Consider the following 144,179-nt stretch of genomic DNA (forward strand, 5'->3'; position numbering starts at 1 on the left):
ACCATGTCTCAAAATCACATTTACCACACACAGCTCCATTACATGATTCTAAACTTGGAATGCATTTTGAATACAAAACTAGAATATTCCAAAGTTCTAAGATGAGCTGACAGTACTCTCAAATTCAATGTTTCCCCACATCCATATTACAATATAAGAAATAAAGTATCACCCTACAATATTTGTTAAACACCAAACAAGGGACTCACATGTAGATTTTAGGTTTCTTACCTGACATGGTATTCCTTGTCATGCCACAACTCGAAATCTTGAGACAGCCTTCTCCAACGAGAGCACACCTTCTGTACCACATCTATTAGCTCACTGAAAGACATATGAGAGAAGATCTTTATCAGTATCTCATCTGGCAAGTCACTGACACTCACACGCAAGGTGTCTGCGGCACACGGTGTGCTCTCAGGCACATCAGAAACTGACTGGGAATACATGCTGTCGGCATCTTCCAGAGCAGAAGTGATGGAGGACGGAGTAGCTCCAGACGACACACAGCTCTGACACACTGGGACATCTTCACCAGCCACTCGGAACCCACCACCGTGCTCAGCTTCTGAAGCCATTCTGCTGTCGAATCTGCTTTCGGATCACAGCGAGATGGACGCTGCTGGGGAAGGGATCGTCGTGTAGGTGTCTCCGAGATACACCTGCAGGCACTGAAATAAAACAGAAAAATATGTATTCAAATCAGTATTATAAACTATATGAATATATAATAAAACCCATATTATGGTTTTAAAAATCACTCCAGATGAGTGGTATGCATTCCTACATATTCTTACCACGAATGATAGTCACGTAACCGTAAAACAGTTTATTTAGAGAAGAGCACATATTTTTTGCAGATTTGTTATTTTATTTGCCATGGTGAGGGACGACAGATGTCTTCAAGATGGGACGGCAATCACAGTAACTTTGTGAGAGGCAGTACCTGAGGGGATGCAAATAAGGGAAATTCTTAGCACTGCCAACCTGCTTTTGAGAAGTGTGACGTCTTCTAGGAATAGATATACTATTGACAGCAGTCATGACAGTTACTCAAACAAATAAAAATAAAATGTCATTCTGAGTCCTTCATTCTTTAGGCAGACTTGTATGTAAAGGTTTCACATTGGGTGTTCTGATTTGACAGAAGTTTGATGTTATCCAGTTGATGTATATGCCAATGGACAACATATGGATCATATACACAAAAGGTATTTGTGTATTGAGAAAAGTGATTTATTCATCTCGTAACAAACATATGCTAATGATTTGATAAGAGTACAAGAGACATGAAAATATGGTTAATACAATTTCACTAATATAAAACTATAGTTAATAGGGCAGAGTAGTATTTCAACTTTAATGCAGCTTCTTTGTGAAAATATGCTTTTACATATTGACAAAAGACAACCGATCAAGTACATCCTGCTCAAGCATAGGCCCTGAAACCTTCAACTGAGTACAGCATCACTGAAGCAGATTATTGTGTAGATTTTTTTTCCTCCCTCCAATGAACTTAGGATCATACTCTGAATGTTCTTGGCTTTTAGTTTGTTGTAATAATATCACAGATATATAGGGAGCGTACAGTTGATAACTACAGATTTTTTAATAAAGGGCGCCATGACTTCCTTGGATGCACAGCACACACACTGCTAATAATTCTTTCCTGTAATACTTAAGTATGCACATTAAGTTGCTCAAATTGCAAAAGAAAAAACACCATACCTTATAGCTGAGTGGAAGTAGCTATGGTACATAATTTTCCCATGTCCATGTCAGTGGCATGAACTAATATTTGTTGTGCAAATGCACAGCTACATAGTGTGTTTACCAGATATTGCACACGATCTTCCAATTTAAATTCTTGCCTAGATTTAACCCCAAAAATTTCACAGAATTCAATTCTAGATTTTGATTTTTATGGTTTGTTTTAATTTCCTAGGATGTTGACAGTTTTGTTCTGAACTGAATCGCATGGTTTTTTGGGTTGTTGTTGTTTTTGTTGTCCTCTGTCCGTAGACTGGTTTGCCGCAGCTCTCCATACTATTATATCCTGTGCAAGTCTCTTCATATCCAAGTAACAACTGCAACCTACATCCTTCTGAATCTGCTTACTGTAGTCATCTCTTGGTCTCCATCTATGATTTTTACACTTTGATCTCTCGGAATGCGTCCCACCAACCGGTCCCTTCTTCTAGTCAGGTTGTGCAACAAATTTCTTTGATCCACAATTCTATTCAGTACCCAATCTATCTGGGATCCCAACAAGATAAGGGGGGGGGGGGGGGGGAGGGGGAATTCCAGTGGCTTTTTTTTTCCAAATTTCCTTGACATGTTAGAAATTCCCCAACATCCATAACCTGTGACAATCCTGGCTACCCTTAATTCCATACCTGTCAAGTTTATCGATAAGAAGTGCAAGGTGTACCGAGACAAAGGCTTTTGTAGGTCACAAGAGATCCCTGGTATCTTTGTTTTTTACTGTCTAATGATGTACTAATCTTGTCAACAAGCTTGTTAATTACTTCTATTAGTAGCTTTTGTACACTGGAAACCAAACTGATTTTTTCAAAACAAATCATATCTTTCAATAACATTTTGAATCTGAATGGTAGCTGCTTTTTTTAATACTTCTGACAGGACTGGAAGAAGAGAGATGGGACAATAATTTCCCATATCCTCTCAACACTTTTTGAACAGCAGTTTTACTTCCGCGTACTTCAGTGCCTCTGGCCAACATCCATGTTCAAAAGATTGGTTTGTTATTATAGGTAGTGGGTGTCTTATTTTACACACAAATTTGAGAACTTTTGTGGGTATCTCATCCCAGCCTGCAGAACTTCAAACTTTTCTGTGTTAATATAACATTTCCTCCTACTATTGTTGAAAATGTTTTAATTTTGTGAGGCATTCAGACATTTGGTCTAGTCCAAAACAATATACTTTATTGTCATAATCTGCAACACTGACACCTGACTTCACCATATTAATGAACTCGTGGAAGCATTCTGAAAACTGAGCTGGATTTACGATAATCATTTTGATTTTACAAATTCCAGGACTAGAGGCTTTAACACGCAACTCATATTTCACTACAGCCCACATCGTAATTGATTTATTATCATGTCTTAAAAATTAAACTGTTATTTGCCATTTGTCTTGCTGCCTTGGCAACTTTCTTAAATATAATTTTGCATCACCTAACATATTCAGCAAATTCAGTATTTTTATTATAGCTTAATTTATTATGTAGTGCCTCTCCTTGGCACTAGAGATTTTTATACTTTTTGTAATCAATTCCAAGTCTTTTGTCACTTTATTAAAACAAGTTTTAGGTGGAAATGTTTCATTGAGAACATTTAAAAAACTACTTAAGAATCTTCAAAATTTGAACTGCTTGACATATTTTGATCATTGAAGTGCCATTCTGTCTCATCCAGCTTGCTATGAAATGAAATCATGTTTTCTTGATTGAAGTTCATTTTTATGTATATTTTTTAGACAGAACTTCCTTACTTGATCTAGGTAGCTCAATGAATGATGCTGAATGTTCAGAAACCACTGAATCCAAACAAGAAAAGTGGGAGTAGCAGTATTACATTTCCCTGCAGCAATACTCAAGCAAGGAAGAGACAAACCCTTTCATAGCCGCATCGGAGGTGACTCCAGCAATTAGGAAGCAACAAAAACAATATTTAATATTCATGTCCAACCCAACTGTGACACTACATAATGCAATAAATAGCAGAACAGCAAGCTGTGTCTGAAATAATTTCTTACGAGTGAAAATACATAATGATAACTAAACAGTGTAATACTATGCTAGCTGACAACCAAAAGTTGACATTACAAAGAACATGAAAACAGCAAAATAAAATCTTATGAATTAACAGGATCTCCATTGCCACAGGGGGTTTTGGGCCATGAATGTTGTTCTCATTAATACCTTCAACCGTGTTAGAAACTTGAAAAATGGAAAATGTAGGATGGAATAACAATATTATAATGAAAAGGGTATATCCCTACTAACCATATAGAGGCACAACGAACAGGCTACTATACATTTGAGTTTCTGCCCAAATAGGCCTCTTTCTAAAGCAGGAAACACAGCATATTGATACAAGCACAACTCTTCCTGCAATATATCCTAAATTCCCGTAAGCCCCCCTGGCCTCAACCTTCACTAGTCCCTAGTGTTGACAACTGTAATACTCCTATCAGCTGTGGTTCTCTCCTCCTATTTAACAAGGATGGATATTCCACAATACTCTAGTCACTGTCCTTCACCCACCTACCCCACTCCTGCACTATACAGCATTCTATTCCACTAATGTTTTCTTCCTCCCCTACTTCTTTTGTGCTCTCCCTCCTTCTCCACAAACCTACCTTGTCCCCACCACATCCCTGCATGCTCCCACAAGCAGCAGAACAAGTCCTCCTCCCCAACCCCGCATCTTCCTTAATCCCATCACCCAGTGACTGCTTTTCCCATCAGGTGCAGTTGCTGTACACAGTCTGTCCTCAGTGGCCAGACAGTTGTCACATGTGAGAGAGTCTCGCTTGTGTGACTGCTTCAGCACTGTCACAGCTCGACAGAAAACTACTGTTTCTCCTGCAGCTATTTGCCAAGGGGGTTAAAATACTCGGCTATGCCGAGCACAGCTATTGATAGGAACCAGCAGAGTGGCAGTTCGCCATCTTGCAGAGATCTGAAAGAATGTTTCTCGGTTAAAGCACTGTGACACTTACCCTATAAGTTTTCATACATCTGAATAATTTCTGAGTATTTATTTTGACACTACAAATAGTCCAAGTATACACTCCTACAGCAAGCTATTCGCATGATGAAGCAGAAGCATTTTACGAAGAAATACAAAATGCACATAACAAAGGACAATACTGCCACTTTAAACTGGTAATTGGGGACTTAAATGTCAAGGTCAGTATCAAAAAACAGGGTGATGACTCAGTAGGCTGCCACGGAATCGACAAGAAGAACGAAAGGGGTGAAAGGCTAGTTCAACTTGCGGAAGAAAATAAATTATTCATCATGAATAGCTTTTCCTAAGAAACACCATAATAGGAAATGGACATGGAGAAGCCCAAGTCATGAGACCCACCAAAATGGTCAAAGATGTTTCAGTTTTAAATCAATTTAATACTGGTAGCGACCATAGACTGGTAAGAGCAAAAATAAACATGAATACTCAAGAAGAATGAAGAAAACTAATATCACAGGAAAAAGAAATTATAGGTATGGATAAATTAAATGAAAGGAATAAGGATTTTCAATGTGCCCCTCAAGTGAGATTAGAAGAGTTAACACAAGAGAATTTTGCTGAAATGATAATGGAAAATGCAAAACAAATTTATGTGGAGTGACACCAATTACTAAACAACCAGGAAAGTTAAGGGTGGAAACCAAAGCGTGAGAGTGAGAGAGAGAGAGAGAGAGAGAGAGAGAGAGGGGGGGGGGGGGGGAGATTGTGTAATACAGGTTGTCACTACCTGTATAGCCCTCCCTGCCTGAAATCTTTGTTTCGGTGAAAGAAGCGTCCGATCCCACGCGTCAGCTTTGACCCGTGACGTAAGGGTGTTGTGTGTGACGTCATGACGGCGCGGAGTTTGGTTTGTGAGTGTGGCGTGTTTGTAGATGTTGTCGTGTTGTGGTTTGTTGTGCTCTCTGGTGGTATGTTCAGGGTTTTCGTTTGTGTGGTGTAATGGACTCAGTTTCCTTTTGCTCATTATCCAGAATTGTTCGAGTGTTGGCTGTGTTTGTAGTGGAATTCGTTTCAGTGAGTTAATAATTTTGTGTGAAGGTTAATTTAGTGTTGTTCGCTGTACGTCGTGTGGTAATTTTAGTAAAATTAATCAGTTGTTGTTTTTGTTCAGGAATGGATATGCCAGATAAAATTAACAGTGCGCAGGTCAAGGGAAGTGTTCGATCCCAATGTGTGGCTGTGTATGTTGCTATTGGTATCGGGAGATGCTTTTGAGCTATATTGGCCAAGGGAAGTGTTTGATCCTAATTTATGGGATCGGGTGCTGCTGTTGAGCTATATAGGTCAAGGGAAGTGTCCGATTCCAGATGATATTGTGTTTAGTGGAATTTGGGGAGTTTTGTGATGTCGGTTTTTTCGTCGTTTGTGTGGTTTTGTATGGGGGTGGCGTCTAAATTTGTTTATATTTAGTTTGCCCCCACCCAAAAACACCCCATTTCCAGCGCTTGTCCCGTTAGTGTCATTAGGCTTTTTGTGGAAAGTGTGTGTGTTTCTTTTTCGATGTATTTTCGTCCTCATAATGTGTACGTAACGACTTTATATGCGCCATATTGGAATCGTGGTTTATGGTCGTTTCCGCCATATTTGTGACGTCATGAGTCAAAGCAGACGTGCGGGATCGGACGCTTCCGTATTTCCAAACCATTCCCCTGCCCTCTACTCAAAACCTGCAATGTAAAATTCCAGTTTCACACAACATCACTACAGTCTGTGCCTTTTTACTACACCAACAATACCACAAAATCAAATTGTTTTCTAAAATATAAAGAATACTGCATCATAGTCATTACACTGTGTAATAATACAATCCTCACAAGAGCCTAATAAAGGAAAATTAGAATGTCCTCATCTGGACTTGCTTACGAAAAGCTTATGAAGCCTTTTGCTTTCACAGCAACTGGTATGATCCTCTGTTGTGCACTTCATTCACTGTCTACCTTCTGACACATTGGTTTAAGAACATTTCCCTTTCTTTGCCAACTAACAAACAGGCCATAAAACAATCTCAATGTCTCTTTGATAAGCTATTTAGTAAGCACATATCTGCAAAATTTACTGAGTAATTTTTGAACGGCTGGTATAGATTAAAATCATTTGTATTTTACTACTTAACACTGTCAGCAATTAAAGATATCAAATACGATGTGCAAGACAGGTATCAGCATTTCACTATGTACGGTCCTAAACGTCCACAATGAAGGCCTCTTCTCTTCATTCTCTTGACACGTCTAGGCTGACGCAACTGGAGGTATTGTGCTCTCAGTGCAGTGATTTAACACCACCACAAAGGCACGATTCTTATACAGTACTTTATTTTCTCAAACACTGCCCTATCAAGCTCTAGAGAAACATTATGCAACCGTAGCTACACTAATCACAAGCTATGTATAACCTAAAAAATACCGGGAAGTAATATTACACTGATCACTTCCCACCTTACTATGTTCTAAATTTACATCTGCGTAAACACGATCACTGTTTCGTAATTAGTACTTACTTGCCTTGTGTATTGCTATTCTGTTGCTAACACAACGCTGTGCTCACTCCTGCGCAGGTCTCCTAACGACGTTAAAAACACGAGACTCAACGACAGAATAAGAATTTAGCAGTCCTGAACAATGGTAAAGTGGCTTACTGCTCTGCCGAAACAGCGCAGGTATCGACATACTGGCGTATTCTGATTCCCGCTGTGCTCGCGGTTGCGCAACTTCGTGCATACTAATGCGCAACTTCGTGCATACTAATATCAGTCACTTACTCCGACGTTCTAATACCACACCCTATTTACTGCCAAATGCGCTCTTAGATTCCAAAACAAACCTAAAACGGAAATCAAGCCACATTCGAAACTTACAATAAGGTTCAAACAAACCTGTGACACATGTGACATCAGTTTACGCAAAAATTTATGATATGTTCTACAGTTCAGAACTGGGCATCACGAGGCAAAAACTACACTTTTCTTCCCTTTCTTGGAACAAATTCTTTCTTTGGCACAGGGCCCCATGGTGTACCTGTACATTGGATATGGGACGCGCTCGTTTCCACAGTAAGATCTGATAGTTCAAGAATTTGTAGAAGAAACCAAGCAAAATGATATCAAGTACGAATACTAAATTAAAACATGTACTGGAAGACAGCACGTCACTTACCACATTCCGCGTAACTTGACTGCAACAAATCGTATATAACCGCCTTAACAATCCACACACGTGACTTGATCCCAGAGCCCTCTGCGGATTCCAAACTGAACGTCGAGAACAAAACAAGCGCGATGGCGTCAAAGTCAAACCTTCAGCGGCCCACTCCAACACATTATTATGTTGAACACAACAGTAAACATCAGAAAAAATTAATTATCAGCGATATTGGGTGCCCTATGATGAATGGTCAATATTAAGGGATATGACAAGCACAATCATTTGAACCGAAAAAGTCTGGTAATCTAAGATGTATGCTTTAAGAGCTACGAGTACGTATAATAGATTTTTGTTGCTTCGATTGTTCGTTCTTGTCATATGCCGAACATACATCGTTTGGAGCGCGCGGCTTCGATAGGCAAACATTCTTGGAAATTACCCATTTATCATTTCTCCTGCGGCACCAGTAGATTCTTTCACATCAACGAAAACAGTCTGAAAATGTTCAGCAGTTTCCCCATTAAACTGCTGTAGAAACATACTGGTTGTGAGAAAAACTCCCCATCGCAACCCCCTCAGATTTAGTGTTAAGATGGCCTAGTGGATAGCCCGTCAAAAACTGAACACAGATCAAGCATGAAAACGTGTGTAACATTGAGTAAAATGGCAGGGCTACAGCGTCGTGATTCAGTAGTCATGGGGTTGGACTGCAAAGCGTACGAGTCCGGTTCAAACCTCCCACGTGCCATTTATTGTTATGTCACAACATTATGAGCTGTCCATCCTGTCATTGAAATGTTTGTTCCGTTTTGTAGTCTTGGCAGTTGTCAAACTATACATTGACTATAAAATACAAGTCATGTGGCAATCACAGAAATGAAAAACAACAAACGAGTGCGAACTATGTTACAACAAAGGAATTCAGGAGTCAAAACTCCCAAAACCGAACGCGACTTCAAAAACGTTAAAAACATATTTTGAGAGAGCAGACAGAAACTATGACTGTAAAACTCTTGTGTTCATTTGTTGTCGTTTATGTGGCAAACTATTGCGTTTTCATCATTTCCTTGGGAGAGATCACATTCACAGGAACACCTCAATCAGGCAAGGAGGCGTATCTCATTCACTCATCACGCATAAAAATTGGGTGCGTCGATAAGAGATTCTTATCATATGACCCACGTACTGTCACTAATGCCGTGTATGACGCACCAGAGGTGTTTTCCGGTAGAGGGTTCTGTTGACATGTCGCCTTGTCATCAAAGGTTTGCAGTTCGCATTCGAAAGCCACGTCTTTTCGGCTACCAATAGAGTAATTGTCCAGAATCAACTTTCATTATAGGTCCCTTCCTAACTTGCACCTCGCTGTTGCAAACGCACATTACGCCACGACACAGACACGAATTTTAATAGGTGTCATCAAACCAGGTCTGAGATGCATTTTCGCGCCGAAAGAAATTTTCTTGACGGTTCTTGGATGAGTGGGAAATGTAAACATTTGACGGCACCAGACCAAAAGAACAAGTGCTGATAGAGACTTACCATACAAGCTCCTGTATAGTCTTGTTTGCGACATCGACAGAGTGCATTCTATTATAATGTAGTAGCAACACTTCATGCAGTTTTGTCGGTTGTTTTTCTTACGTGACCGAAAGCTCTCTCATTGTTGGCAACTAGCATTAGTTACGATCGACACACCCCTGGTGAGGAGTTCGTAGAGCACATCCTTTTTGAGCCACCAGATGAAAAACATTGTGTTGACACTGCCCTTTCCTCGAGTATGTGTGTTGTTAGGTCTCAGCTGTGGATTTCTTCTTAGGAGTTAACATAACCACACCATAACTCACCATCAATAACAATACTGAATAGGAATGCTCAACAAACGAAGTAACGACGTTCAAGCAAATATGCAGTAATACTCTCACGTTTTGTTTTTGTTGCTTTGAACTAGAACATGCAGTATTCTTAAAACTGACTTTTGCCTACTAGATGCAAATAATATATTGCCCGTGTCACAATTTGGGTTCCTTAGGGGTTCTGATATAGAAGAGGCTATTTACACATCGAATGAGAATGTCCTTCATTCATTAGATAATTAATTAAAGGCTACTGGCAGTGACCTGTCAAAAGCCTTCGAGTCTGACAAATCATAGCAACTTAGAATGTTATGACGTCACCAGCAGTGGTGCGAAATGGTTTGAGTCTTGCCTATCTGACAAGAAACAAAGGGTATCGTTGCGAAATATCAGTGCAGCAAGCTGTCAGTCTTCACCTGATTGGAAATTAATTACATGTGATGTTCCGCAAGGTTCCATCTTGGGTCCGTTGCTTTTTCTTGTGTACATTAATGATATCTCTTAAGTTACATTGCTGGATGCAAAGTTTGTTTTGTTTGCAGATGATACAAACATTGCAATAAGTAGCCAGTACAGATTTAGAAATTACTGTTAACCAGATTTTCAATGGTTTATACCCAATTCACTGTCAATAACACATCAAAAAAAAGTTTTGCATCACCTCTTGTCCGAGAGTTCCAGAACCTGTACAGAAAACTGGAATAGAGATCAACATACTTTCTGACCTTGTTTTGCTCATGAAAACCGCACATTGCATGTTGTACCACAATACAGCGAGACCTTCAGAGGTGGTGCTCCAGATTTCTGTACACACCGGTATCTCTAATACCCAATAGCACGTCCTCTTGCATTGATGCATGGCTGTATTCGTCATGGCATACTATCCACGAGTTCAACAAAGCTGCTCCAGATTCTCCCACTCCTCAACGGTGATTCGGCGTAGATCCCTCAGAGTGATTGGTGGGTCACGTCGTCCTTAAACAGACCTTTTCAATCTATCCCAGGCATGTTTGAGAGGTTTCTTGTCTGGAGAACATGCAGGCGACTAGTCGAGCGATGTCGTTATCCTGAAGGAAGTCATTCAAAAGATGGGCACAATGGGGGTGCCAACTGTCGTCCACGAAGACGAATGCCTCGCCAAAATGCTGCGATATAGTTGTACTGTAGGTCGGAGGATGGCATTCACATAGTGTACAGCCATTATGGCTCCTTCCATGACCACCAGCGGCGAACGTCGGCACCACATAATGCCACCACAAACCAGCAGGCAACCTCCACCTTGCTGCACTCACTGGACAGTGTGTCTAAGGTGTTCAGCCTGACCAGGTTGCCTCCAAGCACATCTCCGATGATTGTCTGGTTGAAGGCATATGCGACACTCATCGGTGAACAGAACGTGATGCCAGTCCTGAGCGGTCCATTCGGGATGTTGTTGGGCCCATCCGTACCGCACTGCATGGTGTCGTGGTTGCAAAGATGGACCTTGCCATGGATGTTGCGAGTGAAGTTGCACATCATGCAGCCTATTGCGCACAGTTTGAGTCTTAACACGACGTCCTGTGGCTGCACGAAAAGCATTATTCAACATGATGGCGTTCTGTCAGGGTTTCTCCGAGCCATAATCCGTAGGTAGAGGTCATCTACTGCAGTAGTAGCCGTTGGGCGGCCTGAATGAGGCATGTCATCGACAGTTCCTGTCTCTCTGTATCTCCTACATGTCCGAACAACATCGCTTTGGTTCACTCTGAGACTCTTGGGCACTTCCCTTGTTGAGAGTCTTCCCTGGCACAAAGTAACAATGCAGATGCGATCAAACTGCGGTATTGACCATCTAGGCACATTTGAACTACACACAACATGAGCCGTGTACCTTGTCCATGGTGGAATGACGAACTGATCGGCTGTCGGACTCCCTCTGTCTAATGGGCACTGCTCGTGCATGGTTGTTTACATGTTGGGCGGGTTTAGTGACATCTCTGAACAGTCACAGGAACCGTATCTGTGATACAACAGTCTCAGTCAATGTCTATCTTCAGGAGTTCTGGGAATTGGGGTGATGCAATATTTTTTTTTTATGTGTGTAGGTAAATGATAGTGGCTACTCACCTTATAGCATGATAGTGCGTTGCAGATAGGCACAACAAAAAGACTGTCGGAGAGTGAGCTTTAAGTCAACAGGGCCTTTGTCGAAAAGGCGTGGTTTATTAATGCACAGTGAAAAATCAAAGTTCTGTGCTTACATACTTCTCTAATTATATTTAGGAAGTAGGATAATTCTTTGCTGTGATGTTCAAAATGATCTGAATTTTCCATGATGTATTTAATAGCATTGGTTGACTGAATCATTTTTATTTGGGCCTGTAAAATTACATTTTGTACAAAGATTGTACAGTAGTATAGAACAAACCAATGAATACAATAATATATGGGTAAAAATAGAAGAGAAACAAACAATACTGTAAACAATATAAATACAAGATACGTAATATTAAATTCAAGGTTAAACCAACAAAAAAGCAGCACTGCAGCCAATATCTATACAAGATATACAATATTGCATACAGATTACATAATTCATAATGTAACACACCTTATACAAATCTTATAACTCTAATTCATTTAAATTATATACAGTATGGTTTATGCAAAACTGTTTCAGTATTATCTTTAATACAGTAAGGTTGTCAATGACCTTTTTGCGTCCACTGGTTTGCTCGTAAATTCTTATTCCAGCCAGGTTCATTCCTTCTTGTACTATATTGAGACTAGCGGAGTCTTTGTGAAGACTTTGCTGCTACCATGTTATTGTGAATATATAACATTAGTTTTGTTGATTCCAAATATCACAAAGGAGTAGATATACAGAATTGAGAGTGTCAGTATCAAAGTGTCTTGAATAGGTGCCCACAGGATGTCCAATTTGAAACACCACAGATCAATCTCACAGTTTGTTCTTGTATTTTGAAAACTTTTCCCACTTTTGCAGTGTTTCCCCTGAATACTATACCATACAAGACCAGACAGTGGAAATATGTGGCATATGAAAAAATTGTCTTCCTGTCAACATAAGGCAAAACAGCTGTTAGTGCAGAACATGCTGAGCTGTTTCTCGAGCAGGTAATTAGTATGTTCATTCCATCTTAATTTATGATATGTTTGTATTCCTAGAAATCTCTTATGTAAGGTTTAGTTTATTTTCTGATCAAAGGCTTGAAGCTTGTTATTTGCTTTCAAAGTGCATTAAATTTCTTTTTGAGGGGTTTAATGATATGCAGTATGCTGTTTGCTGAAAAGATACAGTCATGTTCAGAAAAATCAGAACACCTCGGTTCAGAACGTGTCCTATTGCCTAGTAGGCACAGGACCCACCATGGGCCCTGATAACTTTTTCTATGCATGATGGCATCAATGTGTATAAGGCGTGAATGGTGTCTTGTGATAAAGCCGTCTATGCTGCATTCACCTGGTTTCAAAGTTCATCTGTGGTGGTTAGCACTGGGTCACAGCAATTGTGCCCATCGTTTCACCACATCCCACATATTTTCGATTGGTGCCAAGTCCTTTGATCTGGTGGACCAGGGCAAAAGGCTGATAGCCTGTAACCTCAAGAAGGCACATGTTTGTGAGCAACAAGTGGTCATGCACTGTCTTGCTGAAAAACTGTGTCTGGCTACAAGTTGCAAGACGTCATTCACGTAGGTCACACTGGTCATAGTCCCTTGGACACACACCAATTGTGGTTCGTGACTGTAGCCAACAGCACTCCACATCATAAGACCTCTAGTATATCTCTTGCAAATACAGTCACTGATGCCACTCCTGCAGTGAAGCAAAATGCAGCTATCATTTTCTAACAAACAGAACCTGAATTCGTCTGAAAACACTATCTGATGCCATTTCTCTCCCCATTTATGATGTTACTTACACCATTGCCATCTAACATGTCTCTGCACATGCGTCAAAGGCAGGAAGAGACGTGGACGATGCGCACTTAACTCGTGCAGTAATAAACGGCAACGGACTGTCACCCTTGACAGTGCACAATTTGTTACACTGTTGCACCAGAGCTGAGGGGGGACAGATCCGTCCTGCAATGCTATTCATATAAAGAATCAAACTTCTTGGAGAAGGGGGGGGGGGTGTTCTGAGTGGTGTGACCTGACCCACTTCATTGTGTTTTACAGCCTTTCACCAACCATTTTGCACACACCCACTGCAATGCTGAAACCATCCCACACTAGCAACAATTTCCTGGATGGTTACATCACATTATTTCTTGTCAGTAATGCTCCCACTTTCCAACTCACTGAATTGACAGTACGGTTCATGCATAAATCCGCAAGGCATCTTGCACATCTCAAGTCACACTGATCCATCATTACCTTCAGTTTATAGCGACAAGAGCTGCAGACACATTTTACCAGTAGGTGGTGTCCTGCCACAATATCGATGCTGACGTTTAACCACAGGCTGAAATGGTTCAAACACTAATCATTTCTGCAGAACTAACTTATATACATGTCCTGTGAATATCAATGGCCTATCTAGTTGTTTAAGATGGTCTGCTTTTTCTGAACATGAGTGTATTTGTATTATTGTTGTGTTATTGTTTCACTTTTACTCCCTGTAGAGGATTTCATGTCGATCAGTGCTCATAAAACTCTGGTCAGCTGCCATTTATTTTATTTGTGCAGTGTGTATGCTTGGTAGCAGAGACTGGCCAGTACTTATTTCAGAACTACAAATAACTGTGTACAAGATCTAAGGTACCTCTCCGATATCTACTAGTGCCATATTACCTCGTGAATGAAAATGTTGAGGATACAGTCCAAAACTGTGAAATTAAAAATGAAATGTCTAAGAAAACAGTCTTAACATAACCAGAACAAATTCAGGAAAATATTGTTCTTGTGAAACGCAACTGGCTCTTCACTCAATGAAATAATGAGTTGTATCGATAGAGGCGCTCTGGTTGATTCTACACTTATAAGATTTCCAGAAGGCTTTTGACACCACTTCTCTGAAGTGGTTTCTAGTCAAATTGCACATTTATGGATTATAGCATACAACCTCATTTGCCTTTCAGTATGTTTTCCATGCATTTGGCTTCAACAGTATGTTCAGTATTTAAAATACTACAATTACACAAACAGAACGAAAATTGCATGTGCAGAAGATGTAGATATATATTGCAAAAATAATAATAATAATAACATATACAATACAGAAATATTTTTTAATTTGAGTGTCATGAAGAAAATGTAAATGCGTATACATTACTGTCACGCACATACATAGGCATACTTCATAATGAAGGCATTAACTGCTTATTGCATATCTCATGTGTGTCACAGTTTAGAAACTCCTCAATTGAGTAGTATGGCATACATTTGAATCAAACTTTTATGATAGGCTTAAAACTAGTCATTGGTAGATTGCTCACTGTCTTTAGGAGTTTGTTACAGAATTTCAAACATAGGTACTTATGGCTCTTGTGTGTTTGTGTCAGTCTTGAGCATGGAAGATGCCTGTTACTATCATTTTCAATATTATGGAGATGAACTTGGGATCAAGTTAAAATTTCTTATGTTTTCTTTAGTATATATTAAACAGATTTAGGTATACATACTAGGCAGTGTTTTAGGTCCTTCAACGAGATTGTTTTCAGCTTTGTCTTGCTACTCAACCTAATGCACAACTAATTGCTTTCTTCTGCCACTTGAAGATGGTACTTCAATCTCATGAGTTACCCCAAAGCAGTACTTCATACTGTAGTTGTGACTGAAAAAGCGAAGTATGAGGAAATTAATTTAATAATTTTTTATTAATAATGTGTGTCAGCTTTGTAGTGAGAAGAGAGTATGAGTAAATTTGCTGCATAGATAATTTGTATGCTTATCCCGTGTAAGTTTTTGATCTAAATGCAGTCCCAGCAATTTGGCATTTTTTGTTTCTTGTTTGAATGTCTAAGGTGAAGCAAATTTCCTCAATTTTTACTTTATTTGCAGATAAAAGATTGGCCCTGCACCAGTCACTGCTCTGCTTTGTTGTATTCTAAGAAATCCTACAGATTTTCTCATCTGTAATTAGTGTCATGTCATCAGCATATAGTACACCAACACGAGGCACATAATTTGAGTAGTCACTGATGTACACAATGAACAAGAAAGGTCCAAATACTGAGCCTTCTGGGATTCCTCCATTTTCATCAGTGTTCACACCTGGCTGTTTGCCTTTACTAATTGTATCCTGTTGCTTAAGTATGACAAACAGTTGTAATGGCTTATCTACAACACCATAATGTTCTAGCTTTTTAATCATTATATTATGTGTGACAGAATCAAAGGCTTTGTTTCCATCTAATGGTGATGCACACATGAATCTATTGTTCTCAGATCCTTCACATATGTTATTGAGGAGACACTATTGTTTTTCTTGTTGATAGCAGATACTGAAAGCCAACCTGTCTACTACTCTGTAATTTGTTACTTTCAAAATAATTGTAAATTTGCACACATTTACTGTTTTCTCTGACTTTTGATATAATGGGAACTATTTGTATGGGTCCACAATTGTTTGGCTTTTCTTTCACCTTTCTTTTAAAATTGGAATGTAACCACCATTTTCATTTTCAGATGGTCTAAACTGCACAATAGGATCCATGATTTCCTCTCAGGAAGACCACACTGTATATTATCTGACAAAGTCATTGATTAAAACAGAAGTGATATTTAACATCCCCAAGTAAGTGTTCTAGGCCATCTGCTTTTCTTAATCTATATAAAATCATTTAAGAGACAATCTGACAAGCAGCCTCAGACTTTTTGCACACGATTGTGTCGTTTACCACCTACTAAATTCATCAGAATATCAAAACTAATGAAAATGTAAAGATACTGTTTTGTTTTATGGAGCAAAAACAACTACGATCATATTCACCCATGTCAGAATTGTAGAACACAGAGACAAAGAGCTGTTCAAAAGAACTACACATTAATCTCAAACTATGGAAACGAAGACACCTAAAAACAGGGATTTTGAGAAAGATCTATAAAACACGCCATAGAGAAACTGAGGCCCTGAACCAAAAATTAAATGTCCTTCACCATATTGCTATGACAGATAAAAAGTAAAATATGGCTGAACAGCCCATGTGTCGCTCGCTAAAACGGCCAATAATTCACATGGCAAACATAAGAGAACATAAGTAGCTAAAAATAGGGCATTCCGCCAGGAAATGGCAGACCGTCAAAAGTTAAGTGCAATGAGCACAAAGTGATGAAGGAGTACCACTTAAATGGTGATGGTTAAGAAAAACGTGCCTGATATGCAACTGCCTATTCAAGTAAAAATAGTAATGAAAATAGAGATGTGAATAAATTAATGTAAATTAATAGAATTTTATCTTGTGGAACATGACTTCATTAAAAAGCAGTGAAATATTTCATGTCAGGCTGTGTTTCCACAAGCTGCAGAGTCTCATCAGCAACACAATGAAGCAGGGAGCTACCTGAGTTTTTGTTCTTTCATGGGAGGGAAACACTGTTCACAAATGTTGACATTAACAGAATGTCGGCTGAACTTTTTTACCTTGGGAAATACTTCTACACATAACATTGCGTGAAGTTGTGCTACTGAAAAAGCTGCTCTTGAGAAGAATGAAATTTCTCAAACTGACCACTTACAATTTTACTTCACAAGGTACAGTATCAGACAATACCAGAGCCACTTAACAATATAGGCTATGCAAGATCTGAAACACTGCCTCAGAACTGTGGCAAATGTGTAGAATGTTTTGGCAATACACCAAAAAATGTGGTCAGAGGTAATTGTGGTGATTAAAGTCCTGTAACACACAAACTGCCATCCGGATAGTAGTAGTCTATTCGTGAAAGCATGTTATGTCACAGCTTAGTAATCAGTAGATCCTTTCCTCATAGTGTCATTTAAGCTATTTAAATGTGTCACTACATAAGGGGAAAGGCTGTGGGCACGTAACAGAACAAGGCTCAAATGTAGAGGAACAGGGCCGATCAGCACATAGCATGTGCCACACAATGCAATCACAACAGCCTTTCTACGTAAAATTTGTGAAATACCAATGAGATAGCTTCAAGTAACATGTTTTTAATAAATCACAACACAGGGACACAATGTTGCAATTACTGTCTGTAACTGAAAATCTTGTACATCCATATCTGCTGGCAGATCCAGAATGACATTCTTATGGTATGGGTACTCTCCATGAAATTTCTATTATACATGAAACATTACACAAAGCACAAATCAAAAATACCATACAATGGAGTGAGAAATAAAAGATTTAATAATCCCTGGCACTATTTTTTTTAAAAAAATTCATTATTCCACAAGATCAATGTACTTTCAAATGAATGGAGATGATTATTTCATAGATAAAAAAAGTGGAAGTGTCCACCCTATGATGGCATCTTTAGGATCAAGTGTACTATATGACCAATTTAAGCCTTTCATCCATGGATAAGAGCACTGCAGCCAAGAGGCAGATACATTGTTGTAATGAATGAAAGTCATCTCTGTACTACTCTACAGCATGTCTGTTAATAACCAGTTAAGAACTTCCTCACCATCTCTATTGTAGTGCCAACTCAGCATGTCACAAGACAAGTCTTCAGCCATCCGCTACGAAAGCGCATCTTAGTTGATAAGGTATGTGGGGGTGATGTGGTTTTCAGTCCAAAAACTGGTTTGGTGAAGCTGCCCATGCTATGTTACTCTATCCTGTGCAAGCCTCATCTCTGAATAACTATTGCAACCTACATCATTCTGCATCTTGTTTACTATATTCATTTCTCGGTCTCCTGAGTCAACTGAAGAATGGGATATAACACGCAGCTTTGACCAGTGACATATTTAAGTCATATATGATAATTTGTTTATTTCTGAGCTATAAATAATAAATTTGGTTATCTTTGGAAATGAAGCATCAACTCAAATTTAAATCAATGAATGTAACATTAAAAGAAAGACATTGTAAACGAGTTTCATTGTCGTTTTAAAGATTCTGTATGCATTTTAATTTACCAGTCATCATTTGATCCGATAGTGAGTGTTTGTAGTCTATTATGTAATCATTTATAAAGCTTAAATTTCATTCTGAATAATTTTTAGATATTTGGGTAGAGTTAGTTTCATTCTGGGCAATTTTGAGAAGTTTGATTGTTTGTAGGTATAGATTTATCTGAGCAAATAAGGATGACTTAACTGATGTTATGCATGTAAACTTTTTTTTTTACAAATGGGAGTATTAATTGCTGAATTTATTCAGCACCACAAATGTGACCAAAATATACGATTAATGAGTGTGTCATAGCTGTGTGCAGGTGTATCAAGGACAATTTGTCATGTTCCATTAGAGGAGGAATGTGGTTTGAACAATCTAAGGTGATTTTGAGTGACATTATGAAGTTAATTATTCTAAGTGTATGAGGTATCCTGTGTGCTTGCATGTGTGCACGGATGTTGGGTAAGTGAGCATACCATAATTGATTGGTATTTGTTTTATCAAGAAGTTTGCAGGGAGCATTTAAAGTAAGGGGGCAGGGGGGGATCTAGGCATGTTGTTGAAACTGATGGGTCTGCTTTTGAGAAAGCAAGTACTGGAGAGGGAAGCCTGCACTGGAATTATGGGTTTCCAGGGCTGTTATTTTGGGGACAGGAAGTTCTGAAGTTGTTTTCAAGTTGGTTTATAAACAAACAAGGAAAGTGTTGGTCAAATTAATTCAGAAGCATGTTGCTAAGAGGTCTATGATTACATTTGATGGGTTTTTATCATATAGGGATTTGTGAGGGGGTTTCTTCATTTAGTTGTTATTACAGGACAGTAATACTAGTACCGTGTTCTTCAGTTCACCTATATACCAATGTCTGGTTGGTCACTTTTTCCTTCATGAGTAACATTGGTATCCTCCTCCTCAATTGAACAGGATACCAATGTTCCGTTGTCATAGTGCTCGTGTTGCTTAATACGTTTTCATGATATTTTAGTATTTTCTTTTGTGGTAATGCTTGTAGCTCTGTTTCAGGTTGCACCTGCCAAAAGCCCCATAATACCTGCATCTGTCGTTTTAATTTTATTACAGACTGATAAATCAGATTTTTTAAACACATTCTTTTACAATTATAGATTTATGTACAACCTCTGTTCTCCGAGCTATATTCTTTATTTCATTACATTATAACAACGTCACACGTATGGGTTTACGAGATGTATATCTACAATCTCCGTTCGTTGTGCTACATTGCTTTGTTCCTGAAGATTCAGTTATGCTTCAAATGTTAGTCATGTATCCTCTGTGGCCTACTTATGTTTTAATTGCTCATTGGCTTTGAGCAATTACATCATAAGTAAGGCACAGATGATACATCTGTTAGTGTCTCAGAATGTTTCCTGTCAACTAATCCCTTCTTTTGGTCAAGTTGTGATGAAATTTCTTGTCACCCCAGTTCTATTCAATACCTCCTCATTAGCTATGCGATGTACTCATTTAATCTTCAGCATTCTCCTGTAGCATCACATTTCAAAAGCATCTAGTGTCTTCTTGTCTAACCTGTTTATTGTCCACATTTCACTTCTGTACATGGCTACAGTCCAGACAAATAGCTTCTGAAAATATTATCTAACACTCAAATCTATAGTAGATGTTAACAATTTTCTCTTCTTCAGGAAGATCTCTCTTCCCATTGCCAGTCTACATTTTATACCCTATCTATTTTAGCTGTCAGTAAATGTCTTATTTCCTAATCTAATTTCCCCAGCATCACCCGATTTGATTTGTCTACATTCCATTATCCTTGTCTTGCTTTTGTTGATGTTAATCTTATATCTTCCTTTCAAGAGACTGCAAATTCTGTTCAATGGCTCTTCCAAGTGCTTTGCTGTCCGACAGAATTACAATGCCATCAGTAAATCTCAAAGTATTTATTTCTTCTCCCTGAACTTTAATTTGTATTCTGGACTCTCCTTTGGTTTCCTTTACTGTTTTCTCAATGTACAAATTGAACACTGGGGATAGGCTAGAACACCCTGTGTCTCTCCTCAACCACTGCTTCTCTTGCAGGCCCGTCGATTCCTAACTCCCCTCTGGTTACTGTACGAGTTGTAAATAGCATTTTGCTCCCAATATTTTACATTTGCTACCTCCCCCCCTACCACCCCTCCATAATATCAAAGAGTTCCAGTCAACACTGTCAAAAGCTTTATGTACAAGTCTGCAACTGTTATAAACAGAGATTTGCCTTTCCTTAACCTACCTTCTAAAGAAGTTGTAGGTTCAGTATTGCCTCTTGCATTCCTATGCTTTCCTGGAATCCAAATTTGCCTTTGCCAAGGTCAGCTTCTACAAGTTTTTCCATTCTTCTGTAAAGAATAAGTGTTCGTATTTTGCGAGTATGATTTATTAAACTGACAGTTTGTTAATATTTACACCTGTCAGCACAAGCTTTCTTTGTAATCTGAATTATTACATTCTTCCTGCAGTTTGATGGTATCCCACCTGTGTCAAACAACTTGCACACCCATTGGAATAGTTTTGTCATGGCTGGCTCTCTGAAGGCTATCAACAGTCCTGACAGAATGTTGTCTACTCACGGGCCCTTGTTTCAACTTAGGTCCCTTAGTGTGCTGTCAAATTCTTCTCACAGTATCATACCCCGCATCTCATTCTCACCTACATCAACATCCTCCTCCCTTTTATAATACTGTCTTCAAGTTTACCTCCCTTGTATAGACCCTCTATATAGGGTGGAGAGAAAATGTCATAAAATTTTAATCCTGGATAGCTGATGCCAGTAGGAACCAAAATTACTAATGTTGTGTAGGTCGACAACACACCATTTTTAAACTACAGAAACTTGGTGTCACGTGCTCCGATTTGCTGGGGCATTGCCCTGTTTCCATTCGGCGGTTGACAAGCAGCGCTATGGTTGTCAGTTCACAGAGCGTGTGGGCTGCCTCGGCTACATCACTATCTCTGGCAGGCAAAGCATTCGCAGTCACGCGTTGTCCAGAGCATACGACTACAGGGCAATCGGCCAGTCGGAGCGCGTGGTGCCAAGTTGACCTACACAGCATTAGTAATTTTGGTTCCTACTGGCAACAGCTATCCAAGGTTAAAATTTCGTGACCATCTTTCTCACCCCTGTATACTCCTTCCACCTTTCCCGTCATTAATTAGCACTGACATTCCATCTGAGCTCTTGATATTCATACAGCTGTGTGTCTTCTCCAAATGCCTCCTTAATTTTATGTAGGTATATTTTGGTTTGGGAGTTCATAACTGAGTGCTTGAAGTACCAATGTGCTTGTGGTTTACTGGTAATAACCATTTTCGCAGAAAGTGGCTGAAATATGAAGCAACACATGATAGATGGTAGACCACAGGTGAGCAACCAGGTGCCTGGGCCTGGCACTCAATTGGTTTCAATCTGGCCCGCATAAGAAATTTGTGGTGGTGGTGGTGGTGGTGGTGGTGGTGGTGGCACTTTAACTGTATCTTTATTTACCGGAACAAAACATGACCACACAATCAGTCATCCTAAGTGTCTTTACAAATACTTAAAAAATGCTTACCAATATTGTTTGTGAATTTACATACTAAATTTCAGACACTCATATGAGCTGTGTGTAGCCAAAAAGTGTGTAGTTACTTGATTGCTTGTCGACTGGAATTGTTTATCTTCACCGTAATTCATTTTTCTATCTTTCTTACATTAACATCAATAAATAATTCTTATTCACTGTGGAAACATTAGAAAAATGCATCTGCTGAAACTGAAGATAATTTATAATGCATTAGCTGCAAGCAAGAGCTTTTATGGGTTGTTTTTTCCACGATATTTCAAGACGCCTGGCATCCTACCTTCAGATGATTATATTTGTGTGTCATGAACATCATTTCTTTACTAATAGTGTTGCAGAACTGTAAAGCATAGCAAGTAAACAAACAGTGTTCATGACTTCAAAATAAATGACAATGTTTGAAGATGATGATGTCGTCGTCGTCTTCAGTCCTGAGACTGGTTTGATGCAGCTTTCCATGTTACTCTATCCTGTGCAAGCCTCTTCATCTCCCAGTACCTACTGCAACCTACATCCTTCTGAATCTGCTTAGTGTATTCATCTCTTGATATCCCTCTACGATTTTTACCCTCCACATGGCCCTCCAATACTAAAATGGTGATCACTCGATGTCTCAGAACATGTCCTACCAACCAATCCCTTCTTCTAATCAAGGTGTGCCACAAGCTCCTCTTCTCCCAAATTCTATTCAACACCTCCTCATTAGTTATGTGAGCTACCCATCTAATCTTCAGCATTCTTCTGTAGCACCACATTTCAAAAGCTTCCATTCTCTTCTTGTCTAAACTATTTATCGTCCACATTTCACTTCCATACATTGCTACACTCCATATAAATACTTTCAGAAACGACTTCCTGACACACAAATCTATACTCTATGTTAACAAATTTCTCTTATTCAGAAACGCTTCCCTTGCCATTGCCAGTCTACATTTTATATCCTCTCTACTTCGACCAGCATCAGTTATTTTGCTGCCCAAATAGCAGAACTCCTTTACTACTTAAAGTGTCACATTCCCTAATCTAATTCCCTCAGCATCACCCAACTTAATTCAGCTACATTCCATTATCCTTGTTTTGCTTTTGTTGATGTTCATCTTATATCCTCCTTTCAAGACACTGGCCATTCCGTTCAACTGCTCTTGCAAGTCCTTTGCTGTCTCTGATAGAATTGCAATGTCATCGGCAAACCTCAAAGTTTTTATTTCTTCTCCATGGATTTTAATACCCACTCCAAATTTTTCTTTTGTTTACTTCACTGCTTTCTCAATATACAGATTGAATAACGTCGGGGACAGGCTACAACCCTGTCTCTCTCCCTTCCCAACCACTGCTTCCCTCTCATGCCCCTCGACTCATAACTGCCATCTGGTTTCTGTACAAATAGTAAATAGCCTTTCGCTCCCTGTATTTTACCCCTGCCACCTTCAGAATTTGGAAGAGAGTATTCCAGTTAACATTGTCAAAAGCTTTCTCTAAGTCTACAAATGCTAGAAATATAGGTTTGCCTTCCCTTAATCTATTTTCTAAGATAAGTCCTAGGGTCAGTATTGCCTCACGTGTTCCAACATTTCTGCGAAATGCAAAGTGATCTTCGCCAAGGTCGGCTTCTACCAGTTTTTCCATTTGTCTGTAAATAATTTGCGTTAATATTTTGCAGCTGTGACTTATTAAACTGATCTGTGAACACCTGCTTTCTTTGGGATTGGAATTATTATATGGTCATAAGTAGTTCCAATGGAATGTTGTCTACTCCCGGGGCCTTGTTTCGACTCAGGTCTTTCAGTGCTCTGTCAAACTCTGCACGCAATATCTTATCTCCCATTTCATCGTCATCTACATCCTCTTCCATTTCCATAATGTTGCCCTGAAGTATATCGCCCTTGTATAAACACTATACATACTCCTTCCACCTTTCTGCTTTCCCTTCTTTGCTTAAAACTGGGTTTCCATCTGAGCTCTTGATATTCATGCAAGTGGTTCTCTTTTCTCCAAAGGTCTCTTTAATTTTCCTGTATGCAGTATCTATCTTACCCCTAGTGAGATAAGCCTCTGCATCCTTACATTTGTCCTCTAGCCATTCCTGCTTAGCCATTTTGCACTCCCTGTCAATCTCATTTTTGAGATGTTTGTATTCCTTTTTGCCTGCTTCATTTACTGCATTTTTATATTTTCTCCTTTCATCAATTAAATTCAATATTTCTTCTGTTACCCAAGGATTTCTACTAGCCCTCGTCTTTTTGCCTACTTGATCCTCTGCTGCCTTCACTACTTCATCCCTCAAAGCTACCCATTCTTCTTCTACTGTATTTCTTTCCCCCATTCCTGTCAATTGTTCCCTTATGCTCTCCCTGAAACACTGTACAACCTCTGGTTTAGTCAGTTTATCCAGGTCCCATCTCCTTAAATTCCCATCTTTCTGCAGTTACTTCAGTTTTAACCTACAGTTCATGACCAACTGATTGTGGTCAGAGTCCACATCTGCCCCTGGATATGTCTTACAATTTAAAACCTGGTTCCTAAATCTCTGTCTTACCATTATATAATCTATCTGATACCTTCTAGTATCTCCAGGATTCTTCCATGTATAAAACCTTTTATGATTCTTGAACCAAGAGTTAGCTATGATTATGTTATGCTCTGTGCAAAATTCTACAAGGCGGCTTCCTCTTTCATTCCTTCCCCCCCAATCCATATTCACCTACTATGTTTCCTTCTCTCCCTTTTCCTACTGACGAATTCCAGTCACCCATGACTATTAAATTTTCGTCTCCTTTCACTGCCTGAATAATTTCTTTTATCTCGTCATACATTTCATCAATTTCTTCATCTGCAGAGCTAGTTGGCATATAAACCTTTACTACTGTAGTAAGCATGGGCTTCGTGTCTATCTTGGCCACAATAATGTGTTCACTATGCTGTTGGTAGTAGCTTACCCACACTCCTATTTTTTTATTCATTATTAAACCTACCCCTGCATTACCCCTATTTGATTTTGTATTTATGACCCTGTATTCGCCTGGCCAAAAGTCTTTTTCTTCCTGCCACCGAACTTCACTAATTCCCACTATAACTTCAACCTATCCATTTCCCTTTTTAAATTTTCTAACCTATCTGCCCGATTAAGGGATCTGAAATTCCACACTCCTATCCGTAGAACGCCAAGTTTCTTTCTTCTGATAACAACGTCCTCTTGAGTAGCCCCCGCCCGGAGATCCGAATGGGGGACTATTTTACCTCCGGAACATTTTACCCAAGAGGGCGCCATCATTTAACCATACAGTAAAGCTGCATGCCCTCGGGAAAAATTACGGCTGTAATTTCCCCTTGCTTTCAGCCGTCCACAGTACCAGCACAGCAAGGCCGTTTTGGTTAGTGTTGCAGGGCCAGATTAGTCAATCATCCAGACTGTTGCTCCTGCAACTACTGAAAAGGCTGCTGCCCCTCTTCAGGAACCACACATTTGTCTGGCCTCTCAACAGATACCCCTCCATTGTGGTTGCACCTACGTACTGTAGGTGGAACCACAACGGAGGGGTATCTGTATTGCTGAGGCACGCAAGCCTCCCCACCAACGGCAAGGTCCATGGTTCATGGGGGTAGGTGCTTGAAGATGGGGTGAATATAGTTTATATGTGAATATAGTTTATATGTTTGAAGATAAGGTGAATATAAACTGTATGTACTCTCCAAAAAGAGTGTTTTGAGGCATAATTTCTGAAAGTGGAATGTCAGAAAAAAGAGAGCCAGTCCCATCAGTGTTACCTGACGCGCTTTAACATCGTTGACACTGTAGTTCTGATCTTAGCTCTTAGGAGTGGTGGTGTCATTTCATATGAAAAGGCAGCCCATGAGCTAAAGACAGTATGTAAATCACCAAAGTTTACCCATGCCTGTGGTAGACAATATAACCAAAGAGAACCCCTCTCTTATCAAAAAATCAGGCATTACATTCAGTTATGACCAGCTCTTACATCTACTGATTTCCAAAAAATTTCTTTTTCAAAAATATGTTTGCAAATTCATACACAGTGTCCAAAACTGAAACTAACACGTCATGGCACACATATTTCATATGACTGCTGCATAAAATGTGTGCAGTATGCAACATAAAAAAACAAATTTTATAGAGTATCACCATAAGATGACTATATTCACATACATTTCACATTAATTAAAAAAGGGCAGTTTTACATTTGTGACTTGCAAACAAACCTCTTCCAATCACTGTCTGCAACAACAGTTCACAATTCCTTTGCACAGGAACCACAATACATAAAAATTCATCAGAGAACACTGCAGAATGCGTAGAAACCACAACATATACTCTGTTTTATAATCCTAAATAATAATTATACAAGAAGAAAAACAATGTCATAAATCTCTTAACTGTACAAAAGAATGCCACGATAGGTGGATTACACTTAACAGCAGAAGGCAGAAAGAAGTGCCAGTTGAAAGTGTTCAGTTCACATGGTGCTAGGCATTTCACATTCCTGTGAATGTACTACTCTATTTAAATGTATCTATCTATTCCAATACATTATAGCTGTGAGCACAACAACAAACTACAATCCTTCATTCCTGAAACTGGAATGATTTTGTCCACAGTTCACAGATAAAAATATTAAAAATTCCTCAAAACTCAAATGAACTATTGTTACTTTACCATTTTGCTGGCTCTCCTTCATTACAGCAGTGGAGAGCAGGAACGCTTCTGTCTTATTTGTACATTTTCTTGCGATATATGTATAAAAATGTGTGCTGGCGTGCACATTAGTTCTTTTAAAAGTGGATCACTGTAGCGAATTTTATGCAATACTGTTACAGTTTTCTGAATAAAAATGAATTATGTTAGTTGCAATAACATTTACAGTTAACTTGAGGGCTCTGAGATGCATCTTCAGTATCTGGAAAGAAATAAAACATTTTTTCAAGAACTTTGGAAATCTTAAAAGTGCAGCCAATTTAAACGTTACCCATGTTAACAACTTTCAAACCAGATTCAAGCAGTCATTCTTCATTTCTTATAAACCAAACGTATATTGTTAAATTTATGTTTTGGCAAAATGTGTTTTCTTTTGTCGGAGTAACCAGTACCACCGCCTTTTTTGTATGCACAGTTCCCTTTATGCAGCACCTGATTTCTCCTTTTTTTAAGCAAAAATATTAAATCTATGAGTAACAATGACACAACAATACTATGACAGTCTTAAGATAGCCTTATTTCATAACAATCAAAGCAACAATGGGTTCCCTCCAATTTGTTAAGTGTAGAGGCCTTCTTTAAACTGAATATTAATTGTTTTAGGTTATTCTGCCAATGAACATGCGAAAGAAGTTTTCACGCACACATCTTGCAGCCACGTCCTTTGTTTTCATTGAATTCCATTTTTTAGACTTACAAAATAAATTGTACCAATTGTGAGCCGTTTTTAAGATACATTCTTCAACATTCAGTAGAAACCTACAGTATGCACTCTGGCCAGACAAGAGCAAAACTATAAAAGAGGTGACTGGTACCCACGAAAAGCAAACTCCCATATGGATATAATTTTAAATTTGCATGCAAACATGCTATAAATATGTGTTAATCAGGTGCTGGTCATATCAACAAGGAAATAAATTACCTGTAGCATTTTGTGGCACTACACACACACACACACACACACACACACACACACACACACACACACTTTTATAGGTGACTTTTCCCTAACTCTCACCATTTCCTAAACCTCACTAGCCTTTTCCTTCATCCCTCTTACTTTCCATTCAACCCTTCTGCCAGGAGAAGGAGCCACTGGCTCTGAAAACTTGCTTATTTCCATAACTTTTGTGTGTGTTTCCTCTTGCCACCACTTCGTGATTGGATTTTTTATCCATTCAGTTATATTTTGAAAAATTGTTTTCATTTCCCTGCCTACATGCACTCAGCTATCTGTCAAACCATCAACAACAGAAATTTGTAAACCAAAACAAACAGAAGTACATAATGTGAATACTGTGTCATTTTCATTTACATAACACATTTTTAGATAATTAAATTTCTGTTAATTTATATTCATACCACTGTATAAACTAGTTGCAGAAGGAAGAGGCAGTCACTGTTGGAGGAAACAAAGAAAAGGTCAACCCCAAGGGAGTACAGTCACCACTGCTTTTCCGCATTTACACAAAGGATCAGCCGAGACCTAATTCCTGCGAAAGTTCTTTATGTTCAGACAACCTTGCTTTGACGGTATCGGTAAATGACTGAAGAAGCAGAACAGGTGCTGCTCTGAGAACATTTCCTGATTACTATAACAAGAACTATCTGAAGCTAAACCCACACAAAACTTAGGTATGCAAGTCTCATCCACTAAACACATTGGCAGAAAGAAGCAGAGTTACCTTAGGCAGACCCCTCGCTCACTGGCAACACTGTTTTAGCACAAACCCAAGATGGCAGCCTAAAACATCACCATCTGGAAACACTGACAGTAGTCACCCTGATTACTATCAGATGATCTGTAGGCCTACTTCATCTATGAGCTAAGCAAGGGTGGCAATACAGTAAATATTGTAATGTTAGGAGACTTTAATATAAACACACTAAGCAACAGCCAGGAATGCAAAGGTTTACAAGACTGCATAAGACCCTATGATATTAAAGATCTACTTGGTCATGTGCCCACTAGAATAACCGAGTCAAGCAGCAGTTCCATAGATCATGTGATGACCAATTATGAAAATGTTTCGGCACAGACTGTAAACGGGCACATATCTGCTCATCTAGGACAATTATTAGTGATTGGTTGTCTTAATAAACTTAAACAAAACAAAAAATTTGAGAATAGAAGATTATTTTCTGAATACAACATCACCTTGCTAAAGAATACTCTGGGTCAAGAATGTTGGGAATCAGTTTATAGAGAAAGGGGTGTTGACAGCAAATGGGAAGTATTTTTAAAAATTTTAACTAGACATATTGATATTACTATCCCAGCAAAGAAGATGAATGTAAATAAAAATAAACCTCCAGTAGTCAAACGTGTAAAACTCAATGAAAAAACGAAAAGACTCAAAGAAGGAATGGAGTATATGTATAAGCTACACAGAGAAACCAGTCTTGATTCATATAAAGAGGATTATAAAAAATATAAATATGAGTATCGCAAGGAAGTAAGGAGAAGGAAAGTAGAATATATTAGTAAACAGATCCGAAATTCTGACTGTGTCTCAAAGTCGTGCTGGGCAGTAGTTAATGATATGAGGAACACTGAATCAAAAACTAAAATTAATAATATAGAGTTAAGTATACATAATGATAATTTTTCTGATCCTTATATAGTTAGCAATATATTTAATGATTACGTTATAGATGCTATTAAAAATGATACTTGCATGAAACAGGAGAGGCCGTTTAAATATGATAAGGAAAAGGAAAGGGACTCTTGTATGCTACCTACAGTAACCATCAAGGACCTAACAGAGCTAATTGACAGCCTAAAAAATAAAAGATCAGTTGGATGGGATGAATTCTCTCCTTTTATACTGAAAAAATGCAAGGGTGAGTTAGCCAGACCGTTAGTCCATCTAATAAATTGTGTACTTGAAGAAGGTGTGTTTCCGAAGAAACTGAAACTTGCTTTAGTTAAACGTTTATATAAAAAAGGGGAAAGAAAACAACCACAGAACTACAGACCAGTTGCCTTAACGTCAGTGTTTGGTAAATTAATTGAAAAAATAATGCTAGAAATCCTAATTGAGCACTATAATATGAATAACTTAATAGGAGATTTCCAACACGGCTTTAGAAGTGGTCGGAGCACCATATCTGCAGCAGTACAGTTTGTACACTGTCTGATGGAGAAAATAAATGAGGGATACGAAACGGCAGGAGTGTTTTTAGATCTTTCCAAAGCGTTTGACAGGGTCCATCATGGCGCTCTTTTAAGTAAACTTGCTTATAATGGTGTCAGTGGGAAACTTGCTTTAAATAGAATCTTACATTAAAGATAGACAACAATGCACAGAAGTTGTTTATGATAATGGAGAGGTAATTGCAAAAAGAAGATCAAAGATAAGGAACATAAATTTTGGTGTGCCACAAGGCTCTATCTTGGGCCCCTTCTTGTTTATTTGCTACGTGAATGATTTCCCAAAAGTATTAGACACCAGTCACCGTATTACTATGTATGCTGATGACACCTCTGGGGTTTGCTGGGCATGTAGTAATGATGACCTAAATTCAGTGGTACAGAATTTTGTTGAAAAAGCCCAAACACATTTTGAAAAAGAAAACCTGGGGGTCAATATTAACAAAACTAATTTAATTTATTTTAAGAAAAGTAGTTCAAATAAAAATACTGTTCTAAATGAGGACATTCAGGAAAATACCTGTTCAGAATGTAAATTTCTGGGGATATATATAGATGACAGACTTTCATGGAATCAGCAAATAGATCATGTCTGTAGTAAAATAACATAGTCTGTATTTACTAAGGAGATTAGTTCAATATTTAGATATCGAAGCAATAAAAATAGCGAATTTTGGGTTGGTGTATCCCCATCTATCTTATGGAATTGTATTGTGGGGTGGGTGTAGCCAATACAATATAAATTATGACTATCTATGCAGTATATATGTTTCAATCAATATTATTAGTGAAAAAGACAAAAAAGTGACAAACAGGAATATGGAAATCCATGATTACAATACAAGACAAAAATCAGACTTTCATATGGTGAGCAGACGATTGAATCTAACAACAAATACCCCATTCATTAAGGGAGCAATATTTTATAATTCTCTGCCAAACAACCTGAAACAGCTTTCTGGCAGAATTTCTAAAAACGAGTTAAAAAAATGGCTTGTATTGAAGTGCCCATACAGTATGGTGCTGACATGATTTGACCTCAGGAATGCTATATTAAATATACTTCAATGATATTTTACTTAGTAGCATGTAATCTATTTATATTGTGTATCAATAATCTGAATGTAATTATTATAACATTGCCCATGCATGCTAAATACATGCTTCGAGCTGTAAGATAAATAAATAAAAAAATAAAAAAATAAAAAAAGATAAATAAATAAATGACTGTTTCTTGTTTGGTGAATATGCCTGTCCAGTGTGGCACAAGTCCACCCACATGAGAAAAGCAAAGACAAACATTAATGAAACCACAATGCTAATTACTGGATACCTGGAACCAGTTCCCGTTGATAAATTGTACTGCACAGCAGGCATTTCTACTCGTGACGTACACTGGCAAGTAATCACAAATGCCAATAGGAAGAAAGACTAAGAAAATGAGTTTCACTCACCGCATCACAATGCCACACCTAGGTTGAAGTCTAGGAAGAGTCTTTTACAGTCAACATCTACAGTAAATTCAATCAGCTAAGAAATCCAGACAAAAACTTTGGGCATCCAAAATAGTCATCTTTAAGCTGAGGTATAGCCAACAGAAAGCTTATTTGCTGGACTAGATTTGGATTGGACTACATGGAGATCACTGAATACATTACAAATGGGCACTGGCAAATCTGAGGACAACCTAGTAAAATAATGATACTTGAAAGTGCCAACTCTGTGTAAATATGGAGAAGTACACACAACAAAAACCTATGCAATGTCTATGTGACCCTCATTCTTGTGAGTTTTAATCTTTACCTTGTCCAGAGTTACATGTTTCACAAATTCCTTTATTTTAGAAAGAAGGTATTGTGTAAAAGTGTAAGTAGCTTAGCAGTAGGAGGGCGCATCCTACTGGTCGTGGATGCTATGATTTGCAGGTAAAACCCATGGAATAGGGCACATAAAAAGAACAATTGCACCTTAGTAGACATACTTGCTGTCTGCACATTTAATTTTGCCATGCCATCACTACTTGGAGGTGTTTTGGACATCTCAGAGAAGATGAGTCATTAATTCCTGAAAAAACAAGGTCAGGAAAATCATTTGTTCATTCATTACTAAGTTGAATTTTGATCACTAGACATGTCAGATATATTTAGATACAAAGTGACACAATGACTTGGAAATTTGGCATATGTTTCATAACAATGCGATTCAGAAACTTTTATAAACTGACAGGGCATACACCAAGGATCAGTAATAAAACAGGAGCCAGTGGTCACAAGGGACATCCAGGGTTACTAAAAGATATTGCAGTTTTTTAGTCACATGTTACAAATGGACATCCAATATAGGAGATGCTCAAAGTTCCGTCCAGATGCATCGAGATATGGCCGATATCGATACTGCATTGAACAACACACCCTCTAAAAGATACGTGGTGTATCTAAGATACCCTGACGCCGCACCAATCCTGTCCACTAGGTCCTCTGGCAAATTATCAGACGTTTCATACACAAAGCCCTTCAGAGAGTCAGGAAAAATATCAACTGGGGACAGATCAGGTGATCGTGGTGGCCACACGACTTGCCCTTGCGAGCAAAGCAGTGGCCAGGAAAGGTTACCTGCAGATGTGCCCCCTCTCATCTGCTGAAATGCACAGGGACTCCATCGTGCTGGAATTTAATGCAGCGACAAATAGGTACAGATACACCATTCAGCATGTCCGGCAGAATCTCACAGAAAAACGAGATATGTGCGACCGTCAAATGGGCCAAGAGAATGTACAGCCCAATTAAATAGTGTCCGACGATGGCAGCTGACACGTTAAGGGTCAATTTGAATTTAGAGGCAAGTGTACATGTAGCCTGTGTTTTCACATTGCCCATGTATGCAGGTTGTGAAAGTCCATAACACCCTTAAGTGAGAACAGAGAATTGGTGAAGAGGACACCTGCTGTGAAGCTTCAGTGTGCAGCGGATTTCTGCAGAAACCACCACACAAATCCCATGTGCTTGTTGTAGTCCCCCCGTTGCAATGCCTGGATTTATTGGGAATGAAATAGATGCAGCCTTTCATCACGCACAGTGCAACAGGTGAAGGGTTGAGGATATCAGTGGCACGGATACACCTCGTGTACTTTGACAGCATACACTGCACCCAATCGAGAATACTTTCATCCACTGCAACTGTCCATTATGTTGTTGGTGATCAGCATCCAGCTTGCACACACAGAATGAGCCTGTTTCCCACGCACAATGCAGGGTTGCAAATAATGTGTGGCACAGTACCTTTTTATCAGGATAGATCACAAGATACAGTCCCACAGCTTTTTGTAGATTGCAATTGTCTTCATCATATATTAAATGTATGTCACCCATTTCACGGTACATGCAACTAGCTACATTACTCCCAACACTTCTACAGTGTGAATGGCGATGGTCTTTGAGTGCTCTGGTTGGTTGGTTTAAAGGCACGAGAAGGGACGAAACTATGAGGTCATCAGTCCCCTGTTCCTAATAAAACAGTGCCACAAGTTTGAGAATAAAACAAATGAAACATACAGCACAAAACTGAAAGAAAGGAAAAGCCACAAGAACAAAAGGACGGCAACAAACACTAAAAGGAACAAAAGAGGACAAGGAAACAGAGACAATAGAAACAGAAGATAGTAAAACATGAAAGCAGATTACAGAGGCTGGCCAAACATGAAAATAACAAGGGAAAGCCAGCCACTCTGCAACACATTAAAACCTCCACCCTAAAAGCACTAGGGTGGAAAAGACAGAGGGACAAAGGACATGCGCTAAAACTTACATATAAGTACAAAACTCACTCTCACGGATAAAACGTAAAACTAAAGCTGCTGTGGAGGCATTGTCACCCAACACCAAAGGCAGGGTCCTGGGAAAGTTAAAAGTCTGAAACAGAGCAGCTAAAACTGGGCAGTCCAACAAGAGGTGGACGACTGTCATTTGGGAGCCACAGCGACACTGAGGTGGGTCCTCGCAACGGAGAAGGTATCCATGCGTTAGCCACGTACGGCCAATGCCGAGCCGGCAGAGGACAACTGATTCCCTGCGAGAGGCCCGCATGGAAGACTTCCACACATTCATAGTCTCCTTAATGACACGCAGTTTGTTATGCGTGCTGTTATGCCATTCCGTCTCCCAAAGCCAGACAACACTGTGGTGTAAGACAGAATGCAGGTACGCTTCGGAGATGCCTATCTCCAGAAGCAGTTTCCGCATCACCTGTTTGGCCAGCCTGACGGCAAGATCGTTGCCAGGGATTCCGAAGTGTCCTGGGGTCCACACAAACACCACGGAGCGGCGGGACTGTTCCAGGGCATAAATGGACTCCTGAATGGATGCTACCACAGGGTGGCGAGGGTAGCACTGGTTGATAGGTTGTAGGCTGCTCAATGAGTCTGTACACAGGAGAAATGAATCGCCGGAGCATGAGCGGATGTACTGAAGAGCACGAGATACGGCCGCCAGCTATGCAGCGAAAACACTGCAGCCAACCAGCAAGGAGTGCTGCTCAACATGTCCTCCATGAACATAAGCAAAGCCTACGTGACCATCAGCCATTGAGCCGTCAGTGTAAACCACGTCAGAGCCCCAGAACACGTCAAGAATCGAAAAGTGACAGCAGAGAGCAGCGGGGTTAACAGAGTCCTTCGGGCCATGCAAAAGGTCCAGACAAAGCTGCGGCCGAGGAGTACACCATGGAGGCGTACATGAATGGACCACAAGTAGAGGTGGTACAGGGAAGGACTCCAGTTCGGAGAGAAGGGACCGCAAGCGAATCGCAATCTTTAGCCCGATCTGGGCCGCCGATGCGGGAGATGGACTGGCACGGGTCGGAAAAGCAGACAGTTATTCGGATGCGCAGGGGAACTATGAATGTGTGCTGCGTAACTGGCAAGCAGCTGCGCACATCTGATCAACAGTGTACGGACACCAGCCTCCATAAGTATGCTTGTCACCGGACTTGTCCTAAAAGCTCCTGCCGCCAATCTAACCCCACAGTGGTGCACCGAGTCGAGTAAATGCAATGCTGAAGGTGCTGTCGAACCATAAACCACACTCCCATAGTCAATTCGGGATTGGACAAGGGCTCTGTAGAGCTGCAGCAGCTTGCAGTGATCTGCACCCCAACTGGTGTTACTCAGGCAACGGAGGGCATTGAGCTGCTGCCATCACTTCCACTTAAGCTGACAAAGATAAGGGAGCCAAGCCAATTTAATGTCGAAAACCAGTCCTAGGAATTTGTGTGTCTCCACTACAGAGAGTGGATCATCATTAAGATAAAGTGTGGGTTCCGGATGAACTGTACGACGCCAACAAAAGTGCACGAGACACGACTTCACGGCTGAAAACTGGAAGCCGTGGGAGCACACGACTGCACCTTGTGGATGGCTCCCTGGAGGCACCACTCAGCAACAACAGTACTGGAGCAGCAGTACGAAATGCAGAAGTCACCTGCATACAGAGGAGGTGAGACGGAGGGCCCGACAGCTGCTGCTAGACCGTTAATGGCCACTAAAAATAGAGACACACTCAACACACACTGCGGGACTCCATTCTCCTGGATATGGATGGAACTATGGGAGTCACGAACTTGGACACGGAAAGTACAGATAGACAGGAAGTTTTGGATAAAAATTGGGGGTGGTCCCCAGAGACCCCACACATACCGCCGACATACCATACGTTTCAGCAGCTTACAAAGAACGTTGGTGAGGCTGATGGGCTGATAGCTATCCACATCAAGCGGGCTTTTACCGGGTTTGAGCACTGGAATGACGAGGTGGAAAAAACTGCCACAATTCCACTGGAGGATCACATCATGAGACTGGGAAGTCATCGAACATTCAATGAGGCAGTTTACACCTCAAAGTCACCTGCTGCCACAGATTTATTGCCTGAGCAGTCAATATACATTGTGTCTGAGGGTTGTGATGGGCGCCCGCAATCTCAGCATGTGACGCTGGAAGTACAGCGGGAAGACATATGGCCGAACTTACAGCACCGCATCGGGGGAGGGCATAGGGCTTTACATCACACCGGTAGACCATCACCTTGACCTTCTCGGGCAATGTACCACCCTCAAAGGCCAAGATGAAGGCACCGGTAGCAACCTGATTATCATTTGGACCCCGGTGGACACACCGGGCAAAATGTACACCTCGCCACTCTAAATTGGTGCACAGCTCATCGTCGGACTGCAAAAGGAGGTCTCTATGAAATATGATACCGTGGACCATATTTAACCTCTTATGGGGTGTGATGGTTACAGAAACATCGCCCGGCTTGTCACAAGTGAGTAACTCCCATGACTGAGCAGAGGATGCTTTTTTGATCAAGACTGACCCAGATCTCATTTTGGACAAGCCCACCACCTCCCCAAACTTGTCCTCTAAATGCTCAAAAAAAAACTGGCTTCATTGTCATGAAAGTTTCCCCATCAGCTCTCGAACATACAAGGTACCGAGGCGAATAAGATCCGCTGCCATCCTTAGGCTGACGTTCCTCTCATGGTGTGGCCAGGGAGGGGAACGATTTGGGGTCGTACTTCTGTGCATTGAATTGAGCTTGTGATCACTTTGAGACTGCTGGTGTATCACCACCAGTAAGAGATGATGGACTACGCTTCATCATGTGTCATCTGCCCCGATGCTACCCACTCCGACCAGGGGCCCTCACCACGGGTGCCACCCAGCTGCAGCTAAGGCCAGCTGGCAGGATGCCCTTTGCCAGGAGTCCAGATGCCCCAGGGGAATGGGCATCTACCCCTTGGCATACGTGGGGAGTTAATGGCGCAGGCATCAGCAGAGCGATCCCTGTGTGGGCAGGGGGCTACAACCAACAGGGTACATGGCGGCCCCACCGCAATGGACTGGCTACCGTGCTGGATATCAGGCGCAACCAAGAAAACAAGTCCTCCACCACCACCACCACCACCACCACCACCACCACCTGCATAGAAAATTATACTTCACAGTTGATGGAAAGATATGCACCCAGGAGGGTGACCTCGCCCAACAGTTTGAGAATCATGTAAGGCGCCCTTCCCCAATTGGCTCTTTCTTTGGGAAAATTTTGAAAAATGGAGGTCAAACCCTACAGGGGACCATCACAAAGACCGAAACTTGCGAGACTCCTTTTAGTCACCTCTTACGACAGGCAGGAATATGTCGGGCCTATTCTAACCCCCAGACCTGCAGGTGGACTATAGTAGAGTATTGCTGTGCAGTATGGGATCTTTACCACAGTGGATTGACAGAAGACATAAAAAAACAAGTCCAAAGATGGGCAGCTCATTTTGTATCATCGCGAAATAGGTGACAGTGTGTCACAGATGTGATACACGAGGTGGGGTAAGAGACATTAATACAAAGGCATTTTTCACTGCTTCAAGGTCATTTTTACAAAATATCAAACTTCAGTGTTCTCCTCCAAACAGGGAAACATTTCACTGACACCCACATACATGGAAGCAACCACCACCACCGCCACCACTTACATGTCCAGTGTCCCCACATGCTGTCCGAGAGTGAAAAGTAATAGACAAAGCGCAAAAGTGGTTTGAGGAACCCTCTGCCAGGCACTTGTGTGTGAACTGCAGAGTAGTCATTTAGTTGTAGATGATGCAGTGGGAAGGATCCAGATGGCCTGGGGTTAGCCACTGAAATCAAGCATGTGCTCATTGTATGTTGTGGCAAGGTGAGTCCTCTTTTAATCTTTGTCACAGTTTAGCTGTGGCCATTCATTCCAGTGGACAACTATACGGTTTTCATACAGATATAAAAAGCTGAGTAATGTTTTCAGGAGAACTGGTAAATGACACTGCTGCTTTCACATGTGACCCTGTTGCTAGGGGGTAAGAACTGCTGTGTGCATGGCTTGGGCTGGTCTGGTGGTTGGGTCTTCCATGGGGCTGTGATTTCTGCAGCAAGGGGCTGGGAGTGGGATTGGCATTAGGCTGGACTAAAACGATGTATAATTTGGGTGGATGATGGAACACCGCTTTAGGAGGGTGGGAAGATCTTGGGTAGGATGCTCCTATTTCCACACACGATGACAGATAAAGCCATGGTGAAGTGTATGGTTTAGTTTATCCAGTCCATGATAGCTGTATAAATGGAGATAATGCTGGTGATTAGTGGATTTAACGTGGGTAGAGGTTGAGTGGAGCCACTGTAGAGGTAGAGGTCAACATCCAGGAAAGTGGCATATTGGATTGAGGAGGACCAGGTGAATTGGATGGGAGAGAAGGTGTTGAGTTTGTGGAAGAATGAGGATTGGATGTCATGGCCCTGAATCCAGATCACAAAGATACAATCATGATATTTAACCAGCCTAGGGGCTTGGGGTTTTGGAAACTAGGAAGATTTCCTTTAGATGGGCATAAAAATGTTTACATTGGAGGGTACCATATAAAGTGCCCATGGACATGCCACGAATTTATCTGTATACCTTCCCTTTTAAGAGGAAGTAGTTATGTGTGAGGATATAGTTGGTAGGGTGTATTAGGAACGAGGTAGTGGGTTTGTCGTACGAAGGACGTTGGTGGAGGTACTGTTCGATAGCAGTGAGGTCACAGTATGAGGGATGTTTGAGTGCAGGGAAGTGGCATCAACAGGTATCTAGGAGGGAAAGGGGATGAGAGTGATTGATAGGTGGTGAAAGATGTGGTTGGTATTTTTGATATAGGAGGCTAGGTTTCAGGCAATAGGTTGGAGGCGTTTGTCAAGAAGAGCAGGAATTCGTTCAGTAGGATGCAATAACCGCAAAAATGGGGCGCCCAAGACTACTCTGTGTGTGTGTGTGTGTGTGTGTGTGTGTGTGTGTGTGTGTGTGTGTGTGTGTGTGTGCATTTTGGGGAGGATTTGGAAGGTGGGTGTGCTGGGTGTTTTAGTGAGGAGATAGATGTACTTGAGGGAGAGGTTCTGGTATGAAGGTTACATTGCACTTCTGGGGTGGGATCACTATGGCAGAGCTCATAGGTTAAGAAGTCAGGCAATTCCGGCAAGTCTTGGCAGGTAGTTGCTGTGATCCATCATGACAGTAGTGGAGCCTTTGTCTGCAGGGAAGATGATTAACTCAGAATCTGTTTTGATGATGTGAATTGCTGTCTTTTCTTCTGCTGAGAAGTTTGTGTTCTCAGGAAAAGACCTAGGGAAGGATGGCAAGGGCAAGTTGGAGGCAAAGAATTCCTGGAAAGTGACAGAGTGGTTAGGTGGGAGTGGGGAAGAATAGATCTTTGGTAAGTCCAGTATGGTTTAACTCGGGTGTGGGGATGAAAACATATTTGGGCAGCACTGAGGTTCTTGGGGGAAACGTTAACAACAATGTTTTGGGTTCTGGATTTAGTGGAGTGCTGCGATGGAGTTTTGGACGATGTGGCAAATTGAGAAGGTCAGCTTGGCAGTGTGTGTGCTATTAGGAGATTACTGGGGGAAGATCAGGTGTTCTTGGGTAGTGGTACTCCAAGACAGGAGTAAGATATCAAAAATCAACAAGGACTATTTATTGAGGTGGTATCTGGAATGGTGCTGCAGTGCTGGATGGCAAAGGTTACAAATCTGGAGTAGAAATAGAAGTTTATTGTCTCATAACATACAATTTCAAGCCATTGACTTAGAAGCACAGGAGACTCGTCAAAACACGAACTCATTTACGATTTTCCTTATAATACCAGTAATACAATATACAGTACTGAATTATTACTTAAGCAATTAATAATTTTTCTTAAAAGTAACAAACTTTTAAGATTAGCAGTCATAAGTACTTGCTCTCTCTCTCTCCTGCTCAAATTTTCAGGTTGTCATTTATGAATAGTAACACTTCTGCACTAGTTCCTCATTTAAGGATTTTTTCAGTGTTTCTAAATTTATGCTGAACAATTCTCTTCCTTTCACTTTGTTATAAATTTTCATACCCATATAATGTGGAGTTTGAGCATGAAGTTTTAAATGGTGGGTGGGCAGCATAAAATTATTTTGATTTCTGGTGTTGTAATCATGTTGAAAATGATTTGCTACAAATAAATCAGGGTTACTGTGTACAAAGATAATCAGCTCATAAGTATAGTGAGGGAACACTTAATATACTCAGATTTTTTGGGAGTGGGCGACATGATTTTCTTCACCCTACATTGTGCATATTTCTAATTATGTTTCCTGAAGTTTTAAAATTCGACACATATGGTTTGAGTTACCCCAAAATACAATTCCACAACTTATTACTGACTCAAAGTAGCTGTGATATATTAGCTGGTAGCATTGTACAATATTCTCATTGCATATGTTAGGCTATTTAATTTATTTTCAAGGTACTGTATGTGTGACCCCCAGGATAGATTTTTATCTAGTTGCATTCCTAGGAATTTCACATTTCTGGTTTCTGTGACTGACCTGAATATCATTTAATTTTGCTTGTTTTGTTTTAAATTGCATTAACTGAGTCTTTTCCATGTTTAATTTTAACCCATTTAAATCAAACCAGGTATCTAAGTTTTCTAAAGTATTTAATACAGTTTGTGGAATTTAATCTGTAATGTTACTTTCAATGATTAAAGATGTGTCATCTGCAAATAAAACTGAGTGACACTCAATATTAAGTGGCAGATCATTTATATAAAACAAAAACAGAATGGGACCTAGGACAGAACCTTGGGGGGTACTGAATGTGAAATGGAGATGATGTATATGTTAATAGGTTTGCACAGTAACAGCATCTTATGGATAAAGCAAATTTCTGGGATGCCTGTGGCATGAAGATGTGTTCCTTCATTTCCAGATTTGTGAGGAATAGGGACTGCAGAATCTGAAAAGGATGAAGATTGTTGCAAAAGGATGGGTGGAATCCAGAAAAGAGAATTTTTATGGTTAGGCTGTTGGTAGGGATCCCATGGCTTATGTAGAATTTAAGGAACATGGAAATGTATACGTTCTTCAACTAATGCAGATCCATTTGGGTTGGGACAGTGCTTGGAAAGCATGAGGTCACATGGGTAACAGACAAAAGAAAGCATTAGGTAGTTGTAAAGGGAACGGGATAAGAAGGGACAAGTTTGGGGAGTGAAAAGGATGCACAAAATTGTGTCAAGAGCACTGGTGGAGAAATGGTCCGTAAAATAGTGTACGATGCAGTCAAAGTGTCTGCGACTGATGCTACAAAACATCACAAAAGTCATGCATGGCCACCTTGGTGAGGACAGGTGAAGCCTGTGTGTCACAAAGGGTAAGAGAAAAAACTTACGAAAAGATGTGGCCAGATAACACAGGAGAGGCCAAGGGCAGATAAGGTTTTGGATGGAAGGAAGCCACTAGGCACTGTAAATATAGTAAGCAAAGTTCTGGTAGAATGTAAATAATTTAAGAGGAAAGGCGGTCACTCACGGGATATTGGAAGTATTGAGTCATCAGAGCACAAGAACACACACCTCTAGCAAAATAAATAAGATAAATCAAACAATTGAGACTCCAACTTGGAATATCAACAATATTAGGCAAAGAAGATATTCTCGTAGGAGCTGACACTGGTAACGGTCATGTGCACTTGAGGTGTGTTTGCTTCTGTGAATGTGTGTGCATTTTCTTTTTGGAAGAAGGCGTAGGACGAAAGCTACAATGTGTAAGTCATCTGTTGAGCGTGTCTGAAACTCAACAGGTCATCTTTATGGTGACTAGCAGCAATATATCCTTTTCCTAATATTGTTAAATATGAGAAATGTTTGATAGTGGCTACATTCATAATGTCGCTGCAATAAAATGCTTCCCAAATCAATGTGGGAGAAAGCTTTTAATGTAGCACCATACAGTCCAGGTTACACTACTATCTATTTTCATGGCACTAAGTGTCCCCTGACATGAAAATTTTTTTAAATGATTGTGAAGTGAAGACCCCAGTATACAACTTGCTTAATGGACTGCTGGTAACCAACTATTACGAGGGGATTCCGAGGCTGAGGAAGATTTAACAAGCCTAAATAATGGCAGTGATTGTGTAAAGAAATAAAAGTACGCTATTGCAACATGTTTCTGCTAGTGAAATATTTTTCTGGGATTTATTAAAGACAAACTGTCAGTATGCTGGATTACCCTCATTTTGTCCTCTCAGCTCAATTCACATTAAAACACCATATTACACTATTAACCGAGCAATCCTTACCAAGCAAAACTGAGTTTAAGGCAATATGCAACCTCTGCAAATCCATCCCAGAAAGTGTTACAAACATCACACAAGACCCAGCTTCTATAGCAATGTGCTGCAGAAAATGCACCTCAAAGTAGGATTCATTACATGATCAGATCTGATCAATTAAGCATGTTAAATTTAATTTTAACTTCCCATTCAATCTGTTTTCCGTACTTCTGTTATGACACAACCAGAAGTATGTTCAGTAACAACCACAAGTACTTTAAGTTGTGTGTTCCAACAACAAGTAACACATAAAGCACACCACCATCCAAAAAGGCAGACGGATGGATGGATGGATGGATGGATAGAGACAGAAATTAAAGGGAGGAATACCATTAGAGTCCCACGACTTCAACATCTGGACGGAGATTGGCGAAGCTCTCGAGGGCGTGCCGCGTCACTCCACAGCCCGTCAGGTCCAAATAGCGCAGAGTGTCCACGTGAACCAGATAGTCCACACTCACGTCTGTCACATCAGAGAACCTGCAAAGAAGGGCCACGGATAAAGCAACTCCCATTCTAAGTACACCACCGTCTACAGAAAAGATACAATCGTCGTAGATGACTCTGGTACCGGGAGAGTAAGCAAAGGTTTCAATGTAATCTAATACTTTATTTACACTGAGGTGACGAAAGTCGCAGGATACATTCTAATACAGAGTCGGACCTCCTTTTGCCCAACATAGCGCAGCAGTTCGACGTGGCACGGACTCAAAGTCATTGGAAAGTCCCCTTCAGAACAGAGAGCCATGCTGCCTCTACAGCTGTCCATAGTTGCAAAAGAGTTGTTGGCGCAGGATTTCATGCACTAGCAGTTGTCTCTATGTCCCATAAATGCTCACCGCGATTTGTGTCAAGCGAACTGGTTGGCCATTGATTAGCTCAAATTGTCCAGAGTCTCCTTCAAACTGGTCATGAACAATTGTGGCCCATTGCTAATTCCGTCATTGTTTGGGAACACGAAGTCCACGAACTGCAGCAAATGATGTCCACGGAGTCAAACGTAACTGTTTCCAGCTGATGATCAGTCCAGTTGTACGGGAGGACCCGGGCCACCCTGTGTAAATGAAGTCCACACGATTACGGAGCCACCACTAGCTCGCAAAGCTGCCTTCTTAACAACTGTGGTTCACAGCTTTGTGAGGTCTGACACACACCAGCTCATACCAACTGAAATCTGGACTCGCCTGACCGGCCCACAGTTTACCAGTAATCTAGGGTCCGAGCGATACGGTCACGAGCCCAGAGCGTCTCGGCACATGATGTCGTGCTGTCAGTCGCATCGGTCTTCTGCTGCCACTGCCCATCAACATCAAATTTTGCTGCACTGTCCTAACAGATACATTCATTGTATGTGGCACACTGATTTCTGGTGTTATTTTCTGCAGTGCTGCTTGTCTGTTAGTACTAACTACTCTGTGCAAATGCTGCTGCCCTGTCATTACACGAGGGCCGTCCGCACTGCGTTGTCTGTAGTGAGAGTTAATGCTTGAAATTTGCTACTCTTGGTACACACTTGACACTGGGGATCTCAAAATATTCAATTCCTTAATTTCCAAAATGGAATGTCCCACATTCCTAGCCCCTACTACCATTCCGCGTTCAAAATCTGTTAATTCCCAGGGTGGCAATAATTGTGTCGGAAACCTTTTCGCACGACTCACTTGAGCACAAATGACATCTGCAAATGCACTACCCTTTTATACCTCGTGTATGTGATACTACCACCACTTGGGTGTATCCATATCACTGACCCATGGCTTGTCACCTTAGTGTATTTCCTACGGTTCATTACTATGCCACTTTGTTGTTTCAAGTGCTGGAAAATGCTTTTCAGTGGGCATCTAACATCAATTTTATTGCTATATTTTGGCAGTATTTTAACATTTGACATGTACAACAGCTAATAAGAAATATACTAATGCTATTTTCTCATAATGACATCCACTTTTAATGCAAGAATAAATCCTTTCTGTGCTGCTAGCTACATAAGCAAGATGAGACACACACATAATGGCCACTGTGTTGTGTTGTTCACAAAGTTGTTACAAGAGGGAATTTCTATCACAATTTAAATGAATTTTTGACTAAGGACAGCATGAAGGAAAAGATAGACTGCTATTTACCGTAAAGATGACAGGCACAATTAAAAGACACTTACACACAAGTTTTCAGCCACAGCCTTCATCAGAAAGAGAAAAGAAAGAGAAAAACATGCCATTTGTATAAGTTAGCCAACTCACGCACACGAGACTGCAAACTCTGGCAGCTCAGGCCAGAATGCAACTGTCACAGAGAATGGAAGCAGCAATCTGAAAGGGAAGGGAAAGGGATAGTTTACAGCTGGGAGAGAGAAGAGTGCTATATAGTGGAGTATGCAGGGATTAGACAGCCAACAGGTGCTGTGTTGGGTGGTTATGGGCCAGGAAGGCAGGGAAAATTTAGTGAAGGAAGAGAGAAGCAATGAAGGGAAAGATGGGTGGATGCATTGGCAGAGGGTGGGAGACGACAATGGGGAGAAGATAAGACAGAGGGAGTCGAAGCTGCTGTGTGGAGGGTGTGGGGACAGTATGTTACCATAGGTTGGGACTGGGATAATTAAGGAAGCAGCAAATGTGTTTTAAGGTTAACTCCTAACTGTGCAGTTCAGAATGTGGTCCAAGCTGCTGGAATTGGCAGTCATTTTGTGTGTGTGTGTGTGTGTGTGTGTGTGTGTGTGTGTGTGTGTGTGTGTGTGTGTGTGTGTTTTTCTGATGAACAGTGCTTATGCGTGTCAATTGTGCCTGACTGCAACTTAACATGTCATCTTTATGGTGAGTAGAAATCTTAATATTCTAACCTAGATTTTCCAATGTTATATTGGGAAGCGTACATGTATTTTCTGTAGGTGTTCTGAGCGCTCTGTTGGAACTGCGTTTAAATATAAATGTGGTCAATGAACTAAAATTTGATTTAAATGACTTAGCCACAAACCTGAAGACACCTCACTGATTGAAGAGTGTTAATTAATGCAACTGAAAAAACTAATAAATTATGAGACAGAAAGGCCGATCTATACATACATTCTTTCGAAATTGACAGTTCCTTACTTGGGGAGCAAAGAGATGCAGACTGAAGGAGGTTAAAAAAGATAGTATAGGTATGTCACTCAGATCTTAAGAGAAGAAAAATGTACCAGTCACCAGGGAAATGTTTTACAGACTCTCTATTGTAACTAGAGAAAACATTACTTAATCTGCACCCATAATTATCTCATTTTAAAGCTAGTTTATTACTAATGTGCCATTTCTATCATTGTATTTCTGTTTGGCACAAATAGCCACCATTTTTGGAGTTTGGGAAGCTCAGTTATACTGAACTTAACAAAATCTGTGTGAAGTACCCAAGAACAGACTTCAAACAGAACTGTGGAGGAAAAGTAGATTAAATTCAGAGGCATTGTACAATAAGCCTCAGACAAGTACACGCTGAGTAAAGTTGCGAGAGAAAGACTGATCACTGTACAAAAGCCGCATTAGAAAGTTACTACAAAAGCAAAGATAGCTTGACCACAGATTAAAGGGACATCAAAACCTAACTGGCAAAACCTGGAAACAAAATCAAACCATGCAACCATGTTAAATTTGCTGTCACACAGTTTCAATAACTGAGAATAGCCTGCACTCCACAGCAAAGGTGACAACACTTTGCACAACGTACTGACCCACGGGCGACGAGCTTCCGGAGGCGCGGGTTGTGCTCGTTCTGGCCACAGCCCATCCTGCGGAGGATGGCTGCGCCCCACGGGGAGTGGGGGCCCTTCCCCAGTAAGCAGATCCCCGTGTCCGACACGGAGGACACCATCAGAGTCCGGAACCACTGCATGAACTCCAGTCCCAGGTGCTGGCCCTGCAACAAATGAACGCCTGCAGTGGCAAATGGAGGGTGGGAGAGGGAGGAGGAAAGCAACAAGTTATCTACAATTTATAGAAACCAAAGCCTAAGGCTGTCAAAAGGAAGTAATTAGTGAAAAGGCAGTGTGTTTTAGCCTATTCCCAATATTATTCAATATGTACATAGAGCCAGCACTAAAATAAACCAGAGAGGAATTTCAAAATGGGGAATCACTAAAAAATTTCAGGTTTGCTGATGACACTATTTTTGTCAGTGTTCAAGCACTTGGGAAAGCAAGTGACCGGAATGGACAGTGTCATGAAAAATAGTTATAAACAAACACCTACAAAAGTAAAACATGGATAACATAATGTAGCGTAATTAAACTGGGCAATGCTGTGGGAATCAGATTAGGAACTGAGACATGACAGACGAATTTTACTATATGTGCAGCAAAGTAACTGAGTCGCAGAACTGTGTTTATAACACATGTCTTAGACCTTACATCGATCATTTTTACTGTTGCTTACCTCATGGCTACGCCACAGCATTTATATATGTCATTTTATTGTTGATTAATCCTCATAACTGTTTCTTTATTCACACAATATGAATGTAATTTTGTGTGTTTCTTTTGCTGTGCATTTGACTTTTATGTACTGGCTGTAATATATCCTGGGAAAAACAAATATGTGGTGAGTGAAAAAGGACTATACAACTTCGATATGATATAGAAACTTATTGAGATAAATTACAGAATTTGTAGATGTGTCATTTTGTAGAAAACAACCTCAAGTTTGATTCACATAGTGCACCACTGCCCTATTCCGCCACTAGTTCTATGTTTCCGTGACAATTGCTACCCAGGTCAGTGGACTGGCCACGAAGGGCCAGTTGAATTGCCACCTCGCTCCCCTGACTACACCACTTTATTTCTTTCTCTGGTGTTTCATTAAAGACCAGACGTATGTTCCTCCCCTACCAAACAATTTAGCTGACATGACAAATCAAATCTCAGCCACCACTGCCAATTTGCTCCAATGTGTGTGGGAAGAAATTGGTTACCAATGGGATGTCTGGGCATGAGAAATGATAATCACATTGAACCAAAATTACAGTTGACACTTATGTGAAACTTGAGGTTGCTTGCAACAAAACATCTACCAATTTTGTAAGTTCTCAATAAATTTCTATATCATTCCAAAGGTGTAAAGTCCTTTTTGACTTACCCTGTGTTTTAACATGTAACATAAATGAAGGCATCAGGTGGTCTTTCTAAGTGTAATCTGATCAATGATCAGGTCATAATGAAAAATGTCCATTTCTGGGAATTTTTTGAAAACTGCCTACTTGAAAGCAGTGAAAAATTCGACCCAGGGGGTCTCAAAGATCAGTCGCAAACATCACGCCATTATGTAGCAGCCACTTGCATAAGATCTAAACAAGTACCACTTTCATAACACTATATTTACATAATTTATTGCATTAAAATAACACACAAACTCATGAGGGCAACTATTAGCAACAATTAATACGTAAAACTGTCATTTTTCAAAATAAGTGTTCAAAAGATCACGCTTTATCATATTGTTCTTATTTCTCGGCCACTAAGTGCGACATATGGAAATGATGCTTACAAGCGCTACTAGTGCCAACAAAGTGCATTTTGTAAATAAAGTTAATGTTATATCTTTTGTCAAATAACAACTAATTAAGTTAAGACAGGTCCCAACACGACAAAATATGCAATACTTCCTATAACATACTTTATGTAGACATATTAGTTTTATAATTAATTTTAGCCCATGAGGCGTAAACTGTCACTGTTACGTGTTATAGTAATTTAAACATCTAGCACATTACAGACATGAGAAAAAGTAAGAATTGTAATTTTACATAGTTTTACTCATAATAATTTCATGTTACTACTCAGTTACTATACAACATAAATTTTACAAAAAATGTCGTCAAAACTGAACTTCAGGCGCAGCTCATAGAAGGCGCCATACGCAAAACCGATGTGTACTGTGAAACCAACATATAATTTTATGACAGTAATGGTTGAACTGTGTAAGCATTCTCTTGAGCACCAACAACTGCTACAATTCCACACTGGTATGTAATGTTAACATTAAAAGACAATGATGTGAGGGACTTATAACTTTTTTAAATTACATTGTAATATATACTCTTATTTGTTTTAGCATTGATAATGACCTGACCCCCCCCATGAACCATGGACCTTGCCGCTGGTGGGGAGGCTTGCGTGCCTCAGCGATACAGATGGCCATACCGTAGGTGCAACCACAACGGAGGGGTATCTGTTGAGAGGCCAGACAAACATGTGGTTCCTGAAGAGGGGCAGCAGCCTTTTCAGTAGTTGCAGGGGCAACAGTCTGGATGATTGACTGATCTGGCCTTGTAACATTAACCAAAACGGCCTTGCTGTGCTGGTACTGCGAACGGCTGAAAGCAAGGGGAAACTACAGCCGTAATTTTTCCCGAGGACATGCAGCTCTACTGTATGATTAAATGATGGCGTCCTCTTGGGTAAAATATTCCGGAGGTAAAATAGTCCCCCATTCGGATCTCCGGGCAGGGACTACTCTGGAGGACGTCGTTATCAGGAGAAAGAAAACTGGCGTCCTACGGATCGGAGCGTGGAATATCAGATCCCTTAATCGGGCAGGTAGGTTAGAAAATTTAAAAAGGGAAATGGATAGGTTAAAGTTAGATATAGTGGGAATTAGTGAAGTTCGGTGGCAGGAGGAACAAGACTTTTGGTCAGGTGATTACAGGGTTATAAATACAAAATCAAATAGGGGTAATGCAGGAGTAGGTTTAATAATGAATAAAAAAATAGGAGTGCGGGTTAGCTACTACAAACAGCATAGTGAACGCATTATTGTGGCCAAGATAGACACAAAGCCCATGCCTACTACAGTAGTACAAGTTTATATGCCAACTACCTCTGCAGATGAGAGAGGATATAAAATGTAGACTGGCAATGGCAAGGAAAGCGTTTCTCAAGAAGAGGAATTTGTTAACATCGAGTATAGATTTAAGTGTCAGGAAGTCGTTTCTGAAAGTATTTGTATGGAGTGTAGCCATGTATGGAAGTGAAACATGGACGATAACTAGTTTGGACAAGAAGAGAATAGAAGCTTTCGAAATGTGGTGCTACAGAAGAATGCTGAAGATAAGGTGGGTAGATCACGTAACTAATGAGGAGGTATTGAATAGGATTGGGGAGAAGAGAAGTTTGTGGCACAACTTGACTAGAAGAAGGGATCGGTTGGTAGGACATGTTTTGAGGCATCAAGGGATCACAAATTTAGCATTGGAGGGCAGTGTGGAGGGTAAAAATCGTAGAGGGAGACCAAGAGATGATTACACTAAGCAGATTCAGAAGGATGTAGGTTGCAGTAGATACTGGGAGATGAAGAAGCTTGCACAGGATAGAGTAGCATGGAGAGCTGCATCAAACCAGTCTCAGGACTGAAGACCACAACAACAACAAATGACCTGACAGGTCGAAATCTGATCTGCGTTGTGACTATAAACGTCATATTAAAGCAACTTAATTCTACGACTGATTGCTGCTCTATGTAACCCAATAACTTTTCTGTTACCAATCACGATTTTCTCTTATTTATATTTTACATGATACGTTTTGGGAAATGATTCTGCTTTTCAAGTGTGTGTTCTCTTTGTACTATGGTGTTTTTAGCTAACATTTTTGAAGTGCGGGGTTCTGCTTTGTTTTGTTGACTTCAGTGTAATATATTAAAGAGACACAACTGAGTTATTAATTGGAATAAGTTGTATTTACAGTTCTTTTATGGTACATTTGTCTAGACTTTGCGTAGACTACGCAAATGGACCAAAGAAAACTAAATACAAGTTTTTTCCAAATTTCACCACTAACAACAAATAAAAATCGATAACTAACCATAAAATTGTGCTTTTTTTATACATTGCCGTGAAGTCGACAAAACAAAGCAATCCTCGCACATCGAAAGCATTGCATAAAATGGGAATCATTTCACAGAATGCATCATGTGAAACAGGAATAAAAGAAAATCTTGACTGGCAGCAGGTAAGTTTCTTATAAACAAACCCATTGTTTTTACAGTCCCAGGCTTTCACAAAACTATTTATGATGCGCAAAAACAGGTTAAGCTGCCCAAATACTGAGAGGCTGGGGTGGTTCATGCCCCCCCACACAGCTCTTCACACTTTGGTGCTCTGTACGAGGGCCAGGTCACTTCCTCCTCCTACCCCCTCCCCCAATCTGACAATTTGATGTTAACACTCTCTACAGGAATACTGTGCAAGGGCCCTCCTGAAGACTTACCGGTAGCACGTCGTCATTATCATCGTCCAAGTCATCGTCTGCTGGCCGATCCAGCAGCAGCTTTTCCAGCCACGTCACTTGGCTGTAGAAAATCATCTCCGGGGACATCAGTGGCAGTAACTGTGGAAGAAGAGCTTTTTAACGTGTGGTAGTACAGTGGGCTCCCAACTCTCCAGGTCAATGCAAACCCAAGATTTTGAAGATAACAAAAAAACAGACAATCCAAAACATTTTTTACCAGAAATTGCTATTTACTGTGTTAGAAAGTGCTTCACTTCACATTTTAAAATCTACTGCATTATGGGCACAGTAACTGCCTAAAGCCAACAATTTATTTACAAAACTACACTTTAATCTATTTTATATCTATTTCTTTCACTGAACTTTCAACTTTCAGGTCCTACGAAGTGTGATCAAAAAGTAACGGGAATTTCTGTTTTTCTTAAAACTTTTTTTATTTATCCATCAAAATCAACTCTGTCCCCTTCAAACTTACACACACCCCACCCCCCTCCCCCAGATATAACACTTGTGCCAGCACTTTTCCCAATCTTGGAAGCACTTCTGGAACTTACTTTGCATTATGGTGTTCAGGACCTTCAGTGATTCTGTTATCAATGGTGGCAAACGATGTCCTTCCACAGTTCTGTTCAGCCCCGGGAATTGAAAGAAGTCAAAGGAGCTGTGTCTGGTGAATACAGTGGCTGAGGCAATGTAATATTTTTGTTTTTTTTTTGCCAAAACATCACAAACAAGCATTGATGTGTGAGCAGGTGCATTATTGTGATCAATTTTCCAACTGGTTTTGGTATAATCCTGGTCTTTTCCTGCAAATTGCTTCAAGCAAATGGCACAACTTCCAGTCAGTATTCCTTACTGACCATATGATAAGTCAGGAACTCATGATGCACTATCCCAGTGTGATTTACAAAAACAGTGATAAGGACCTTCCCATGTGATCACATTTGCCACATTTTTTTCAGCCTAGGCTCTTCATCAGGTTTTCACTGGGACAATTGGGCCTCTGTTTCGACATCAAACCCATAAACTCATGTTTCATCACCTGTTATAACCTCCTTCAGAAGTTCTGGATCATTGTCTACTACATTCAGCGACTCCTGGGGGATGTCTATACGACATCGATTTGGTCAAAATTCAACAATTTTGGAACAAACTTTGATGCTACATGTTTAATGCTCAAAAAAACCCAGCAAAAAAAATAATAAATAAATAAATAAATGCTTGGCATGTGCCAAAGGATACACCATCATCAGCAACACCTCTGATAATTTGGTGGTTTTCCAGAACCATTTTCTTTACTACTTCCACAATGGCATCAGTAATTGACATGCCAGGGTATCCAGAGCAGTCATCGTCCAACTTCTCAACCCTCTGTGAAATGTTTATACCACTTGCAGACTTCTGTTATTCACAGCAGATTTGCCAAAAGCAGTCTTTGATCAGTCTTTTTCAAATGTAAAAATTCACTAAGCTCCCTAAAACACACACAACCTTTTCATCCGTCAACAGTAAACTAAATACTCAAAACACGTGAAAATGCAAACATACATCAGGAACACATGTACCAACAAGATAAAGTTTTGAAAATCAGATTATGAAGCACACAACATTACTTTTTGATCACACCTCGTACATGTTCAATTTTTTGTTTCTCTTTTTCACTTACACTCTTCCTGCCTTCTGAACAGCCTCATTTTTACAGAAAATCAAAATATCTGTACAGGCCCCTTAAACAATAGGCTGACAAATTTCAGAGCCTCAGTGTCCGCGATATTGGGCTCTACGACTGCCTTGCATTCGCTATCTTCTATCGTCTATCTGATATTTTTACGACTAGTGTTCACCCACAAGAGAGGCCAAATGTAAAAGCAGAACGCTATTTAGGTTTAACAATACTCTTGACGAGGAAAAGCCTACAATGAGCACGGATAAAAATATACTATTGAAAATGCACCATGGGACAACACAGATACGAATCAAGATAGACTGCTACTCGCCACATAAAGGTAGTGTTGAGAGACAGAGAGGCACTTTAAAAGTGGACCAAATCTACAGGAGGTATTTTTCCCACTAGCTTAGTCTATTTTTAAATGTTCTTTTCAGTCCTCTATTCCGTGACACGTCAGTGTGGTGAGTAGTAACCTACCCTAGTTGATGTTAAATAAAAACATAAGTAGGTGAAAAGTTTTTTAATGAAAACAGTTTCAGCAGTGAGAAAAATCTGATCTGTCAAAGGCAATAAATTGTTTTACATGTTAGGGACCTACAACGAAACCAAGATATGAAGGATAAAGTAAATGGATCTTTTGTTGCATTCTATTTGTTGTTTAATGTGTTCACATGTAAATCAAATATGAACAGGATTTCTGCTCATGAGCATGTACTGATGGTAGGACTGTGCCCACACTTCTGGTATCCTTAAAGGGGGACACAGTCTGATAGAGGGGTAAGAGCCAGCCATTCCACACTCTATAACCAATTCATCGGTAGCACTCACATTGTCTGAACAATAGATGCACCAGTCCATTGTACAATGCATAATTACAACATTTCTTCCTCATGAAGAAACTTGAGTGACAAAAATTTTTCCAGGATTGACTGCACTGTTTGGAGACCAAACTTGTCAAGGACTCTTCTTTGCCCAGCAAGAATCATTCAAGGTGTAAAAAATGAGTGGACAATCAGGAACACAATCACCATCCTCAGACTGACATTACAACTGAAAACATTCACACAATTCGACAAATCTTCAAAGGTGATCAACTTTAAACAGTACAATAAATTGCAGACCAAGCTGGAGCAAGTTGTGGGAACTGTCTATCAAAAATGACCTGAAGTTCCATAAAGTGTGTGTCAGATGTGTCTCACCTTTCAATCATAGATCGGAAGATGATCCACTTGGAGGTCTTTCAGAGGCTTACAGCAAGTTTCGAGAAAGAATGTAATGTATTTTTGAATTGCGTCATCACCTGAGACAAAACATGGGTTCACCACTAGTCCCAAGTCAAAACAAGGCAGTACAGAGTAGCAGAGAAAAAGGGAGACAGCCTCAGCGAAAACCAAGAGTCGACTGACAACTGGCAAGGTCATTCAGGCTATCTTCTCTGATCAATGAGGTATTTTGCCGACAGATTTATTGCACGAGTGATGCACACTCAATGCTGCTTACTGCTGCAAGCTGTTGAATGAGGTGAGGGTTGCATATCATCACAAAAGATGAGACCGACTGATTCCAGATGCCATTTTCCTCCACAACTATGTAGGGCCCTCCTGAAGCTCTAATAGTCTCAAAACTTGGAATGCACTGGCTTTAACTTAACCATCCTCCCAACAGTATGGATTAACAGCTATAATTTTCTTGGGTTTGTGCTGCTAAAAGCAGCTCCACAAGAGCAACAAATTGGAAATGATGAAGGCACAGGGGGATTTAGGCATAATTGAGTTGACGCAACCAGCTTCACTCTACGATGCTGGGATAGAGAATCTTTCTTCTTGTTGGAAATAATTTATTTATAAGTCAGGGAGCTACACTGAGGTGACTTAAGTCACGGGATAGCTATATTCATGTGCAGAGGTTGTGGTAATATCGAGTACATGTTGTATAAAATGACAGTGCATTGGCAGAACTGTCATTTGCACTCGGGCAATGCACGTGGAAAAATTTCCGAGATGATTATGGCCGGGAATTAACAGACTTTGAACACAAATGGTCACTGTGGCTAGACAGATGGAACATTCCATTTCAGACATCGTTAAGGAATTTAATATTCTGAGATCCAGAGTGTGCCGAGAATACCAAATTTATTTCAGGCATTATCTCTACCACGGATAATGCAGTGACCAAAGATGTTAACTTAAATGAGAGCAGCAGCTTTTGCTTAGAGTTGTCAGTGCTAAGAGACAAACAATACTGCATGACCTCAGAAATCAATGTGGGATGTATGATGAACTTATCCATTAGGACAGTGCAGTGAAGTTTGGCATTAATGGACTGTGGCAGCAGACCACCACAAGTGACTTAGTGAATAGCACGACATGCCTACAGTACCTCTCCTGGACCTTTAACCGTATCGGCTGGACCCTAGATGACTGGAAAACCATCGCATGATCAGATGATTCCAGATTTGAGTTGGTAAGAGCTGCTGGTAGGACTTGAGTGTGGAGCAGACCAAATGAAACCGTGGACCCAAGATGTCAACAAGGCACTGTACGAGCTAGCTGTGGCTTTCTTATGGTGCAGTCTGTGTTTACATGGAATGGAGTGGGCCCAGCTGAACCAATCGTTGACTGGAAACGGTTATGTTCAGCTACTTTGAGACCATTTTCAGCCATTCGTAAGCTTCATTTTCTCAAATGACGGTGAAGTTTTTACGGATGACAGTGAGCCACACGAGAACATTCTGGACAATACGAGCGAATGATTTGGCCACGCAGATCACCTGACATGAACCCATCAAACATTTTATAGGACATAATAGAGAGGTCAGTTCGTGCACAAAACCCTGCACCAGCAACACTTTCGCAGTTAAGGTTGGCAGCACAGCTTTACACCTCTGCACGGAACTTCCAATGACTTGTCGAGTTAGTGCCACGTCGAGTTACCACACTGCCAGGTGAAATGAGATGCGACAATATAAAGAGGTAGCCCATGACTTGTCACCTCATAGTATGTAGAAAAATATATTACATTTGCCTTTTATTTTTCAATAAATAATTTTTTCAAAATAAAATCCCATTAAAATTTTTGTTTTACCCACATAGCTGTTCTTTCAAGAAATTAAGTGTTTAAGGTTTCGACATCTATGGATAACGACAGTTCCGAGCACTGTGGAGAACTTACTGTACGACATCTGTGAAGAAAATCCACAACAATTTTATCTTCAGTCACTCCTGAACTCTACTGTTACGGTTAGTTGCTTTAATTTTGCTACCGCAGTTGGACTTTTTGTAAGAAGAATGGCCAAGAGTGTTCCCAGGATATTAAACTGATTAGTGTCACAGCAAATGGTAAAATATTCGACATATTGTGAGGAATAGTTATGGGTAGAGTTGCTATTAATCTGATTCCACTTCATGTTCCGAAAAACTAACATTGAATCAATACTTCTGTGTGGAGGGGAAGGAATGGAGTTTGATGCAGTGAATTTTTGAGGAAGTTGAAGGGGACCACACATGAAGGTCCTCAGTCCCTCTTCTCCTTCAATAACCGAAGTCTCTATTTCTGGAAGATAAAAAGGATGGACTGGTAACTTGATCATGATCTGCAGCATCACCTTAGGTCGAGAACCCAGAAAAAAGCAGAGGGAACAAAGCAAAACGTCAAAAGTTATGGAACAGCATTGTGATACAAGAGGCAGGCAAGATCTGAAGCAGTTCACGTTGCCCCTATGGATGGCAGTTACCGCTGATATAACCATTTGGAAATTTCAGGACAGAATGTAACAATATTATGAGAAGGATAGTTTCGAGATACATAGAATCAGAATATTAAAGTAAACAGGCAAATGAAAGGAAACAGTCAATCCATCATTACCTTCTTTTCTTGAAATGTAATAAGTGGTTGATTATCACAAAAAAAGATCAGTGTTCTCCTATTGATTCTAGTATTTTTACTCTCTGCTTAAAAGCAATGAAAACAAGGGAGCACGCCATTTGCAGAGGGATACAAAAGCAAGCTCCCTGCAAGACGAGCATTTCACATCACATAAATTAAAACAAAGTGTAGACTCAGTAGACATAAATACTACATATAAATGTAAAAGTTCAACAACAAAAGATGTCATAATATTAGAAGTATAGCTGAAAATGAATCTCTCATAATTGGCAGTTCCATGTTGAAAAATGTCAGTGTCAACTTGTGAAGTTGAAGTCCATCCAGGAATTAGGTCCCATCGGCTCAGTAACTATTTCAAAAATACTGCAAATTCAAGAGAAAACATCAAGAAAGAAGCCAACAAAAATTACAAAGCCATTTTCATCCATGTTGGAACAAATTCCCTCCAAGGATACAGTGAAGTGGAAATTATTAACGAATCAAAAAATATAATCCGATCAGCCAGAAAAATTTAACCTCCTTCCAGGATAGTGATCAGCAGGATCATAAAAATGAGGTCGGTGAGTGACAGTTATGTCAGTTGAATCAATTGCAGAATTAATGAGTGTTGTGACAGACACTGTGCAATATTTATAAACTCAAATTAGTTTTTGGGCAAGGAATGTATAGCCAAGGGTGGACTGCATCTTAACAGATTAGGATCAATGACCTTCAGCAAAATGTTTATGGATGTTTGTAAAATCATTAAAACTAAGGGAAACTAATATTTACTAGAGGGGATGTAAAAGAAAAATGCCTGTTAGCTGAAAAATCTAAAGAGTGTCTACAAAAATGTATGCTTAATACCATTAAAACAAGCAAAAGTTCTTATTTGATGCACTGGAATATAAATGGCTTAAGTTCTAAATCTTCCAGCAGCCTAAGCTACAAACACTACGAGTTACAAATTCTTCTTTCAGAACTTAAAAACATAAAAATTATTTGTTTAAATAACCACTGGCTTAGCTCTAATACAATAAATATTTTAAATAAAATTGAAAACTTCAATGTTGCAACCAGTTATTTCAGGGAGGAAAAAATCTCACCGAGGCTGCTGCATACTCATGGACTCTCATACAAGATATGAAGTGAAAACAGATTTTAATTGTTTAAATTAAGATTGTATATTTGAAAGTTGTTGCGTAGAGCTTAAAGACCATTATATGTTGATCATTTCAATTTATATGATTCCAGAACGGGCTTTAGTCGCGTCATTCCTCTCTAAATTCCAGTGCTTGCTAGATAAACTTAAGAAAGAAAAGAAAAAAATTGTAACAGCAGCAGATTTTAATATAAACACTGCAAATGACAAAGAATCAATAACATTTATTGATTGTATTAAAAAGTCTGGTTTTAAACTAAATTTTATGGAGTTTACCAGAGAAAATATTGACTCTGCAACATGCTCTGACAACATTGTAACAAATTACTACTTTCATAATGTACATAAATTCTGTCTAGACTTAGGACTTTCTGATCACACAGCCTTATTTGTTTCACTGCCAAAAACTGATCAACATAAGAAAAACTTATCAGAAGAGGTTTCAATAAAAAAATATTGAAATATTCTGTGAGAAACTAAGTAAAGTGGTGTTTTGGGGATGGTGATTCAACAAATGAAAGCTTTAGTACATCCTTGAACAGTTTTCTTGAAGTATTTAATGAAGCTTCCCTGCCAAGATCATATTACAGCAAAACATCAAGTAAGATAAGATGGATCACACCAGGAATAAAAATGTCGAGTGAGAGGAAAAGGAAGCTACACAATCAAGTACAACAAAGATCCTGAGTTTGTAAAATATGTTAGAAACTATTAAAACTATTTTTTAAAATGTTGTGAAAGCTTCAAAAGAAATGGCAAATAAATTCATTTGAGGGCAGAAAAATAAAACAAGGGCAGTATGGTCTGTATTTAAGTCTGAATTAACTGTCCGAAATCATAAACAAGACATTAGAAATCAAACTTAAGGAAAAATCGGTTGTAAATCCAGCTCAAATATGTGAGTGTGTCAATGAGTACTTCATAAATGCAGCAAAATCTGATTTAGACATAGCAAATTATGAACAGAAAGTAAATGGTTTTGGGTTAAAAGGCAATACCAGTGAATGTCTCAAAAAAAAAGAGTCATACTCTCCTTAAAAGACAAAAACTCTGCTGTCTGGGATGGGATACCCACCAAAATAAAGTTTACAACATAATAGCGCATCCTCTCTCTTTCATAATAAACAAATCCTTTGAAGAAAGTTACTGCCCTGATCTCTTGAAATATGCAGAAGTAAAACCGTTGTTTAAAAAAGGTTCAAAAGATGATATAGGAAATTATCACCCCATCTCTATACTTCCTGTCATATCAAAAATATTTCAAAAAATTGCTGCTTTACAGATAGAAAGCTTCATTACACAGAATGATATCATTTCACATAACCAACTTGGCCTCCCAACAAGGCAAAAAAATGAGTTTATCGAAAAAATTATTTCATTCCTAGATAGGAAAGCTAAGGTCGCAGGAATATTCTGTGGTCTTACAAAAGCATTCGACTCTAAACCATGCCCTGATGCTTTTCAGACTCAACAGGTATGGAATAAGGGATGTTACTTTGAAATAGTTTGAATCATATTTCTTGGAGAGGAAACAAAGGGTAGTAATCACATCAAATGGAGCATATCTTTTCTCCGAGTGGAAAACTGTCACAAGGTTTTCCCAAGGCCCAATCCTTGGACCAATTTTATTCCTGTTCTATGTAAATGACTTGCATCTCAATATACTCATTTAACTTTGTTTGCAGATGATACTTCTGCCCTACTTAAAAATGAAAATTCTGACAATATACCACAGAGTGTCATGAATACATTAAGTAACCTGGAAACATGGTTCAGTCAAAATGGTTTAAGGAAGAACTTGACTCAGTCAGGTTCCTGGAAATAAACTTAGAACTGAGTTTGAATTCTCATATAGAATATCTAGCAAATAAATTAAACAACCTTGCATTTGCAATGGAAATTTTAGCCTGAGCCACTGGTATGGCCACCAGGAAAATGGTATATTTAGCTACTTTGAATCAGTTATTCGAAATGGAATAATTTTTTGGGGAAACTCGGGAAACTGTTAGACGAATTTTAAAGTTGCAAAGAAGAATCATTTGCGACATGTGCTCTGCACAGCAGAGGGCATCATGTTGACCATTATTTAAAGACCTAAAAATATTAGCCGTCCCCTCTTTATACATCTTTGAGGTGGTTGTTTTCCTACACAGCAGAGCTGATCTATTAAAAAAATCATCTTTAACACTCATATGACAAGACATGAAGAGAACTTTATGCTCACCTCATGGCTCATGGCTTAAAACCGTGTGCTCAGACTCCTCAGTATATAGCCATGAAAATTCACAACACAATAAAAAGGTGTGACATAATGACTATGAATATTTTAAAAAGTAAGTTACATAATTATCTAATTGAACAATGCTACTATTCTGTGGAAGATTTCGTGAAGGACGAAGTGATACTTTGAGCTGGATCCCTAAAATTGAATAAAAATTTATGATAGTTATAGCAGATGTAAATACTGTAAGTTTGACAAACTGCAAATAAGTAAATGCTCCACAAAGTATTGTTGTACGTGTAACGAAATTTTAAATGAGCAAACTAACATTGATGTGTCTCCTGTACATCAGACACATTTTCTGAAATTGTGTGCGTTAGGAGATGTGTTTTACTCATTGCATTATTTCAAACCTCTGCAAGATTTATGAATAAAAATCTCTTTTTTAAAAAAAGAAGTAAAAATGAACATTTTAGCACTGCTGCTACAGCTAATTGATACTTCTGTTTTTTTACTTGGTTATTAGTAAAAAATAAACTTATAACTGTGACCAAACGAATATAGAAAAATACTGGTCATTCAGAACTAAAATAGCAGTTTCGGTTTTTCAGTTTTCACTGTACAGTTTTTCCTCATCCCTTGTAGCCCCTCCCCCTCTGAGGTGTCAACTTCTGCATTTGACTGGCTGACTCTAGTGAAAACAGGACTAATGTTAGAGTCTTAGATGGTTGAAAAGGTGGAAGTACGAAAGCCACAGATTTTTTGAAGGTTTCGCACCTTTCTTTGTTCTTCATAATTGTAAATCTGATGATCTGGGGATTTATGGGCTATTTAGCCACGACGCATGTTTAAACTTTCTCGTATTTGTATACGCATGCGCATTCAAGTAACTTCCTTGTCTTGCGCATGTGCATAGGTAGTGCATCAGGCTTGTAAGTGAGCAACCATTTGTAGCTGCAGTTTATGGCTGGTCATGGCCCATCAAACATACGCCAGTGTGAGGTGGAGCGTACACCATTAAGTTAAGTAGTGGTTTTGACTTTGTACATATGTACTGTTTGTGTTTTCTTTTTCAATTATAAATGTATAGCTATGGTGTTCTTTTAATCATTGACAAAGGTCTTTTTAGGTACTTGTGGGTTTTATTGTTCTGAAGAAGGTGTAGTTATCTACGCCGAAACATAGGTTAAAACTTAAGACTAGGTGCTTTTTTCGCAATTGAGGCGGGCTTTTAGTTTTTTAATATACTAACCAGTGATTTCTGATGCTCTGCGATGTTGAAGGTTCTTGGACGGATTTATTAGTCAGTAGCAGCTAAACACTTCCACTTCACTCTTCAGCAGTTTCATATGATGCATAAAAATCAGGGAAGAAGTGAGAAAAAAGGAAGTTTAGAAATGTTTGGCACAGGAAGACTTTTGTTAGGAGTACCGTAGGGTCAAAACCCCAGACCCCCGCCTCCACTCCGATGGATATGCCCAAAGGATGGTCCCTTGTAGCCTCACCATCACCAGTACAGTATGAAACTACATAGTTGACAGCTCTCACAACACAAAATTATGGTGTTGACAGTAACTAGGGTTGCCATAATATTTGTCTGACAAACTGGGACATTTCTCTTAAAATGACAAACAGGATGTAGTTTGGAAAGCAGAAGCCAAGGCAAATCAGGACACTTCTCTTAAGATTAAAAAGTGAATTAACTGAAATATTTTCTCAGTTTTGTGATTACTACTATCAGTAAAACCCATCGCAGAAAACCTGAAGTAGGATGGCCAGACACTGGTTTGAACTGTCAACCTCCCGAATAAGAGTCCAGTGTGCTAACCACTGTGCCACCTCGCTCAGTTTCGACATATGGCAACAACTTGTTACTGTGTTAGCTGAAGCACTAATGATGGAGGAAGTACAGTCTTGTAATTTTAAAACAATGGAATGATACAAAACAATGTTATTTGCGACAAACTTTATACACAGGCACACCAGCTCTAACATTAATTTAATATTTTAAATGTATACACACCTTGAAACCGAGTCAAAATTTTTCCATCTTTATTCAATTTCTACGATTATTACAAATGGCAAGAAAGAAATTGATATAACCGAAAGCCAGTTGTTTTCATTCCCCCACCCCACCCCTCCCCCCTCATCCCTCCTGTTTGGCTCCTCCTCACCTTACAGAGGCTCAGTCACTCCCCCCACTCCCACCAACACATCTGGCAGTCTGCTTACTTAACATTAACTCATTGCACCAGCATAACAAGCAAGGGCACTCCCGGAGACTCACTTTTCTGGTGGTGTCTGTGTCGTCCGACGAGTCCGAGGCGTCCGAGCTGTACAGCACGACCGGGGGCCGCTGCTCCAGCAGCAGCTCCTCGAGCTGCTGCAGCTGGCTGAAGAACATCAGCTCCTGGTCCCCCACCTGTGTGCGGCGTAGGTCCAGCACCTGCGGCACACGTTCACTTGTAGAGCACTTCCCACACCGAAATTAAAATACGGGGTGACCTGAGGGGGAAACACTTAAATGAACAGTAGTACATAGAAGTATGGACTAACTGGGTTAATTAATGAAACACCACTCCAGTTTTCTTTTAAGACTATGTTTACGTGGCCGGTTTTGTTTTTATATGAGGGAAAGTCAGCAAGTAACAATAATTTTACTATCAAAAAATGTAATAGGTTGAAGAAAAACACAAATGAACTTACATCTTCTACCTACTTTTCTACATAGTCATGAATGTTCCTTATCCATATAAATGATTTGGGAGGCAATCTGAGCAGCTGTCTTAGGTTGTTTGCAGATTGTTCTGTCGATGTAGCGGAGAGGCCCAAACAGTTTCGGTCCCATCAGATTAGGAAAAGATGGGGAAAAAGTGACTGTGCCCTTTCAAAGGAACCATCACAGCACTTGCCTGAAGGGGTTTAGGGATATCACTGAAAAACCTGAATCAGGATGGCCGGAAGTGGGTTTGAACTGTCATTGAATGCGAGTCCAGTGTATTAACCACTGTGCCTGTCACTCAGTGTTTGCAGACGATGCTGTCGTTTATCGTCTGTTAACATTGTAAGATCAAAACAACTGCACATTGATTTAGAAAAGTTATCTATATAACACAAAAATTGGTAACTGACACTAAATAATGAAACGTGTGAGGTTATCCATACAAGTGCTAAAAGGAATCCGTTAAACTCTAAATTTCTAGGAACTACAATAATGAAAGTTTAAATTAGAAATAACACCCAGAAAATGGTGTGGGGAAGGCAAACCAAAGACTAAGTTTTATGGGCAGAGCACTGAGAAGATGCAACAGATCCACTAAAGTCTTCGTACATCCGTATTTCAAATGGAGGACAGTGGGACGTCAGCTGGTATAAATTTATATTAAAAATGAAGAAATTCCTCCAGCTGTATTTAAGGTGTCTATTTTATTTGGCAACTTGTTTCAATGTTGTAACAATGTCATCTTCAGGCCCATACACTTGTTGACAACTGCATGCGGCTGATGATATAAGTCAGTGGTGAGATACGGACATTGTGCAGCTGACAAGTGTATGGGTCTGAAGATGACGTCGATGTTTAAACTAGTTGCCAAAATAAATGTTATGTTCATTTTCTTTTATCTGAGATTTCTTATTTCTTTGGTACTATGGTGAAGATTGTGCTTATATTATCACTCTGACAATGGTAACTATCAAACAAATTATGTCTCAAATTAATAATCTACCTTGATACAAATGTGTGACTCCCACAAACACTAGGGGCTAGAAGAAATGTAATTGTCTAGATTAAAAAATACTAACCTATTTTTTTGCTTTTTATATTGCTAAAATAAATGAAACAGATTTAATTATTATTATTAGCCTTTCATTTCCTTTGTTTCAGATCATGTTGTGATGAGGCTACAATGTGTGCCTTGATTAGAGCCTAAAACTTCAAAAACTTGTGTACTGCAATTACATTTTTTTGGCAGACAATCCAGACTGTGACAAAGGAATTTTTAAAATTCATTCGACTGTCAAGTCACACTGTTGTTCCTGAAAAACAGGCATAAAAATAATTATTTGATCAAAACTATGAAGAACTTTGTGTTTAGTGCATTGTATTAACGAAGAAAATAGTGAACTTTCGTTTCTCCATAGCTGAATTCATAATGTGGGAAGAAAGGGTTAAAAAGAAAAGGTAAGAAGTATAATAAGAACCAACTGTTCATTTTAAGTAAACATCAGCTAACAGGAACAGCTGCAGCCTGTACTGACAGATTTAAGCATTGTCAACTTAGTTGACCTCAGCTAGCAGAGGACTCTCGTGTTCACTGTGTCTACATAAACAAAAGCACCAACAGCATTAAAAACTGCGGAAATGGTACATGTAGTCAAGTGTGAAATGATTTAAATTTATTGATATGTTCAATGAAGATACTCTGCACACTAAGCTAAGGCCAGTAGCAACCAGAAAGAAGTGAATGTTGGCCCAAGTCTTCTGAAATTGAACGATTAATAGAGGGCTACTACAAATGATTAATTCATTTTCAAAGTTCAGTACTTTTCAAAATATAAGGGATAATCAACAATTTTCCATTCAAAGGACATACAGTCCAGAATAAGTGTGCCAATCTGACAAAATTCTGTGAGCATTGAGGTAAACAACCCACTGTCACACCATGTTGAAGATACAAGTGTGGTAAAATAATGTCCTGCTGCATGAAGAAATCTGTATGTGCTTGCTGCACATTCTCGTCCGCCAGAATCTGTTGACCCTTTGAGTTTTTTTTTAGGACATTTGCTCAAACGTCATCCATCTGAGTTCACATAACCTCTGCGTTACCACACTTACAATATGGTGACATGCTATTGTGAAATTTGTGGATCATTCCACAACGGGGTTTTTCCAACAGATGTGCTGTCACGTACACATTCTTCATTCCCCGATGGATCTCTACTGGTGTCTGTCCTTTGGCAGCCAATAAAAGACATTCACTGCAAAGACAGAAGTGTCTCTCTCACCCCTTGCTACATGTCGGTGCTTACATACCCGCATCTGAGTCATAGTAAGTTGCTTACACACTGCAGCAACTCCTTCTGACAATTTTTTTATCATGCCTGATATTTGACACGCGCACGCGCACGCGCACGCGCACGCGCACACGCACGCGCACACGCACGCGCGCGAAAAAAGCTTTTAAAAATTAACTATAGAATGTTCTGTAATCATATACCCCTTCCACTCTCCACAAACTCCCATTGTTCCATACTGAAAACAGATTTCATAGTTGAGTGCTGGACTGGTGACCAGACTAGGCAATATTTTGACATTTGGGCTACTAATGATAGAATATTAAGCAAATTTTTAAAGAAATGCAACCATCGCCAGTTGAGTGCTATTTTCTTGATCAACGTGATTTTTGGATGTCAGAAAAATCCAGGTGTATTTTTCTGCACCAATTTTAATTTAATGTTATTTGTAATGATATTTACCACTCCACTGCCTTCTGAAATACTGAATTGCAATCTCAAAGTTCTACGAGGCTCCGAATATCTCTAGTGCTAACACTAAACTGCTATAGATATGTAATTAGGCTGTAACAGTAGTGGATACATATTTTTTAACTTTTAATTCTAGTGGACACTCAGAATCAGTTTTCCTCTCCTTTCTTGTTACAAACGTATCCATAATCAGAAACTATCACAACAGCACACATTATAAAAACAATGAACAATAGCACTTCCATTAAATTCAACACCAAGTAAGAACTGAACCAATTAATGAAACAACTGAGCTCACTCAAGGCTAACAATATTGGTCTTGGCTAAATAGGGGATGGGCAATAGCCGATAATGTATACATAGTTTAAATCTGCCGTTAGCCTTGCTGACTACCGGTAGTGCGTACCCCATTTTTGTGGTATGATCCAAAATCAAAATATTTTTCAATTTCACGAGACAGCAACTAGGTCTTGTGCAATTTTACTTAGGTGACAGGGGGTCTGGCTCCCTTGTTCCACCGTTCCCAAACAATGCTGGAATTTTTATGGACAACCGTGCACCATGTCACCGTTTGCGATTGGTTTGAAGAACACTGTGGATAACTTGAGCGAATGATTTGGCCACCCAGGTTACCCGACACGAATCCCATCTAACATTTATAGGACATAATCGAGAGGTCAGTTCGTAAACAAAATCCTGCACCAGCAACACCAACCATTATGGACAGCTGTAGAGGCCGCATCGCTTATTTCTGTAGGGGGCTTCCAACGACTTGTTGAGCCCGTGCTACGTCTAGTTGATGCACTACGCCAGGCAGAAGGTCTGACAACATCCAGAGGCATCCCGTGACTTGTCACCTCAGTGTAGATGGGACACTGATTTCAGCTGGACACACAGTGAGGCCACACAAACCTTCAGTTTCCCGAAGCCAGACATGCAGGCCAGGCTGGTTGTCCGCAGCGAGTAGTGAATGCCGGGGCAGTGTGTGATGCGGAGGACCTTCAGGTTTGCACACTTGCTCAGCGACAGCAGCGAGCTCGGGGAGAACCACGGGCACCTGCACCGGGCAAAAGCAGAAACATAACAGTCACACGCCAGTACCACTAAGCGACAAATGTTCTGTACAAATTACACTGTGTCACCACATGTAAACACACACACACAATCACAATTTATGTAAAGCATTCTTGAGAAATAATACAGGGTGTCTCAAAAGAAAGTGTATATCTGAAAACCACTCTACACTTGCAAAAAATCAGACGAATGAAGGGTACATTCATCACTTGCTTGGCCTTTAGGAATTCAGTCGATGTGGAGCACTTCTCAGGCGCAGACTGAACAGTCTGTGCAAGAAGTTTACAAAAAACAGTCATTCGATGTTTGTAGTGTGGGAGAAATTTTGCAGTGATTATGGATTGCATAAAGTAAATGATGCTTCAAATGTTCCCCTTATCCAGAAATGGATCAAAACATTTGAGAAGACATGTTCAACACTGGCTAAACCAAAATCCAGGCAACCGCAGTCATAAAAAATGGAAGACTCCGGAGAATGAAAATTGGTCCACTCGTGAAGATTCTAACCTCTTCATTCGTAGGTGTGCAAGTTCTTTAAATATGCATAGATCATCACTGCACTGAATTCTGCAAAAAGATAAACTGCACCCTTACAAAACACATTTGATGCAAGAATTAAAGCCTCAGGATGCCAGACATGATGCGACAGTGCCCTTCATTTAACAATATCTGTTTCCGACGAGGCTCATTTTCACCTGAACGGTCATGTCAATAACCAAAATTGCCATTACTGGAGTGCAAAAAATTCTAAACAGAAGCACAATAAACCCCTTCATTTGCCAAAAGTTAATCTACGGGCTGCAATGTCAGCTCGAGGAAAAACTGATATTTATCTGAGGTCAAGAGCAGTCGTGATTTTACAGTTATTTTGGAATGTGATGTCACTATGTTAATTTTTTTTCTTTTTTGTGCCTGAATCGCAAAACTTTCCTGGTTACAACCAAAGAATGTGGTTTCAGCAGGACACAGCCACAGACACACGTGTCCAATGCACCTGTACTCCGAGTTCGTCAAATTTTCCCTGACAAATTGATTTTCAGGAAGTGAGACAAATTGGCACCCACACTCTCCAGACTTTAGCCCCAAGGATTTTTTTATGGGCACATGTCAAATCTAAAGTGTGTGTCAATAATCCGACTTCTCTGGAGCAACTGAAAGAAAATATCTGTAGTTAAGTGGCAGCCATTCCAGAGTGTACATATTCAGCCGTCATGCAACATGTTGATCATTGTTTATATGAGTACTGTAGGTATGCTGGATTTCATTTACATTACCTTTTTAAGAAACCAATCCCTGAATTGTATACTTCAATGATAAAGATTGTCAGTAGCCTATAACCTCTATTTTATTTCCACACATCAAATATAAACTTTCTTTTGAGACACCCTGTACTGTGTTTGGCAGATTTCAGAGATATCTCCATCTAAAACAATCCTCTGAGTGCAAAACCAGTGCATACATATAGCTCATACAAGGGCTTTTTCCTTAACCTCCAATAGGACAGAAGGACAAATGAGGTCACAAAATTGTTTAATTATCAGCAGTCAACCACAGTTGCACTTTTCCACATAGTCACCATTGTAAAGTAACAGTAGGCTGTCTCAATGAAAAACTCCAATTCCTGGCCAACTGAATCATACACTACCACTTTGCAATGAAAGAGATTTGATCAAAAACTAACAGCATTTTTATTTTTTTTTTTAATTTCACAGGATTTATACACCCAGTTTTCAATATTTTATCTTGTTGATATCCATGTTCCCGCATTTTTCAGCTGTTAAAGCTCAAAAAGGTTATATATGTTTTCAAATGAGCAGTGAATTTTTCCTTTCAAAAAATATGGATCAAATCTCTATTAATCTGAAAAGGAAAAAGTGCTGCACCACATTCGAAATGTTGACTGCGGCTTTTGGTGAATCCATTACAAAAAAGAAGAATTTATAATTGGCAAAAAAATGTTTCAAAGGGGATCAAGAATACACTTAAGATAGGGCTACCACATCAATTACTGACTACAGTGTACAAGTACAAAAAAGAATGGTTCTGGAAAATTGCTGAATCACCATAAGAGAGGTTGCTTATGATGTCAGCAGATTCTTTTGCTCATGCCAAGCAATTTTTGGCAGATGTTTTGGGCACAAAATGTGTAGCAGTTTGTTCTGAAATAGTTAAATTTAGAGCAAAAACAATGTCACACAGACATCACTCAGGAATTGCTGAATGAAGTCTACAGTGATCAAGAACATCCAGAAGGTTAATAAGCACGTCACTGTATTTCACTACTAAATTAGTTGCAATAATTGAACTTCGATCTCACTTATGATGAATTATTGTGAAGTTGTCATGAAATATAGTTTATATTCAGAAGTATGATCAATGGCTATACACATACCCAAACTCTCACTTATACAAACTTATGACAATATTATGAAAAAGATAGACTGCTACCCACCATGTAGAGAAGATGCTGAGTTGCGAACAGGCACAGTAGAAAATGCACAAACATACATTGACCTAAGCACTACTCTCTCATACATGACCACTGTCTCTTGCCACTAATGTAGATAAAGGCTGTTGACCCAGAGCTCAAATGTATAGCAGTCTTTCTGTCATACCTAACAGTGACAACATCTATGGTGAGAAGCAATCTATCCTTTACTTGTACTGTCTTTACTCCATACTGGTTTTTCCAGTGTGTGACTTATAAAAATTGTACCAAGAAATATAATCATTATTACTGTTTGACTTAAGGAAACAAACCAGGAAGAATGTTAGCAGCAATATCCAATCTATAATTAAGAAGTTAATGCATTTTATAAATTATGAATTATTGTAGAAAGGTATCTTAACTGTTTTGGCTGTGACAACTGTTTTATTTTGGCATCTTTATTTCTCTGAAGTAATTGTCACGATTTATAAAGGCAAGCGCCACCTTTTTCTGAAAAGCTACTCAACTTTTAGTTGTACACTTTGAGGTGAAATTTCAAAAAATCCCTTCTAAAACTGTGCCCACAATAGAAGATCCATACCTTCCCCAAACTTCAAGTGTGTGTCCGTAGCAGTTTGGGCTGGGCACCGATGAGTCAGTCAGGACATTGCCTTTTATATAAAGGTATATGCACCAAATTCAAAGTCATAACAACCCCTATTCCTGATTGCATTTTCGAATTCTGTAAATTGTCTTTCTTAAATTCAAAGATCACAATAACTATGATCATGAACTAAATATTGGTCATGTCAACATGATGCTGACGCACAAAGCTGTCGGTACCACAAAAATGATATTTTTTTACTGACTAGTTCCTGTAAAATTATTTGAAAAAGATCGCAGGTAGTGTGCCTCGATTCTATCACAGCACAACGTCGACCAGCCGAAAGAGGGCAAATAATATCAGTACAAATGAACCCACCCAGTGCATCGGCCAATGTATCCTGTGTGGACTCTACTTATGGGACACATTGTATAAATGGGGTTGACACATGGACAGTACCCTCTTAAGGTCCCTACCCACACAACTGACCAACACATTTTATATGTTTAGGTGTTTTGAACAACTGACAAACTACCTTTGTTGGGCAGATAGAAAATCCCAACAGCTGAGCCCACAGCACTCCACCCAACAAATTTTGCTACGTGTAGTGCTGTCGAGCCAACCCCTATCGACTTTCAGTGGACCTTAATTTATAAAATACATGGTACTTGTTTCATTGTTTTAAGTGAAAGCTTTCTGCTATGAAGAGTAAAGTGTGGAATTTCTTTCCTAGGTCTGATTGCTGCTAAATACTTCATTTCTTACGTATCTGTACATGTATTTCTTAGGTGATGTGCGCCACCACTATGTGAAGTCTTCCTTGTTGGAAGTTGAAATGAACCTTACAACCGTGATCCACGCCCACTGTCCCCAAATCACCCTGTTAACTTTCCACACTTTCTTAACATCACCACCATTCAACAAATCCCTCAACATGTAAACTAGCCTTACATCCACATAAAGAACCACAGTCCACCATCTAAAAATGATTCTGATCTTATAATCCCACCTGCAGTCAAAGGCTCCACTGCCGTTTTGAATCTCAAAGATTACCTGGCAGAAGGACTCCAGCTATCAGATACATCCACCTACAAATCTTGCTACAGTGACCCCATTCCAGAAATCCAGCAGGATCTCCAGTCACTCCTCAAATCCTTACGCCCATCCCAGAAATTCTCCCTGAAGTCCTCTCTTCTCACCCCTGCCACTCCCTGCACTCCTACCTTCTAGTTGCTTCCTGAAGTCCATAAATCCACCCCCACAGGACACCCAATTGTGGCTGGTTACTGTGCCCCCACAGAGAATCTCTCTCCTATTACCCCTAACCTACCCACCCTCCTATCTGAAAGATATCTACCATTTCCTCCATTTACTCTCCATAGTTCACATGGTGCCCTATTTGTCACTAGTGATGCCACCTCCGTTTACACTAACATCCCTAATGCACATGGACTTACCACTTTTGAACACTACCTTTTCCAAGCCCCAACAGATTCCAAACCAACAACCTCCATCCTGGTTGCCATGACCAACTATACCCTCACCCACAATTACTTCTCCTTTGAAGGCATTACCTACAGACAAATCTGGGGTATGGCTATGGGCACCCACATGGCACCATCCTATGCCAACCTATTCGTGTGCCATCTAGAGGAGTCCTTCCTGCAAACCCAGAAACCCAACCATCTCACCTGGTTCACATTCACTGATGACACATATGCAATCTAGATCGAGGGTGAGGACACCCTTCCACATTCCTCCAGAACCTTGACAGCTTCTCCCTTATTTGCTTCACCTGGTCCTACTCAACCTAACTAGCCACCACCTTCCTAGATGTTTACCTCCACCTCAAAGATGGCTACTTTAGTACCACTGTCCATATGAAACATACTAACCACAAGCAAAACCTCCACTTTGACAGTTGCGACCTGTTCCGTACCGAGAAGTCCCTTCCATACACACTAGCCACTGCTTCTGCAGGGACGTGCGATCCCTCTCTAAATATATCGAGGGTCTCCCTGAAACCTCCACAGACTGTAATTATGCTCCCAACCCTGTACAGAAACAAATCTCCCATACCTTATCTTTCCGGTCCACCACCACCTCCAAAAGTATCACCACCCAACCAAAGAGGTGCATTCCCATTGTAACTCAGTACCACCCAGGACTGGAGCAACTGAATTACATTCCCTGCCAGGGTTTTGACTACCTCCTGTGCCCTGAAATGAGAAATGACCTGCCCACTATCCTTCCCACCCCTCCCACAGTGGTATTCTGCCGTCCACCGAACCTACACAACATACTTGTCCACCCCTACACAATTCCTGCTGCCAACCCATTACCTGATGACTCATGTCTCTGTAATAGACCCAGATGCAAGACCTGTCCCATATATCCTGCCAGCACCACATACATCATTCCGGTCACAATCACTTATCCCATCAAAGGCAGGGCTACCTGTGAAACCAGTCCTAAGATCTACAAGCTAAGTTGCAATCACTGTGCTGCATTCTATATAGGCACAACAACCCACAAGCTGTCTGTCCGCATATATGGCCACCGCCAAACTGGCCGAGAAACAAGTGGACCACCCTGTTGCTGAGAACGCTACCTAACACCATGTCCTTCATTTCAATGACTGCTTCACAGCCTGTGCCATATGGATCCTTCCCAACAACACCAGCTTTTCTGCATTGCCCAAGTGGGAACTCTCCCTGCAATATATCCTATGTTCCCATAACCTTCCTGGCCTCAACCTTCATTAGTCATTGTCCTCATCCATCTGGTATCTTCCCTGTGCCCGTTCCAGAACTACACATTCTGCCAACACACCCAGTCTCAGTCTCTTTACTTCTCTCCTTTTCCACTTCGCTCCACCCCCCCCACTCCCCAAACCAGTCCCCTGCCCTCCATCTAGTTCCCAGCTACCCTCTCCACCTTGTCCCTGCATGCTCCCAGCAACACACCCTACTATCCCTCCCCCTCTCCACCTCCCCTTACCCCCACCCAGTTTCCACTCCCATCGTGCGCTGCTGCTGCTGCTGCTTACTGTGTGGCATCATCTGCCAGAGACTGCAGTCTCTCGTGTGTGAGTTGATTCTGCACACAAGTGGACACGTAGGCGTTGTCCACTTTTTGACAGAGGCCTCGTTGACCGAAAGCTTATTTGTGACAGTCTTTTTGTTGTGCCTATCTGCGACTCGACATCTCTGCTATATGGTGAGTAGCAACTTTCCTTTTCATAATAATGTTACACTCCATCCTGGATTTTCCAGTTTTTGAAATGAAACTTACATTTACAGGTCATCTTTTATGCTACATACATATATAAACTAACAACATTTACACAAATGTCTTGTTTTGTTTAATTTGTGTTACCAGTGAACTATAAATCATGTTGCAGGGTTCAGGCATTATTTTAATTGATGATTGTGGGGATACAACGGTACCGAATTTGAGGTCCACTTAACTCCTGCCAGTTGTTAGAAATTTTAATTTAGCTAACAGCCTCTTTGCAGCTTACAACCTTACGACTGCATTCTTTTTTGTAAAGAATGGTTTCATGCTGATCTGCAGCTCCGAAATACATGATTCGTCCATTCTTAGATAATTATGAAAATCAGCTGATCCCAGATGTGTAAGTACCAGAATGTGGGTGAATTCCCTTCCTTGTGTTAGCACTTCTTTGCCCACTCCTTTCTCTCAGCTGTATATGGCATTATTAACTCTAAAACAGTCAAGGCAAAACACCGATTTTGTTTGCATAAAGCAAAGTGGGATCTCTTACAAGATAAACACAATGAACTTTAGATGAACAAATCACAACAGGGCGGCAATGTAATTGCCGAGTGCATTCGGTTGAGACGTGTGTAGGCTGGCACGAAATCAGTAGGCCAGCTGATAAATTGGTTTGTGTGTAGGGGCCTTTAATAGGGGCAATGCATCGATCCATTTTAGTCAGCTATTACTTAAAGGTAGACTTTACCGAAATCGCAACTGCAGGTAAGAGATAGATTTAAAAACACTAATGTATATGTGGACGAGAATATAAAAATATCTAATTTTTCACAGATTTCATGGTTAGAAATACACCTAGGTGGAATTGCATTTCTATCCATGTGAAAATACATTATACCGTGGGTGAAAGTAGCGAACTTTCAATTCCAGAAAATATGGTTCGATAATATGTGTTCTTGCTTTGCAAAATACCACTAGATAATATTTTTCATCAAGAAAAGCTAAGCTTTCACATAATACTGGTCATCAACAATTACTTGCTGTTCTTTTTGTGAGTGTGTGGTTGGGTAGAATCCTAGAAACACAGCTTAAATTGCAGCAGCACAAGCACGAATGTAAATTTCTCTGCTGTGCATTGAATATTTTGTGGGTTACCTGGCTGAACATGTGCTTGTTCAAGCACTTCCACTTTTCCATAGAAAAGTCCATTACATGTGAAATTGCTCAAGAAAACTCTCACTTTAAGGGCAGTTATACTTTTGGCCCTCATTAGTGTATAATTTGTAATTTACGAAAGAACTAAAATAAATACAGAAAACTAATCTTCAAGCTGGGTCTTTTTTAGCACGTATTTCCCTGTAAGATATATTAGGCATGAAAATGCAAGCAAAATTCTAAATAACTGCACAAATGGCTGATCTTTTGGGACCAAAATTTTTTAAGAAACTCGTCTTCGAATATGTTCTGAATGAAGGTTAAACATTCCATGACTTCAGAACATCATTGCACAGACTCTCGCGCAATATTTTAACACAACCAGTGAAAAATGTAAACAGTTGTGACTTCACACTCAGCAAAAGCAGTTTGTTATGACTAAGTACTGCAAAATCTTTGTCCTAAGGCCTTTGACATTTCGCTATCAGCAGACCGATGTGTGTGCACTATTCTTTGTTGTAAGATGTGCATTTTATTTGCACCTGAAGTTTTATTTTGGTGTTATTCTCTTGTGTATGTTTTATTGCTGCAGCGATGACCTAAAGTAATATTCCTTGCAAGAGTATAAATTCTTACAAGGCAAAATTACAAAAATTTAGCTGAAAACAATGAAAAATTACAAGAAATCTAAAACATTACTAGGTTTTTTCCCAGATTTCCCATTTGTCCCAGGACATTACACCCTGTATTATATAAAGGTAGACTAGGTCAAAATCACAGTTGTGGGGAACAACCACGTTTGATGCAGTAAAAGTAGGAAACTTTTTTCTGCCTCACCACTTACTGCTGATCCCCTCTGCAGAAACATGTGCCTCACCTGTGTAGCTCCAGCTCCCCCAGGTGGGGGAGTGTGGTGTGGCAGCCCATGAAGTACGTTTCCGCCAGCCGCGGGTTCGAAAGCCAGCAGCGGCGGAACGCCAAGAACTCGAGGCTGCTCGGCAGCGTCCCTGGCCGTACCTGCTTCTCGTCAATGTTTTGGTCCCACAGCACCAACGACTTGAGGTTCGGGCAGCGTGCATCCAGCTCTCTGATGAACTCCCCAGACACGTAATCACCGAGATTCGGATACATTCTGTGCAAAGAGAGGTTGTTTTAAAAGAGGGGGAAGGGACCAAACTATGAGGTCATCAGTGGCTTGTTCATAACAAAATAATGCCACAAGAGAGAATAAAATAGAAGAGACAAAACAAAACAGAAAGAAAGGAAAAACCGCAGGAACGATGGAAATGCAACGAACACTAAAAGGAACAAAAGAGGACAAGAAAGCAACAGAGATACAAGAAACAGAAGAGAGTAAAACAAGGAAGCAGATTACAGTGGCTGGCCAACCACAAAAATGAAAAGGAAAAGCCAGCCACCCTGCAACACATTAAAACCTCCACCCTAAAACCACAAAAAGACAAAGGACAGGCACTAAAACTCAGATCGAATGATAAAACCCATCCTCACGAACGAAACATAAAACCAAATCAGCCGATGACGCGTTGTCTGCTAAAATCAATGATAACGAGTCTGGCAACAGAAGATGAAGTCGCAGGGCCACCAAAGAAGGCCAGAGCAGAATAACATGGGCCACTGTCAATCGGGCGCCGCACCAACACTGAGGTGCACAGCTTATCATTTGACTAGAAAATAAGGTCCCTGTGAAATATGATATCCTCCAGCGCCTGGAGGTGATTGGGGTTGGTGGAGTTGATGGTTACAGATACATCCCCAGCTATTCCCAAGTGAGTAATGCCTGTGACTTGGCAGAGGATGCTGTTTTGATGAAGACTGACCCAGATCTCATTTTGGACAAGCCCTCCACCTCCCCAAACTTGTCCTCTAAATGCTCAAAAAAAACTGAGGCTTCACCGTCATGAAAGATTCCCCATCAGCTCTCTAACATATAAGGTACCGGGGCAAATAATATCCACTACCATCCTTAGCCTGGCATTCCTCCCATAGTGTGGCCAGGGAGGGGAACGATTTGGGGTCATACTTATGTGTGTGGAATTGAGCCAGTGATCCCTTAGAGACTGCTGGTGTTTCACCACGAGCAAGAGATGATGGACTATGCTTCATCGCATGTCATCTGCCCTGATGCCACCCTCTCCGACCAGCCCCCCCCCCCCCCCCCCCACAGGCGCCACCCAGCCGCAGCAAAGGCTACCTGGCAGGATGGCCACTGCCGGTAGTCCCAACGCTCCAGGGGGATGGGCATCTATCCCTGGGCATATGTGGGGAGTTAATGGCGCAGGCATCAGCAGAGCGATCCCTGTGTGATCAAGGGGGTACAACCAACGGGTACATGGCGGCCCCACCACAACTGTGCAAAGAAGTCCATGGTCACTGTCAATGCAGAAAGCGACACTGCATAGTGCATGGTGGGAAACACACCCAGGAACATGTCCTCGCCCAAGAGGTGGAGAATTGGCGGGACTGCAATGCGACAATGAGAAAGTGGGCTAAAGATCTCAATGCACGATGGACACAATGCACCATGTAAGGCACCCTTTGCCAATTGGCTAGCTCTTCGGGAAAATTTTGATGAATGGAGATCAAACCCTACAGGGGACAGTCACATAAAAGGCTGAAACATGTGAAACTCCTTTTAGTCGCCTCGTACAACAGGAAGGAATATCTCAGGCCTGTTATTGCCCCTGGACCCACAGGGGGGGGGGGGGGGGTCGGGTCAAAGAGTGGGACTGCACTCTAGTCGACAACAGAAACTGTGACCTAAAAAGGTAAAGGTCAATTTAAGTGAGAGCCTGTGACATCATCATCATCCAAATGGCACATACATGCAGTACATTTATTATATACAATGAATGTCACTACATAAAACCAAAATAAAATTACTAAATAATTCACATCTAATTTACACTACCAATGTGGCATTCACATCCATAAAATCATTCTATGTGCCCTTATACATCACAGGACACACTACACACTCTTACACTGATAAGCTGAAACATTATGACCACTGCCCACAATAATGTGGTCAGTTGTTGCATGACAATGACGTGTATGTTTCCCTAACTCCACCAAGCGACGTGTAATTCGTCACTGAAGACGAAACGATCCAGAAGATTTTCATCGTCATGTAATAACATTTCATTTGCAAGTTGGCACATAAACTATAGTCTGTAGGCTTTAGAACTTGTAAGAACTGAAAACAATAAGGACATGGTTTAAGTGTCTCATTAAAAGTTTCCACTCAGACTCACAGGAATTGCTAATTCATGACTAGTGTTCTGAAGGAGTTTCTCGGGTCTCCACAAGAAATACTCTCACTCATTCAATGCGTTCGTCAGTTACTCTCTATTATTCTCTACTCTTCCCTCTGTGCAGAGATATACAAACAAAAGTGTTTTGAGTTGCTCTTTCATTTGATGTACAATTTATAGTTTTAAGTTCAATGTAATATATGCTACAAATTGGTAAAACCCCTATATTCATTTTGAAACACCCTGTATTTCATTGCAAAGATGGAGAAACTAGCTATTAAGTTCATCAGAGTAAGTGTAATAGATTGTATCAGTGCATCAAAGTTATAACTCAGATTACGCAATACCCCATTTATAGAGTTGATCAGAGCACTGACTACATACAGTGCATGTTCTATTTCATTTGACCCACAGTTTTCTGTAAAGTTCGATACCCACAATATCTAAACACTATTTCTCGAACCGTTCCCATACTCTGTAATTTCCGACATGTTGACAGTTCTCGTTTCAGAGATGTCTTACTTTGATGTAACTGGTAGTTAACTGTTCAGCACACAGTAGTGACAGGTGTGTCTAACGAAGCATATTTCTTCATAAGACAGTTAACGGTAGTTCCTTATTCTCTTGTATATTGTGGTAATTTCTAAGCAGTGTCTCAGTTTTGTGAATCTGTGGTGTGTAGCACAGGAAGCCAGTAGACAGTACTGTTAGGTGATGTTTTTGGTTTAGTCTGCGAGTGTGGCGTCGTGTGTGAAATTTGGTAAATTGCTTTTTATGTCTTCGGTAGGTATGGATATGACAAAGGGTCAACAGTTTTCGGTTGTCTGCTATGATGGGGGACAGTGCGTTGTCTCTAATAAAATTTCTTCAACTATTCGGATTTTTGGATGAAATCGTGAAGTGTTCAGTATGTCGTGAAGAAATGAGGCTGGCTTGAAGTTCCGGCGTCTCAGAACAGCGTCGGTTGTATGTGGAGATGTCTTAAGGATAACAGGTCAAGGGAAGTGTTCGATCCCAATGTGTGGCTGTGAATGTTGGTATTGGTATCTGGAGATGTTTTTGAGCTATATAGGTCAAGGGAATGTCCGATTCCAGATGATATTGTGTTTAGTGGGATTTGGGGAGTTTTGTGATTTCTATTTTTGTCGTTTTGCTTGGTTCTGTATGGGGGTGGGTGCCTAAATTTTTTTTATATTTAGTTTGTTCCCACCTAAAAACCCCCTATTTCCCGCACTTGACCTGTTAGTGTCATTAGGCTTTTTGTGGAACGTGTGTTTTTTTTGGTGTATTTTCATCCTCAATGTGTACGTAATGACATATGCACCATATTGGAATCGTGGTTTATGGTCCTTTCCGCCATATTTGTGACGTCATGGGTCAAAGCAGACGGGTGGGATCGGACGCTTCTGTATTTCCAATTTCATCATCAATAACCTTTGAAATCAACAAGTCACTTTCATCCAGAATGTTAACTGCAGTGTATGCTTAGCAAATTAGTTGATATTGCATGTACTAAAGCTTTTTGGACAGAATGCTGCTATTTTTAAATTTGCTCACCATGTTTGTTGAAATGAAACCCCCTTGAAGAGTGTGTAGCTTACCTGTCTAATGCCTCATCATTTAAGTACCTCGCTACTCCGACGAACAGGAGAGGACCTCGAGTAGTCAGCGATGTTGTCCACGGACCCAAGAATGGCATGTACCGTTCACAGAACTGTCTGCAAGTCATTCCTCTCACATGACTGAAATCTGGAGATACCCACAATGAAGGGTCAGCAGCAACATTAGCAAATCTTGACGACACTAGCCCGAGTGAACGCACGTCGCGAGGTGGCAGTAGTCGTAGCACCATCAGCAGTAACTCATCTGATAAGTCTGTCAGATTCGGTCTGTGTGAAAGACAGCTTCTTCCTGCACCTTCTGAAAATGTGGTTGAAACAGTGTAGAATGTTTTCAAATATGCACTTTCATATTTCCTACCATACATAATATCTTTATAAAGTAGGCTCACTTTTACAATGCACAAAGAAGAAATTCATGTAAGTCTTACAAAAGGGCATAAGTTAACAGATTTTTCACAATATATTAAACAGCATACAGTGATTAAACAGATAACAGGCAACACCGAACTTCAATGTTTTTCACTGTCCATACTGGTAAAAGAGACTATCAAATTCTGAATTTGCCCATGCTTAGTCTTTTTTTACCAGATCACAAAAGTTATCAATTTACAAGCAATAAATTTAAAAGGGTTTTGTCAGAACTCTTACTCTAGTGTTTAAAGGTGTTTACCTCAACAGTACATTTTGGCATGACTCCCCTGTGCTATTAATTGTTATTGATTGATCGACTGACATTTTTTCATCTGTAGAAAAGTACAAATCATATCAATGTTGTCAATTGTTGCTACAATGTTTATGAAATAAACTGATTCTTTCAGTACTTACAGGTATTCAACAACATGAAGTGGCTAGCTATAGTCATTTTAAATACTTAGACCTACAGTGTACAGCTTTCACACAATAAGTAGGCCTATGTTTTTAGCCTTTAGGTAACGACAGACAGCTCATTAACATGTATAATGTCCCACTGCAGCCCGTCACAGTCGTAGGCCATTATATAGCATACTATTCTGTGTTTACTTGATTTTCCTGTTTAGGTTTTAGTAGTGACGATCTAGTTTCACGGTCATGTGCTGGACTTTTTGTAGTACACAGACGATTTTTTATTTATTTATTTTTTATTTTTTTAAATTTTATTTTAATACATTGTAGTCCGGATGGCATCTCCACTGTAGGTGACAGTCAGTTCCTAGCTTTTCGAATAAATCAGTACAAACTGAAAATTGAATGCGGGGGTCACTTGGTTTTGTAATTATGAGCGCCAGTGAGAAGACATGCGACGAAACACACGAAACCAACATATGTCCCTTATAATGCAGTAAGTCAAATCCGTTGATTGTTCCGGCACTAAATGCAACTTCTCTCTGTGTTTTGAATGAAGCCAATAACACAAAGCAAATAACGTTTTCGTGTCCGGCGGCACATTAGTCACGCATCAATAAGCTAAACATCCAACTTTGCTACCTATCGCCGTACATTAAGTCCACGCGACACAAAGAATTCCTTTACGTCCAGACTATAAAACCTTCGTAAGATTTACGATTGCAGTTGATATTAATTCGGGGTTCTCGACAGTACTGAAAGTGTAGGAGGTAAAACAGGGCATAATTGGAGAGCTTACAACTTCAATTATCTAGTACCTAAACTATGCATAATGCCTTCCTTTGAATAAAATATGGAGTAGTAAAACTTACGATGGTTCAGTAACAATGTAACATTTCTGGCGCACCCCACCCTTTCAGTGTTATAGGGTTATGGTGTTACAATACACGAATAATGTAAGTACTGCACTTCTGAACAGCTCCGTCACTAATATCAGATAATACAAAAGTCCAAATGTACTCACCACTTTCCACAGTTTTGTCTTTTGATCCGTCACCGCCTACCGCATCTGGTTCGAGTTTATTTTCCATGCTACATGAAATTAAATACATTAGCGCAAAAGTTTCTCCTTCCTTACAGTTTACATCAACAGCTAAATGTCAAATCACGCAAATAACATGAGCGATAGCACATCGAAGATCAGAAAATCAGTTAACTTTAGCAACAGTACTTACACACCTTGACACTGCCTCCGACGGCATCAGTTCCGAACACGACAACCACACGTCACCCTCCACAGTTTCCTGACAGAACTTTGTGTCACTCGAATCTGGCGCAGAAGTGACGTCAAAATGATGTGCTAATCGGTGCGACCACGAAAATCGATAGTAGTCGAACCCGAACTAGTTATTTGCTGTTAATGAGCCACCTTGTGGAAAATTTCTTGGGATCCTGGGCGATAACAAGGTAAAATGGAGTCAACACATAGATAAAATAACCAAGACGCCTAGTACAGTGCGTTTTGCCGTTAGGATCAACCTATCCGACAAAAGAGAAAGAGGTCGCACAAGTTATAAATAAATTAAACCACAAAAAATCGACTGGTCTAGATGAAATTCCAGCCTGTGTTCTTAAAAAATGTGCAAATTCCATAAAAGCTCCATCAACAAAAATAATCAAGGAATCATTCAAATTTGGATGTTTTTCCGAGCACCTAAAGTAAGCGAAAATAATACTCATACTTAAAGATGGTGACGCAGAAAATGTAAAAAAAACTACATACCTATCTCTCTACTGTCCACCATTTCCAAAATTATCGAAAAAGTAATGAAAAATAGGTTAATGTAGTATCTAAATAAGTATAACCTTCTTTGCAAAGAACAACATGATATCAGGCCCAAAAGAGGTACAGAATCGGCTATCGCCCAGACTGCAAAGGTCATTCTTAAGGCACTGGACGAAGGCGACCACGTGAATGGAATTTTCTTTGACATACCAAAGGCATTTCATACAGTGGACCACATTTATTACATAAATTAGAGTTACTAGATAATAATAGGTGTGGTTAAGAAGTGGTTTAAGTCCTACCTAGAAAACCGGATGTAGCATGCTGAGATTTCACATACTGCAGAAAGAGTTTCTACTGAAACACTTATCAGATCCAAAACATATTAATAGAGGCGTCCCACAAGGTAGTATATTAGGTCCAATCCTTTTTTCTTATTTACGTTAATGATTTTCTGCAGAGTATCAGATGTGGGGAAAGAATACTATTCGCTGATGACAGCAAGATAGTGATCATAGTCAATACTCCAACACAGTTGACAGAAGAGGCAACTCAAAGATGTTCACAAGTGGTCACTGAAAAATAAAGTAACTTTAAACATAAAGAAAACTTATTATATATACTTCCAGTTGAATAAAATACACAGTGATGTTAAATTATAATTAATGATGATGTAATACAGTGTGTAATGAATACCAGATTTTTGGAGTTGAAGGCAGATTGTCAGCTGAAGTGGACATTAACAAAGAAATTATCCACAGCATGTTATGCTGTACAAATACTAACACCAGTGCACAATATTTCATACCTCAAAATGATATGTTTTGGATACATACACTCAAACCTCAGTTATGGAATCATGTTTTGGGGAACAAGTGATAGGAATATTCAGTCTGTCTTCAAGGTACAGAAAAGAGCTGTACGGATAATAACAAATAACAGCAATAGAGCTCATTGTATTGATTTATTTAAAAAAAAACTAGAAATTGTGGCTGTCCCACTTGATACATTTTCCAGATTATAATGTATATAAGGAAAAATTTTCATCTGTATGCTACAAACAGTTCAATACATGACCATGAAAGAAGATCCAGTCACTACTTATATCTAAACAGGAAAAACAAGTCCAAAACTCAGAACTGTACAACAGCTTGCCACATGAAATGACACTTGGTATATTTAGCTAAAAGCTAAAAACATATTTATTAAGTGAAAGTTGTAAAAAGGTAAATCAGTATTTAGAATAATTGTAAATAGTTATTTCGTGCACACAAATACCACATATGCCTATATAAAGCGTCTGTATATGGCATAATTATAAATATTGAAAGAACAGACCTGTAAAAATTCTGAGAATTGAACTGTAAACATTGTAAGAACCCACGTATGATTTAGTTCATAAGACACAATTTACAACAATCACACAATTTATATTGTTATATGGATGAATAAACATAACAATCAATCAAATCAATCACTATGTTGACATGAAGACAAGAGTGGCTGCTTACTCTCCATATTTTTGTTCAATGGTGGCAAACAGAGTTATCTTCTGGGGTTGTCCACCTGAAATGAATGAAATGTTTATTTGACAGAAAGAACTGATAAAACTGTGCAAACTAGATAACCGTAAAAATGCCTTTAATGAACTTGACTAGCATGAAAATTCGGAATGTGACTCCGAGAAAAAACTTAAATTTTAATGTTAAAAAGCAATAGTGTGCTACTTGTAAAGACAAAATTGCAAATATGAACAAACGTAAGTCCAATTTACAGTTTATTACCAGCACGCTGAAGAGGGATGTCACGTAATTTCAAGAAGAAAATAGTGAACTGAACACATCAAAGTCGTGCCATGATAATTCGACACTGTGTGATAAGGAACACCACTCAATCCATGATAAAAAGATTGCAGCACTGTGTTGATACTAATGGTCATCACTTTGAACACATTCTCTAAATAGATGGTCATGTCACCTTTGTGACCTTCATTGACCTTCAAAGACCTTACTGTTACAAATCATTGAATTCGTCTCGATAGCCGCTATCAGAAGATAAGTACCAAACTATGGCATCCCATTGAAGAAAACAAATTTGACCTTCATATCTCTGACGCGACCCCAACAAGCAACAAAAACCCAACGTCATATTATGGCCGCCGTTGTCCCATGCTACTTCAGTCTCACAAACTTTTCAGCTCCTATCATTCCCCAGCTATTCCTGGGGAATTCAATAAGGAAATGGGAAACGAGAATGAGTAAGTCACTAAGTCGTTTTTCAAACCCTGCTAAATGTTCAAAATATATTGTAGAAATATAAATGCCACATGTGATGGAGCATGTATAGTTGACATCACTATTAACTTTGAAAGATATTTACACACTATCAGTATTGTTGATAGGGGGATTTACAGACTCTGATGCAGCACTCCTTAGGCTTAACCAAATCAAAACTGAAGGATTCTTTTCTAATGCAGGTGCCAATCCCAAGGAAAAGGTGACACAGAAGAAAAAAGTAGTAAACCAATTCATTCATCAACTTAGAAATGTTAAGAAATGTTAAGTGGGATTATATGTACCAGTGTCAAAAGTGAATAAATCAAATTGAAATTGCTTTTGAGAATTCCGTTGAATTTATTTAGATACTACACTTGTTGTCCTCATGTAAAAATCTGTCATAGAAAAGAACCTATAAAGAAGAGCATTAAGTGGTAGAAATATGAACTTACCAGTATTAGACAAAATATATTATCTTTGTATTGAATATACAAAACTTCTCCTAAATATGGAACTGAACAGAAAGACAAATTATACAAAGCTTATCGTGAATGTAAGAGAACCTACAAACCTATGATTAGAATGACAACAAAAACAGTATGTGAAAGGTACATTGAAGGTTTTCCTAATAAGTACAAATCTGCATGGAATGTTGCACAAAAGCATCACACATACACTCCTGGAAATTGAAATAAGAACACCATGAATTCATTGTCCCAGGAAGGGGAAACTTTATTGACACATTCCTGGGGTCAGATACATCACATGATCACACTGACAGAACCACAGGCACATAGACACAGGCAACAGAGCATGCACAATGTCGGCACTAATACAGTGTATATCCACCTTTCGCAGCAATGCAGGCTGCTATTCTCCCATGGAGACGATCGTAGAGATGCTGGATGTAGTCCTGTGGAACGGCTTGCCATGCCATTTCCACCTGGCGCCTCAGTTGGACCAGCGTTCGTGCTGGACGTGCAGACCGCGTGAGACGACGCTTCATCCAGTCCCAAACATGCTCAATGGGGGACAGATCCGGAGATCTTGCTGGCCAGGGTAGTTGACTTACACCTTCTAGAGCACGTTGGGTGGCACGGGATACATGCGGACGTGCATTGTCCTGTTGGAACAGCAAGTTCCCTTGCCGGTCTAGGAATGGTAGAACGATGGGTTCGATGACGGTTTGGATGTACCGTGCACTATTCAGTGTCCCCTCGACGATCACCAGTGGTGTACGGCCAGGAGATCTCCTACAGGAGATCGCTCCCCACACCATGATGCCGGGTGTTGGCCCTGTGTGCCTCGGTCGTATGCAGTCCTGATTGTGGCGCTCACCTGCACGGCGCTAAACACGCATACGACCATCATTGGCACCAAGGCAGAAGCGACTCTCATCGCTGAAGACGACACGTCTCCATTCGTCCCTCCATTCACGCCTGTCGCGACACCACTGGAGGCGGGCTGCACGATGTTTGGGCGTGAGCGGAAGACGGCCTAACGGTGTGCGGGACCGTAGCCCAGCTTCATGGAGACGGTTGCGAATGGTCCTCGCCGATACCCCAGGAGCAACAGTGTCCCTAATTTGCTGGGAAGTGGCGGTGCGGTCCCCTATGGCACTGCGTAGGATCCTACGGTCTTGGCGTGCATCCGTGTGTCGCTGCGGTCCGGTCCCAGGTCGACGGGCACGTGCACCTTCCGCCGACCACTGGCGACAACATCGATGTACTGTGGAGACCTCACGCCCCACGTGTTGAGCAATTCGGCGGTACGTCCACCCGGCCTCCCGCATGCCCGCTATACGCCCTTGCTCAAAGTCCATCAACTGCACATACGGTTCACGTCCACACTGTCGCGGCATGCTACCAGTGTTAAAGACTGCGATGGAGCTCCGTATGCCACGGCAAACTGGCTGACACTGACGGCGGCGGTGCACAAATGCTGCGCAGCTAGCGCCATTCGACGGCCAACACTGCGGTTCCTGGTGTGTCCGCTGTGGCGTGCGTGTGATCATTGCTTGTACAGCCCTCTCGCAGTGTCCGGAGCAAGTATGGTGGGTCTGACACACCGGTGTCAATGTGTTCTTTTTTCCATTTCCAGGAGTGTATCATGAACATAACATAACTCTTCCCCCTTGATAAAGTTAAACATTTTTCATGGATTCTGTAAGCGATATTAGGGACAAAATTAAAACTACAAGTACTAATGCAACTAAGTGACACCAATGTTGGAACTATAGCTTTAAACAGAGGACAATCACACCTAATGAGATTACAAAAGTGGTGGTAATGTTCTCAAACTGCAAGAGCATAGAAAACTGTTCTTTGTCCAATTAAAAAAACAGAGCATATAATTAGTGAACCACTGGTCTCTCTTTTTTTAAAAGATGTCTAGAGTTTTGAATGTTTACTACAATACTAAAAGTACCGAAAATTATTCTAGTGTACAAAAAAGGAAACAAAAATTATCTCAAAAATTACTACCAGCTTTAATAGTTCCTATTTTCTACAAAATATTTCAGTCTCTTATTTGTAACCAATTAAACAACTAGGTAATTCGGTTAATATACTTTCTAATAGCCAATTTGGCTTCTGCAAGGGAAGAAATACTACCATTATTCTTCTCTCAATTGTGAATGAAGTAATAACAGTATTTAACAGTAAAAATATTCACTTTTTTGTCTGATTTAAGCAAGGCATTTGACTGTATTTTTCATGATATCTTATTTGCTAAACTCAAATTATATGGTGTACAAGACTCTGCACTGGAAGTAATTGCATCATACCCAAAAACAGTAAACAGTTTGTCCCTGTCAGAAACATCCAAAGGAGTTCAAAAAGAGTTCTGTCTTTGGGCCCTTCTTTTTTTATTATTCCAGTCAATGATTTACCCCACTGTTTTCTCAGTTCTGTTATTTGTTACACCAATGACACAACTTTCCTAGCACAGCATGAGAACACATTAGTTCTTCAAGATATGATACAATATAACAAGAAAGCAACGCTAAATTGCTTCTCTTCAACTGCTTTTCAACACATAAAAACCAGCAGATTGTACTGGTATTGCCAAAAGAGATAGAGGTGAAAGCAGTTAAAATACTAGGAATTCATGTAGACTTGTTAACTTGTAAAACACACATCTGCATACCTGAACAAAAATGTCTCATGTTACCAATTTAATGAGGAAACTGAGAGGCTTAGTAACGAAAGAATATTTAAGAGTTATTTATTTTGGACTGTTTCAGTCTTTTATAGCGAATAGACTGCTGATATAGGGGACTTTCTCCTCGCCTCAGCTAAATTCCAAAAATTTAAAAGAAGGTGGGACAGGCAATGAGCAATGCTGGTAGATTAGGGCACTGTTGGCCACTTTTCGTTCATCTCAAAATATTAACAGTCATTAAGCATTATATATTATGAAAGTAAGTGTACAGTGTGTGTGCTGCTAAAACTCAGAAACTTGTCCTGGTATGATCAAGGGAGTTGTATGGTGTTGTAGCACTCTGTCCCCCATCTATGAAGAAGGTTCTCGTTTTTACCTGAAGGACGAACCTCTGAAGATATATGGGGCTGGGACATTTTACCCTCTAGAACGTTCCAGAACTTTCGAGAGTACTCGAGAACATTCCAGAACATTCGAGAGTGTTCGAGACACATTCCACAATATCTCAGAACGTTTCACAATGATCCGCGATGTTCAATAGTGTTTGAGAATGAACTGGAACATTCGGGAAGATCCAGAATGTTTGGGAACATCCCAGATCATTGTGGTACATTCCAGAACCCTCTCGGATAATGTGGAAATTTCTGGAACATTGTGGGCCATTTGAAACCCTTTTGGTATGTTCTGCAATTGACCAATGTTGGCACATCGTTTCGAATAAAAACAAACAGTGAAATGTGAGTAATTAGAGTAATACAGTGACTGAATTTAAATCGAAAATGAAGTGTGGAAAGTATGTAAAGTGTACTCAGTGTATTTGTTAATAAAAAGCTGATTTGAGTTATATTTCAGACAATGCCCAAACGTAAAAGAGGAGAAGATCTTGTCAGTTATGAAGCCAAAGAGCGAAAACAAAAGCACAGCGAAAAAACGAAACACTCGAAAAGTGTGAAGCAGAGAAACTGATGAACAACGAAATGAATGGATTGAATAATCAGGAACTGCGACACAATCTCATAACAAAAGATAGTGAACTCAAGGCAGTCATGAAAACATCACCCTACGAGAAGCATGAATGAGGACAAATAAAGAGTACAATGTAACAAATGAAGCATCCCACTATGACCCAACGAAAGAATAGAACAAACAAACATGTCGTAATCGGAAAAATAGATAACACCTGCCAGTTCTGCAACGCTAAAAAATTCGGTAGAGAAACACCAGGAGTCTGTCGCACGAATGGAAAAATTCTATCACAACCACATGAAGCACCTCTGACAAATTTTTGCATTACATGAGTGGGGAAACTCCACAATCAAAACACTTTATTCAAAATATAAAAGCGTATAACTCCTGCTTCCAAATGACATTTTCTGGTGTCAATTTAATCAACACTAACAGAGATGAGATCCTTTTGTTTTTTCCATCCAAGGACAGATCTATCACAACATGGGATCATCACTGCCACCGCCCAACAAAGGCCACAACTTTCTGCAAGTATATTTCATTGGAAATGACTGTAAAGCTATAACTCGAATCGACAAAAGACCACATAGAAAACACGAACATCCATTTAATGCACCTCAAGTAGACAAAGCCACCATCGTAATTGTGGACAATGAAAACACAAGCTGTAATTGTACAATCAAGAAGAGAAGAATTACAATGCACTGCAGAGACACATCATTCATATGATGCCCTCCAATATCCATTAATATTTCTGCACAATGAGGACAGGTACCAGTATCATTTTAGTGTGGAACACATCCCACCTCAAACAGGTGTAGAAACCAACAAAAAGTCACTTTCTAAGGAGTTCTATGCTTACAGTTTGATGATCACACCCGCCGTTTATTCCAGTAGTTCCTGGTAGATATCTACCTAAAAACAGAAGCAGAAGGGATGCTTTTCATTATCAGAAGAAACAGTGCATAGAAGAATACATCCCCTTTCGAGGCGCTGCCATAAACGACAGAAACATTGATGACATTGAAACAATGGTAATCTTACTCTCATCATACATAGGATGTCCATGAAAGTTGTATGAATACACGCAAGAAGCCATTATCTACATAAGAAACTGTGGACGACCTATTCATAACATTCACACACTAACTCAAGCTGGCCAGAGATCAAAGAACAACTAAGATACTGTTATGCTCTCATGCATCGACACGACGTTATAGCTGGAGTTTTGTGACAAAAACAAATGAGATTTATTAAAGTCATCATAAAATACTATGTCTTTCGAACCATTAGATACTGGATGTACAGAATCGAACAGCAAAAACGAGGGCATCCTAACTCACACAATCTCATATCTACATCTACATCCATATTCTGCAAGCCACCTAGCTCTAATATCTCTGATTGTATCCTCATGGTCTCTTCGCGAGATATGCATAGGAGGGAGCAATATACTGCTTGACTCCTTGGTGAAGGTATGTTCTCGAAACTTCAACAAAAGCTCGTACCAAGCTACTGAGCATCTCTCTTGCAGAGTCTTCCAGAGTCTCCAGAACGTTTTCGAGATGACTAAATGATCCTGTAATGAAGCGCTCTGCTCTCCATTGGATCTTCTCTTCTATCAACCCTATCTGGTATAGATCCCACACTGGTGAGCAGTATTCAAACAGTGGATGAACAAGTGTACTGTAACCCACTCCCTTTGTTTTCGGACTGCATTTCCTTAGGATACTTCCAATGAATCTCTGTCTGGATCTGCTTTACCGACGATTAATTTTATATGGTCATTGGATTTTAAATCACTCCTAATGCCTATTCCCAGATAATTTATGGAATTAACTGCTTCCAGTTGCTGAACTGCTATATTGTAGCTAAATGATAAAGGATCTTTCTTTGTATGCATCTATAGTACATTACACTTGTTTACATTGAGATTCAATTGCCGTCCCCTGCACCATGCGTCAATTCGTTGCAAATCCTCCTGCATTTCAGTACAAATTTCCATTGTTACAACCTCTTGATATACTACAGCATCATCTGCAAAAAGCCTCAGTGAACTTCTGATGTTATCCACAAGGTCATTTATATGTATATATTGTGATAGTTACACAACAGTATTCATACCACGTATATCGATTACATCATCCAACCTGAATTCCACAATCCACAAGGAGACCCGGAATTTTACAACACGGTAGGGAAAACCGTGATTCCATGACCATGCGGCCCATTAAATCCTACTGAACGAGCACATCTCATCTTCAGCCTACAATCATCATTGGATGCAGATATGGAAGGATATGAGGACAGTATCAGAAGCGTGCACAGAGCCTGCATGGCCTGCCTGGGTCCATAGCCTTGTCTGGCGGGTAAGCCTCGACTTGTGCTGCCCTGTCAGCTGGGCTGTGCAGCCTTCCACCACACCTGAGTCTGCCTCAGCATCTGCTTTTTCAGTTGCTTGACAAGTCATGCGACTGACATGGAATACGGTATTGCGTATGCCAAACGAAATCTTTGAGCCCTGTTTGTTTGCTGTTCTTTACTTCACACAGTATATACCGACAAAAATATTTCACATCTGGTCTTACATGAAAATTACTGGTGGCTTAAACATCAACAACGAGACGGTTACTTAAACATCCTCCATTGCTTGTAACTGTTAAAAATGATTCAAATGGCTCTGAGCACTATGGGAGTTAACATCTGAGGTCATCAGTCCCCTAGGCCTAGAACCAGTTAAACCTAACTAACCTAAGAACATCACACACATCCATACCCGAGACAGGATTCGAACCTGCGACTGTAACAGCAGCATGGTTCCGGACTGAAGCACCTAGAACTGCTCGGACAAAGCAGCCAACTGTAACTGTAAAATGAACTTACTGTTATGTCCATGTGAAAAATCTCTGTACCTTATGACACAGTAAAAATACGTAAGACTAACCTAAATATTTAAAAGTTTTTATTGATTCACATGGTTGTAAGATGCTTATATTGGAGCAGAACGGTTTTCATATTGCATTACATTTATCTTTTTCTCAACAGATACTCCTTTCCCAGTGCAAAGTCTAGCTTCCGGCTGTGGCTTATTTCACAAACATTTCATTAATAAGCAACAGGTGAAATTTATTATTTGATGGACCAAACGCAAACCTGTGTAATGTGCAAGATCATATCGAATCGTTCATTAAAAGGCTTACAGTTTGTGAAATCTGTATAAATTCCAATCAAATTCAGCAGTTAGAAACCTTTCACGACCTCCTGGTAGAAATTCAACTTACTTCATACACAAATGTCATGAACGAAATTAAGGAACATTTGAAGGGACTTGGAAAAAAATTCGAAGACTGTATCCCTACTCTGCCTAGTAATAAGAAATGGATTCGCAATTGATTGAGAAGCACAATGATTTTGAAATCACAAGAAGTGTATTATTAAACGAGCAGCTACTCAAAACTTCCAGTGACCAAGTTGCAGGAAATAAATCTTTGTCACTGATAAGTTTCTGGTTAAGCTTAAAGACAGGGTTTCCATTTCTATCAAATAAAACAGTAACAACTCTTGTTCATATATCTGTTCATATATGTGTACAAATATATAAAAAACTAAATCTAGAAACAGACTTCAGAGCGAAAGTAATTTGAGACTGTCTTTACCTTTGGTGGTTTCAAATTTATGTCATATGCAAAGCAGGCAGAGCCTCCTCAACGGATTCCAAGGATGGGTTGTACCAGTTAATTTCATGATGAAAACTTGTAGATCAACAGAAATGCGTAAAATGCTTTAATACTGTATATTACACCTACCCATTGTGCAAAAACTGCCAAGCCCTTTTGATATGGTACAGGTGAAATGTAAAGCATCTTAAAAGCATTAGGGATATTAAACAATTTGCTTTAAATTCAGTTACTATCATGTTACAGTAATTATTTTTCCTGTATTAATCCATGATTTACCATTATGCATTATATTTCTTTTTAAAGGATCTAGGACACCCTGTTTCTAACATATCAAATCTTCATGACTCTCGAAGGACTGCAGACAATTCAAGAAGAATTTTTGCACATGTGTAACCAGTCATTCCCACCTTCCCACCACTATCTGTTTCCCTGTTGATATCTGGACTCAGTTGGCTGCACGACTGAGCTTCGGGCCTCCTAGAAACGGTAAACAGTAAACATATGACATTACCCAAGGGTAAGGAAAAAAAGTTTCAAATATCTGGTGTCCACAGATAACTTTAGTGTGTTTTGTGTGTATGGATCATGAGGTGGCAAGAGTAGTATCTATCTGAATACAAAATTGCCGAATTACTGAGAAATGAAGAAAAACATTATTAGATGTGGAGACTTCGATACTGACATACAAAAATGATCAAAAACAACACAAAATTTTGAACAATTGTTAATACAGTATAAAATGGAGGAAACGATTCCACACCAACAAGAGTTATCTTCTCAAAGCCAGACACTTATTGACAACATCATTACAAATATTATAGGTGTAGCTATGAGATAGCCAAACAAAAATATCTCATATAATGGACAGTTCATCTGCTTTTGTAGAAGTAATGACATAGTTTCAGAATCAAAACGAACAATGGAAGAAATTAGGATCATCAGTTAGCAAAATATTAAAGTATTTAGAATGGTATTAAGTGGGGAAACCTGGAATGAAACCCTACAGGTACAGAATTAAAATGAAAAGTATGATGCACTTATTATATCAATTACCATAAACATCATTTTAATGTAGCATCTGCGAAAGTGGGGAGACAAAAAAAGCTGCAGGCTCTGAGATCGGCGGTTGACACTGAAAACTATAAAGCATTACAAAAGTCCAGAAACATTAAGATAGGTAGAGCAAAGTCTAATTAGCTCCTCCATAATAACCTAAAAAAAAATACAGAGGCAGCTTGGAATGTATTTAATGCAGAAAGAAAGAAATAGATTAATCACTGAAAGAAACAGAGAATATATCAATGAAAAAACACAGTGTGGTGTAATTTATGAGAATTTAAATTGGAAAAACCACGTTTTGGAACTGCTAAAGCAATGTAGTTTAGCCACATTTGAACTTACATCATTGGAAATCTTAGGGAGAGACAACTCAGTAAGTTGACATTCTTTGTTCATTTCTATTGAAAGCTGTTGCACCTGAAATTAAAAACCAGAAAGGGAACATCATGGAGCCCAACATTCGAATGTTGCAACTGAAATTGGAATAACACATGGAACTTCGGAAATTTTAGTATTTGTACCACCTATTTTTTCTAGTGAACCATGCTTGCAATTTTAGTACAAAGTGCTCCTTGATGTGCAGAACAATGAATCCCATCTTTTGACCCTTGTAATTTTTTGCTATTTCATTGTAATCTAAAAGTTTAAATTCTTTCGGCATGGTACTACAATGTCGTTTCATAACGAATTAAGCAGTGTGCATCACTTATGCGAATTGAGAATTCTCATCCCTCTCTTCTGTCATTCCCATTCAGTTTAAGGCTTGTGATGACAAATCGCCAGACTGCATCTTTTTGTGCAGACAGACACTGGACCTCTGAATGTCCTTCATACTACGAACAAATAGCGAATTGTAAACAGCGCTGACACCACGATTCTGCCAACCTCAGAGAGTTGTATCAACCACAGTGTGCTGCACAGCAATGCTAAATGAAATGTAGTGCTGTTTCGGGTACTTCTGGGAAAGACCGATCAAAGCCGACTGAGAAGCCAGACCTTTGCAGCATGCTCCCTGCATACGCTACATGCTTCAAATCTGGCATGCCATGGCCCACCCTGCTTTACAGAAACTGAAGTCCAAGAAATCAGGTGTGGTAATGAAATATTGAATCACATACTAAAGCCAGTAAGCATGTAAATAATCACTTCATTGATGGATATGGCAAACAGCTCTTCCGGAGGTGGTATACTTCCAGAAGACCTATGGATAAGCATGGTCATGCTTGTGTACAAAAAAGTGGATAAGGCTAACCCCTACAACAACAGGCCAGTGTCACTGATGTCAGATTTCTCAAAAACACTGAAAATGCTTACACAGAATAGATGAGTTGATTAATTGGACAAACATAACATACTTTTTCCCTCACAGGGTACAAATACAAAATAAGCAATTGCCAGTCTCACAGCATGTTATATACACTCCTGGAAATTGAAATAAGAACACCGTGAATTCATTGTCCCAGGAAGGGGAAACTTTATTGACACATTCCTGGGGTCAGATACATCACATGATCACACTGACAGAACCACAGGTACATAGACACAGGCAACAGAGCATGCACAATGTCGGCACTAGTACAGTGTATATCCACCTTTCGCAGCAATGCAGGCTGCTATTCTCCCATGGAGACGATCGTAGAGATGCTGGATGTAGTCCTGTGGAACGGCTTGCCATGCCATTTCCACCTGGCGCCTCAGTTGGACCAGCGTTCGTGCTGGACGTGCAGACCGCGTGAGACGACGCTTCATCCAGTCCCAAACATGCTCAATGGGGGACAGATCTGGAGATCTTGCTGGCCAGGGTAGTTGACTTACACATTCTAGAGCACGTTGGGTGGCACGGGATACATGCGGACGTGCATTGTCCTGTCGGAACAGCAAGTTCCCTTGCCGGTCTAGGAATGGTAGAACGATGGGTTCGATGACGGTTTGGATGTACCGTGCACTATTCAGTGTCCCCTCGACGATCACCAGTGGTGTACGGCCAGTGTAGGAGATCGCTCCCCACACCATGATGCCGGGTGTTGGCCCTGTGTGCCTCGGTCGTATGCAGTCCTGATTGTGGCGCTCACCTGCACGGCGCCAAACACGCATACGACCATCATTGGCACCAAGGCAGAAGCGACTCTCATCGCTGAAGACGACACGTCTCCATTCGTCCCTCCATTCACGCCTGTCGCGACACCACTGGAGGCGGGCTGCACGATGTTGGGGCGTGAGCGGAAAACGGCCTAACGGTGTGTGGGACCGTAGCCCAGCTTCATGGAGATGGTTGCGAATGGTCCTCGCCGATACCCCAGGAGCAACAGTGTCCCTAATTTGCTGGGAAGTGGCGGTGCAGTCCCCTACGGCACTGCGTAGGATCCTACGGTCTTGGCGTGCATCCGTGCGTCGCTGCGGTCCGGTCCCAGGTCGACGGGCACGTGCACCTTCCGCCGACCACTGGCGGCAACATCGATGTACTGTGGAGACCTCACGCCCCACGTGTTGAGCAATTCGGCGGTACGTCCACCCGGCCTCCCGCATGCCCACTATACGCCCTCGCTCAAAGTCCGTCAACTGCACATACGGTTCACGTCCACGCTGTCGCGGCATGCTACCAGTGTTAAAGACTGCGATGGAGCTCCGTATGCCACGGCAAACTGGCTGACACTGACGGCGGAGGTGCACAAATGCTGCGCAGCTAGCGCCATTCGACGGCCAACACCGCGGTTCCTGGTGTGTCCGCTGTGCCGTGCGTGTGATCATTGCTTGTACAGCCCTCTCGCAGTGTCCGGAGCAAGTATGGTGGGTCTGACACACCGGTGTCAATGTGTTCTTTTTTCCATTTCCAGGAGTGTAGTTTTTAGATGAAAAAATAGTTGTATCTGCAATGTTTCAGATCTCTACAAAGCATTCGATACCACTGACCACAAAATACTAGTACAATAATTGGAAAACCATGATATTCAAGGGCAAGCAAGGAATGGATACAATCGTACTTATGCAGCAGGAAGCAGTATTACCTTATTACCAGTTCTTTGTAATTCACCAGCCATGACTGGACAGACAGCGTCAATAGGGAATGAACAGCAGACAGAAACCGAAGTCATCAAATATGGAGTGCCACAATGACTGCTATTGGAGGCATTGCTATTTAATCTGTTTGTAATGATACGAGTGTTGAAGAGAGAGAGTAGAAAAAATTGTATACAGATGACATGAAAATGCCAAATAGTGACCACAATGTGGTACAGCTTGAGAGAAGACCATTACAGCTCAGTGGCTCCTGTAAAATTGACTGATTATAAACCTAAAAAAGACTATGTATGCAGTGTCCAGAAACAAAGACAAGGCTACACATATGGGTTTAGAGGTGTGTCAAATACGACTGGAAGAAGTAGAAACCATTAGATTTTTAGGTATTATTGTGAATAATGAGATGAAATGGAAACAGCATATTAATTCTGTCTGAGTAACTCGGCTCTGTCATGGTCATAATGAAGCAGTATGGAGACAGACAGTTCCTGTGGACAGTGTACTATGGAATCTTTAGATCATACCTGCAGTGTGAGGAAACTAAAACATTCAAGAAACAGAAAGTGTTTTCACATTACAGAAAATGCAATTAGGAGCATTTTAAGAAGAAAGACTTTTTAACGTTTACATCTTTTTGTGTGCATGCATATAAAACAATAATATAGATACTACAGAGTGACCTACAAATGTTAGTGAACACACCCAAACATGGAGGGGATACACAAAGCATACGCCACTGACTGTCAGTTCTTGAAAAAGGACCTCAGTATTCAGGCATGGAATTGCTAAGAAGTTTGCCTAAAAAGATGCATGCTATCTTTAGTCTCTTCTACGTCTATGTGTTCAGAAGTTATGCATATTTCAAAATCTTAACTTCCTGTGCACAACATTTAGATCAGGTTCACACACGCACCAGAAGTGTCGCCACAGCTAGTGGCACACTACAGCTGCATGTGTGAACCACAGTCTTATGTTAGACTGTGGTGTGAACTCCCAGGTTGTAGTGGCACAACTTTGGTCATGTCACAGAAAGTTCCACTTGGTTGTACTTGTTACACGACTTTCCTTCCACCAATGCTACCTGGTGCCAGCATTTAGAAACACGAGCATTCTGTTGTAGTTATTGTGGAGCAATTGCTGCTGAACTCCATTCGATTTCAGTATGTTTTCATTTCATTTTGGAAAACAAGGTTTGCACGCAACTGCGCAACCGACCACCGTGCATACGCGGCAAGCGTTTGCGCAACTCGTTGACAAAACTTAACATTTTCGGCTGGTTTCAACTTCGCGACGCTAGTTGCATGAATACTGGGGTAGATGTGTTGGTAAGGAGTAAACAAACTGAAATAATACGTAGGGAACGGAGGAAATTGTTCGTTTTTGGGGTATCAATGCTATGCTTAGGTATTTGTAGGTTTTTTATGAAGTTGAGTACAAAAACAAGCAGCGACTTGTTTCTGTGCTTAAGACTGTCATACACAATCTGAACATGGATTAATAGGGACTAACCGAGCTGCAGAGTAGAGTCCATTCAATTAAAATTATAAGAGCGCATGCACGAATGAATTGAGAGAAATACAGGCAAGCAAAACATTTAGCGGCGGAAAAGCTTCATCTATGAGGCTAAAATTCCATGGTTCAAGTTGGCAGATTCTTTTTTAATGAAATGGTTGACAAGGGAAAGGGCTACAGAAAGCTGGAAATCTGCATTCTTTATTCAATATTAATTTATTTATAACGTCACAGCAGTGCTTCTCATTCACAAACTGTAGTACGGACCATTAAAAACGTTATAGTGTCTTCCAGTAGAATTTCTTTCAGCAAGGTCGGTGAGCAATAATGCAGTCAAGGACCCAAACACGTTTCTTAATTTTATATCTTTTATCTTGCGCAGCGATTTCATGCAAACAAGATTAACTCTTACAGCTGTTAAAGCTTTCATTTTATACGCGATTACGACACTTGCAAAACGACGAAACTTAAATCGTACACCGGTAGCGCCGTGCCTACAGACACATACATAACTACTTGCGTGAAATTCGTTACACGCAATGAGTGGCGCAAGCTAGTGTTGTCGTGTAAACTAGTCTTTTAAGTTTGGCGCCGTCGCGTGTCCTCTGTTCACGATGTACACCGTGGGAAATTCCTACACTCTTTGGAAACTGTAGTATATGCTTAGTGCTGGTCACGTGGTGTAATGGCGGGGTGTATGTTATTGTTGTTTGATCAAAGCTGACGCCAGTAGGGCTGTGCTGTACGTAAGTTTAGTAACAACGGTACAAATTGCTACTGTGTCATCATATTCCATAGATTTAATTTTCTGGTTAGTCAGTTTTCGCTTTTAGTACTATATGAATTAGGTGGAAAGATGTCTTTGCTATGTCCTTGCGGTAGTGTGCCTTAAAGGAATAAGGGAGACTTTGAGGCCGTGTGTTAAATAATAAAAAAACTCCGGTGTAAGAAATTACCACAAAAAATTAACAACTTCTATGTCTGTAGTTACCGCAGACTGCAGTATTACAACTTCACACCCCGAAGTGGGAAAGTTTATCCCACGAACAGGCGTTAGGAAAGTATATACTCTGGACATGCCTTTCGTGTGTCGACATTCAGTGTATAATATCTAGGAACTTCCCTCACGATTATGTTGCACGTACTGTCCAGAATCAAAAGCATGTTGTTCTGGCAGAATGGTTCACATGAGACTTGGTCAAATAACTTGAGAAAATTGTCTGCATGAACGGAAGTTGTAGTCTGTATTGTTTGCTATTAATCGTATGATCAGTACCAAATGTAAATATTTATCTATAGTGGTATGGAAGTTTTGTCATTTTCAGTGTAATACAGACCATATTTGCAAATAGTTTGCCACAGTTGTGCATGGAAGTTGTGTAACGTGAGTTTCATGTTCAATGCGTGATTTGTAACGTAGGTGTTAATGATTTGGAACGACTCATTTTACATTCACATCACAAATTAATTTATAAATGTGACAGCATGCCGAACATTATATGCTGATGTGAGTTGGCTTTTCCTATTTACCATCGTGAGCATGTAACAATAACAGAACGCCTTCTACGGAATGAATGGAGTTGTTAAGGGGAAACTTCTTGAGTTATCAAATTGTACTTTGTTTGCCAGACATTTTATATCACTGGATAAGTGATCAAATATTTTAGTTGTGCATCCCTTTTTGTGCTAAAGACAGCATTAATGTGGAGTAATGAATGTAATTTTTCCTTCTGGATTTGTAATTGTGTACATCATTGTTTTGAACTGCTGTGGATTACTTAAGAGTTTACTCCATAAGGAAATAAATGTACTGTGAAGGAGTAGTTAGAATGCCTAACTCTGTCAAGTGCCCACAGGATGATCATGGGTGAGCACCTCATATTTTTATTTCAGCACATTTTGGATCAAACTTTTTCTTAAATATGAGTTGCCCCATACCGTTCTTTATGATATTATTGTATGAGAATGTCAGCTTACTGATTTCTCTGCCCCCAAAATTTACAATGGTCCCATGTGCAAATGTGTTCGAAGTAGGTTATTTTAGGAGCTCCAGAATGTGTTTTTTTTTTCGGGTTTAAATTCTCATAAATATGGACAGCTACGAATTTTGAATTTTCGACCCTATTTATTATTTCTTCATGTGTTACACTTATCATTGGTGTAGTACCTGTAGATGGACAGAACTGGGGATTACAGAAGAAAGGTATATGACCTGTCGGGTTTGACCAAAGATGTCATAGGTTGCCAGAGATCATTTGTTACACAGATTTAACAGCTGAAAGGAGTGTTAGTAAACAATGGAATGCAGGAGAGAAAAAGATAGTAGACATATGTCACGGCCAGTAATATTTCAGCCTTAATGTTAAGGATATCACTTGTTTGAGTCCTAGTACATCTGGAAAAAAAAAAGAAAAAAAAAGGGATAGAGGTAGTGGTAGCATAGAATACCTCAGTAGTGGAAGCATAGAATATCTCAGTTCACATTCATATGAGTTCTATCTCGAACTTCGGGCGATCTGTATAGGTTAACTGTAGTAGAGGATACAAATTAAACATGCATACATTTCCTCGTTTTAGTTAACATTAGTATCATGTTCTTCAGTTGAACTATATAGTTAAACTGAAGCACCGGATACAAATTTTACATGTGTTGTTTCTTTTGCCTCTGCTACCACTAATTGTCTGTTCTTAGGTAGAAATTAGTACTGCCGATGGCGAATATACATAATATTTGTGTTCCGTACTTCAGTTGACTTCTATAGGATACTACTGCTAACGAAAACAAGGAAATCGGCGTACGTTACATTGGCAACCTGTACCTCACTTGAACCCCGCAAGGCATAAGACGACGACACACACAGAATTTGTATCCCATACTGAAGTATGGGATAAAAATTTTTATGCTAATAGTATCGACTGAAAATTAGTCTTGCAAGCGACGACAAGACAACCAACAGCAGTGAAATTTGCATCCCATTCTTTAGTTCAGCTATATAGGTCAACTGAAGAATAGAATACTAGTACTGCCGAATGGGAAATAACAACATTTATAACATGTTAATTCTGTACTTCAATTGACCTGTATATGTCAACTGAAAAATAGGATACTAGTGCTACGGAAGGCGAAAAATAGCGTCATACATAACCATTGTATCCTGCTGTTCAGTTGACCTATATAGCTAAATCACATCAATGTTACATACATCACTCTTTTCACCAAGCTAGTACCAGTATCCCGTACTTTAGTTGACCTTGATACGTGTCTGTGTTTTCGCCTTTAATATTGCTAGCAGAGACTCGAAAAAATCATAGTGGTACTAGTCCTGGGAAAGGGAAGAAGAGCAACAGCTGCAAAATTTGTATTACATATTGCAGTTGATGAACCTATATGTAACGCTGTAATACAACAGTGGACTAAGTCAAAATATATAAATGCACTAAAACAAAAAAACTGAACTTACCATACAGAAACTCCTCTGCAAAAAACCGAAGCTCACCTAGAAAAATATAAAAAAAATCACATACCCACATACACAAAAAACACAACATTATGAAAAACACCCCCCCCCCCCAAAAAAAAATATAAAAAAATCCCAATCTGAAATTAACTAACAAATTTTGGAAGATACATTTGCCCAGTGCGTTTAAGAAAACACTTAAACGGGCAATATTTATCGGGTACACTACGCCTCCACGAATATTAATCTAAATGACTCTGCAGTGCTGAGATCCGTCGTTTCCCCCTCCCTGCAGCAGATTTTATGGCTGACCAGTGACCTTATATACTATTTGTACAAGCCTCATTTGATGAAGATCTGAATTCAGTATTGTGATTAACAAGGTGCTGAAAACTCCTATTCCCCAAATCCCTATATGAAGAAAATTTGCTACTGAACCCTCTGCAACATGTTCTTCAATTAATGTGATCAAAACTTCCTTAATTTGTTTGGGAACTAGTTTAAAAGCTACATTGTCACAATCTGGACCTGAAACTACAGCCTCCCAAACCCATAATCCTACTGCAGGTTCCCCCCTGTTGTACTTCCTTTTGCCAAAATGCGACTCATCGATTTTGACTATAACACACCCCCTCCCAATGGCTCCCTGTACTTTATATATTCCCCACAAACTTCCCTACAATAAGAGTACAAATTTACAACTGTACGCTCGCTCACACGACATACGTGCACACACAGGATACCTCAAACACCAACAGTATGTAGTTTTTATATCATCCCTCGAGGCGAGCTTAGATTTCTTGAACCATGTTCTTTGTCTAATGTACCGCAACCACTGATCCCATTCAGATAAGTTGTGAGTACGACAAGCGCACAAACTTGTCAGGTGCATATGTTCACCGCACTGATGACATTGAAGGTAATCAGCAACAAGACCAGGCGTTCATAAACATCGAATGGTTGCCATCATGTCTACGCCCTTAGTCTCCTAAGTCATCCATATTCATTGGAATATATAAATCCATACCCACAAACAAAACTGAAAAACTAAAAATTCTTCTAAAATAAAAAAAACTATTTGTCCAAATTATCTCAAATTCACTAAGAATGAAATTAAGTACCGAATGAATTGAAAAGAACCAGTTATTTAAATCAGAGCACATGAAATTTTTTTTTGTAATATCTAGCACTGTCTTTTAAAACATTCATTTTTTTAATGTACATTGATGACCCTTATCCATAGCAGATCACCCATTTATTATCTATGGCTCGAAAGTAAACACATAATATCTCTGATTAACCTATGATATCATTGGTCAAAGCCGATGGGTTGTATCCCGTTCTTCAGTAGACACCAGCACTGAATATGTTGTCCTGTTGAGGGTGAAACCATTTGCAGAAAACCAGTCAGTGATATTTGATTTTTTGCAGCAAGAATGAAGGTAAATTTGAGTCATAACTATTAGTGTCAAAGCTGAAATAAAAGGAAGTCATAATATTCTAAGACAACGGGTGGCTTAAGGTGTATACAAAGATACCAAGCAATGAATATAGGTTAAAAAAAAATTAACTTTGAAGTTATTTTGTTGTCATAAGTGTAGCTTATTTGTAAATAAATACCATAAGTTGCTGCGAGCCTGGTGTAGGCTGTAAAGGAATAAGTGAGATTTTGAGGCTGTGTGTTAAATAATAAAAACTGTGGTTTAAGAAATTACCACAAAAAAACTAATAATTTCTATCTCCTAAATTATCTCAGACTACACTATTGAAACTTAACACCCGGAAGTTGGAAAGACCATCCCACAAACAAGTGTTAAGAAAGTATATACTCTAGACATGCCGTTTATTGTGTTCACATTCAGTGTGTAATATTGCGGCTATATTTGAATACTACTCAGTCTATGAACTGATGGTACACTGTGTACATTAAATACACCTTGTTATGTAGGCTCATAGTGAGGATTTCATTGAGGTTGTGGAAGATGATAGAAAAGTTTGAAATGTTATTTCTGTGTTGTAGAAGCTAATTTTCATACTTATTTCATCTTCTTACTTTCAGATATTCATCCAGGTATCATCTCACAACAATATAGGATTTATCATAATACAATGAAAATAAATAGCTCAAATATACATTGACAGCATAACGTAATTGGATGGGGTGGGGTGGGGGGGAATCTGCTCACCAAGTGGTGGAATTAGAACATAAACATAAAAGGTAGATTTTGGACAAATCAGGGAGACTTACTGGGGGCCTGCACTGGACGATATTTACAAATCTGTGAGTTTTAAGGTGAAAGATAGGGTAATATGCAATACAGAGGTTACTGCTAAAACATTGTGCACGAGTTAATAAAAGTGAAAAGCGAAGTGTGTTGTACTTAACACAGGTGGGAGGGGGACAGCGAAAAATAGACTGGTCAGATGATGAAAGATGTAGAAAACTAAAATGGCGTGAAGAAAGGAGTAGTTACTGTGAAATACTGAGACTGATTAAATATACACAAATTAAGGCCAAGTGGGTGGCGATAACCAAGGACATGTTGTAGCCCTAGTTCCCACCTGTGGAGTTTTGAGAAATTGGTGTCTGGGAAAAGAACCCAGATGCTGCATGTGGTGAAACAGGCACCACATCATGACTGTCATGTTGTACAGCATGCTCTGTCACAGATTATTGTATGTTGCTTGTGTTCACCCTCCGCCTATGCCCATTCATCCTAACTGATAACTTGGTGCTAGTCATTCTGATGTAAAAGGCCGAACAGTGTTTACATAGTGGCTGGTATGTGATGTTGTTTCACAATCGGCTCTCCCTCTGATAGTACAGTGCACTTCGCTTTTCATTCTTATTAACTTGTGCACGATGTTTTAGCTGTAACCTGTCTTGCATATTACCCTGTCTTCCACCATTAGCTCTCAGGTTTTCAAATGTCATCCGGTGAAGTCCCCAACAGTCAGTCTTTTTGGTAAGTCTCCACTGACCTGTGGTTGTGGGTGACTTTTCCAAAATCTACCCCTTTCTCTAAACCTCTCCAGTCCTTATCCTTGATCCATCTTCCTTCCCCTTGAACCCTTCTGCTGGGAGGAGCCACTGGCTCTGAAAGGTTGCATAAGTATAATGTTCTTTTATGTGTGTTCTCCTGCTGCCACTTGATGAGTAGATTTTTTTGTGTGTCCAGTTACATTAAGTTGTCAAATATATGTTGGCTACACATAGTGACTTTTTCTTACCTTCTCCATTGTGACCTCTTCATGCAAGAGAGTTCCCCCTGCGTGTTCTGGGGCTAGAATAGGCCCGCAGTATCCCTGCCTGTCATAAGTGGTGACTAAATGGAGTCTCGAATGTTTTGGCCTATATGTAATGCTCCCCTCTCGGGTTTGACCTCCATATTTGCAAATTCTTCCGAAGAGAGAGTCCATTGGGGAAGGGCGCATTACATGGTGTATTGTGTCCATCGTGCATTGAGACGTTTAGCCAGCTTTCTTGTTGTCGCATTGCCGCCCGCTTGTTCTCCATATCTTGGGCGAGGATACATTCCTGGGTGCGATTTCCACCATGCTCTGTGGAGTGTTGCTTTTTTGTGGAGACGACTACGATGGACTCCGTTGCACCTAATATCCAGCACAGTAGCCAGTCTGTTGTGGTGGGGCCGCCATGTGCCCTGTTGGTTGTAGCTCCCTTACAACACAGGGATCGCTACATCTACATTTATACTCCGCAAGCCACCCAACGGTGTGTGGCGGAGGGCACTTTACGTGCCACTGTCATTACCTCCCTTTCCTGTTCCAGTCGCGTATGGTTCGCAGGAAGACCGACTGCCGGAAAGCCTCCATGTGCGCTCGAATCTCTCTAATTTTACATTTGTGATCTCCTCGGGAGATATAAGTAGGGGGAAGCAATATATTCGATACCTCATCCAGAAACACCTCCTCTTGAAACCTGGACAGCAAGCTACACCGCGATGCAGAGCGCCTCTCTTGCAGAGTCTGCCACTTGAGTATGCTAAACATCTCCGTAACTTACCAAATAACCCTGTGACGAAACGCGCCGCTCTTCTTTGGATCTTCTCTATCTCCTCTGTCAAACAGACCTGGTACGGATCCCACAATGATGAGCAATACTCAAGTATAGGCCGAACGAGTGTTTTGTAAGCCACCTCCTTTGTTGATGGGCTACATTTTCTAAGGACTCTCCCAATGAATCTCAACCTGGCACCCGCCTTACAAACTATTAATTTTATATGATCATTCCACTTAAAATCGTTCCACACGCATACTCCCAGATATTTTACAGAAGTAACTGCTACCAGTGTTTGTTTCGCTATCATATAATCGTACAATAAAGGATCCTTCTTTCTATGTATTCGCAATACATTACATTTGTCTATGTTAAGGGTCAGTTGCCACTCCCTGCACCAAGTGCCTATCCACTGCAGATCTTCCTGCATTTCGCTGCAATTTTCTAATGCTACAACTTCTCTGTATACTACAGCATCATCCGCGAAAAGCCGCATGGAACTTCCAACACTATCTACTAGGTCATTTATATATATTGTGAAAAGCAATGGTCCCATAACACTCCCCTGTGGCACGCCAGAGGTTATTTTAACGTCTGTAGTCGTCTCTCCATTGAGAACAACATGCTGTGTTCTGTTTGCTAAAAACTCTTCAATCCAGCCACACATCTGGTCGGATATTCCGTAGGCTTTTACTTTGTTTATCAGGCGACAGTGCGGAACTGTATTGAACACCTTCCGGAAGTCGAGGAAAATGCCATCTACCTGGGATCCTGTATCTAATATTTTCTGGGTCTCATGAACAAATAAATGGAGTTGGGTCTCACACGATCTTTGTTTCCAGAATCCATGTTGATTCCTACAGAGTAGATTCTGGGTTTCCAGAAATAACATGATACGCGAGCAAAACACATGTTCTAAAATTCTACAACAGATCTATGTCAGAGATATAGGTCTATAATTTTGCGCATCTGCTCGATGACCCTTCTTGAAGACTGGTACTACCTGTGCTCTTTTCCAATCATTTGGAACCTTCCATTCCTCTAGAGACTTGCAGTACAGGGCTGTTAGAAGGGGGGCAAGTTCTTTCGCGTACTCTGTGTAGAATCGATTTGGTATCCTGTCAGGTCCAGTGGACTTTCCTCTGTTGCTTTTCTATTCCTTGGACACTTATTTCGATGTCAGCCATTTTCCGTTTGTGCGAGTATTTAGAGAAGGAACTGCAGTGCGGACTTCCTCTGTGAAGCAGCTTTGCAAAACGGTGTTTAGTATTTCAGCTTTACGCGTGTCATTCTCTGTTTCAGTGCCATCATCATCCCAGAGTGTCTGGATATGCTGTTTCGAGCCACTTACTGATTTAACGTAAGACCAGAACTTCCTAGGATAGCCGCCTGCTGTGTGTAGTGGACTCCTGACCTGTCCAGCGGAACCTGAAACCGCACCACCCTATGGGGCAAGTCTGCTGATGCCTGCGCCGTTAACTCCTCATGTATTCCAAGGAGTAGCTGCCTGTCTCTCTGGGGCATCGGGACTCCCGGCAATGGCCATCCTGCCAGGTGTCCCTTGCTAAGGCTGGGTGGCACCCGTGGGGAGGGCTCTTGGTCAGAGTGGGTGACATCAGGGCGGATGACCCGCAATGAAGTGTGGTACATCATCTCTTACTGCTGGCCAGCCACCAGCAGTCTCTAAGCATTCTTGGGCTCAAATCCCAAATTGTTCCCCTCCCTGGCCACACCGTGGGAGGTGGGTAAGGCTCGGGATGGCAGTGACACTTATTCGCCCCGGTTCCTAGTTTGTACGAGAGCTGATGGGGAGTTTTTCATGTCAACAAAGCCTCAATTCTTTGTAGAGCATTTAGAGGACAAGTTTGGGTAAGTGAAGGGCTTGACTAAAATGCGCTGTGGGTGAGTATTGGTAAAAACGGCATCCTCTGCCCAGTCACGAAGGTTACTTGATTGTGACAAGTTGGGCGATGTTTCAGTTACCATCACCCCATAAGAGTTTAAGTATGGTCCAGGGTATTATTCTCCATAGAGACTTTCTATGGCAGTCTGATGACAAGCTGCACACCAATTTAGAGCGTCGAGGTGTTCATTGCGTCCGGCACATTCATTGGGGTCCGAAGGATAATCAGATTGATACCGGTGCCTTCATCTTGGCCTTCAACGGTGATAAATTACCGGAGAAGGTCAAGGTGTTGGTGTACCGCTGTGATGTCAAGCCCTATATCCCTCCCCCGATGCAGTGCTTTAAGTGCTGGAAGTTCGGCCATATTTATTCCCACTGTACTTCCAGCCTCACATGTCGAGATTACAGACGCCCATCACATCCCAATACTCCATGTGCCCCACCTCCCATCTATTTCAACTGCGGAGAGCATCATTCACCTTGCTTGTCAGACTGCAGGATCTTGCAGAAAGAGTGGAAAAATCATGGAATACAAGACCCTGGACTGACTGACCTATACTGAGACTAAGAGGAAATATGAACATCCTGTGTGAATGACTTCCTCATATGCTGCCGCTACGACAACCGTGATAGCCCCATCAGTTCAGTGAATTCCAGTCGTCTCACTGAGCCGTACAGCTCCACATGTGCCCTTGCCCGTGGGGACCACTACCCACCCTGTTGCTCCTGCGCTACCTACCTTGGGAGCAACACCCTCCCCTCCACCCATCAGGGACGGCCGTCCCTGCATCTAAGCCGGAGAAGTGTCCAACTTCTTCGGCTCCTCTCGCTCGCAAGGGGTCCCTTCGGTCTCTCCCTTCCCAGGTTTCCACAAGTGGGAAGGATGACACCCAGCAAGTGGCATAAGTGCCCACAAGCAGCTGGTCGTAGGGCTTCGCGATCCTCCTCCGTCCCGGAGACTGAATTGGCGAAACCCTCCCAGCCAATGAAACCCGAGGAGCAGCGAGAAAAGTCCAAGAAGAAGACCTCTGACCTGAAAGAACTTGCGGTGGCACCCACCCCACCGCGACCTACGAGCTCTGCGTCTGAGGATGAGGTAGAGATTCTGGCGTCGGCTGAGGACCTAGATCTCGCTGGACTCTGACACAATGGATGTCACTTGCACAGGTACTCAATCGGTGGTGGCAGCAGGTGACCCCCAGCGGCGTAATCTGCCTCCTCGGTCCCTTCACGCCTTTTCGGTCATGGACAATGTCATCCTCCAGTGGAACTGCAGCGGTTTTTTCCACCGTCTTGCTGAGCTCCAACAACTTCTCAGTCTTCACTCTTTCGTCTGCATTGCTCTTCAGGAAACTTGGTTTCTGGCAATGCGAACCCCCATCCTCTGTGGCTGTCGGGGTTATAGGAACCGGGCAGCTTATGAGAGGGTATCTGGTTGCGTCTGCATCTAGGTCCTTCACTCCATTTACAGCAAGTCTGTCCCTCTACAAACACCTTTAGTGGCTGTTGCTGTTCAGGTGTGGATGCCTCAGGCTGTTACTGTCTGCAGTCTCTATCCTCCACCGGATGGTGATGTCCTGCAGCATGTCCTGGCTGCACTGATAGCCAAATTGCCGCCACCTTTTCTGTTACTGGATATCTTCAACGCCCATAACCCTCTGTGGGGTGGATCAGTGGCAACAGGCCAAGGCAGCATCGTTGAGCAAGTATTGGCACAACTCGACCTTTCTGTTTTAAATAATGGTGCCTTAACACATTTGAGTGTGGCACATGGCACACACTCAGCCATCGATCTCTCTATCTGTAGCCCTAGCCTATTACCATCTGCCCAAGAGAGTGTGCATGACGACTTGTGCGGTAGTGACCACTTTCCGATCTTTCTGTCACTGACGCAGCGTCACTCTTCTGGGCACCCCTGCAGATGAGCTGTGAATAAGGCTGACTGGGACTTGTTCACCTCCATTGCCACTATTGAGCCTCTTTCCAATGACGCCATTGATACGGTGGTTCACTCGGTCACCACTGGCATCGTTACTGCCGCAGAATCTGCCACTCCGTGTTCTTTTGGGTCCCCTCGGTGGAGAACTGTGCCTTGATGGTCGCCCGAGATTGCTGAGGTGATTAAAAGCCGCAGGCAAGCACTCCAGCGTCACAAGCGGCATACCTCATTGGAACACGTCATTGCCTTTAAACGGCTCCGTGCACGAGCCCGCTGCCTCATTTGCCAATGCAAGCAGGAGTGCTGTGAAAGGTATGTCTCCACCATTGACCTCCGTACCTCTTCATTGCAGGTATGGGCCAAGATTAGGCGACTCTATCGTTATCAGACACCTGTCAGCGTACCTGCGCTTTCACTGAATGGAACAGTCTGTACTGACTCCGACAAGATTGCAAACCACTTAGTGGTGCGTTTTGCTCAGAGTTCCACTTCTGTGAATTACCCAATGGCCTTCCGCTCCCTGAAAGAGTGGATGGAATGTCGGAGCCTTTCATTTCACACGCGCCACTGTGAATCATACAATGCTCCGTTCAGTGAGTGGGAATTCCAAAGTGCCCTAGCCGCTTGCCCTGATACGGCTCCCGGGTCAGGTTGCATCCACTGTCAGATGCTCAAACACCTCTCGGTGGACTGCCAGGGACGCCTCGTAGACCTTTTCAGCTGTATCTGGGATGAGCGTGAGTTCCCGTTGCAGTGGCGGGAAAGCAACGTAATCCCCATATTGAAAACTGGCAAGAACCCACTGGAGGTGGACAGCTACCGCCACATTAGCCTCATCATCGTTCTTTGCAAGTTGCTTGAATGCATGGCGAGGCGGAGGTTGAGTTGGCTACTTGAGTTTCGGGGCCTTCTGGCTCCGTGTCAGGGTGGGTTCTGTAAGGGTCGCTCTGCCGTCAATAATCTGGTGTGCATGGAGTCTGCCATCCGTACGGCCTTTGCCTGCTGTCAGCATCAGGTCGCCATCTTTTTTGACATGCGGAAGGCATACGATACGACATGGCAACATCACATACTCTCTACGCTTCATGGATGGGGTCTTCGGGGTCCGCTCCCGATTTTCATACAAAATTTTCTGTGGCTTTGTTCCTTCCGTGTGCAAGTTGTGGCCTCCCATAGTTCCTCCCGAGTTCAGGAGAATGAGGTACTGCAAGGATCTGCCTCTTTTTGATTGCAATTAATGGGCTCACTGCGGCGGTAGAACGTCTGTCTCATCTTCCTTGTATGCTGACGGCTGCCTATACTATAGATCCACTGGCATTGCAGGTGCTGAACGGCAGCTGCAGGGCACTATCCAAAATGCGCAGCGTACGGCTTCCAGTTTTCGGCTGCCAAGACCTGCATTATGCATTTCTGCCTGTGACGCACTGTTCACTCTGAGCCACAGCTTTATCTTGACAGCAAACCTCTTGCTGTGGTGGAGACGCATCGGTTTTTGGGGTTGGTTTTCAATATCCGGGTGACTTGGCTGCCTCATATTCGGCAGCTTAAACGTGCTGGCTGGGGTGCCGATCAGTCTACCCTTCTACGGCTGTACCAGGCGTTAATTCAGTCCCATCTAGATTATGGGAGCCTGGCTTACAGTTCGGCATCCCCTTCCACATTGCGGTTGCTGGACCCAATCCTTCACAGCGAGATCCAACTCGCCACTGGAGCTTTCCGGACAAGCCCTGTCAACAGCATACTTCGGGAGGTGTCCCTCGTTCCGGCCCCGATTACTGGCCGCCTAAGCGAGACTCGTTTGTAGCTTGCCCGGGCATCCCGATTATTGTCTCCTGTTCCCTCGGTCAGTCGTCCATCTTCCAGAATGGCGGTGCGGGTCAAGGTGTAAGATCGCAGTTCGTATCAGAGCTCTTCTCTCTGGGCTCGAGGTTTTCCGTCTTCCACCTCTTTTCCGGACCCCTCAGCGTATACCCCCGTGGTGTGTGCCCCGCCCGTGCTTTTGGCTCGATTTGGCACACGGCCCGAAGGACTCAGTCCCTCCTGAGGCCCTCTGCCGCCCCTTTATTTCAATCCTTGCCGCGTTTCATAGCTCTGACGTTGTCTATACTGAGGGTTCGATGGTTGCTGGTCATGTCGGTTATGCTCTTAGTGTAGGGGATCATTACGAACAACACTCATTGCCAGCTGGCTGCAGGGTTCTCACTGCCTAGCTAGTCGCCATCTCTCGCGCCTTAGAGTATATCCGCTTCTGCTCAGGTGAGTCCTGCATTATCTGTAATGACTCCCTGAGTGGTTTACAAGCTCTCGACCAGTGTTCCCCTTGCTCTCATCTGGTAATGGCTATCCAGGAGTCCCTCCATACTCTTGCCTGTTGCGGCCACTCTGTGGTCTTTGTGTGGACCTCAGGTCATGTAGGCATGGTGGGAAATGAACGTGTTGACATGCTGGCCAAACAGGTTGTCAGTGCACCAGCCTTGGAGATTGGTCTTTCTGAGAGTGACCTCAGGTCAATTTTGCGGCAGAAGGTACTTCGTACCTGGGGTGAAGAATGGCACGCCCTTCCTTCACCCAACAAACTTCGGGCCATCAAGGAGGCTACCGGTCCATAGCACTCCACCTTCCAGGTATCTCGCAAGGACTCTGTTGTCCTCTGCCGGCTGCGCATTGGCCACACCTGGATAACGCACAGCTATTTATTGCACCAAGAGGACCCACCTTTATGTTGCTGCAGGTCAGCCTTGCCGGTGGTCTACATCTACATCTGCAAGCCACCCAACGGTGTGTGGCAGAGGGCACTTATGTGCCACTGTCATTACCTCCCTTTCCTGTTCCAGTCATGTATGGTTCGCGGGAAGAACGACTGCCGGAAAGCTTCCGTTGCGCTGCCTGCTTTTAACTCTGCTCAGGCAGACGTTTGCGCTGCCTGATACACTTCGTGCACTTTTATCAGATGACGTTGCCATGGCAGATTTAGTTTTGAGTTTTATTTGTGCAGGGGGTTTTTATCGTTTGATCTAAGTGTTTGTCCTTTGTTGTGTTGAATCTGGCCTTTGGCCTACGATTTTAGACTGGGGTTTAGTGCGTTTCTTTGTGGTTGGCTGCCCCCCCCCCCCCCCCCCCCCCCCGCATTTTTTTCCGACCCCTCCTATGGTCAGCCAACCACTGTCACACTCAGTGTGATTTCAATTTCTTTTGTCTGTGTCTTTCTTGTCCTGTGTCGTCTTGTCAGCTCCATTGTTTGTTTTTATTCCTTGTGGGGGTTTCAAGTTCATGGAAAAAGGGACCGATGGCCCTAGTAGTCTGGTCCCTTCAATCCCACAAACCAACGAACTGTGCAAGAAAGTGAAGTTCTTGTGCAATGTAAAAGACTTGTAGCTAACATTCATCAATATTTTTCAGCAAAAAAGTATCGGAATATGGTAATTGTTGCAGCACTAGTTACCTAATTAAATGGTCATTTCTTTTATTGTGTTAATTATCAGGTTATGTGAGTGTGAAACTGAATAAATACGTTTTTATGTGCACATTTCACCTTAATTTACTGTGGCAGCTTCAGTGATTGTATGTGTTGGGGCAAATTCTTGAAGAAATTAGGGGGAAACGAGCCTGTCAAAACAAAAACTGTATTCATTCAGTTGTGCATAGAAAGATGCAAGTTTGAAATTATTAATATAATACTGCTAGTACAGTTTTAGATATAGACAGACAAACAACAGTAAAGAACTAAAGTTCATCTTTTGTCTTTCGAGGGTAACCGAGTCATTACCCCCTCTCCAACTTCGCGGTATTTGCATCCTGTATGGATAGGTATTGACTCATTTCAATACTCACCATTTTTGCGCCTTTATCACTAAGTGTTAATCTTCCACAGTCATACAGTTATGTATGATATATATCTTGGATGATGATTACTGCAATAAGAACCCGAATGGGAAGTTGCACGTTACACGTAAAAAAAGTAAAAGTAAGAGTTCTGCGACTGACTCATAATAGATGATATCAGATTTTGAAGATGAAGGTGTCAAAAAGTTAACTTAGTTTTCTTATTTTCATTCACTTTTCATAGAGGGAAAGGGTTGTTGTGCACCAGCCAAAATGCAGCCTCACTGTGAATGCTGTTCTCGAACATGGAATTGGTTGACGTTCATAAGGAGCTGGAAATCACCCTGCCTGATGTCATAAGATTGGTAGCTGCTGCGAATCGGTGTGTGTGATGAGCTCCCGAAGTTGTGTACGTATGGTACCTGTACCCGAGGTGCCTTAATTACTATCCTCTCCCATGGATCCTGTCTTTCTGCAGAAAGTACAGGATCCACTTGTCTGCAAGTGGTGTGTCAGTGGTAGATCTTGGCGGTCTGTACAGGGTGGACACTGACCATGGAGGACTCGGGATGTTGTACAGATTCCCCTAATCAACAAGTTTGAGTTGCTGTCTTTCACTGAAGCTGAGCCAGTGGGACTCACTTCGCCTGTTTTGTCTGGTGTCGGGAGGTGGTAAACGCAAAAGGGTAGGGGTCTATTAATTGGCAGCTCAAATGCACAGCAAATGATGGTACCCCTTAGAGGAATGGTTGGAAGGTACAGGAAAGGACACAAGGTGCACACAGTGTGTATGCTGTGGGGGCCTCCTTCAACGTGGTGAACAGGTTATACCTGCAGCCATTGAGGGAACAGGGTGCAACTAACTGCAGATTGTGAAACACGTTGGAACAAATAATGCCTGTCGTCTGGGATCCTAGGTCATTCTTTGCTCATTTCAGTGACTGGCAGAGAAGGTTGAGACCATCCTTGCACGTGGAGTTCCAACAAAGCTCACAATTTGTCACGTTGTCCCAAGAACTGATCATGGCACTTTGGTTCTGAATCGAGTGGAAGGACTGGACCAGATACTTCGAAGGTTCTGTGACATGCTAGGCTGCGACTTCTCGGATATGCGCCATAGGATTGAGAATTGCAGGGTCCCCATAAATGGGTCAGGTGTGCACTACACATCAGAAGCTGCTACTCGGGTAGCTGACTGTGTTTGGGGTGCACACGAGGATTTTTTAGTTTAGGTGGCTCTCCATCCAATCCGGTAATGATAGCTGTACAAAACCCATAAAAAAAAATGCCTCCCACAGGTGAGAGTATTAAAATCCTGATGGTAAACCACCCAAAGCATTTGCAACAAGGTGCAAGAGCTTTAAGCACTCATGAAAACTATTGAAGCTCATGTAATACTAGGTGCAGAAAGCTGGTTGAAACCTGAAATTGGTATCAGTTGAGGTTTTTGGGACAATTTAAGTATGTATCGAGGGGCTAGCCGAATGGGAAATTGAGGTGGTGTACTTCTTGCAGTTGACAAGATACTCAAATCAGTCGCGTAGAAAGTGAAGCTGCATGTAAGATTGTTTGGGCAAGACTTGGTATCAGGGATGACCATCAAATGGTACTTGGAGCCTTCTATTCCCACCAGACTCATCTCCTGATGTAACTGCAAACTTAAAAGGGAGCCTCAGTTCACTTTTACATAAGTTCCATAGTCACACTGTAATCATTGGTGGAGGTTTTAATCGTAATACAATTAAGTGGGAAAATTACAGTTTTGTTAGTGGTGAGTGTGATAAGACATCCTGTGAAAATGTACCTAGAACAGATAGTCAGAAACCCCACTCATGGCTTCTTACCATAAAGAAGACACACAAAGTTGCAGACAGGCAGGATTAAAGCATCTCTGACCAGAATGCTCTTTACTGACGAAGGCTGTGGCCGAAAGGTATATGGTGCCTGTCGCAACCTGAAGTGTCTTCTTTGGTAAGTAGCGATCTATCTTTTCCACATTGCTGAATTCCTACCTGGAGTTTCCATTGTTTGATTTATATGTTCAGTAAACTAGATAAAAAAATCGATAGTGTCATATCTCAATGATGAACTTGAAACTTTCAACACAGTGAAGGAGAATGTTGAGAAACTGTGGTGCAAGTTTAAAAGAATAGTTGACCATGCGCTGGATAGATATGTTCCCAGTAGAACAGTCCGTAATGGGAGGGAACCTCTATGCTATACTGTCACTGTAAAGAAACATCTTTAGAAGAGATTACTGCATAACAGGTGTAAAACAAAGCTTGGGGCTATAGATAGGGAGGAACTGAATGAAACGTTTTTGGCTGTCAAGAGAGTAATGTGCGATGCCTTCAGTGACTACTGTAGTAGAATATTTTCAAGTGATCAGTCACAGAACCCAGAGAAATTCTGATCGTACGTAAAGGCTGTTTGTGGCACCAAAGTTAGTGTCTAGTCCCGAATGAATGAGACAGGACTGAAATTGTGGTTAGCAAAGAAAAAGCTGCTTAACTCCCTTTCCACATGTTCCTTTACAAAGGAAAGCTCAGAATAATTTCCCCAATTCAATCCTTGTACCACTGAAAAGATGATTGAACTAAGTATTAGTGTCAGTGATGTTGAGAAACGGCTGAAATTGTCCAGTGGGATTCCTGTCAGATTCTATACTGAATTTGTATCTGAGGACACAAGTCACACCTGTCCACAAGAAGTTAGTAGAAATGATCCCCAAAACTACTACACCTGTCCAGTATCCTTGACATTGATTTGATGTAGAATCTTAGGACATATTCTGACCTCAAACATAACAACATATCTTGAACAGAATGAATTCTTCAGTGCTAACCAGCATGGCTTTTGAAAACACCGATCATGTGAAACCCAATTCGCACTTTCCTCACATGACAATACTAATGCTTTGGATCGAGGCGATCAGGTAGGTGACGTATCTCTTGACCTTCGAAAATCACTTGACTACGTACCACTCCTACGCGCATGATCGTATGGGTTATCAAGTGAAATTTATGACTGGATTGGCAACTTTTTGGTAGAGATGATGCAGCATGTTATCTTGGATGGAGAGCCATTGTCAGATGTAGAGATAACTTTGTGTCCCCAGGAAAGTGTGTTGGGACCCTTGCTGCTCATGTTGTATGTTAGTGACCTTACAGAGACTATTAATAGTAAAATAAGGCTTTTGCATATGGACACAGTTATCTATAATGAAGTAATATCTGAAAGAAACTGCATAAATATTCAGTCAGTTCTGGATAAGATTTCAAAGTGGTGCAGAGCTTGGCAACTTGTTTTAAATGTTCAGGAATGTAAAATTGTGCACTTTATAGAACAAATAATACAGTATCCTATGACGGTAATGTCAGTGAGTTGGTGGTGGAATCACCCATCTTGTACAAATCACTTGGTGTAACACTGTGTAGGCATATGAAATGGAATGATCACATAGGTTCTGCCATGGATAAAGGAGATTGTTTCCAAATCACTCGTGCGGCCAATTCTGGGATATTGCTCAAGTGTGTGGGATCTGTACCAGGTAGGACTGACGGGACAGTGAATGTGTACAGAGGACAGGATGAATGGTCACAGGTTTGTTTAATCTGTGGGAGAGTGTCACAGAGATTCTGAAGAAACTGAACGGGAAAACTAATGAAGAGAGACATAAACTATCCTGAGAAAGTCTATTAATGAAGGTTCAACAACCAGCTTTAAGTGATTACAGTAGGAATATACCCTATAGGGATCGTGAGAATAAGATTAGGATAATTACTGCGTGCACAGAGGCATTTGCTGAATAGTGGCGGGGGACTAGAAATGTGATATACATATTGGAAATCTTAGTAAAAATTTTGCTGCTTATATAATTAAAAGGAAAATTTTGAAAGAATGATTTAAAAAATTGGAAGGTTCACACATCCTGAGTGAACTTTTAACTGGCACTAATATAAACAGACCTTCAGTATTTAATACACATATTCAGCATTTAACATTTGTAAATTTACGAACATCCTTTCCTTGTTACTGCTAATGTGCATGGAGATTGGTACGACAATACGGGTTCTGGATTGTCCCTCCTCTGCTCACACGAATTCTTCTTGTTAGCTTTGATCCTCTTGACGTAGGATTCTCGGCGCGTTGTGGAATAATGAACAGAATATGACTGTGAATAAACTTTGCTACTGTGATAACACTTTTTAATGTACATTTGTAATACACACCTTTTTTAACACTATTAACTCGGCAGAACTCACAATACATCCACCCGCTATCACATATTGAGATGATCAGATTTTTTTTAACAATATTAACTTGGCAGAACTCGTAACACACCTGCTGCTATCACTTCTAAAGACAGACAGATGAGAGTATAAAAATTTATCAGTTGAAGAGCGTATCTCTACTTGGTTTGGTTGTGACCCTAGAGTTTCGCTGGTACAAAATAACTTATTATTTTTATAAAGAAAAGAACGAGGGAGAAAAGAAAGTGATAATAAAAACAACAACAATAATAAAAATAATTAATAATCTTACATTACATCGATCATTCTTCCCATGCTCTATATGTGAGTGGAAGAAACCCTAATAACTGGTACAGTGAAATGTACCCTGTGCCACGCACCTCATGGTGGTGTGCAGATTATAGAGGTAGATGCAGAAGCTTATAATATGCATAGGTTTCCACTCTAGAATCACTTGTAGACAGCTCTTCAAAAGGTTGGGCGTTTTGACTAAAGTTTTGTAGTACATTTACTTGCTAACAAAGTTCCTCGTCAGCAGTTAATCAGTTACAAAACAACGGTAGTGTTTATAAATATATTACTAGAAGGAGAAATAATTTGCTCTATTCATGATTCAATGTGGCACAGAACGGAGTACTCGGCCATAAAATCTGCGACTGCGTAAACATAATATAAAAAATTTCAAGGGTAATGAAATTAACTGTAAACACAAACTACGTGACAACTCCTATTTCACTTCCACATCAATTGATAGCTTGCAATTACAATCACCTGTACATGTAAATAACTGACTGGACTGTTGCTTCTTCCTTCCTGTGCAGAGTGGTTTGTTGATACCCCTTTAACTAAAATTAAGTTCTGCCACAGCGATTTGCCCTCCAATATCTGTGTAGCTATGTTATAAAATAATTGATAAATTTTTGGATGGACTGAAGCTTTTGATACCACTCCGCCATTTCAACCAAATTGTCAGCTTTTGATATAACTTAAAGCTAGGGCTACCCATCAGATTCGTGTGTAACTACAGCCAATATTCCAAAGTTTTATACACATAAGAGAATTGTGTGGTCTGTTTTATCTCTGTTTGAGCACATATGATGCAAACATGACACCATTTCTTTATGGGATGAAGCAGACATCCAGTACATTTGTCAGCCCAAAATTTCATTGACGTAACCTGCAGGAAGTATGAATAATAAGTTAGGGATTGTCAGCTTTGACCAGTGGCACTGTCAACTTTCCATTCATTCGCACTACGTGATGAGTATGGTGACTGAGTTGTCAATTGATGGTGTGTTTTTTAACTAAGAGTATCAACACCTCCATAGGCATAAACTGTATTCAGTGTGAATGTTCTTGTTATTAATGTTTCCTGTCGTCCTCTCAACAGGTTGATAGGTCTCTATCCGATGTCTGAGTAAGCTACCCCTCTTCCCAACTTTTCCTTCCTCTGGAAGAAACTAACACTTCCTAAACATGTGTAATAGTTTCTTTTTCCTATTTTTGTGTGTGTTTATTAGCAGCACTTAAAATTTAACCTCAGTGGAAGTATGGGTAAGTAATTCTGTCGGTTGTGATAAAGCAGTTTTTATAATAGGTGAAATGTTTGCGAAATTAGGTAGGGCAGCTTTCACATATTAAGGTCATAACACGCTAGATGTCAACATAATGGAAGGAGATCTCACCATCAAATGGCGGTGTGATCAGACTGGGCGGTACGTTGTCACTTTGCTTAGCCCAGTACCTAATGGGGAAGGTGAGGTTTTGAAATACCATCTGTGATACAGTAAAGGCATAATATATCAATTTGCAATGATGAAGCTTATTACTTTTCAAAGCAATATTCATAATGGATGTACATGGCAGAGATCATCTGGTAAATTTTCCATATTACTGTAAAGTGGAAAAAATGGCCACCTGCGGATAGGACATGTGTGCTGAGTGTTCGATACAAATTTGTTTATGTATATAGGCAGGTCATCCATCCCGGGAATAAAGTCTCGACAAATTTTGCCTGTTACCGACATTGGTCCTGGCTGGATATTGATCACGTGATTTTAAGACTTTCAAGAATGTTTTAGTTTCAAGTTTGACATTGGGTAACACATGACGAAAGAAATATTTTTGTCTGATATGATAACAAATTAACAATTTTCAGATTTTTTTCTTGTACTTGTACTATGAAACTTTTTTTTTGCCAAATTTCAGGATTCTGCATCAACAGAAAGTACCTTTTTGGTTGTGATGAGCAAGTTTGCAAATATCAAAATACATGTTGTAAATGACCATATCGTTTTATTGCATTGACTTCGAAGCTCAAATTTCTTACACTGCCAAGGGGCTGTAGACCTTAGTATGTAGCATAAGTTTCAAAATGATACATGTACCTGATTGTGAGAGGGTTTTTAACAATCGGGCAGATGGCCAACAAAGTGATACTACGAAAGTGCTGTTTTTACTGGTTGAGGTACAAAACCTTAAAAATACCTTGAGTGTCATCCAAACATTGCAAAACTTCTGGATTTATTAGCTGTAGGGAATCTCTGGGCCTACACACACATAAACACAACAAACCAAATTTAGAAAACAGCAATAGTTCTTTTTTGCTTTATTCATTGGGTTTTGTTCCATTTTTAGTTACCAGATGATGTCAAAAACAACAGCATTTTTCTCTTTTGATACAACTGACTTTACACCATTATTTGCACAAAGTGTAAAGGTTTTTCTCTGTGCAGTGACTGCAAAACCTGAAATTTTGTACTTCATTATTTGCTCTCTTCTGTGGAAGAAAACTCATGGGAAAATATCAAAGTCGTTAAGTTTTGAGAACAAAACTGACAATGAAATAAATCATGAGAAGACCCAAAAGCACAAAATCTGCTACTGTAACAGAACTGAACAAGTCAAGAAAAGGATCAACTTCTTAAATCAGCTGACAATGCCACTCTCCCCAAACAAATCTCAGGATCAATACCTTCTTCCCTAGAAATACAGGTGCCAGTTTATTTGACGAGCTGTGTGCACGCTATCTTTTGAAACGCACTGTCAAATGTTTTTACAATCCGTTCTTCACTTTCCCAGCATGCTTATCTGAGAAGGACAATTATGATAAAGAAATTTTAACACATTGTGGTATGTGTGTGTTCTGCATGAGCCTACTACTATAATGAGGTTATTGAGAATGGTTGCAGGTTTCATGTTAAAACATTCCGATTTATTCTTGTTCTTTGTGTTTGTTGACTTTCTCAGTTTTTCTTAAATTTGTATTCATAAAACTTCCTACATATGATACAATATCATTTGTTACAGGTGGACCACCATTTCTGCCGGCAGATGACATCTAGTGGCTCCAAGATTGCTACCTCACTGTGGTGCAGGAACCTCATCCCCAACACAAGGTATTGCTGCACCACACCTCAGGTACTGTACACACAAGTGGCTGCCAGCCACCTGCTGAATCTGCCACAGTCGTGAGTAGACTGTTCAGTTCATAACTCCTGTAACAGTTAACTGTCTCAGTTGCCAGCACACAGAAACCAATGAAATTAACAGGAAGAGGCTGCAAAATCACTTTGATTGGTTAAAAAGGGGCAGCTGAGCATTACCTTAAATTTTTAAGTTCAGTGATGGTTCCTCGTGACATCTTGTGAAACAAGAACATGAAGGCCTCCTTCTAAAGCAGCCAATTAAAGTAATGTGTACACTTACCCTTGTCCTCTTCTTTTATTTGATGAACAACTCGCACGGTAAGGTTTCAGTTTTAAGCCGTGAAGGATGCGTTGACACGACCTGCAAGATATTCCACATTGCTGTGATAATCGACGTGTTGACTTGTAGGGATTTCTTTCAGTGTGTGCCGTCATGTTTGCCACAACTTCAGGTGTACGTACAGTCGGTGCCTTATTTCTCTTTGAATCAACAACACTGCCTGTCGAACACCAGTTTCTCACTAGATCCTGAATCGTTGATTTTGCAGGAATATTACTTTCTGGAAAATTTTCATGAAAAGTGTCACGAACAACTTTAATGGATTTGGACTGCACATATTCGACAGTGAACACAAGTTCTTCAGTGGAGTAAGGCATGACAGTGAGGTACACTGTTTATAACAACTGCTTTCTGTATGAACTACTCACATGCTACTGCTGTTGGAATGTGGCAAAGAAACTGACAAGCTAGTAATGCTACTCACGCACGTTCGCATTCTGGTTCGGGCCGGTTTTATGTGCACCACTCTGTAGTTAATTGTCAAGTGAATGTTTGTCTTCATGGTGTTGAGACAGCAACTGGTCACAGATTTATTTTAAGTTCCTTTATTCAAAAGGTACCATTACCGGTTTCAAATTATTACAATTCGTCAGACGGCTTTTGTGCTTTCATTAGAACACGGTGCATTTTTTATTGATTAGTTGTCCTAAAATATAAATAATACATAATTATAAGCACACCACACACATGGTTGCGTTACAGATTTGCATTGGGATGTGACTTATATGAAATGTCAGTCTGGACTATTTGTTTTCATAGTTTTCATCCAACAAATGATGTTCGTAGTATTCACCACAGTCTTATCACTGTACACACAAATTTGTATCATTGAGCACTTTGGATTTGTAACAGAATACATTTCTAACATGCTTCACATGTTTTGATTGATCGGAAGTGTTTACAAGTACACGAGTGTCAAAGACGCTTTGATATATCCTAACATTATAAAGATGTCTCGTGTATGGAAAAGGATCATACAGGGTGTTTCAAAAATGACGGCAATACAAACTAAACGAGCAGCGATAGAAATACACCGTTTGTTGCAATATGCTTGGGACAGCAGTACATTTTCAGGCAGACAAACTTTCGAAATTACAGTAGTTACAATTGTCAACAAGAGATGGCGCTGCGGTCTGGGAAACTCTATAGTACGATATTTTCCACATATCCACCATGCATAGCAATAATATGGCGTAGTCTCTGAATGAAATTACTCGAAACCTTTGACAATGTGTCTGGCGGAATGGCTTCACATGCAGATGAGATGTACTGCTTCAGCTGTTCAATTGTTTCTGGATTCTGGCGGTACACCTGGTCTTTCAAGTGTCCCCACAGAAAGAAGTCACAGGGGTTCATGTCTGGCGAATAGGGAGGCCAATCCACGCCGCCTCCTGTATGTTTCGGATAGCCCAAAGCAATCACACGATCATCGAAATATTCATTCAGGAAATTAAAGACGTCGACCGTGCGATGTGGCCGGGCACCATCTTGCATAAACCACGAGGTGTTCGCAGTGTCGTCTAAGGCAGTTTGTACCGCCACAAATTCACGAAGAATGTCCAGATAGCGTGATGCAGTAATCGTTTCGGATCTGAAAAATGGGCCAATGATTCCTTTGGAAGAAATGGCGGCCCAGACCAGTACTTTTTGAGGATGCAGGGACGACGGGACTGCAACATGGGGCTTTTCGGTTCCCCATATGCGCCAGTTCTGTTTATTGACGAAGCCGTCCAGGTAAAAATAAGCTTCGTCAGTAAACCAAATGCTGCCCACATGCATATTGCCGTCATCAATCCTGTGCACTATATCGTTAGCGAATGTCTCTCGTGCAGCAATGGTAGCGGCGCTGAGGGGTTGCCGCGTTTGAATTCTGTATTGATAGAGGTGTAAACTCTGGCGCACGAGACGATACGTGGACGTTGGCGTCATTTGGACCGCAGCTGCAACACGGCGAACGGAAACCCGAGGCCGCTGTCGGATCACCTGCTGCACTAGCTGCGCGTTGCCCTCTGTGGTTGCCGTACGCGGTCGCCCTACCTTTCCAGCACGTTCATCCGTCACGTTCCCAGTCCGTTGAAATTTTTCAAACAGATCCTTTATTGTATCGCTTTTCGGTCCTTTGGTTACATTAAACCTCCGTTGAAAACTTCGTCTTGTTGCAACAACACTGTGTTCTAGGCGGTGGAATTCCAACACCAGAAAAATCCTCTGTTCTAAGGAATAAACCATGTTGTCCACAGCACACTTGCACGTTGTGAACAGCACACGCTTACAGCAGAAAGACAACGTACAGAATGGCGCACCAACAGACTGCGTTGTCTTCTATATCTTTCACATCACTTGCAGCGCCATCTGTTGGTGAAAATTGTAACTACTGTAATTTCGAAAGTTTGTCCGCCTGAAAATGTACTGTTGTCCCAAGCATATTGCAACAAACGGTGTATTTCTATCGCTGCTCATTTAGTTTTTATTGCCGTTTCAAATATACCGGTCATTTTTGAAACACCCTGTATATTCACTTGCAATTGAAATGCATTTTGCTATATATATACTCAAACTACAGACAGACTTTAGCTGGATATCAGCTGATTTGATTAAGCTTAATCAAGTCCTTAAAACGCTCCCAAACATAAGAACTTTGATTCCGTAAGAAACTGTTGTGCACAGTGACAGCAATCAGTTGCAATTCCATTAGTTTTTATTACTCTTGCATGTCTAGATTTAGGCTGCTTCCTTCTGCCTATAAGCCAGTAAGATCATATGGTAACATGTACTGCTGTGACTTTGTTGGACTGTAATTCTAATGCACTGAAGATTGTTCTCCTTCTTTATAGGCATGGCTGGTCTTTTGTTTCTGTGAATGGATGTTGTGCTTTGTGATAGGCAAGTAACTAGGTACACAGTTTATCCAGGTTGGATGTTTCATCAAAGATATTAGCTTTTATGCTTGTCTGAAACTTCTGACATCTCAATTACTTCTGGCCAGTTACTGTGGGATCCAGTACGATCAGATACATGGTGATAGATATGTGGTCTTGTAAAACTCCAAATCGATCTAGTGTGGTTCTCTAAAAGATTCCAAGGGATGGTAAGCTGCCTTGGCAGGAATCCTGCTGACTCTAGAACATCCAGTTTAAACAGCCCTAATTTTATCTGTCTCTTTATTCAGTACAGACAGCCATGTGTAGCGTAGAGCTGTAGACTTTGTTTTAGTCATTTCCAAACAGACTGTGTGTATTTATTTTCACATCAGAGTTCATAGACTTCTTGGAATTATAACTCTCAACTCTAATAATATAATGATGTTTACTAGAACATAATACGTGAATGATGTTAATGTTGACTTGCTTTATGTCGATAACTGTAAAGCTAACTTGTTGCTTAGCACCCTAAGGTTTTGATGAGAAACACTCAGTTTTTCACTCTTTTTGTATCCCTACGGGTACTACACTTTGGTATAATTTAATTACCATAGGAACATGAACTCTGTTGCCTGTCTTATCAACACAACAATTAATGGGATAATTATGTAACAGAAACTAATTTAGCATGGTAGATAATGCTCATATACACTGATCAGCCAGAAGGCTATAGCCTCCTACCTTACCTAACAACCAGTATGTTCATCTTCGGCACAAACAACTGTGGCTACGCGTCATGGTGTGGAAGCAGTGATTCCTCGGTAGATCGCTGGAGTGGCACCACATCTGCACACACAAGTCACATGATTCCTCTAAATTCTGGGAGGGAGGCACTAGCACTGATATCACATTCAGTATTCTTGGCCTTGTGACATAACGCATTATAGTGTTGTAAAATACCACTGCCGTCAGGAAACGAGATGGTCGTGAAGGGGTGTCTATGATCTGCAACCAGTGTACAATACTCCTTGGCCATCGTGGGACTTGCACAAACTCCACTGAACCTATCGATGCACTCATGAATGTTCACCAAGCATAGTGGAGCCACCACCGGCTTTTCTCCAACCCCGATTGTTCAATTGATTGATTTTTTATTAGTCCAGTTACATCATACAGCAGAAATTGTACAACTGATATTGGACAGGTCAAAGAAAAGTTGAAGTAGTTCGTAGTGTTTGCAAATAGTAGCAAATTAAAATTGGTTACATATTCTTACAATTCAATTTCTAAGTAAATTTATTTGTTACATATTCAGGCATTATTTTACAGAATTGGAACAGTGCTTTATTAGAAATGTCTATAGTTCAATTTTAAATTTTGGATACATAGTGATTGATTTCCTCCAATATATTATTGTGTAGCATTACACCAATGTTAATTATGCTCCTCAGATATGCTGTAGTTTTGTGATAGTTTTGGTAAATATTTGATTTCCATCTGGTACAATAGTTGTGTGCATTTTTGTTTTGTAGTAGTTGGCCCATTTTCAAGAGGTTGTCTTCAGTGAACAAGACAGTTTCATAAATGAACGAGCTTGGAACATCCGGAACACCAAGCTTAGTAAAATGAAATTTACAGGACTCCATCTTTTTGAGGCCACAGATTATTCTTAGAGCTCTTTTTTGCTTTCTAAAAACCTTTATGCTGTACCCTGTGTCCCCAGAAAAATAGCCCATACTGAAGCAGTGAGTGGAACTGTGAATAATATGCCTACAGTACTGTTGTTTTGCTTGTTGTAGACCTTAATATTCTTAGACCATAGCACACCGATGAGAATTTTCCTAGACAAGCTGTGTGTGTGTGTGTGTGTGTGTGTGTGTGTGTGTGTGTGTGTGTGTGTGTGTGTGTGTGTGTGTGTGTCCCACTTGAAGTCTTACCCAACCCACAACACAGAGATTTTATGACACTTAAATTTTCTAGGGGATAATTTTTTAATCATGCTTCAACACACATTTGGTTAGTTGGAGGAAATAAATGAAAGCCGACACACACTGTTTTTCCAGTATTTACCGTGACTTTTTTCTTTTTTAACCACTAAGTTTTTTCGTAGGACTTTCTGCTGTTGACTGCAAAGTTTCTGGACTGGATCCAGTCAGCAATATGCTGGCATCATTGGCAAGTGGGATAATTTTTTGATGACTCATATATTCAACAAAGTTATCCACATTAACCAAGAATAACAGTGGACCTAAGATTGAGCCCTGCGGTACAGCATAGTTTATTGATAATTCACTAGAAAGAAGGGCATCGTTTCTCGTTTTGTTCTTAGTGTTAAATTCATACTGAAGTGATACCTTCTGCCTGTGGTTTTTTAGGAATGAACACAACCAGCTATGTGCTATGACTCTTACTCATCTTTCTAATTTTTCAAGCAGAATCTTATGGTCTAAGAGATCGAAGACTTTTGACAGGTATAGAAAAATACCTGCTGCTAATTTATGCTGATCAAGGGATTTTTGAAGTGCAGTCTAAGAATTCAAAAATTGCTGCCTGTGTTGATTTAGACTTTTTAAAACCACGTTCTTATACATAAGAGGTGAGTATTTATTTATGAAACTTAAAAGCCTGTCATAAACAGCTTTTCTAGAATTTTTGAGGAGCAGCTTAGCTGTGACACAGGTCGCTAATTTGATAGTTGATCAGAAGGCACTTTTATTACCAGTGGTCAAATTTTTGCTTTTTAGGAAAAAGTGGTTCACTTGTAAAGGAGACAGCATTTAGGATGCTGGTATGACCTTTTCTTGAGAATCTTGTTCATTTATGAAACTGTCGTGTTCACAAGAGATCTGTACCATATCAGATTGAAGGAAGACATTGAAGCAATTCCGAGGTGGGTGGCTAGGTTTGTCACTGGCAGGTACGAACAACATGTAACTGTTATGGATATGCTTCGGGAACTCAAAAGGGGATCCCTGGAAGGAAGGTGGTGATCTTTTTGAGAAACTCTATTGAGAAAATTTAGAGAACCGGCATTAGAAGCTGATTTCCAAACGATTCTACTGCCACCAACATGCATCATGCATAAGTACCACAAATATCAGATATGACAAATTAGGGCTCATACAGGGGTATACAGACAGCCATTTTTTCCCCTCACTATTTGCGAATGGAACAGGAGTGGACATGACAAGTGTTGGTATAGGGTACTCTCAGCCACACATTGTGTGGTGTCTTGTGGAATATCTATCAGTAGCAACAGGAAAAAATGGATATTATTTTATGGCCAAAGTTGGTGTTATTTTTTGCACTTTTCGGTGTTATTTATCGGTGTTATTTTCTGAAAAGCTTTTTCTATTATCAATTATCTATTTTTGTCTTATTTAACCATTTTTCAATAGTATGTTGAAAATGGAACTATTCCTAAGATTGGGTGGGGCAAACATGAGACAAGTGTAGAGAAAAATTATTTTAACAAAAAAATTTGACACAAATAATTATTTAAAAACAAATACCAAAGGTAAAAATGAAAATAACAGTAGACAATTTTTCTCACCGACTTAAATATTTATGTTACATAGTTGAAATTTCTTACGGAAGAGCAATAATGAAATTTCAAAGAAAATCTGTTAATGTAAAGAAAAATCTTTGCCTCTGCAGTGTTATCGTTAATAAATAAAATGTCTTGGCTACATCCACAAAGAGATTTTTCTGTATGAATATCATCAAAATATTTATAAACATTTATGAAAGGTATTTCACTTGGGTTAAAAATTGGACAAAATTCAATTTTCTTAATTTTTTTAATATTTACTCATGTGTTGTTTGGAAACAAAGTTTATAGTATATTTCAGTACAAGTTTTGAGTTTTAAATTCTGTTTCCCATCAGTAACACAGTCTTTTAATACAAAATACTTCCTTTAATATATTACTCTGCTAGTAAGGCTCATTTATGTACTGCATTTTCAGCTGGTTTTACCAAGAACTGGACAAATGGGGTAAAAACATAAATCCATCCTTAAACAAAAGAAGCATAATTCATCATTACACCAGAGAAGTAAAAAGTAGTAAAAACTTGAAAAAGTGAGAATATGCATTGTATAGTTTTTATTTTTTTAATTTTTTTTTTAAAGAAGAATAAGGAATGCTTGCAGTGGGACACAAACCTACATCCATTCACATCGTAAACCACAAAAATATCCGTTACGTTATGGCTTACTCAATCGGCGACTGTCTCAATGATCACATTTCTTCAACCCTTATATCGTTGCTGCATTATTAACTGCATTTAATGTGCAGGATGATGTTTTTGTGATAGATTTTTGTGCTGCCATTGAATCACACAGTGGTCATTCGTACGCGCTTGCAAAATTTGATAGTTGAAAGGCCACTAGTGGCGTCACGACTGCTAAAAGTAGTGCGACAGTTGAACATGGAACATTTCACCATTAAATATGTCGCTGACATCATTAGATTTACGACACTTCTTATAAAGACGCAGAGAAATTTTGTTGAAAAACGCTGATTTTGTGTTACTTTCTTAAAAACAGCCCAATTCGCGTTACTTCCTTAAAAACTGTTGAATTCGGGTTATTTCTTTCAAAACCACCAAATTCTCGTTATTCATTGCGTTATCGTTTAAATGAATTTTTCCGGTCCCTATCTATCATGTGTAGTAGTAGATTTTGTGAATATATGGAGAGACAAAAGTTTCTAGAGGTTGAAAATTTTTGCCAACAGTTTTGCTATGCGGTGAGCACATGCGTTTAATATGAATCAGGTACTTCATCAAGGCCACTTGAGAGTAGGTGTTTTTTTCAGCTGGTAATACCTTTCCTATTACGTTTAAATGAAATCCATTGATTGTGTGGAACCTTTGCCCCAATCTGCTTATGTCTACAATATCGACATCCTTCAAATTAGCAGTACATAATTCTGTGATACACTTGTTTGCAACACTAATTTCGCAGTTCACACATGACTGGGGTGGTAAATCATGATGATGTGGGATATTCACTATGAATACATTTGTATGAATTAAATTATTTCAACATTTCTTCGTTTCTGTAGTAACATTGTATGTCTCATTTCTGCTATAGATGTCGTTTCAGCCTCCTTGTTGAGGGATTTGTCACTGGAGCAGATACGTTTACCACGAATACCTAGGCTGTAGGGAAGATATGTGGCAAATGTATCTGCTCCAGTGACAAATCCCTCAACAGTTACACTAATAACCTGACCAGTGCTTTCCTCTCCCGCAACTATCCTGCAGACCTTGTCCACAAACAGATCTCCCGAGTAATACATTCCTCCCCGCCCAACAACAATGTTCCTACCCCCAGACCACACAGAGGCATCCCCCTTGTCACCCAATATTATCCTGGCCTCGAATACAACAAAGAATTACTCCGTCAGGGATACGACTTTCTCAAGTCGAGCCCTGAAATGAGGTCATCCCTTGACAGTATTCTCCGCACACCACCCAGAGTTGCCTTTCGTCGCCCCCCTAACCTCCGTAACATCCTTGTCAAACCCTACACTATTCTCAAACCACCTTCTCTACCCAGTGGTTCCTACCCCTGTAACCGACCCCGCTGCAAAACCTGCCCTATGCATCCCCCCCACAACCATGTACACCAGCCCCGCTACTGGTAAAACATACACAATTCAAGGCAGGGCCACATGTGAAACAACACATGTCATTTATCAGCTGACATGCCTGCATTGCACAGCCTTTTACATCGGTATGACGAGAACTAAACTGGCTGAGCGCATGAACGGGCACAGACGAACTGTCTGCCTAGGAGATGTCCAATACCCAGTAGCAGAGCATGCCCTCCAGCATAATTCTAGGTACCTAGGAACCTGCTACACCATACGTGCCATTTGGCTTCCCCCACCCAACGCCAGGCCCTCAGAACTGCGGAGATGGGAACTTGCACTCCAACACATCCTTTCACCCCGCCATCCCCCTGGACTGAACCTACGTTAACCAACCTCACTCCCATTTACTCTTGTCTTCTCCTTTTTCCCCCTCTCCTCTTTAGCCATTCACGCATCTTTTCTTCCTACATAGTTGTGTTTATCTTTATACTATATACTGCTTTGCTTCTGTATGCATCCTCTTTGGTTTGAAGCTGGCACAGTACTTACTGTAGAATATCTTTGTCTTCCCTCTGACGACCATGCCTCCATCCTTACTACCCTCCCTGTTTACCTTTCCCTGTTGCTTCATAACTTGGGTTGTGAGTAATTAATTCCACTTTCCCTTCTTCCCTTTTTTCCCCTTCTTCCCTTTTTTCCCCTTCTTCCCTTTTTTCCCCTTCTTCCCTTTTTTCCCCTTCTTCCCTTTTTTCCCCTTCTTCCCTTTTTTCCCCTTCTTCCCTTTTTTCCCCTTCTTCCCTTTTTTCCCCTCTCTCCTCCCTGATGAAGGAAGAAAGTTCCGAAAGATAGGAATGTAAATTTTCTGTTGTGTTTTGTGTATCTATCGGCTGTACTGAGCTGAGGTAAGTACTGGCCAGCCCCTCTATCTCTTTGTTAGTATTTGTTTCACATCTTTATATGAGATTTTCCATTAATCATTTAGTTAGTGAGGTTTTAACACTTATTGCATTACTTGTATAGAATGCATAAAAGGACAGGATTGAATCTTCTGATTTTTCCTCTAAGATCATTGTAGGTGTGCTGCTTGTGGACTGAGATGATTGTTGGTCACTTTCAGATGTAATTCTGAACTTCTATGCATGTGTGTAGGACTGAACCAATTGTAAATATTTCAATTGAAAATCCATGTTGTCAGCTGGGCTAAAGTTCTTAATTAGGGGCATTTGCGAGAGTAGTGAAGGATATTACCTTTCACTCTCTCAAACATTACTTGTGTTACTACACATGCAGTACCATGCGGATAAGTTCATGTTGAAACCGCGTATTATGCAACCGCAATGCAACGTGAGCAAACCAGCCCAGGCTTCGTGACTCCACTTTATTCATACTATGATTAATGAATGGTAAATCCAGTGACTACCGTTATGAATGCTAGCAACACATGGCCAAGTTCGACAACAAAGAAATGAGTAAAATAAACCTTTGAACCATGAAAAATTTATATTGCTTATATCCAGAACGAAATTATGCAACAAATGAAACATTAATGAACCTATCTGCTATTGACCTAAGAACAAGAACCGTTGGTTCATGCCCACAATCACCTTGCACCTAAGTCTGCTAGTTGAAACACATTAATCTGAAAATTTTCTACAAATAAAATATCGCTGAACATTTCCCGGTATTAATTCACACCCAAACATGCTTCATAATCAATGTTACCCCAAAAAACCTACATTATGAATAACTTTTCTCACCATCAATGATGAGCGCCACACCCCTGCGTCCGCCTCGTTCAATTGGTGGCCCCAGAGTGTCCTACCATGGCGCATTCCAGGACCAACCGCCAACTGTTCAAAAAAACTGGTAGTGGGGGTAGGACCTCAGTGAGAACCAACCTCACAAACTCTGCCCTGCTCATCACCACTATCTTTGGAATCACGAACTCTCAGCCGAATCTGCTCACGTTGTTATGTTGGTGCTGAACTACCCTACTGCTACCATCTTTGACTAACCCAGATTATTATATATTCCATACATAATTAAGTTTATCCATTCACATACATCATGGTATCAAAGGATGAGAGAGGAGATGCGACACCAACAGAAGAAAAAATATACACGGAAGCATTCTTGAATCCATAGGTTAATTAGCTAGATGAAACATTGAAAGGACACTCTCGGCATAAAATGAATTATTAAACATGTAGAAATTAATCAGTCGGTTAAATGAAGCGTAAACCTGTGACGTTTCAACTGCCATATTTGTTTCTGGCAAATGAAGCGTTTGCTATATGTGAAAACCTTCTGAGACCATACCCCGGTAAGGACATGACTAACATTAATATAATTTTTAACTACAGTTTATCGAGTGCACGTGGAATGTGCATTAGGTATTTTAGCCAATAAATGGCGTACATTCCACTGTCTGATTGACGTCGGTGTCAATTTGTTTGGCATCATTGTTAAAGCCACTTGTGTACTGCACAACTTTGTGAGAGAAAACGATGGGTACAACTTTGAAGACACGTTATTGTATCCTTTGAATAGCATTCCGGCCCAAGGGACAAGAGGGACCGTGAAAGAAACACACACAAGAGATCAGTGTGCTGAATATTTCTGTTCTACCGCAGGTTCTGTACCCTGGCAAACCGATACGCGAACATCGCTGAGTGAAAAAGACTGCCAGCATAACAAGACACCTCTAATATTCTACAATAAAGTGCTTATATTGTGACTTGTTGTACTTACTTAATTGAACAAATGTAATTCACCAGATGTGTTTCATAAAATTTAAATATTTTATTGTATTTTTGATCTTTTATACTACCCAATTGAAATGTTTTTACTACACTTACCTAAGGCTTCTTATGTTTCTTTGTCCATGTTGTCCCAACCTTCACCAACAACATTAGATGTCACAGCTAGCCAACCGTCTCTTCTTTTTTGTCTGTTTTTATAATCCGCATTTTGAATGCCCTATAAAAAAGGTCGAGCTTGAACTTCTAAAATAAAACATTCGGTATCAAGTTCAATTTTTTCCATCTCACACATCGAAAAAACTGTAATGAAACACTTGACTACACACACTACTCTGTGTTGACACACTGCAAAGTTACTACTGAGTTCACGTGGGAACGCCATGTGAGAAGTGTCTTTTGACTCAGGAAATGGGCCCCGGCCCATCCAGCTAGCGACTAACCTTGAGGATACGCCTTCCCGTTGGACGTTGGCAGAAAAAGACCCTGTGTGTGGCCACTACCGGCCTTCTCCAGCCTGCCGGTAACTGTGGTCTTTTGATACTGAGCAGCCAGCTTCAAAAAACGCAAGTTTGGCCATAGCCTAAGGCCCCCACACACGCTACTGCATGCTTGACAATCACGCTTGTGCAAGCGTGCACAAATTCCTCGCGCCACCACACGACTCGAGCACGCACGTACAGGCATCAGTTTGTTTACATTGGAAAACGCCGAGCACAGACGATGATGTGCTTGCTGTTGCAGCCTTTTTGCGTGTTTTACAGAAAAACAAGAGGAAACGCGATATGTGGAGTAAAGTGTGGCTTAAAAAACTAAAATTGTATTCTCATACAAATTTACTGAGTGAATTGAAGATATATCCTTGTGATTGGCATAATTACCTCAGGATGAATGAGGAAACATATTTGAATCTTTTGTCCCTCATGATGCCTTCGATTAAGAAGCAGGATACAGTCACGAGGGAGACCATAATACCACACACAAGGCTAACAGCAACAGTACGATTTCTTGCGACAGGAAGAAGTTTTGAAGATCTCAAATACATGTGTGTAATTTCACCACAGGCACTAAGTGTCATAGTGCCTGAAACCTGCCATGCTATCTTAAAGGTAAGTGAAACACTGTTTTCTCATTATGAAGTTTTTCTCTGGCCACTTAATGTGTTTGTGGTTTATGTACTTTAACTTCTTATTGAGCCCATATCATTTACTGTCCCTACTCTATAAATATTGTAATACTTATTCACGCCAAATTACTGCACATTTTTTGGACTTGAAATAAAAACATTTAATATGCTAGCAAACTATTTTTCATCAGTACATTCGTCACAACATTTTATCAGTCAGCTATCTGTGTACCTCTTGCTTTTGTTTCAAATGGTTGTTGCCGTACCATACAGCATAATTTTATTTTATGGGCATTTGATGACAGCTGTGTCTGTAATTTTTGCTTTAGTTTGAAATGGTTGTTGTAGTACCCAACTGCATTACTTTATTTGTAGGCGTCTGATGACAGTGAATTCAACTGGAAAATTGCAGGTCATTCATCGCAAATATCTTGACATTTCAAAGTGAATCTTGAATGCTGAAATAATACTGTATGTCTTTACTTATTATTAACACTCGTTTTTCTTTTGGCACTGCCTACAGTTACCCAAATCATTACATATAGGAAAAATGTTTTAAGACTGGGTTAAAGCTAATCAGAAGGACAATGAAACTTTCTAAAATTGTTAAAATTTTACTCTAAATGCACAAATGAACTTGTATTCAATGAAAAATGGTATTTTATTTTAATTTATTACAAAATGAATAACTTTACAAATTAATTGTCACTGGTATTACTGACAAATGATGCAAGTGACTGTTAACTGCTTCAGCCCACTTTTGCGCAGTAATTGCTGTACAGCAGAGTGAGATCTGCACTCACATCGCAAATTGTGTGGGTGGGGTTCAACTGGCCCATTTCAGCCATGAACAGTGTACCATTTATAATTTTTTCTGCCGCCAGTCTTTGTTTGTGGTCCAATATGTCTCATTTTAGCAGCAACGGATTTCCCAGAAACTTCATGACGGTCCTCATCTTTCTTTTGTTTTTGTCTTTGGAAATGTTTGCTAATAACTCCCAGAACAGAGTCCCTTTCAGTACCCCTTCTTTTACTATTTGGTCTACTCTGTTTACTTTTTGAAAGAAAAACTTCTGGTGACCCTCCATCACTAGTAGATGGGACAGTGTAAGTTTCATATTGCAGCTCCTGGTTCTTCTAAAGAAACATTCAGCCCTACAACGCCAAAAACCATCGGTCTTGAAATAATTGTCGGACTTTCTTCAGAGGAGTGAGTTGCAGCCAGGAAGTTTAAATCTGTAAAGATGTCTTTCCTTAACGGGTGGAGCCCATTGCAGGAAAACCCAGAAGTTGCAAGGTCCATCCTGCAAATAGCCATGAAGGCAGTCACAACCAAACGAGGAATGTCCCTTTGAGTTATTTTAAGAGGACGATATTTGTTCATCCATCTAGCACAGGCTTCATTGTAAGCCACTTTGAAGGGTCTCATTACTGCACGGTCAAGTGGTTGAAGTATGTGTGTAGTGTGCGGAGGAATGCTTATCATATACACATTGTTGTTTGTTGTGTACAAAATTATTTGAAGTTCCTTGTGTTAGCTGTGGCCATCTAAAATTATAAGAGCAGGACTTTCCTTTCTTGGGTTCACACGAGCAACAAACATCATTAGCAAAAGCAAAAATGAATTTGCAGTGATCCACCCACTTTGTTCACAAGCGAAGATACTCCCATCTGGCGCATCCTTTTTAAGCTCCTCAGCCATTTTGTTTTTCCCAAATACAAATAAAGGGTGTAGAAAAACATCACCTGTAGCATCGATTGTTAGCAACACAGTCACATTCCTCCTCTTTCTCGTTATTTGATTTTGCTAACTCGCTTTTTACCTTTTTGGGACAAAACCATTGTGGAATTTTCATGAACCACTGACACAACAGTTTCGTCACAGTTGAAGATTTTTGAGGGATCAAATATGTATTTTTGTTAACATTGCCTCATACTTGTTATAAAAGTCAACTTGTTCTTTGTTGAAGCTGAGAGCCCTGTGGATACTTGTTGACTGAGGTTTTCGCAAAGACTGTTCAGGATGACAGCCTGTAAATTGACAGGAAAATTTATCACCTGCTGTCTGTGTTTCTTTATTGAATTGGTGTGCAATTTTAAGGTGCTCAGACATTTCGTAATTACCAAATATTCAACTAAGCTTGATCCTAATTCTTCTGAAAAGGTCTGCTTGAAACGACCAGTCTGGGGCTTCATTTCAACATTCCTGCCTTGTTTTAAAAGATTTACTGTCTGCCAAATTGCTTTTTGGGACAGAAAAATGAATCGAAGTCTGCCTTATTCCCATTTTGTATTATAGGACTTGCTCAGTAGCAATCTTCATGTTATCCTAGGACCAAAGTCCCCTTTTTTCTCTTTATCCATGGCGTGAAATGTGCCTGGAAAGGGAAATATATTTGTGCGCTTTACAGTCGTTCTAATACTATTGTTAGGTGTCCGGTACTGAGCAAGTGATGACTGCCCGATAATGCGCAAATGAGGCAGGGGAGGAATATAAATTTATCATCGTGAACTAATGTTTTAAACCAAAATTCAGTTGCCTGTATTTATTCAGTGAAGGTAGTGTAACCACAAAAATAGTTGAACACATTCTACTTTCTTAGTGTCGTTTAATAAAGGGTGAAACCTTACAGTGGGAATCCGCAACTCGAGCACAAACACATCTCCCAGTCACTGCTCAGACGACAGAGGTGCGAGACCAGTGAGATCCGTATTGCCACCTTATGTGACACAGAGCTTCACGCACAAGAGTGCATCTTTGAGAAACGTGCTCTGTCCAATACTGGACAGTGTCCGGTACTGTGCAAGTTTCCCATAGGCATAGAAATACGCAGTGATGAATGACACAAGGACATCAGAAGCAACTAAGCACCAAAAAAAAGTGCACTCTCCATGACGTATGTCCGCTTAGAGTTGTTCTTCCTGCTCTGTTGGCTGGAAGAGGTCCCCTGCGGATAGCAGCAGGAAGTTACACCACAGCATGTTATTTACTTGCTATTATACATCAGTTGACTGAAGGTGCCGCAACTAGGTCACTTACCTCCACCAAACTCCACAGTATCCGCTGTTGAAATTGTTTCTCCTTCTTACTCAGCTACAGCCATCCATACAAATGTATGAGTTGGTGCAACCTCATCTTCGAACTGGGCTGGAACAAAATGAATCACAATCACAGTCTTTCGCGCTATGTATGTATGTGGCGAAATAAGTACAAGGAACTGATGCTAATTATAGAGAAAGAGGTACTTACAGCAAATTCTGGGACTTGTGGTAACTTCGGTGTCACTTGAGATCAGACTGACTCGTGGTCACTGTTGATGAGATATGGTTGGGGTGGACTGGGGGCCGAGCACATCCCTATTGGATGAAGTGCCCTGGAGCTAACCTACTAGGTGTGGGTGGGTATGGGCCAAACAGCGCTCTAAAGGTTGTAATTATTGAAATGTGTGTGGCGGAAAAGATACCAGGGCAATGCAGTGTTGTTGTTGTTCGGCTATGTCTAACTCTGGAGTATCAAGGTGTGAATTATGACTGTCCAGGAGGAGGAGGAGAACCGGTCGCTCTCCAGTAGCCCAGGAATGCTGAATGAAGTAAATTGTTGATGGTGTGCAGCAACCAGCCACAAACTGGGTTCAGGTTACTTCATTCAAAAAGTATTCAGACGCTTTGCTTAACCCGCAGGACAGGACCGATAGAATAAATTGTGGAAAGGGGCCAAAATAGGGGGCTGTCAGTTACACTCGAACAATCCTTTTTATTTGATCAAACATTACAAGAGCCCAAAAAAATTTTGAATGCACAGCTTTAATCTTTGGGAATTAATTACCGGCTGAAAGCAACTTTAATTTTAAAAACGGCTTAAGGCCAAAAACTGAAAACGCAAGCATAATCAAAAATTTAAAAGGCAAGACTTATCTTAAAACAGTTCTTTAGTCAGGCTGAAGTAAACAAGTTAAATTCAAGTCAGCTGAAGGCAAAACACTTAAAACTCCTAAACATTAATTTTTTTAAAAATACCAAAGTCCTTACGTGAAACAGTTCTTTAATTTAGGCTGAAGGCCTTAAGAACAAACAACTGGAACTCTAAATCGGCTTAAAAATTTCAAAAAAAATTTTAAATGCCAAAGGGCTTACGTGAAGCAGTACTTTAAACTAGGCTGAAGGCCTTAAAACAACTCTAATTTAAAACCAAAAGTCGGCTAGAAGCCCTACAAGTACAAACAAGAGCAAATTTTAAAAAAAGGCGGTACACACAAGGGCGCCCGGATGTACGAGGGTCGGCCTGTAATTCAAACACTAACACTCGCTTAGGTGAGACAGACAGTCAGGCCAACCATTCACGATCCGACAACCCAACCGACCGACAGTCAGCGGACCTACCGGTAAGATAACTTCCACTTCACTCGACCGGGGCACAACAGGGAGTTCAACGGAACAACGTAGAAACTCCACCGGAGGGTGGCTAGAATTTTCCAACTAGAAAACCACGTTAATGCTCGCGGGAATATCCCAACAGCCGACAACGAACTCCAAACGACACAAAAACTGCTGCTGTTGAGTTTGTATAGTTGAAATTGTGTGTTGTGTGTTCTGTCAGTCGAAGAACTTGTAGCTCTGCAGAGACCCTTTTCCGGAACCCGAATTGTTCCAGTCTAACGGTTTCATCGCCTGAGACATTTGTTGATCCTGTCCAAAACTACTCTTTCAAGCGTTTTCCCCATTGTGGAGAGTAGGCTAATTGGGCGATGGTTTGCCGGTAGTTTTGGATCTTTCCCTGTCTTTGGGATTGTAATTTTTGTAGCAACATGCAGCTATTAATGATACATGTTAACAGGACTAGTGGTTTCCTAGGGAGGTTCTTTAGGTGTGTGTTTGAAATTTTGTCTAGTCCTGGTGCGGATCTACCCTTTCTGCAGGCTAGTGTGTTCTTGATATATGTTGGTGTTGTGAGTTCTGGTGCTGTGTGTCTCGGAGGTTTTGTGCTGTTTGTATGATGTTTTCTTCCTAAAGCTGCTCTGCATCTGTGTGAAGTCGAGTTGTGGTGTTGTGTTTTGCTCCTCGTATGTGTCCGCAAACAGTTCGGCTTTCGACAAGGCATCAAACACGATTCCCTGCGGTCCTAGCGTCGCCCTTTTGGCTGGACGCTGCTGTCGAATGTTTTTGACCAGTTGCCATTCGTCCTGGGTTTGGAGGCAGGAGGTTTCTATTCTGTCTTCCCAGGTCTCTGCACGCCATTCTTTGAGACGTTTTTCAAGTTCTCGAGGCAGCCTGTTCGTTTCTCTCCGCTCCCGCTGGTCCCTGCTTCTTTGCCACAGCCTTCTGTGTCAGTTTTTCTGGCATCTGAGCTCCCGCAGTAGCGGGGGGGCGTTCTGTCTCGTGTCTTCTCGGTAAAATTGCTGTTGTTCTGGTGTGCTTGATGGCCGCCTGTATTTTTGTTGTCAGGTATTCGACAGCTTCGTCCAGCTTGTCCTCTGACGACAGGTCCAGTATTGGGTATATTGTGACTGTGAGGACCCTGCGATACTGTTCCCAGTCCATCTGTACGTCTTTCGTCGGAAAGTCCGGGAGAGAGTTCATCCTGCGGAACCTTACAAGTACCGGGCTGTGATGGGGCATTGGTCCTGGATCGTATCTAGCGTGACTTCGTCTCCGATGTTTTTGTCAGCAGTATGTCCAGGACGTCCGGTCTGTACCCGGCCGCGACTGGAATGTGTGTCGCGTCGTCTGGGCCGCGGTGATGTAGTGGAAAGCGCCCTCCAGCTGCAGGAGTTTTGTTCCCTTAGGGTTTGTCGTGCGGTAGTTCCACGCTGGGTTCGTAGCGTTTAGATACCTCCTAGAGCCACCCTTTATTGCCTGTCGAAGATCACTCTGAGGTCATCTTCCAGCAGCTGCCGGTTTGGGGCTAGGTGTGCTGCCCCCACCGTTAGCTTTCCTCTCTGTGTTTATTGTTAGCAGGGTGACCTTGATGTCCTGCACTGGAGGTGCGATCACTGCATCGTGCGGAATTGTACGTTTTAGGAACACGGTCGTACCTCCTCCCCGTTGGTTTTGCCTGTCGGTGCGGTATTGCGTCATGTTCAGCAGTTTGAAAGTATCGCAGGGCCGGAGATGTGTCTCGGAAACTAACAATGTCCACATTGTGGGCCGTTGTAAAGGTCTGTAGTTCCGTTTTCTTGTTTCTGATGCCGTTTTTCATTCCAAATGCAAGTGTTGTCAGCGTTTAGTGTGCGCATCGTTACATGAGCGCACTAAGGACACCCTGTAGAATAGTGTGTGTTTTTTCCGTCCTGTCCGACGTTTGACGGAGTGCGTTTGCTGTGTTGAAGATTGCTGTGACTATGAGTCCTGCTCGAGGGTACGGATTGTGCTTATTATCTCCCAGAGGGCGTTCACGAGCAGTCCTTTTTCATTATTGTTTGATGTGGCAGTGTTTCTCTGTTTGTTTTGTGTTGTCTCCTTGTTCATCTGAGTTGGTTTTGTAGTGTTAGTTTGGATGTGGTTTGATTTTGTGTCGTTGGTGATGTTAATGCCTCTCCGAAGGAGCGGCGGTGAGGTGTTGTGTTCGTGTCTGTCTCTGCCGTCTCCGCCTGTGCGGCTGCGGCAATGTCCGGACGGACCTGTCGTCGCGCAGGGAGAGGTGGAAACTGCGGTCTTAATTGTGGTCGTTTTTGTCGGGAGCGTGGGGAGTGTGCGCGCCCTCTGTTAGGTGTGTATCTGGTCTGTCTGCTACGGTCTTTCTGTTCCGTCATTCGTCGCCTTTTGTATTGTTTTCCCTGGAGTGGGGACTCTTTCTGGGGGTTTCTCTGTGTTTATTTGGTCATTTTGTGTCTGTGGTCTGTCTTGTAACTCTTGGATGGGGTCTGTCCTTGCCTGTGTTTCGACGACTTCTCGGCGCTTACTTGTGTTGTGTCAGGGTTGTCTGTTTCTCGAGGGCGCATGCTGTTTGGGCTGTTCCTTGTCGGCTGTCTGGGGCGGTGCATGTACTTTTGGTGTTCCGGGCAGCCTTTCCAAGGTGCTGGGTGGTCTCTGGAACACGGCACGCACTTTGCTGGCTCGCTCTCGGGTTTTTGGCAGGCCTTTGTGGCGTGGAGGCCCGCGCACTTTACGCACCTCGCCGGCATGTTATAATAGTTTGCCGCGTGCGTTAGCCGCTGGCAGCGGTGACACTGTGGACGACCTCCTTTGGGACGATAGGTTTCTACCGTCACCTTTGTGTGAAGGATGTACCGCACTTCGTATATGCTCTCATCGCCCGAGCCCCTAGGAAGGGTAACTTTGTAAGTTGGCTCTCGTATGAGCCTTCGTGCTCGCTTTTTGAATTGGTGGACGTATGTACGTCTGAAACCTTCCTCTACGAGGGCCTCTCTTAGTTCCTCCTCTAGGACTTGGGCAGGGAGGCCGTGAATGACTACGTTTAGTTCTTTTTGCTCGGGCGGTTGGTGGTTAAAGTGCGGTACCTCCCTTTCTCTTAGAAAGGCTGCTGCGGCATAATAGTCTCTTAGGGACTCAAAGTTGTATTTAACTCAGTCCCCACGGAAGATGCCCTTTAGGGGGCCTGCTATTCTACTTTTAATTTCTCTGTTCAGTTTGGTGTACCCGTCTAATTGATACAGTACTATTGGTGGTACGTTTCTGGGGTTGGTTTCGTCCTCTCCTCTGTCGGTGGGCTGTTGTTGACCCTCGACGGCGGAAGTCGAGTTGTCGTCGTGTGGCGTAGTGGTGTCCTCGGTGAGGACTGCTGGTGTATCCCCTGCTGCTGCTGGTGGTGGTGGTGGTGGTGGTGGCGGTGGTGGTGGTGGTGGCGGGTTGTCTTCTAGGGGGACGGTTGTCTCACTGTCCTCATCCGAGTCCCCTAAGGTGTCGAATATGTTGGGACTCTCGAAGCTGTGTTGTTGCATTATTGTGGGGATTTGGACTTTCGTTTCCCTGCCCCTTGCTGGTGTCGTGGGGTGGTGTTTTCTGGTGTGTTTGTCGGTCTGCTCGCAGTTGCGGACGTCGACGCGACACGGTTGGTTGGGCTTCTTAGCGTGAGGTTCGAGATGCCGGCGTGGGTTCCGCGAATGCTCTTTTGTGGCGAGGACAGAGCGCGGATTTGGCGGCTCTGTCGGGCTGTGTTGTATTTGGCTGTCGCCGATTTGGCGCTTTTCTTTTTAGCCATTTCTTTCTCTAGTATTTCCTTCTCTTTTTCTCGTCCCCACCTCTCAGCGGGGGAGAGGAGTCGTGGTGATGTGTTGTTTGGCACGGTCGTGCCTTCTGGTTGGCATTTTTCCTCGTCTGGTGTTGTGGTGGTGTTTGCCAGTTTTGTGTGGGGTCCTATTTTTCCCAAGGTTGTGGTTGGTGTGGGAGAACTACTTTTCCTGTTCGCGAAAGCTCACTTTTGCACTACTTTTCTGAGCCTGGCTTGGCAAAGCGCGAGATTGTCCCGCCGCAGCAGGGGCCCTGACCTAGCAGCGTTCCCTATGCTAACCAGTCCCTAATAATTCTGGCTCTCCAGAATATCTCGCCTGTCATCTATGTCGACCTGACTGGACACAACAATTTTGCCTCTTCTTTCGGCGTTCCCGGCAGCGTAGGCGGCGGCTGAAGCGCCGGCGGCTGCTGAGGCACCGGCGGCTGCTGCGTGGCAGAGCCGCGCGGCGTGGGGACTACCTCACGCTACGGCGGCTCAGCCGCGAGTCGACGGTTGCCCGTCGTGCATAAGTGTGTGTGTGTGTGTGTGTGTGTCGCAGTTTCTGCTTCAACACTCGTGAAGTAGTTTACAGCGTATTTGACTCTCTTTCTTCCAGAAATAGGGTGTACCATGTTAGTGGTAAGTCTTTGGGTGGTTTAGTCTGGTTCTGCACGGGAACATCTCATGAGAAAAGTCTTCACTTCACTGCACTATTGTTGCATGCGAAGATCTGGCCAGCGCAGCATGGCGCGCCATTGTGGTCGGTGGCCTAGATCGCGCATCTTGGGGTTACGCGATGCTTCGACCTACTGGTAGAAATCTTCGGCAGTATCTTGAAACCGCTGTCTGAGTAAAGGTACTCCTGCGACGTCGTGTAGTTCTGCGGTGTTGAAGCCCCGCGGAAGATGCAGCACCGTTCTGAGGGCCCTGTTTTGGACAGTTTGTAGAGGGCGGATGTTGGTCTCGGCTGCGTTGCCCCACACCACCGCTGCATAATCAAACAGCGGGCTGATGGTGGCTTTATACAGGGTGAGACCTAAGTCTGCTAGCAACGATGATGTGGGGTTGATGACCGGGTACAATATGCGCAGTCTACCCGGCGCCTTCCTCCTCACTTCTTCGACGTGTTCGCGCCACGTTAGACGCTTGTTTAGCGTGACGCCAAGAGAGTCGGCGGTTGCCGGCCGCCTCGCCGGCGGCGCGCCTGGGCGCAGACGGCGGAGGGCGCGGTCGGCAGTCTTCTGCGCCTGCTGCCCCCGTTCGCGAGCAACCGCGGCTTTGGTAACTTCACAGCCACGGTAACTCGCCACGTGTGGGCCGCCACAGTTGGCATCCTTCGGTGCGTGCGTCCTCGGTAGCGTAGTCTGCTCGTGTGCGCGCCTGCGCACTCCACTCACGCCTCGGGGAAGGAGCAGTGGCATGCCCATGGCAGTGGAAGCACACTGTATCTAGCCCCTCTTCTGCTTAACCCCTTCAGTACTGAATTATTTTAAAAAATAGAAACAATTTTTTTTTGCACTTTATCGTGTCTATATGGACCTATTTATTGTATATTCGAGCAAAATTTTAATATTTCATACTTGGTTTAAAAAATGAAATTTGTCCAATAAATTGGACATTGGGTCTCGGAGGTGTTGGTAATGTGAAGTAAGAAGTAAGAAGTCAGTAGTTACGACAAATTATACACCATTATTTATTGTGCAAAAGCTTTTCAAGAGTGGAATCTTTTTTACAAAATACAGGAAGCTATACGTTACATTAATAATTTTAACTACTGCTATTATGATTTACAGAACAGTTAATAAGTTTTCTTTACATTCATTTTGTATGAAAGGGCACAAAGCAATTTGCGGTGTTTTTTTTTTTTTTTTGCGAAGGTGAACATCACATTTGGAACAGATTGTTTTTGATTTCCCTTGACATGGTGTGTTTTTGCATCTACCTCCATGTTTCCGTTAATCTACCACTTCTTCTTTATCGTCGCCTTGTCCCACGACACGTAGGGTCAGCGTTGCTCTTCTGGATCCTTTTCCTCCATAGTACTCTATCCATTGCCTCTTCTTTCTTCCATCCTTTCTCCCTTAGCACCCTCGGATATCTTATACTTCCACCTCATCTTCGGTCTTTATATCTTTAACTCTGTTTCCGATATACTCTTCCCCTTTTCTCTGTATGTGTCCGTACCACCTTAGCCTGTTCTCTTGTATCTTTTTCCCCATGGGTCCCACTTTCACAGCTCCTCTAAAAAATTCATTTCTAATCCTGTCCTTCCTTGTTACTGTGATTGGCCCTGTCTCTGCCCCGTATATCATAGCAGGCCTTACCACCGACTTGTACACTTTACCTTTCAACCTTCTTGTCACACAACACTCCACTCATTTTCCTTCAGTTGTTCCAACCACGCAATTTATTCGGTGTTGTATCTCGCTTTCCACTCCTCCGTCCCTCTGTATGTTATACCCCAGGTATTTAAATTTGCAGACCGATTTCAGCTCATCATCCTGGATCTTGCAGGACCTCATATGCACATCCTTCAGTGCTAAATATTCTGAATTTGTCCTGCTAATTTTCGTCCCTGTTTCTTCTAGTGCCTTCCTCCAATCCTCCAGCTTTTCCTCAAGTCTGTCGATGCTCTGCTCACAAAGAACCACATCATCCGCAAACATATTTCACGGCGCTTCCTTCTTCAGATCTTTCACCAGCACATCCATAATCAGGTCAAAGAGATAGGGACTAAGCGCAGACCCTTGGTGTGCGTTGATCTACCAGTGGGAGATGGTTAATACTATCGTATTGTACATTTGATTGAGGTCGTCTCTCTCCTCTGGATCTTTTCTGTTGAGTATCTTTTCCAGCTTCTTCACTGCTTGGCCTACCTCTTCTTCTCTTTGTGTTTGTTCCTGCTCTCACAAGACTTTCAGCTACACTCATTCGAAAATGCAGTAAGTCGAGTACTTTTGAACTTTTTTCACTGAACAGTGTTTTCGATGTTCTAACCAGCTGCTGACCAGAGCAAAACCAACAGCATGCATCAGCATTCTTAGAGTCCATTTTCTGTATGTAATAAAGATTCTGTACAGTCCAATCAGCTGATGAAACAAGTCTACTCCACCCATTGATTCGTTGTACAATTTAACAACTTCAGGGCGCCTGATTTGTACATGTGATCTTGAGGTTTTCCCATCGTTCAACAGTGTCTTCTTTACCTATTCCAACAAAATTTGAAACGAGTACCACAGATCTATTATCAAGCCACTTTGTCAGGACTACATTATTGTCTCTACTGACAACCTGGTCAGAAAATCCTCTCTCCTTCTTTCTGATGTCTTTGTCATTTATCAACGTACGAGAAAAAAACCTGTTTACACGAACTGTTACAGCAGCAAAGTTGTTCTACGTTTTAGTACGTGAGGATCAGAAGAGAAGGAATTGTCAAAATATAGCTTGTGTCCTTCACTTTTTATTCTGTCACACAAATGGAGAACAACAACGCACCTAAACCGAATAGCTTCTTGTTCTGTTCATCAAGCTCAGTCGCACTACCCTGATATATTAGGAAGTCATAAGCAACACCAGATCTTCCAGCCAAAACAAATATTTTAATTCCCCAAGGACACGGCTCGCCTTTCACACACTGCTTGATTGAAAGCTGGCCTTTGAATGGAACCATCTGTTCATCAGTACATAAAGATTCTTCAAGGGAGAGTTCTAA

At 41.0% G+C, this 144,179-nt stretch overlaps 1 protein-coding gene across 1 annotated transcript; it reads right to left on the minus strand.

Moving 5' to 3' along the window:
- Positions 1-602: 602 nt before the first annotated feature.
- On the minus strand, positions 603-80,609 carry LOC126109533 (uncharacterized). The gene is made up of 11 exons (XM_049914552.1): positions 80,562-80,609; positions 80,351-80,418; positions 78,484-78,802; positions 74,488-74,742; positions 66,025-66,169; positions 61,916-62,074; positions 50,692-50,811; positions 46,165-46,349; positions 42,809-42,944; positions 37,161-37,232; positions 603-671 (listed from the first exon to the last, which is right to left on the minus strand). Exons 2-11 carry the CDS (start codon positions 80,415-80,417, stop codon positions 603-605), a joined length of 1,527 nt encoding a protein of 508 aa, XP_049770509.1. The 5' UTR covers position 80,418; positions 80,562-80,609.
- Between the last annotated feature and the right edge of the window lie 63,570 nt (positions 80,610-144,179).

The sequence above is a fragment of the Schistocerca cancellata genome, chromosome 12 (assembly GCF_023864275.1).
Source record: "Schistocerca cancellata isolate TAMUIC-IGC-003103 chromosome 12, iqSchCanc2.1, whole genome shotgun sequence".
NCBI classification, from domain to species: Eukaryota; Metazoa; Arthropoda; class Insecta; order Orthoptera; family Acrididae; genus Schistocerca; species Schistocerca cancellata.

Coding starts and splice junctions, on each gene's coding strand:
- LOC126109533 (XM_049914552.1), bottom strand. CDS start 80,417: ATGGAAAATAAACTCGAACCAGATGCGGTAGGCGGTGACGGATCAAAA. Junction 74,743..78,483: donor AATGATGAGGCATTAGACAG/GTAAGCTACACA, acceptor CTCTTTGCACAG/AATGTATCCGAATCTCGGTG. Junction 62,075..66,024: donor CTGGCTTCGGGAAACTGAAG/GTTTGTGTGGCC, acceptor CGTGTGCCGCAG/GTGCTGGACCTACGCCGCAC.